At 49.3% G+C, this 142,137-nt stretch overlaps 5 protein-coding genes and 1 non-coding gene across 6 annotated transcripts; 4 read left to right on the top strand and 2 right to left on the bottom strand.

The window, feature by feature from the left end:
• The first annotated feature begins 25,055 nt into the window (after positions 1–25,055).
• GDF10 (growth differentiation factor 10) lies at positions 25,056–38,779 on the top strand. Its single transcript, XM_046026175.1, has 3 exons — positions 25,056–25,771; positions 34,918–35,843; positions 37,847–38,779. Exons 1-3 carry the CDS (start codon positions 25,465–25,467, stop codon positions 38,036–38,038), a joined length of 1,425 nt encoding a protein of 474 aa, XP_045882131.1. The 5' UTR covers positions 25,056–25,464; the 3' UTR covers positions 38,039–38,779.
• An 8,473-nt stretch (positions 38,780–47,252) lies between these two features.
• GDF2 (growth differentiation factor 2) lies at positions 47,253–52,813 on the top strand. The gene is made up of 2 exons (XM_046026176.1): positions 47,253–47,749; positions 50,300–52,813. Exons 1-2 carry the CDS (start codon positions 47,404–47,406, stop codon positions 51,241–51,243), a joined length of 1,290 nt encoding a protein of 429 aa, XP_045882132.1. The 5' UTR covers positions 47,253–47,403; the 3' UTR covers positions 51,244–52,813.
• Positions 52,814–68,905: 16,092 nt separating this feature from the next.
• RBP3 (retinol binding protein 3) lies at positions 68,906–79,406 on the top strand. The gene is made up of 5 exons (XM_046026592.1): positions 68,906–71,953; positions 74,202–74,392; positions 76,322–76,464; positions 77,894–78,231; positions 79,317–79,406. The coding sequence occupies exons 1-5, from the start codon at positions 68,906–68,908 to the stop codon at positions 79,404–79,406; spliced, it is 3,810 nt and encodes a 1,269-aa protein (XP_045882548.1).
• A 1,068-nt stretch (positions 79,407–80,474) lies between these two features.
• On the bottom strand, positions 80,475–80,577 carry LOC123955878. Its single transcript, XR_006821419.1, has one exon. It is a non-coding gene; the product is annotated as a U6 spliceosomal RNA (small nuclear RNA).
• Positions 80,578–87,587: 7,010 nt separating this feature from the next.
• Positions 87,588–95,741, bottom strand: ZNF488 (zinc finger protein 488). Its single transcript, XM_046026591.1, has 3 exons — positions 95,715–95,741; positions 95,306–95,502; positions 87,588–89,208 (listed from the first exon to the last, which is right to left on the bottom strand). Exons 1-3 carry the CDS (start codon positions 95,739–95,741, stop codon positions 88,077–88,079), a joined length of 1,356 nt encoding a protein of 451 aa, XP_045882547.1. The 3' UTR covers positions 87,588–88,076.
• An 8,699-nt stretch (positions 95,742–104,440) lies between these two features.
• ANTXRL (ANTXR like) lies at positions 104,441–140,180 on the top strand. Its single transcript, XM_046026590.1, has 17 exons — positions 104,441–104,709; positions 114,528–114,599; positions 115,975–116,046; positions 118,707–118,788; positions 118,891–118,924; positions 119,606–119,685; positions 119,762–119,830; positions 120,158–120,238; positions 120,337–120,397; positions 126,540–126,638; positions 127,927–127,996; positions 128,542–128,632; positions 130,195–130,380; positions 131,496–131,531; positions 132,576–132,659; positions 134,113–134,190; positions 139,953–140,180. Exons 1-17 carry the CDS (start codon positions 104,441–104,443, stop codon positions 140,178–140,180), a joined length of 1,692 nt encoding a protein of 563 aa, XP_045882546.1.
• Positions 140,181–142,137: the final 1,957 nt, after the last annotated feature.

The following is a 142,137-nucleotide window of genomic DNA, read 5'->3' as shown; positions in this document are numbered from 1 at the left end:
GCTCCTTTGGGTGGGAGAGTGGCCAGGAGGTGGGACAGATAATTTGCTCCAATAAGAAAGAATGTATTTATTTACTTATGCCCCCCCAACTTATTCCTGAAAAGATTTAAAGTACATGAAAGGAGCAGGGTGTTCGCCCAGGGCAGCAAGCTGTTTTAGGAGACTGGAGGCCCTGTGTCACTGGAGACATCTGATGGTGGCTACGTGTGCTCCAGAGGGAAGGCCTTTGTTCAATGAGGACCGACCTCCAGTGAGGAACTCGGCTTGTAAGTGCAGACACAACTCCTGACAGCCTTTGGGGTGTCTCCATGGAGCCCAGAGGACCTACCTGCTACCTGTTTCTCAGTATCCTAAGCATTGGAGCCCACCGTCAGCTCCCCCTGCATATTTGTGAAGTTAGGAAGTTGACTTGGAAATTTCTTCTCTCCTGAAAACTACATGTCCCTTTTGTAAAGTTCACTTTTCCTGTTCCTTCTCCAGGCCCAAGTGACCTGAGTCTCCTGGTCCCTCTATCAGACTCATAGAAACTCCCAGACCAGCCCTCCTTCCAGTGTCTAAACACAAGGGAAAATTAAAACCAAGAGTGGCAAATGCGGCATCTGGTGTGGAGTGGGGAGAGTCTCTCTGATAGGTGGGGGCAGAGCCACAATGAGTGCCTGGCCTGGCCTGGATGTTGTTTTTGCCAGCCCTGCTGGACCCTGGACCAGGCAAGCCCCAGGGATGGGCTTCTGTTTGGGCAAGGTGGGAGGTGATTTCAGTGTTTTCAAAAGGCACTTGCTTCTGGCAAATAGGAAAAAATGAGTCAGACATAGCTCTTTGAACCTGGGACCCCTGGCATGAACTTTGAGGAGACAGGAAGGCACTCTGGTTCTGTGGGGCCATGCTGCGAGGCAAGGCCTGCTCACGTGTGTTAGCACCACAGGCCTCTCCACGGGCAGGTACCAGCACGCTCAGGAGCAATGGCTTCTGGTAGAATTGTCCGACACAGGCCAAGCACCCCCATCCCAGAATGCACTTCAAGCCCTCCGAAGACCATGGCTACCCACAGTTATGGATAACAGAGGAGAATGTAGAGAATGGGAAGAGGTGGAGGGGCAATTTGGCTGGTCTAGGACAAAGGGACAAGAGTTTTGTGAGCAGAGTACTCTCCCTATCCGTCCGTGCACATGGTAGGTGGAATCCTAAGGTTAGCTTTTCCCACAGGAGATGAAGAACCCAGAAGTGTTCACGTCCTTTAATGTACCAGCTCCACTCTGGGACTGACCCTAAAGAATTAAAATTGATTTAATTGTTAAAAATTAAAATACCCAAACACCAAAGAAATACAAACAATTATAAGAACATACTATGAGCAACTCTATGCCAAAAATTTGACAATCTGGAAGAAATGGATGCATTCCTAGAGACATATAAACTACCACAACTGAACCAGGAAGAAATAGAAAACCTGAACAGACCCATAACCAGTAAGGAGATTGAAACAGTCATCAAAAATCTCCAAAGAAACAAAAGCCCAGGGCCAGACGGCTTCCCAGGGAAATTCTACCAAACATTTAAAGAAGAATTAATTCCTATTCTCCTGAAACTGTTCCAAAAAATATAAATGGAAGGAAAACTTCCAAACTCATTTTATGAGGCCAGCATCACCTTGATCTGAAAACCAGACAAGGATCTCATCAAAAAAGAGAATTATAGGCCAATATCCTTAATGAACATAGATGCGAAAATTCTCACCAAAACACTAGCCAATAGGATCCAACAGTACATTAAAAGGATTATTCACCATGACCAAGTGGGATTTATTCCAGGGCTGCAAGGTTGGTTCAACATCTGCAAATCAATCAATGTGATACAATACATTAATAAAGGAAAGAACAAGAACCATATGATACTCTCAATAGATGCTGAAAAACCATCTGCCAAAGTACAGCATCCATTCCTGATCAAAACTCTTCAAAGTGTAGGGATAGAGGACACATACCTCAATATTATCAAAGCCATCTATGAAAAACCCACCGCAAATATCATTCTCAAAGGAGAAAAACTGAGAGCTTTCCCGCTAAGGTCAGGAACATGGCAGGGATGTCCATTATCACCACTGCTATTCAACATAGTACTAGAAGTCCTAGCCTCAGCAATCAGACAACAAAAAGAAATTAAAGGCATCCAAATCGGCAAAGAAGAAGTCAAACTATCACTCTTCGCAGATGATATGATACTATATGTGGAAAACCCAAAAGACTCCACTCCAAATCTGCTAGAACTTGTACAGGAATTCAGGAAAGTGTCAGGATATAAAATCAATGCACAGAAATGAGTTGCATTTCTTTACACCAACAGCAAGACAGAAGAAAGAGAAATTAAGGAGTCAATCCCATTTACAATTGCACCCAAAAGCATAAGATACCTAGGAATAAACCTAACCAAAGAGGGAAAGAATCTATACACAGAAAATTATAAAGTACTCATGAAAGAAATTGAGGAAGACACAAAGAAATGAAAAATGTTCCATGCTCCTGGATTGGAAGAACAAATATTGTGAAAATGTCTATGCTACCTGCAATCTACATGTTTAATGCAATCCCTATCAAAATGCCATCCATTTTTTTCAAAGAAATGGAACAAATAATCCTACAATTTATATGGAACCAGAGAAGGCCTCGAATAGCCAACGGAATATTGAAAAAGAAAGCCAAAGTTGGTGGGATCCCAATTCCAGACTTCAAGCTCTATTACAAAGCTGTCATCATCAAGATAGTATGGTACTGGCACAAAAACAGACACATAGATCAATGGAACAGAATAGAGAGCCCAGAAATAGACCCTCAACTCTATGGTCAACTAATCTTCGACAAAGCAGGAAAGAATGTCCAATGGAAAAAAGCTTCTTCAACAAATGGTCCAATTTGTTGGACAGCCACATGCAGAAAAATGAAATTGGACGATTTCCTTACCCCACACATGAAAATAGACTCAAACTGGATGAAAGACCTCAATGTGAGAAAGGAATCCATCAAAATCCTTGAGGAGAACACAGGCAGCAACCTCTTCGACCTCAGCCACAACAATTTCTTCCTAGGAACATCGCCAAAGGCAAGGGAAGCAAGGGCAAAAATGAACTATTGGGATTTCATCAAAACCAAAAGCTTTTGCACAGCAAAGGAAACAGTTAACAAAACCAAAAGACAACTGACAGAATGGGAGAAGATATTTGCAAATGACATATCAGATAAAGGGCTAGTATCCAAAATCTATAAAGAGCTTAGCAAACTCAACACCCAAAGAACAAATAATCCAATCAAGAAATGGGCAGAGGACACGAATAGACATTTCTTCAAAGAAGACATGTAGATGGCCTACAAACACATGAAAAAATGCTCCACATCACTCGGCATCAAAGAAATAAAAATGAAAACCACAATGAGATACCACCTCACACCCGTCAGAATGGCTAGAATTAACAAGTCAGGAAATGACAGATGCTGGAGAGGATGCGGAGAAAGGGGAACCCTCCTCCACGTTGGTGGGAATGCAAGCTGGTGCAACCACTCTGGAAAACAGCATGGAGTTTCCTCAAAAAGTTGAAAATAGAGCTGCCTTACAACCCAGCAATTGCACTACTGGATATTTACCCTAAAGATACAAACATAGTGATCTGAAGGGGCACATGCACCTGAATATTTATAGCAGCAATGTCCACAATAGCCAAACTATGGAAAGAACCTAGATGTCCATCAATGGATGAATGGATAAAGAAGATGTGGTATAGATATACACAATGGAATACTATGCAGCCATCAAAAGAAATGAAATCTTGCCATTTGGGACGATGTGGATGGAACTAGAGGGTATTATGCTTAGTGAAATAGTCAACTAGAGAAAGATGACTATCATATGATCTCCCTGATATGAGGAAGTGGAGATGCAATGTGTAGGGCTTGGGGAGTAGGAAAAGAATAAATGAAACAAGATGGGATTGGGAAGGAGACAAACCATAAAAGACTCTTAATCTCACAAAACAAACTGAGGGTTGCTGGGGGGAGGGGGGTCAGGAAAGGGTGGTGGGGTTATGGACATTGGGGAGGGTATGTGCTATGGTGAGTGCTGTGAAGTGTGTAAACCTGGCAATTCACAGACCTGTACCCCTTGGCTAATAATATATGTTTATAAAAAAAATTAAAAAGAAATTAAAATACCCAAAGATGGCCACTGCATTATTATTTATAGCAGCCAAAGCTTGAAATGGATTAGTTAACCAACAACCAGGATTGGGTAAACTACTACATGTCCCCAGCCATTGCCTGTAATATTTAGGGAACATTTGTAAAAAAATACAACATCATGATATGAAAGTTCACAATTGCGTAATCATAACTGTATAAAGAGACAAAAACACAAACAGGAAAAGTCAAGGATGGAGTGCTGTCAAAATGTCATCAATGTGTGATAGGAATGATGACTATATTTTTTTCTTATTGGTATTTTCCAAACTGCCTCCAATGAGTGGATATGTCTGATAGTTTTTTGTTGTTTTGCAAGTAGCTTTAGGCTTAAAGCAAGTCAACAGCCTTTCCACGCCTCTGTAAATGGCCCCATGGTTGGGGGGGGGGGAGCTGGTAATAGAGAAGCTTTTCAGTGCAGGAATTTTGCATGTTGATGGAGTTTGATGGAACCTGAAGACTCATAATCCATAGAAAGTTTCCTGAGGACAAAGGTGCTAGTTCCACAATATGGCCATTGGTAAGAGCTTCAGCTTGTCCTCCTGACAGGAGTCCCAATAAGGCCCCAGAGAAACCTGACCATTTTCCAAGGGTGATGCTCAGCCTCCATTGGCTGCCCTCCTGTGTGCCTCTGGATACAGCCCCTGCTGGACAGACCCAGACAGTGAACTGATGTGTGTTCTTAATCCACCTGATCTCACCTCTCTGTCCTCATGTTGGTGGCCACAGAATGAAAAACTTCCTCACTCTTCTCATGGATCAGAGAGACACTATTGCCACATTGTCCCATTTACCATCCCCATAGACCCTAACCATTGTTCAAGAGGAGTGACAAGATGACTCATGTGTGGCAGGACTTGGCACACTTCTTTGGTTTCTTCATCACCACTGTTATTTTCCTGTTATCCCCACCAAGAGAGGATGTTTTGTCCTTCAGTTGGGTGTGCTTCCGGACCCTGCAGACTTGTAAAAAAATATTATTATAGTCCCCAAAAGAGGATCTGTCTCTTAAGGGATTAAGAACCATCAGCAAAGCCATTAACTACAAAATGTCCTACTGATTAACGCAAAGACTCATTTCCAACTAGGACAGCTGGAGATCTGAGCGAGTGTGGGGCCCTTTGGGCCAGAGATCATTAGAGCTGCCTACTTGGGGCATCTTTATGCTATGAACTTGCTTCTCTTACAGGTGGGGAAACTGAGGCTTGGGAAGAGGGTAGTGGCTGGCTCAAATGCCTTAGAGAAGTAGGGCAGAGTCTAAGACGTATCCTACCCCTGGCATCCTGGGGACTGAAGGGTCACTGTTCACTTGCATGTAGTCCCACAGGAACCCAAGGAACAGATACCTAGAATTTCATGTATCACTTCTGGATGGTGAAGTCTTTCCAGAATCAAAGGCTCTTCAGAGCTCTAAGAGTTCCAGTTTTCACCCTGGAAGGTCTATCATTGGTTACCAGCCAGTGGGCCACTTACACCTTCCTTCCCTCCATGTAAGGACACATAAAGGAAAGACATTCCTTCTTCCTCCATCCTTCTCCATAATGCTCAGACCCATGAGTTCCTGTGTGGAAACAAGCCCACCTTCTGCTTGAAATCTGAAGGCAAGAGAGTTCCGATGGTGGGTCTGGAATCTGCATCTGCCCCTGAGTAAGGGGGTGGAACTGCTGGGAGAGAAACCCCTAGATGCAACCCCAGCAGATGATGCCCTGCGGTGGGTCACAGTGCCATGACTGGGTCATGTCACGGACCTCTCTGGGATGGTGCTGAGAAGCTGGGTTATGTGTCCTTAATGGAAGGGAAGGAGCATCACGTGAGTATCTACCATCTGCCCCCTGGCTTGGGAAGGGGCAGTGTTACAATTTCCTTTTTACGACTGGGAGAACTCAGGCTCAGAAAGGGTAGAGGACTTGGTCAAACTACCTAGGCTGCGTGTGGGAGGGCCAGACCCAAACCCGGGAACGTTGGCCTTCAATCCCATCCTGCCTCCCCACAGCCAGCTGCCTCCAGGAGCTCATCACCCCCACGTTAGGGAGAAAATGATGGGCTGTCCACTTCAATCGAACATGGTGGGTAGATGTGGCCTTGTGTCCACTTACTCCCCAAAATTCCAAAAAAAAAAAAAAAAATGCCCAAAAGGAATGAAAGCCATCCACCTATAACAGAAAAAAGAAAAAGGGATGATGATAGGTTAGAGATGTCAATATAGCTGGGGAAGTTAGAAAAGTGGAAAAATAAGAAATCTGATTTATCCCACAACAAAACATGGGGAAAGCTCTGGAACTGGAGGTCCTGGAAGAGTGAAGATGGGGATGAGGAGTGAGGCTTGAGGACAGGAGTACTGTGAAAACTCCGTACTGTGAAAACCCGGAAGGTTATTTTGTCCCATCCTTGCCCCACCCAGCACAGCCAGAGGCCCTCCCTCAGAACACACAGTGTCCTCTCTGGGGAAACAGAGGGGAAGCAGCTCTGAATTCAGGGACAGCAGCCACGGCCACAGACTTGGGGGAGGCCCCTGACTGAAAGGGAGGAGACTTCTAGAGGTGAAGCTTTCCATCCTCAGCCCTTCCCCCCTTCACATGCTCAGCCTTGACGACCACCTGTGCCCATCCCCAGAGAGGGGATGAGACCCTCCTCATCTGCCCACGAGAAAGCAAATGGACTTTCTGGGTCCCCCGGGGTAAGAGCCAGGTCTCTATGCGATCACACCACTTGGAAGGCCCTCCACTGACCAGCTCCAATCCTCACCCCCCCAATACACCTTGTACCCAGTTTCTGATCGACTTTGGTGCCTCAGTCTGGGTGTTAATTTCATGTTTGGTTCTGATTTTAGAAAGACAAAGTTGAGTATATCAAACTCACCAGTCGAGAGTCCACCACAGGCCCATGCATGCCCCTCTTTGTGTCAGTCTGTTTTCCCTGCATCCACAATCCACAGTCTCTTTTCCCTACCCCATCCCCCCCTAAGAGCCATTCTGATATGTTTAATATAAGTTCTATGTTTCACCCAGTCTCTGCAGGTCTTTCCTCCCCAGAGGGCCCCAGACCACCCAGCCACTGTGATGCTCCAACAGATGGCCCTGATTCCAGCATTTCCTAGAGCCCACCCTGCTGGAAAAGATCTTGTACTTTGCTTATCTCCACTGGAATACAAGGTCATGGGATGGGACCTTCTGTTTGTCCCAAGTTCCCAGGGCCCAGAATTGGCCCTGGCCGGGGGGTTTGGAAAAATCTGGTTGAATGGCCAGACACCCTCCTGCTCTAAGATGTTTGCAACCCTGAAGCTCCCCATTGGCCCCAGGCCCCCAGAAGCCTGCCCTCTGCCTGCACAAGAAGACGGAGCAAGTTCCCAGCTCCAGGCCTGCCCACCCCGCCTTCTCCACTCCTGGTCCTGGCTCAGTCTAGCCCTTTCATGAACAAATGGAAACAAGTATCTTAGGAGAGGAAAGCCATAGCCAGGGAGGTTTGGGAGAGCCTGGTGCCCTTATTGTGTGGCTGGGACACACTGGGCTGGGCCTGCTGGCATGGCCCCAGGCCCTCTGCTCTCCATGCAGGCCCAACCAGGAGTTCCAACAGATGCCTGCAGCCACCCGTATGCCTTGTCAGACACAGATCCGCCTGGCCCCACCATAAAACCCTAGCTAGGCACACAAGAGCCACTGGCCTGCCAGCCCACTGCTGGATGCCTCTGCTGGTTGCAGAGGCTCTGACCAGCCCTGGAGACAGGTGGTAAGGGTCTGGAACACAGTGGCACCCAGCTCTGGTGGATCCCCAAACACCTGGCACTTTGGCAGAGAAGGCTGCCAAGATAAGGCTGTGGGGGCAGTTTTCGGGAATACCACGCGACTGCCTGCTGTCCTGGAGGCAAAAGAGACCTGGCATCACCACAAGTGATTTCAGGAATTATGTGACAAGCTTAGCATGCACCAGCAAGACACAGAGCTCACCAGACACACACACAGTGCTTGGAATGTTCAAGGTTGTCCAAAGTCACACAGGCAGCAAGCAGAGGTTTGTCCTCCAAACTTGGCTGTCTGATAGAGATGGACATTCTCCCTGCCTGCTCCCCTCCTTGGACCAGGCATCAGAGAACCTTCTGAGGGTCTGTGAGAGGCCAGACACCCTTCCCAGTGAGAGCAGAAAGCTCTAGAATCCCAGTCCCTAATAAAGCTGTTGGGAGAGTGGAAGGATGGCAAGACTGGACCCGAGTCCTGCTTCATGCCCCCCTCAGTTCACTGCTCTGCGGGAGGACCCCAACTCCACGCCTCCACCCATGAACAGTCCTTGTGTTCCTCTGAGATGTACCGCAAAGCCGCTCTCTGCTTCAACAAATGCCTCACGCCTCCTCCTCCTCTCCCAGTGGTCCAACTTAGTGGTCCTGGTGGCTGTGATTGTTTGAAAGGTCTGCAAAGTCAAGGGTACTCTTGCATCTCATCTGACCCAGTTATTTGCCTTTCCTGGGAAGACCATGTCTATTCCCTCCTCTGTCTCCCTGTATTCTGAACCCTTGACATGGAATGCTTTCTCTTCCTCTTTCCCTATGTTGCTTCCTTCTCAGCCCAGCCACACCTCCTCCAGAAAGCCCTCCCAGACTTCATCCCAGCTCAGTTAGGGTCTCCCAGTGAGATATCTATGCTTGCTCCTTAGTCCACACCCACCTTTGTATCCTCACCTCTGCCCCCTCCAGCCTAGAGCCTTGAGCTCCCTGCTCTTTGTTTCTGCACCCCCAGAACTGCCTGCCCTGGAGTTCAGCAGATTGTAGAACTTTGGAAAACATTGTCAAATCGATGTTAAGAAGGAAAAACCTCTAAATCCCATTGAGTGCAGTGAGAGTCCAGAAGCAGGACTCCAAAGGGCCAGCTGGGGCGAGGGTAGGGCCAGCACCAACCCGAGCTGCTCGTGAGGGGCATTCTGGCACCAGTGCACCAATCTCCTTTCATCTGCTTGTGGGACCAGAGCTGGTACTTCCCCCCAGAACCCACACTGGCAGAGTAGCTGCTCAGGATTGGGGGTGAGGGGACAGCCTGACTCCTCAGGGAGCTTGGGCCCCCCAGGATGAGGCGGGGTGGAGGGAAGCAGAGAAGACAGGCTGACCACACAGGGGAGGCCTCCTCTGCCACAAGGGTGTGTGGGCTGCCCCCTCCATGGCAGAGCTCTGCTGGGGGGTTCCATGGAGCATGGCTGCATCTCGTCCTTCCTCACAACCCTTATAGGAAGGCCTCTGTGTCACCAGGGAGGACATGCAAAGGCTGAACAATGGGCTCAGAGGAGGAAATGTGGCTCAGGATGTCTGTTTCTGCCTGACCTCCGTGCCCCAGGTAAGAGATAAGGCATTGATCCCAGCCCACCTCCATACCTTACACGAGAAATCCCACCCAGACTGAACGCAAGTGAAACAATATATAATAATACAAATGAAATAAAATCCACCACACTGGAAGAAAGTATAATTCAATATTTAACCCCTATGGGGGTGAAGGGATGTGACAGGCTTAGAAGTATCAATGGTACCAAAAGAACAAGACCTGATTTTCTTAAAAAACGTAAAATGTGGTACCTTAAAAAAACAAATCCTAGAAATGCCACTTTTGGGGGGGGAGCAGTTTAAAATATGTATAAGATCTGTAAATAATTTATTCTTTGATCAAGTAATTCTACTTCTGTAAATCTGTTATTTGGCATTATTGAGCAAATTACTTGCCAAAGCCACAACGATTCTAAATGCGGGGAAAAATTTATTGCATAAAGATGTTCCTTTTGGTATTGTTTATAATAGGAAAAACTGCAGTAATCAATAAGGGAAGATTGGGCCACTGAACAGTAGTAAAGCTAACCAGTGAAGTATGCAGTCAACTAAAATCTGCTTTTGAAAAGTTTCTTGTGATATAAAGAATGTTTAGTGACAAAGCAAAATCCAAAGACATGAACGTAGAAGGGTCTCAGCTGTGTGAAAAGGAAGACATTCACAGAGTAAGGATGGAAGAGAATTGAACAACCCACCCACAATGACTTTGGGTGGTTCAAAAAAGGGCATTTCTTTTATCTCTGCTTTTTATATTTTCTGTGTGGTCTTCAATGAGTTTTAAGTGTATCTATAATAAACAAGCAAACACCTTTTCTCAGCCAAGCTAAAAGGATTCTGCCCAAGTCAGCATTTCTGCTTGACAGCCTGATGCTGTGCTGAACTGGGACCAATACAGCCATGGGCTCAGAGTCCTTGGTCACAAAGCCTCCCCCACAAGCAGGGATGGACACACAGATTTGCGTCACACACAAAAGCGAGCACGAGTGGGCATTAAACCACACAAAGGAATACATATTGAGAAACCCTACATCTGGTGGATTTTACCTGAAGTAGACAAATGTAATAAATACTGGGGTTCTAGGTTGGGTAGAAACAAATGTTCACAAAGCAGACATCAGGGGAAAACTCCCAAGAGATTACCACCAATCTTGTGTGAGGTGATCCTCTCCCATACCAGATGTTAACTTGACTAATTTGAATTTGAGGTGAGGGCACCTCTGGGCACACCAGCACCAGGACGGCCTGTGACTCCAGTTTGCTCCAAGGAGCACTGGCTTTCACTCAGTCACACTCAGCCCTGGCAACAGAGGAAGTGGGAAAAATTGAGGGCCTTGTAAACTGGTATAATGTGTGGCATCCGCAGCCCTCGCCAGGTGCTGTGAACAGGGGAGGACAGAAGGTCTACAGTCTGAATCCTTTCCGGGGAGCAGGCAGTGGTAGGGAGGGGCAGTTCCTCATGACCTCCCTCCTGGAACCCCTGAGGCCCAGGCTGTCTGCAGTCAGTCCTCCAAGCCTCTCCTAGTCAGCCCGTCCCTGCTCACAAGCCTCCCATGTCTCCCACGTCCACAGAAGCTGCGTCCTGGCCTTGCGCTGCCTTGTCAGTCCAGTCCTTCCCAACCTGTTTCACCCAGGGCTCCCCATGTCAAGCCCACCAAGCCATCTCCTCTTCCCTGAAAATAGCCAGGCATCACAGAAGAGCCCAAATGGGTGTTATCAAGAACAGAGGGAATCCTGGGAGACAGCACCTGCAGGGCAGGCAGGGGTGCAGACGGAGCTTGGCTGGGCAGACGGGTTGCACGATGCCTGGCAATACAGTGGGATGCCAGGGAGGAAAGAGGGGTGGCTGGGAGGCAGTGGTTTCCAAAGGCCCATTCACCCTGTCTCCAGCACACAGGTCTGAGTGAGCACCGGCATGAACACGGGGGAGCCTGGACTTATGCTTAGTGGCAGCAGGCATGGTCTCAGCCCTTCCAGCAGGGTCTGGATGCTCCTGGGACAGGCCAGACTGGAGGGAAAGCTAAGACTGTATCTAGCACACAGAGGCTACCAGAACATGGGGTCTCTGGGATCTTAACTCAGCAGCCAGGGAGCCCTGGGATGGCCTGGGAAAGTCTCGAAGCTGGAAATGGCGGTGGGTGAGGACATCGGTCCCCATGAAAGGGCTGCACTGGGAGAGGAGGAAACCAGAATGGATGGCTCTGTGGCATATACTGCAGTGTCCATTTGTCTGGGGCTGAAAGTTCCCGGGGGGCGGCGGGGGGTAAGACTTTTAGTGCTAAGACCAGGAAGTTCCTGGCCAATCGACATGGCGCCCTTGTCCTGAGATGAGCCCAGAATAGTGCATATTATCTCGATTGTTATCTTTTCACAATCACCCTGTGAGAAAAGTTCATTATTATCTACATTTAACAGAAGAGGAAAGAAACAGGGCTTGCCAAGTTCCCACACCTGCTCCAGGATGAAACCAGGGGCCAAACCCTTGTCCACTGATTCCAATGTGGTCTCTGTCTTATGGGCCATGGTACTTTCCAGGGGACCAAAATTTAAGTAATACACGCTGAGGCCTAAGCTGAGGCCAGACGTGCATGGAAGCCAGAGAAGGAAGAGCAGTCAGCCATACCAGACAGGCAGGCTGACCCAAGAGGTAAGCCAGGCATGGGGACCTCAGGCAGCCAGGGAAGGAGACAGAGGGCAGGGTCTCCTCCTGGGACACTAGGGCACCAAGGTCTCAATAGTCTCAATCCACAGCACTGCTAGCCTGGGCCAGGACAGATGCCCACATCTGCACTGGGCTGCACTAGGTCCACAGGTGGGGGTGGGCGTGGGGAATACTACCATCAGGGTCAGAAACAGGAAGGTCACAGAGCACATCTTTGGCCATCGTAGGGTCTGACTGGACAGGAGGTTGCTCGTGCCCCCTCAGAATCTGACCTATTAAAGGAAGGAAGTGGGACTTGGAGAAGGGCTATGGGAAAAGGAAGAAAGGTCAATAAGAGACCAAGTAGGCCCCAGGAGACAAATAATATGAGTCCATCTGGATGAAAAAATACCAACTGGGAGAAAAGGCTCTAGCTCGAAGTGTATTTACAAAGGTAGAAAGTGGTCAGGGGACCAACTAAACTCTTAGGAGGAAAGCATAGATGATGGGACATGATAGGTGAAAAAATCTGGGTTTTGAAAATCATGTCATAGTAATAATCAAGACTGGTTTCACAGAAGCTGGCCTATATTCAAGGGATATAGAATATACTGAGCATTGATGATCTTATATATCTCAAACAACATTTTATATACTTTGACCCAAGGCACCGTATGTCACTCTACCACCAGGAAGCAGTCAGATAACCCCTCCTACAGGTCTCTCTTGAGATTGCTCCAGAGCTGGGCAAAGACCAAGCCAAGCCAAAGTCCTCCACCAAGATTTTCAAACTGGGCTGGTAGGGAGCCATATGCCTTTCCCCACTGGCCGTGAGCTATGGAGGATAAAGGCCATAAGCTATGCCGCTGGACCCATGACCCCTCCACTCCCCGCTCCCCATTATTCTGGTATAGGAGCGAATGAGCTGATATCTGAGGCAGAAAGAAAATGTCCACACCAGGAGTTGGCAAACTACAGCTTATAGACCAAGTTTGGCCCATCACTTATTTCTGTAAATAAAGTTTTATCGGCACACAGCCGTGCCCATTCATTTATATATTGTCTACGTGACTGCTTTTGTGGGCAGAGTAGATCATAAGGCCCACAAAGCCTAAAATATTTACTATCTGGACGCTTATAGAAAAAAATAATTGCCTACCCTTTGTTTAGATGGTAACCAGAATGTTAATAGGGTTACCTTATAAATTGTTCTCATTTTTTTCATAACCAAATAGTAATCATATAACCAGTTAACATGAAAGCTGTTTTCATTTTAGAGCAGAAGGAAGGAAGCAGGCAAGCAAGCGGGGGAGGGTGCTAGCAACATAGAAGTCTGGTGTTTGAGTTTTCCCCAAGGCTGGCTGCACAGCTCACCCTGGACAGTCTGTTTATCTGAGCTGGTCAGTCCCTCTTTCTCAGCAGTGCTAGCTTAACTTAGGATTCTATCGATCTTCAGTAAATCATGGAGGCCTAGCGCCCCTTCTAGAATCAGAGGAAAGTACCAACGTGCTCAGAGCTGAGAAGCTCTGTTCCCTTACTCTTCCTCCTTTCTAGTTTGTTTTCAAGGGCTTAGAGGAGAGGCAAGAGGGAACCAGGGGCAAAGAGTGGTGAGTGACTGGAGAAGCATCACGCCCAGGACTCTGAGTCTCCCTCTCTCCTTCCAGAGCCCTAGAGCAAACCCATCTTTGCCCCCTGGGCACCTCCATAGGACAGACTTTCGGCAGCAACTGTCTCCCCAGGAAGCCCCAGTGTACAGGGAAGTGTCACACACAGGAACCCCTCTTTACAGAGCCATCTGGACCAACTCCTATTCTGAGGGTAAAGAAAGGGCTTTAGAAGCTTGGGAGGCTCTGGGAGAGCTTCTGGGGAAACATGGAATGACCCTGAACCTTGAAGGTGGAGAAGATTGCACAGGTAGGTCTGGGATAGGGGGATGTTTTAGGATAAGGGAAGCCTTGCTTGGGAGAATGAAGGGCATAGGCAGGAGTGAGAAACAAAATCAAGGTGCCAATGGGAGAGGATGTAGTGGAAAGTCAGGGGGTGTCAGGACTAGCCTGAAAGGGTCTGTTGTGCCAGGGGTGAGGGGAACAAGTAATGCTTTATAAATAGGAGAGTGACAGGGTCAACTCTGACATGAGAAGGATTACTGTGTTGTCCAGGAGGAGGGGAATGAAAGGGATAAAGCCATGATGGGGACAAGAAGCAAGAGCTGACCAAGGCTTGGAGAAGAAGGTGGTCATGTGCATGGTTGAGCTTGGTGATTAAAGAAGGAAGGACGCAGTAGTGACCCTGAAGCTTCAGGTCTACATACTTGGTACCGCCCATCACAAGAGAAGCAGCAGGTGTGAAAGGGAAAACCTCAGACCCAAGAAAGGGGTCCGATGCCCAGAAGCTGGTGGGACATACTGGCCTGTGATCCGGGCTGAGGTCTGGGTTGACACGCAGGACTGGGGATGGAAAAAGAAGTAGAGGAATGCCAGAGAAGCATGAGCTTGGCATCTAGCAAGAACAAGAGACGCTCAGCTCAACAGCCCACAAGGAACTGAGTCCAGCCAAAGGCCTCATAGAGGGAGTTTTGAAGCAGATCCTGCCCTACTTGAACCTCAAGATGACTGGACACAGCCAACAGCCTGACTGCAGCCTCGAGAAAGGCTCTGAACTAAGCCACATTCAGATGACTGACACACAGAGACTCTGAGGTGTGTACTCTTTTACATCACTGTAAGTTTGGGGGTAATTTGTCCCACGGCAGTAGATAACTATCCTGTCCTCCCCTCCTGTCTTCATCTCTACCCTCTCCACCTCCGCCTCCCTCAGCTGGCAGAGGTCTCTTCTGGTGGACACGGGCGTCTCTCTGTTACAGTGAACGTGGCAGCAACAACTAGGTCTGGCCTTAATGTCATTCTACCCGAACAACCCGATAAATGGGGCTTATCCCATCAAATCCGTTTGGAAACACGCTATCTACAATGACTGACCCAGCTTGGGATTCCTCCCTAGGATTCACGGTGCCCCGGACAGGAGTCAGACTGGCTCGTCGTGAACTGGACCCACTGATACAGCCAGAGGGTGGTCTCTCAGACACACAGCCCCACTGAGCCACATGTGGGCTTTGGGGGGCAGCCCTCCTCCACAGGAAGCAGGGGGCTCTGTCAACAGGAAAGGGAGAAGCCCTAAAGGGACCTCAGTTTCCTCGGGGGTGTAGATGCTGGGTTCTCCCTTCAGGAATGGGAGGCTGGGCAGCTGGGGAGCTGGAGGACTTGCAGAAGGGGTGAGACCTGTTGGGATGAGCAGAGAGGAGGTGCTGGGGTGGTGCTGGTGGGCTTAGGAGCCAGTGGCTCGGGCCTGGTGTGGGGCTCTGAGAAACCCAGGGTGGGGACCGGCAGGGGGCCTGGGGGAGATCCAGTGCTTCTGGCTGAAGGCCAGGTAGATGGTGGAGGCTTGGACCATCCCAGAGAGGCCAGGCCATCCTGGGTGCTCAAACTGAAGGTCAAGGATGAAGGTCTAGGTGGGGCGGTGAGAGAGAGGTTCTCTATCCGTAGAGGGCCCACAAGAGCGGTCGTGGCCACATTCAAGAGGGGGGTGGGGGGAACAGGCCAGGGGGAGAGAGGGGATTGGGATGTCTTTTCCAGAATGAGCCATGGAGTGGGCACACAGGCCAGTGTCCAAGGGTGGGGCTAAGAGGGCCCCTTCTGAAATGATGGAGAGCAATGCTCAGGCCTGTTCCTCACCGACACCAAGCAAGCTCAGGGGGCAAGTCACAGGATTCTGCAGACGCTAACCTTCCCTTCTCAGTTACCCCATTTCCTGTAGTGGGAAAAGCCCACCAGTCCAATGACTGACCGGACGCCAGTGAGCAGAGACCTGCCCAGTTCCTCTGCTCATGCAGCCACTGTTGACCAAGGCAGTCTGCTATGGCTGCGTTTCCACAAATGCAGTGGCTTAAAGTAACTCACCTATCTGATTGCATGGCCTTAGCAGGGGTCCAGAGTCTGGTATGGCTCCACTGGGTCCTCACAGCAGGGTCTCACAGAGGGCCACATAGCGGCTGGCCAGGCTGCAGCCCTTTCTGGAGCTTGAAGTCCTCTTTCCAGCCTCCTCTGGTGGGAGACTGAGCTCCCCGCTCTCTTGCTGGCTGTAAGCACCTCGCTCCTTGAGGCTCCCCTTGGTTCCCTAAAAGCCCTCCTCACAACAGTGCATCTTGCTTCTTCAAGGCCAGCAGAAGGCGCCCTCTCTCTGCGCATGAAGGGCCCAGTCCTTTTAAATTGAATTTAAAGGGTTTTGTTTTATTTTGTTTTTTTTTAATTTGAGAGAGAGGGAGAGAGAGCAGAGGAGCCATGTGGGGAAGGGGTAGCAGGAGGGGCAGAAGGAGAGGGAAAGAGACAATCTTAAGTGGGCTCCACACTGGGCATGGAGCCCAACTTGGGGCTCCATCTCAAGACCCTGAGATCATGACCTGAGCCAAAATCAAGAGTCAGACACTTTAACTGAGCCACCGAGGTCCCCTGGACCCAGGCCTTTTTGAAAAGGGCTTTTGCCTGATTAAAGCAGCCCACCTGGGAAAATCTCCTTCTCAATTATCTCAAAATCAAATGATTTGGGACCTTCACTACATATGCAAAATCCCTTCAGCTTTGCCATATAATGAAGGCTAATTATAGGAATTCCATGCATCCTCCAAAGGTCCTAACCCCACTCAAAGTGTGAGATTATATAGGACACTGCAGGGCTCGAGGACTTTCCAAAGAATGGAGTTGTGGGGCTGGCTCTTACAGGGTCCTTACTCCCCTGAGGCAGAGGGGTGGCCCTCCATGCACAAGACATCACAGAACAGGTGTTTCCCACATTTCCACCTTCGAGAAACCACTTTTCTTGCTCCTGCCACAACTCTCTCTGCCCCAGAAGCTGGGAGGGGCTGGGTAGCACCTATTGCTGACTGTGGAAAGGGAATGCTGTTCTGTGGCCTGGAAGAAGAGATCCTCCCCTTGGTGCCAGGACATCCAGAGATAAGGGTTCAGGAGCACAGTTACCCTACTGAGCCAAGGCCAGTGACCATGACCATGCCTTTCCTACTTCTACCCCCTAGATCCTGGACCTATGAATTCCACCAGCTGAGGGCCCAGTATCACATATCGGTCATTGATCTAGGGTATGTATTACACTCTGGAGGATGGCACCTCATCCTCTCCGAGTATCGTCTCAAGCTGGTAACTCAGCCATGCTTGCCAGTGCTCTACCAGGCTGCCAGTGGATGACTTGTGACAGAACCACAGGGCCCATTGGCCCATATCCACTGTTGTGCCTCTTCTGCTACAGAATTAGTTCATCAGTGCAATGCTACGTTACATAGGACCTTGTCTCCATGGACGAAACTCTCCGTAAGTCTGGCAGGGCTGGCTGAGTCTCTGAAGGCAGCATGAAAAGAATTCCACTTAATTATCCATCCACCAAATACCTTAAGCTCATCTGGGGATGGTGCCAGAGCGGAGGACCAGCATCAGTCTCCCTGTTGGTAAGCTGGACGGTGAGAGTGGCGGTTGGTGGCTTAGCTGCGGCCAGCGGGCACTCAGGCTCTTGCAGTATGCATGGCTTCCACTGCTGCTGTCCACACACCCCGTTGCTAGCCCTGGGATGGTGGAGGACAGAGGCTGGTGACGTCAACGGACCAAGCTGTTCTATCTCCTTGGCTGTTCCATGCCTCTTCTGCCATGAGAGTTCTCTGACAGACACTGACAAACAAAGCAAAGGTCTTTTCACTTCCTGCCCCCTCCTGTATGTTATCCATGTGTCTCTTCCTCAGGCCTCTTTATGCCTGATATTTCAGCCTGTTTTGTTCAGGTCCCCATTGGACCAACCAAGCCACTTGCCACCACCTACATGTCTACCTACACTCATACCTTAGGTGATTTTCCTTCTGCACAAGGTGGTGACCAGCTGTGACCCTTAAAGACCTGCCCATAAGGAGAACTTCCTCTCATTACTGGCCTTCAGGACCAGCCCTGAGCAAGGCTGCACCAATCCATTTTCAGTCGGTACCCACATACCAAACCTTACACGGCCATGGACGATGCCCTGGCATTTTCCTTCTCCATCGGCTGATCACTCCAGATGGTTACAGGTGTGCACTGAAGGAGAGAGACAGGTGCAACGGTGGTGGGTGGCACGGAGGTCTGAGCCAATTGCTCACACAGCTTCGTCGTGCCCTTGGCACTACTCAGTACTTGGGCCCAATCTCAGATGGAATTACTCCTGCACCCACTCAAACGCATGGCTTGATGGGGGTAAGAGAACGTTGTTCAGGATGGACACTTCTAGTTGCATGATCATCAGACGTGGCATGGCTAGGCCTTCTATCCTTACTGGTGCCCAGCCACAAATCATGCATTTGAGTAGGGGGTCACTATATAAGACTCTGGGCCCAGTGAGCGGGGCTGGACCAGGATCCGTTTCCCACCTAGGCCCCACAAAACTCTACTCTAACAGAGGGCCAATGATGTTTTGGGTACCCAGTATCAATGTCAACTTGGACCCTGTGTCCATCCATCCTTGAAGTGTCTTGATGCTCCCCTCCCCCCGTACAGTTTTTCCCTGAGTAAATGGCCGCAGGTCCCTTTGGGGAAGGATGAGAAATCATCACCACTCATTCTCGCTGTGCTGTTGTAGGCTCCTTCCTCTTTCTTGTCAAAGTGGCCTAAAAATTGGTCTACATTCAGAAAATAGGCGAGGAAGTATGAATTTATGGGGGTAGCTGCCCTCAGCCTCGTTCCTCCATCCTCGGTTTAGTTTTGATTGTACCCATTGATTGGACAAGTAAGCAATACTGCAGTTGGCTGTCCATCTACCTGTCTGTCCCCCAGGGCTTCCATGTTCTCATAAGCACTTCATAGCTCTGGGTGAGTTAAGCACTCCAACAACACGCCAACCATGCCTTCTGTTTTGAAAATTGTGTTCACTTTGATTTGGACAGTTAAGCACTCTGTTATTTGTGGATCCTTTGGTCCCACTTCTGCTAGAGATCGCAGTTCATTAATAACATCTCCTTCCCTGAGCCCTAGTCCACAGAGAACAGCCATCACCGAGCTTTTTAAGCTTTGGTGTTCCTCTCACCACTGAATTCCTTGTCACTTCGGAAAATGGAGAGTCCTCTGAGCCCTTCTACGGGAGCCCTTCTACGGGACACATCGGCTTGAGGTTTTCTGGCCTTATATACTACTTCTACTGCGACATGTCGACTTCTCTGAGCCTTTAATCTGTTCCTCCATCATTAACTGTGACAATTCGTCACAGTACTTCCCTTAGTGCAAGCCATCACTTTGCCCAAACATCCAAGAGCCAACCCAGAAGCATGTTGGCCCCAACTACTGGGGCCCTTGCCATGGTGTGAATCCTGGAGCATGCGACAGTACTTCTGTAGTGAGAAACACTCCCCCATCCAGCTCTAAATTCCCCCTTAATCCAGTAGCCCCAGGATCCAGTCCCAATTATGTTCTGCTCATGCATGTTGACTCTGTACTAAAACACTCCAATCTATAGTGCCTTTCCCTATTGGTGCTCCCAGCACTCTCCTGGCTGAGTTACAGGGTGACATGATCCCAGTATTCATCTGGCAGCCAGGAAGGGAGGTATGGGTACATTACAAGAGGGACACATTATGTCTGCACCTTCTCCACGCAAGGGGAGCGTGAGCTACTTCTTCAGGCCTGGAGCATGCAAGCAGGGGTAGAGTTTTAAGGTTCTTGAGAGCATTAACCAAGATGCCCCCATCCAAAATCTCAGGGTCCCACTCCTTCCCAATTAGTACCTTGACTTTAGCATAACAGACTTACTGGAGTTGAAAACATGACTGTCTCTTGAGCTCTGCTACTTTCATATTGAAGTCCTGGGCCTGATCCTCAGCCACACCAGCTCTAAGGGGTTCTTTATGTGCTGTTAGAAAGGCTTTCAGATTTACACACTTAGGCTTAAATTAATGATTGGTCACCCTCAACCTTTCATGATCTATCTCCCAGGAACCCTTCTCACTAAGCAAGAACCAACCCTCTCCATTGTCTTTATAATGATCACTTTCCCTGAACCTTTCATATCTGAGCCCCCGAACCCTCAGTCACTACCACACACAACAAGGGCTATCTGGACTCTAGCCACACCAGTCAGAGAGAGTCCTCTTTGCCATCATCAAAGTAGATGACCCTGTCCCCAGGTCCCATGTTAGAGCCCACTTCTTTGGATCTCTCCTGGCACCAAAGACCATGGGTCAGGTGTCTTGGGAAACAGATTCTGAGATGGAACCGTGTATGCAGAAGTTCATGGGAATGTGCTCATGGAAACTGGGATTCATCACACTGGGAAGGCAAATGTGATAGGGCTAGGACAGGGGTCCCGGCAGAGCCCAAGGCAAATCCTGGAGCCAAGAAACCTTCAGAGCTGACCTGCTTCGGGGCTAGCAGGTCGGGTCTTCACACCCATCTGGGCCCAGTGGTTGCACTGGGGCTTTCGGGGCCAAGGGGACAGGTTTGGTTGAGACAGTCCCTCGGGAGGTTTTCAGCGGTGGGCCAGTAGCAGACCACCGCCCTGGCAGCCTGGAGAACAAGCACACGGGTCGTGGAAGGGGTGCTGGGTGGTTAGCACACCAGGAAAACACTGGCAGAGAAGGCTAGCAGCTGTATCAAGAGGATGCGTGTCCTTCTGAACCCAGGCCATAAGACAACCGGCGGGAAGAGAGACATCCACCAAGACAGAGAGGGCATGCAGGCCGGACCAGAAGGGCTCAAATGCCAGGATAAGGACATAAGGCTCTGTCCCTCCTGTTTAGGTTCTAAGAAGGATTATTCTGGGGTTGTCAGGAGCACAGCCAGCATTGAAGGGGGAGCTAACTCCCAAGTGTCTCTTTGGCTGCGTCTCCCGCAGCCTCACTCTGGCCCCCTCACACACCCCACCACCCCCTCCCCCAAATCGGCTGCCTTCAGATTGTCACTCCCCACAGAGCAGCATTCATGCGTCAGTTCTAAATAGTCCCACTGTTCAGCCTTAACGAGAAGTCATACCAATTCCCATGTTTGCTCAGAGAGCACCATATTTCATCGAACCAGAGCCCATGCCGGCTCAGATTACTGACCGAGACAATGTTCTGTAATCCTGCTTTATTCACATGTCACGGCTATTTTAGCAAAACAGAAATGAATGGCCCGAGCCACCCTAGGAAGTAACGGGAGGGTTGGGTTCCCGCCCAGGGGAAGTCATGCTTTCTCCTGCCGCAGTTCTCCGAGGAGCTGACTTTGATTCTCTGAGCTTTTCCCGACTTTAAGAAAGAGAATATGGGCCGAGGAGGAGTCACAAAGTGGGTAGTTATTTCCCTATAAAACCTTAGCTCCACGGATGGATTTTGCCAGAGCAAAAATAAAATCTGTCATTGATTATAAAGTCCTTTGTGCTTGTTATTTCACAGATTTATTACACTCGGGCCCGGCGGCCTGGGGAGGCCCTGGGATTCTTGTCTCCAGCGCCCCTGCAAACTCTTCAGCTGCTTTTTCACAGCTCATACCCCAAAAGGGAACAGGGACTCACTCACAACTCTTTTGTCCTGGAGGGCCAAGAGCTTTGGAAGTCTAGATGAAGAGCCATCAGTCATCCCCCCCAACCGCTGGACAGGGACCCACAGATACCACCGGTAGAGGTCTGTGACTTCCCAATCATGGAAACATTCTCCTTCTTTTCCTTTTCTTTTTAGCTCTTGGCACTGTGCACTAAGAAATGCATTTCCTCTGCAGAGCAAGGCTGGGCTGAACCTCTCACCAAATCTCCCAGAGTCTGGGTCCACTTCAAATAGGCTACAATCTCTTTTGAATGCACCAGAAATACAAAGAGTAATAACAGGATTAATGATATTTAGTACTATCTTGTGCTAAACCCTTACTAATGATTCTCAGAATTCCTTGCTCCTGTCCCCATTTTAGAGCTGGAGAAACTGAGGCCCGGAGAGCTCAAGCAAATTGCTGAGGGCCATACAGCTCGGTGGTGGTGAAAACAGGCACACAGACCTAGTCACGTTGACTCTCTCACTTCCAAGAATGGGTTGGCATGAGGCCACAGCTGGAGCTGAAACAGAGCCCAGGGCTCAGGCTTCTCATGTAAACGGGAACCTCTAGGGTTCCAAAGAGGCAATGGGGCTAGTGGCAGAGCTAGCAAGAGCTGAAAACTGACTCCACCCCAAGTTAACTGGACTATATCAAGAAACAGTTGCTCAGGAACATTTCATGGGGTGTTTATTTGGGGAGAGATTCAGAGGAAAACAAATGAGCTTGCTTCTTAGAACTGTCCCAGGCATGGGGCTTCCTAACCATTGAGCTTCTTCACTTCTTCCTCAGGGTTTTCTGAGTGCAAGGAACCCAGACAGTTTGGCAGACAGATCTGGGAGACTAAGGGCCCCCAAACAGCCTCTTATCTCTCCTGGGAGAGCCCTTTCTGTCCCAGCAGGCAGGTCCAAGACCTTAGTGCTCTTGGTAAGAATAGTGTATGATACTCCCAAGACCCCGATCCTTTTAGGAAGAAGCTGTCAGAAATCACAGCTCTTGGGACTTGAATCCACAGTCCGCCATCTCAACTCTTATTTTGAGCTACAGCCTGAGCTATTAAAAACAAAACATTCTCATTGGCAACTCCACAATTAGCCTCATCTCCACGCTAAAAACCCTGTTCTGCATGAGCTGAATTGAACAGCGATTGTTTCTTGTCTCAGTGATGCTGTTTGCAGGCCGTGCTGAGAGCCAGTGAGGATGTGACCCGGTGGTAATCTGAATTGCTTCACCAAACACATTTTTATCCCATCATCTCGGCTACATGAAAGGGAGCCATAGTGCTCCAGTGTTCAAGACTTTACAGTCCCGCTGTTCAGCAATAAAATGAGGCAAGAAATATTAGCCGTCCCTGGCTGATGCCTTAATTCTTTCCTAACAATTCAGAGAATCTGTACCCTACAGGTTTTAGGGCTGGCTAAAGCCTGACCCTCAGGCTAGCTTGAATGGAGGGGGAATGAGTTAAGGAGAGCAAGAAGGCTTTAATGGACACAGATCCCGAATAGCCCAGCTTGTCCCGGCCTCCTGCAGACTAACCCTCCTTTTCACAGGCCTCGATTGTGTATGGCCCCAGCAGAGACAAAACTACCCATGAGCAGAGGTTACCCCCAGCCGGTACAGGTCAGAGGCATTCTGGGGGAGAAGGGGAGAGGAGGAGAGAGGGGAAGTGAGGGGCACATGGAGAAAGAGGGGAGTGGGGTGGGGGAAAGGGAGAACTGAAAGTCAGTGCAGATCATTTATAAGGACAGATTCATCGAGTCTAAGACTGTGACTCTGATCATCTCACCTCCAGGCAAGCAGTTTTGGAAAGCTGTTTCGCAGAACAAACGGGAGCTACATTGACGGGAAGTTGAATGCCATGTGAGATAATTATCAGAATAAATAAAATGCTTCTCCATAGTCTTCCAAAAGCTACAGGCTTGAGGTTCAGAGGCTTTCAATAGGATAGCCTCTAATTGGACACTGCAAGATTTAAAAAGAATTACAAATAGGTTGTATTTCACACACCAACAGAAGCTTTTTCCAGCAATTTTTCAATTATTGCATTGTGAGCCCTCCAAGAAAAGTAACGATTCTAGCTCACAGAGCCCAAAGTTACCAAGTAAAGGGAACAGGGTGTTCACAAGTTTGCAAACAGTCCTTTGAAATGTAGCATAGGCAGTATCCTAGATAGTTCTGAAAGAACATGGGTTTGAAGAGGTCCTTTCCTTCCCTCACAAGAATTTGTAAATATTTTGTGTGGCCCTTGGACTCCTTTCTCAGTCTGACTAAACCCGTGGACCTCTTTTCAAAAGAACGTTTTTAATATACAATATTACCAAGAAAGCCAATTACATTAAAATATACTTACCCAAATATTATGAAAAATCACTTTAACATAGTAATATATCTGCCTTTTTATTAATTCGTGGAAGTCACAGGCATAGTTAATATCATTGTGGTTGGTTGACTGCATTTCTAATATTAGGAAATGCTAAGTTTCAGTTACAGGTTATTGAAAATAAAAATGTAAATTTTCCCCATCCAAGTTCGCAGGCCACCTGAAATTCTATCCCTGGTCAAGAAACCACACTGAAAGCATGATGAAGTTCAGGACCTCCTGCCCCAGGCCTAAGAGTAGGAGAAGTGGGGCAGGGATTCACTGTACCCTCACTTTATTGTGAAACCTTGGAAAAGCTACTGCTTTCTCTTCTCCTATCCTGACGCTATGGAAACGTTTTGAAAGGCAATTTGAAAAACCACGTCTTTTCCAGGACAATCCTGATGACTACATGTCCAAAGATTAATAAAGACCTTTGATGTGCTTCTTCAGCAACTGGAATCATTGTTGCCAAAACCAGAGTCAGTTAATGGACTAATTCTGAATTTTAATGTGGATCTTCTTCCAGTTGCCCTGGGTTGGCTGAGTTTGGGGGTTAGGATTTCTCTTTTCAGAGGCTGCCCAGAGAGGGTCAGTGTTCCCCGCACTCTTGCATTTTGTATACCCTGCTCAGAGCCAACCGGGCGCACACACATCCCCTTTCGGGTCCTCACGGGGGACCTGTCATCTTGCAACCACATAGTCGTCATCACATGCCATTACAGGGGCAACCCGGCAGGCGCCCCCCCCCCCCACCCCAGGCCGCCCCAGCCCCCGCGCAACCCTGCCCAGGCTACGGCGCCAACACACAGGAGCCGGCCGGGTCCTGGGTCTCTGTCTCTTCGCAGGGGAGCGGGGAGCGCGCTCGCCCTCGCCCACGCCCCCCACACTCCTGGGCGCACACTCGGGTGCACACCCCTGCGCGCGCACGCCGCCACACACGGGCGCACGCACACGGCAGCCGGCCCAGGGACTACCTTGTCCGCGGCGGCCCCGCTTGGTCTGGGGCACACAGCCGGTCCCCCCGAGGGCGCCGCCGGCCGCCCCGCCCCGCCCCGCCCCTCGAACCCGCTGAGCCGGGCGCGCTGTGGGCTGCAAAGTTTCGCAGCTCTAGTCCGCTGGGGCGTCGCGTCGGCTCGGGCTTGGCTCGGCTCCACGGGGCTCCGGACGTCCGTGACCGCTGGCCCGGAGCTCGCGCGGCTCGGACAGACCTGAGCGCTCGGCTCCCACCCCGCTCCACTCCGCGCCCCGCGCGGATCTCGGCACCCAGCGCCCCTCGCGCCCTCTCGCCACAGGGTCGGTCGGCAGCCTCCCGTGCGCCCGCGCGTTCTCCCCTCCTCCCCGGCTTCGACCCTTCGCCGCCGCCACCCACCATGGCCCGTGGCCCTGCTCAGAGGACCCAACTGCTGCCGCTGCTGCCTCTGCTTCTGCTGCTGCTCCAGGACGCGGGCTGCAGCCACCAGGCACCCGCCTGGTCCGCCCCGCCTGCAGCTGCAGCCGCCGATGGCCAGGCTGGAATCAAGGACCCCTGGCGGTCCCTGGGGGACGCCGCCACCACTCTGGGCCCTGGAGCCCAAGACATGGTCGCTGTCCACATGCTCCGGCTTTATGAGAAATACAGTCGGAGGGGCGCGAAGCCGGGAGGGGGCAACACGGTTCGAAGCTTCCGGGCCCGGCTAGGTAAGTAGAGGGAGTCCCGGACACCCCCTCCTCTCCTTCTCCCCCTTCCTCACTTGTTCATCTTTCCCACCACTACACCCACTTCTCTTCCTTCTATTCATAGATTCATTCATTCATTCATTCATTCATTCATTCATTCATTCATCATTCACCAAGCACTCTATGCCAGGCCCTGAGCCTCCAGTGGGTACACCAGAGTGGCAGTGACACAGAGTTCCTGCTCCTAGGGTGCTGCCAAGACTGGGAGGATGTCCCCCTTGCTGGTGTAGAATACCCCATACACAAGGCTTTAAGCACAGTGTGGAGATGTTCTGGGCTGGGGAAGCTTATAGGGCTCAGTTGTATTGGCACTTAGCTCATGAGAAGGGCACAGAGCGGAAACAGTCAGGTGGGCATAAGGCAGCCAGCATGAAAGTGCCTGACCCGGGCTCAGGCAGGGAGTGGGCAACTCTAGCTGCGAGCACTTAAAGCGTTCTGGGGCTGGGCAAACAGAGTGAATGGAGAAGGGCCTTGGGGTCTGGTCTTGGGTACATACACTGAGGTCTGCAAGACACTAACATGAAATATTCAGACCACGGGGGTTTGAGGAAGGGTCTTGAAGCTTGGGCAGTGGGGGCATTGCACTCCCCTCCCACCCTTGCTCCACCTGGGCAGATCCTTTCCCCTGTCCTCACACCTTAGATTGGTCACTTACAGAGTCCTCCCTGCCCTGTTCCGAGAGCACTTCCAGCCTGCGGCCTCATTCGTCTGCCGGCTCAGCTGGCCTACGCCTGCGGGCCCTGGCAAGCAGAGAGGAGGTGCAGCCTGATGGCAAGGGTGGCTGGAAAACCCTGGTTACCACAAAGACCACCCATGGTCACAGAAAGCCATTCCAGAAAGTGTGGGTAGGGGTCCACAGCAGCCCTTGTGGGGGAAAAGGCCACTCATCGGGAGAAAAAAAACTGTTGGTCTCTAGGGACTGATCCCTCCTGAGGTGGAGAGGAGCAAGCCCAACATTGGGGCCAGACAGTCTGGGATCAGGTCGGCCACCTTTCGACCTCTGGTTGTGGGACTCAAGGTGACACCTGTTGCCTGGGAAGCTTGACCTTGCATGATGGTGTCCTGGGGAATATCTGCCACAGAGAGTCCTGTGCCCCCATCCTACACTGAGCAGACCACTGGGTACGGTTGCTGGACTCCATCCTCCCTGGTACTTTTTCTTCATCACATGGGGTCCATTTCCAGAGCATCATTATTAAATTAAGGCACTCAAGAATCATCTAGCATGAACATGACCTTGGGCAAATCATTAAGCCTCCGTGGACTTTACTGCCTCATCAACAAAATAGGCAAGTCATGCCAGTGTCTTTCCTGTGGGGTTGCCCAGAGCCTAGCACTGGCCCAATTAGGTGTCCGTGCATGTTGTTCCTATGGAATTACAAAGATTTGCGTTCATATAGGGGTACACTTGACCTTGCATCCATTAACTCAGTCCTCAGAGCCTTGTAGTTGAGGAAAGCAAGGTCAGCGAGGTCCGTCCTGCAACAGGGGTGAGCATGTGCACTGAACACATTCACTGCTGTAGCCCCCTGCACCCCCTGCCCCTGGCATGGAGATGCTCGATCTTGTCTTTCTGTTTGCACAGAACAGGGGTAGCACAAGTAACACTGACACATAGATGTTAACCCTGAAAAGGACCTGAGGACAGTGCTTTACATCCAACCCTCCCATTTTACAGATAAGGGGGCCATTCACAGAAGCAGGGGCTGGCATCTCCCATGTGCCAAGCCAATGCCATTCCCACTGCTAGCCTCCTCTTCCCACCTCCATCAGAACTCAGCCCAGGACTTAGGACACAGAGGGTACAGCAGACTATTCTCTGGGAGATCAGGAGTATTGTGGACCAGTCTGCGACTGTCTGACAAATCCAGCATGCTTATCTGGAACCATCTGACAGCCATGGGTACAAGTCCTAGCTCCACCAGCTTTCTCTCTCTGAGTGTGGGTTTCTGTGCACACAGTGCAGAGGGGAAGGGTCAGTAGGATGAGGGGGATTTGTGCCTGATAGCGTAGACGCAGGCAGTTTGGTTTCTCACCTCCTTCCTTGACTCACATTATCAAGTGGTTCACACCCCGCCCCCCTCAGAGATGCCTGCTTTGTGAGCTGCTCCTGGGGCTGTGAGGAACAGTGCGCCTGGGCAGGGATCCCTCATCTTCTGGACGAGGCACCAGTTGGGGGGGGGGGGGTTAGCTCTGGTCCTGAAACGTTCCATACCTGTGGCATGACAGTGGCCTCTGCAGCCTTGGTGCGGTAGGCCCTGCAGCCCTGGAGGCAATGGAGCCAGTCGCTTGCCGGCCACCAGGCAGCATGGCTCAAGTTCAGAGTGCCGGCCGTGAGCTGGGCTGTGAGCTGGACTGCAGAGCTACAGATGCTGAGTCTGTGACTAGGGCAAGGGGCTAAACTTGGCCATGACTCAGTTGTTTTTTGTGTTTTGTGTTTTTTCACTTCTAAAATGGGGCTAGCAATGCTCCTTCCATATAGGGTTTTTAAAATGAACTGAGGTATGTCAAGTGCTTAAGACAGTGTCTTGGGTGTGGGTTCAGTAATTTATTAGATGCTATTACTATTACTTTAGCCACCCCTTCCTTCCTCCCTTCCATTGCTCCCTGAAGTGTATCTTGCTCCCTATTAAGCCTACAGCAGTGGAGAGCACTTCAGAGCCTGAGCCTAAGGCTTAAGGTTTGACCTTCCCCCCTGTCCTAAACAACTGTGTTTAACTCTAAGCTTTTCCACTGACCTGTGTGAAATTGGGCAATTTACTTAACCTCTCTGATCTTGATGTCTTCATTTGTAAATGAGAATAATAATACATACCTATCTACCCACAATGCCAAACGTCACGTTTTTTCAGTTCCCCAAGAATTTCCTGAGCATCTCATTAGGCCGCAGGTGCTGTGAGCTCAGAGGACACAAAGATGCACAGACCCTTGGCCTTGCCCAGAAAAGTGCACAAGCTGGGGGGAAGTCAGAAGTAAGCGGGAGAGTAGGGGTGGCAGAACTGGGGACACAATGCCGTGGGGAGGGGCTGTCGATCTGCGTGGGAGCCAAGGGAGGACACTGACCCAGCAGGGGGAGGGCTGGCAGGGAGGGGCCAGCGAAGTCTTCCTAGAGCATGTAGAGCTCCAGATAGACTCTGAAGGGCAGGTGGTGCTTGGCCGGGTATAGAAGTGAAACAGCCTACTGTGTGCTGGGGACCGTGAGGAATTCAGTTTCCGTGAAGAAACAGTGAGAGCAGAGAAGCAGGAGCTGGAGGTGGACCAGCAGGCCCAAACAGGCGATTAAGAGTCTTGATGGGCCTGAGTTTGGCTGCAGCAGTGGGACAGTATACAGCGTGGAAACAGTGGAGGGGGCAGAAGGGCAGGGAAGGGGAAGAGGGAGGGGAGAGAAAGAGGAAAAGAGAGATGCAGGAGGTGCGAAGAGAAGAGTATAAAGTCAATTCACACTTATCTGGAAACCACAGAAAATCACCGTAAAGAGAAGAAGTCGTTCCTAATCACAAACCCAAATATGACCAGAGTTAATAGTTTAGTGGAATATAAATAATATATATTATGTGTTATATAAATATATTACCATATTCTCTACATTACATATTATGTATACGTTCTATTTTACCTTAGTAGGATTGTATCTTTAACATGTAGGTAAAACTCGCTATATCCTAATTTACTTAATAAGTAAGATTTTACTTACTTATTTGTCAGAGAGAGAGAGAAACCGCACAAACAAGGGAGAGCAGAAGGCTTGCCGCTGAGCAGGGAACCCGATACGGACTTGATCCCAGAACGCTGGGATCATGACCTGAGCCTAAGGCTGATGCTTAACCAACTGAGCCACCCAGGCATCCCGGTATATCCTCATTTAAAGTCACTTCTTTTTTTTCCATTACTGGTCATCCTGAACTGTTTTTCATGCCTTTCAGCCATTGTAATTATTCCTATGGAAATGACTTCCTCCTGTGGTCTTGACTTCTTCTTACTGACAAATAGAGGGTTTTTTGTGTAGTAAGGATGCTGACTCTTCATCTATAATAGATGATTTCCGTGTGAAGCATGTGGGTGACAGGAGTGGTGACAGAGGTCTGGGGTTGCGGTGGCAGTGGAGGCAGGGCCGCGGGTGAAGACAGTGGTGGAGGGACGCAGAGTTCAGGATGGTTGTGGAGAAATAGGATGCCAAGCCAGCAGGAGCTGGGATTGGTTAGATGCAAGAAGGGAGAGCCCATGGGACTCTGGCTCCGGCTGGAGGGGTGGACGGGTGGCAATGCCTCCCATTGGGCATGAGGACAGGGAGCAAGGACGTGGTGCCCTGACAGCAGTAGCAGCTGGTGACCATAGGCCAGTATGCTCTGAGCATGTGTTGGGTATCAGGCACCATGGTGTGAGCTCAGCAGAGATGATCTTACAACTTTAGGAGGTGCCTACAAACCCTCTGTCCAGTTTACAGATGTGGAAACTGAGACCCAGAGAGGCTCCATGATTTGCCTAAGGCTCCGCAGCTAGTAAGTGATGTAAGCAGGCTTTCCTCTGAGGCCTGCCTGAAAATAGACTCCTGATACATAGTCATTCTCTTCCCTTCTGTGCAGCACTCTAGTGACCCATGGCTCCCTTCTTCCAGCTTACACTGGTGATTGAATCTTCAGCCCCACATTCCCACTCTGGTCACCCTGATGGCTGTTTCCAGGACAGTGGATGAAGGGACAAAACTCCACATGGCTTAGGTTCTATTCCTGTAAGACAGAGCAGACAGAGAGTCCTCTTGGCCTGAAGGTTTGCCAGGAGGGTGCCTGGAGGGACCCATGGATTGGAGCCGCCTCTTCCCACCTCAGGCTCCCTGCTACTCTTAGGAAGAAGACTGCATGCCCACAGAGTGGGCCCAGTTAGGATTCTAAGATTTCTAAAAATCCAAAGAGAGAATAGCTCATCTAAATAAAGTTAGTCTTTTCTTTCTTGGAGAGTTAGAACTCCAAAACATCCACATAATGACTTGTGTTTGCAAAATGTTTTGTACTTCACAACACCTGGTCTTTGTTACAGCCGCTGTTAGGTAGATCACCATTTTGACCTAAGTAAACAGAGGAGCATGGCCTTGGGATCAGACATGCCCTGGCCTGCCCCTTTGCAGCTGGGTGACTTTCAGCAAGTTAGATATCCTTCCTGAAGCTCCATCTTTTTCCAGAGAATGAATGACCCACCTGCTCTCCTCTTAGTGAAAATGGGGAATCAAGCATGCATACACACTTGGAGCTTGGACCTCCATAACTGGTAAACGATATTATTCCCATTTTAAGACAAGAAAACTGAGGCTTAAGTGGAAGTCATGGGACAAAGATCCTGCTGCCCAATGTCTCCAGTTGGTTTTGTATCATTAGCTCCATCTTCCCATAGAATGAGGCTTTCTGCACTTCTTTCAGGATGTGTTTGCTGAGCCTGAGGGCAGCAGGCCAGGGATTCCCCTTTGTTAACTGAAGCAGATCTAGCAAACCCTCCTTACTTCCCCACCATTCACCACTCACTTGTGGGCACCGCCTCTCACTCAGTCTTGGGGCTAGGATCTGGGGATGCAGCTGCACACAGAGCTGGCAAAGCTCCACTCCCTTGGAGTTTGTGTTCCATGGAGGAAGAGAAATAACAACAAAGAGATACGTATCAGGATGCTGAGAAGTGACATGAAGACAAATGAAGCAGGGGACAGAGTGATGGGTTTCTCTTCAGGCCACAGGAGCCAAGGGTGCCCTTTATTAGAGATGCCCTTTGAGTGGAGTGCTGAAGGTGAGGGGGTGGGGCCCGGAGGAGGAGGGGCGGGGCGATGGCAGAAGGAACAACCTAGGCAGAGCCCCTAGTGGGGAAGCTTCCTGTTGGAGGGACCAGGAGCCAGGGTGACTGAGGCAGAGATGGGGGTGGGGAAGGAGGAAGGCCAGGTCAAGCAGGGCCTAGGCAAGGGGTTCCACTTTGCTTTCGGGGCAATGGAGGGCTGTGAGCACGGCAGTGGCCTGTGAGTGAATGCATCCAGCATTCCCGGGGTCTCACTTGGACAGTGCTCTGTAAAGCTGTGACACGACAGCAGAAGGGCATCATCACGATGGCCCATCCGTCTCATCCTTGGGTTGAGCCCCTCTGGTCAACTTTTCCAGGACCCCAGTCTGTGCAACACTGAACCCAAAGTAGGAGTTTCCTAAATGTTTAGTGAGAAAGGGAGGGAGGTTGGCAGAGAAGGAAAAGGACAGGAGGGAGGGTGGGGGGAGGGAGGACCTTTTCTTGCTGACCGTGAGACATGGCACCAGCACACTTCATGGGAAATAGGGACAGCTCTTAGGGGCTTCTCCCTTGAGGCCTGGGCTTATGCAAGCTGGAGACTTCATGTAGGTTCTTCTTCTCTTGTCACAGCCCAGAGACCCCTGCATGGCAGGCATGCAGACACAGAAAGCAGAGCCAGCCTGTGGCCCTTCACATGCTGGGGAATGGAGGTGACCCGTCTCCTCCTCCTTCCCACAGAGGGGGTCTCCAGGCAGCACGCTGCCTCATGAGGGATAAGCTCCATATGGCAAAAGGTGTTCAAGCCACACAGGAGAAGGAATCCTGTCCTGAGTGGAATTGATCAGGCTGGGTGATCTCAAAGTTCCCTCCCCCATCAGTCTCAGAGCACACTCTCCATGGTTCTCTGGCTGAAGAGGAGCTGTATCTGCTGCCCCTCCCCCACATCTTGTGCAGGAATAACCGTCAGGGAAGGTCAGTCCCCCTTCAGTCACTTCTTGCTCTTCAGGGGCAGGCCTCCCAGCACCGTCCTTGGGCCACACCTGCCTCAGGCCAAAGCTGCTGTTCCTGGTATGGTGGTCACAATCGACCTTCTTCATAGACCTCCAGTCCGTTAGCTCATCACTGGGAGGGTGGCTGAGCTGCCTTTCCACTGTGGAGGTTATCCCTGTTGCCCCAGTCTGCTGTGCCCTTTCTCACCAAAGGCTGGAAGTTCCTAGGCCAGAGATGCTTGCCTCCTGCTGCAATGGGCCAGCTCTTTGGAAAGTGTCGAAAATGTCTGTCCTAGAGCCTCCTAACACATTTCCTAGCAAGGAATCTGTAACAGACAATAGACTTCAACTAGATGAAAGAAAAAAAAACAACACTTTATCTGCCTTGTTAGCTGGGTTACAACTCAGATAATTTGGATCACTGGAGGGATACCAAGTTGGTGGAGGGAGAGCTTCCTTGGTCCTTTAGATGAAAGTGGCAGGGAACCATACTTAGGGGCTCCTCCTTGTTGCCCAGCATACTATCTATGCCATTTATTTAATCCCACAAACAATCATGTGACACAGAGATCCCACTATCCATCTAAGGCAGATGAGCTTGGTGTGGTCCTAATGTGGCATGGAGATCTGGTTCCTAGGGCTCTGTCTAGCTTGGAGGATGAGGGGATTGCACGCTTGGTGACTTTTCAGCCCACCCACACATCAACCCTAGATACATAACTTGCCTGATGGTTAGAGTCCCCTGGGATGCTGGCTAAAACACAAATCCCTTGGCCCCATTGTCCCAGACCCTCTGAATCAGCATCTCCGGGGAGGAAGGCAGAGAGCAGAATGTTGGGGAAAGCGCAGATCTGGGGCCCGAGACAGCGAAGGCTGCAGCGTCTGGAAAGGCCAAGTTTAATCGGCCGTCAAGGCCCTGCGCTGCTTCTTATGTGTGGAGCGCGGTGAGGGGCTGCCACTCTTGTCCCGTGGGTTTGCTCCAAGGGTCAGGTAAGGCAGGGTCTTTAGAGTGTCATCTGAATCTTGACTAACATTTATCAGGTCCTCCATAAATATGCTATTTCCTTCCTTCCTCTCTTTCATGGTTCCTCAAGAGTACATGACAGTTCCTAATCGCAATAGAAGGAAACAACTTTAAAAGGAAGATTTTGATTAAAAAAACAAGCAAACCCAAAAACAAAAAACAAATCTCAGCTGATTCTGTGGGTGCAGGTGTCCGGGAACCAGGCCCTTTGGGTCTGGCGTCCCTGCACACATACACAGTCCTGTGCTTCAGAGCTCTGTATGTGGGGCAGCTTTACCCAGCAGTCTGTACCCACGGACAGACACCCGGCAGCAGGACGTGGAGCAGTGGGGGAGGCAGCTACCCTGGAAGCTCTGGTTTCCCGCCAGCCTGCAGGATCGCAGCGAGGCCTGGGAACAACTCCTCCCTCCTACCTGAACCGTCCAGAGGACATGGCCTTTCAGAGAACTCATGCTGCTGGGGCTCGGCGCAGCTTCCTGGGGTCACAGATGAGGGTGCTGTGCCTCCTGGCCCTGAGGTACAACTGGGAGAACCAGGCAAGAAGGAAACGGTGCTTGACAGCCCCAGGGATGTCGGGCCCGGAGCTTTCTCAAGCTGCAGACTGGATGTTTGAGGAATGCCAGGCCTTCTCATGATATGGGCCTCTTGGGAGCAAAGCTGGTCTTGGTAGGCTTTGTTGAGTGGCCTTGTGCAACCTGAAATCGCTCTTCCTTTGTCAAACAAGCTTGACAAGCCCTTGGGCAGACCATGTAGCAGAAGCCCAGACCACTGCGCCCTCAAGTCCAGTTTCCCTCAGAAGGCACTTGGCACACGGGGGAGTCAGGGGTGCTCGACCTCACTCACCTTGTTTGGAAGAATGACCGCATTTAGTATTTGTGAACTAGAGGGCTGGGTACATACAGTAGGCGAGGGGGCGCTCTCACAGGGCTTGCACCTGACTCAGAACACCCCAAAAACCTGACGCCACCTTCTCTCCTCCCCAGAGGCATCAGTGGTATTTGTGCATTTGTGCACTGAGGGTGCTGGAGTGCAGGGAGAGGACGCACAGAGGTGTCTGAGCACCCCCACCCCCCATCTGCTACCTTTTCCTTTTTGTAATGGGATAGTAATAAACCCCAACCCCTCTGACCTCAATTCCTCATCTATTCCTTGAGGATCAGTAAGGGCGCCCTCCTCAGTTTACTGTGAGGGTGACCTGAGATAGGAAAGCCTGGCTGGCCTGGAGGGGCTCCCTAAATGGACACACTTCCTCCATCCCAGCCCTGGGTGGGAGACCCCGTGAACACCGGGACAGACCTAAGAAAGAACCTAACCTGTTGTGGTCTGTCCTGCCCTCACAGAAATGGTCGACCAGAAGGCTGTGTATTTCTTCAACCTGACTTCCTTGCAGGAATCAGAAATGATCCTCTCTGCCACATTCCACTTCTACTCGGAACCTCGGTGGCCCCGGGCACGAGAGGTACCCTGCAAGCAGCGGGCCAAGAACGTGTCATGCCGCCTCCTACCCCTGGGCCTGCCCACACACCAGCACCTGGTCTTCCGCAGTCTCTCTCGGAACACGGCCACACAGGGGCTGCTCCGCGGGGCCATGGCCCTGGCGCCCCCGCCACGGGACCTGTGGCAGGCCAAGGACATCTCCCCCATCGTCAAGGCAGCCCGCCAGGATGGCGAGCTGCTCCTCTCTGCCCAGTTGGATTCTGGGGAGAAGGCCCCAGGGGTGTCCAGGCCAAGCCCCCATGCACCTTACATCCTCATCTACGCTGACGACCTGGCCATCTCAGAGCCCAACAGTGTGGCAGTGACGCTGCAGAGATATGACCCCTTCCAGGCTGGAGACCCGGAGCCCGGCACGGCCCCCAACAGCTCAGCGGACCCCCGCGTGCGCCGGGCCACGCAGGCCACAGGGCCCCTCCAGGACAATGAGCTGCCAGGGCTGGACGAGAGGCCGGCGCCCGCACCCCATGCCCAGCACTACCATAGGCACGAACTGTGGCCTGGCCCCTTCAGGACCCTGAAGCCACGGCCAGGGCGCAAGGACAGAAGGAAGAAGGGCCAGGATGTGTTCATGGCCTCCTCGCGGGAGCTGGACTTTGACGAGAAGACGATGCAGAAAGCCCGGAGGAAGCAGTGGGCCGAGCCGAGGGTCTGCTCCCGCAGATATCTGAAGGTGGACTTTGCAGACATCGGGTGGAATGAATGGATCATCCTGCCCAAATCCTTCGACGCCTTCTACTGTGCAGGGGTGTGCGAGTTCCCCATGCCCAAGGTAGGCTGTCTGAGCAACACCGCTGCGTCCAGCCCCTTGCCTGGCTGTGCCTCCCAGCTCTGCCCCTCCTGGAAAGTCTCGCTGCCTTGTGACCTATTTCCCAGCTGTGAACTGGGCATTAGAAGACCTCCCATCTCTATTCAAGGTGGGAGTGGGTAGGCAGAGTTCCTCGGGAGTCAGCCTGTCAGGGGAATACAGCCCACAGATGGATGTAGTTTGGCTGGGCTTTAGAAAGAGCTGACTTACTGCGTTTGAATTTTAAATCTGAACATGTCTTCTTTCGAAAAGCAGAGAATCCATCCCCATAGGTGTGTGCTCCCACATAGCAATGGCCTTACAGAGCTTGATTACATGCTGCCCAACCCCCACTCCCTACACAGTAGGCAAGACAGGCCTCGGAAGCCCCTTCCTCCCCAAGGTTCTCGTTTCTGTTCCTGGCCTGGACCTCAGGGCCTTGGGGTCTGTGACCAGCAGAGTTGGCCTCAGTGGCTTCCTAGTGACTTCCCCCCCACACCGCCCCCACCTCCCAGAGAGGATGGAGACCCATGGGGCAACTAGCTCTCACTGCGCGCGAGTCTGCAGGCAACACGGCACGCAGCTGTTTCATCCACGGTGCTGGCCCTGGGTTTGCAGAGTCTCCCCTTCCCTGCAGGCTGGATTGCGGCTCTGTCCATCCATCTCCCTACGGCCAGAGCTGGGTGGGCTGGCTGCCAGCTGAGGTCGGCCCCCCCCCATGGAGTGCACACTTTCCTCCTGCTTAGCTCCTCTGCTGAGTTCCAGGTCATTCTTTCCCCTTCCAGAAAGGAAGTCCATGCATAAATCCAATTTGAATGTAAATAAATCAGTCCCTGGGATTTCCAGCCGCAGACATGGGGCAGCATTAACCTGCTTGGGAATTAAGGGGCTTTTCTTGCATGTGCAAGAGAGAGGAAGGGAGGTGCTGGACAGAGAGACAGGTGTGGGCTGGCAGAACCTAGCACAGGCCTGGGCAGCTGCCGGATGAGCACTGAGCAGGCTCCAGCTGGCTGACCCGTCACTCACCTTATCAGTCTGGCTGGCTGGCTGCCTGCCGCCTTCCCTGACAGCGACCTGAGCCGGCAACTCAGACATCCCGACCTTGCTGTCCTCCCCGCCTCCCCACACAAGGGGCTTTTCTCATCAATGCGCTACATATAAAACTTCCTTTGGCCCGCAGTGAGCTGAAACTCCCGTGGCTTGGTCCTGTTTCTCTTGCTGGAAGTGCTTGAGAACAGCCTTCTCTGTGTTTGTGGCTGGGCCCCTGACTCCTCTGGGTGTGCAAGGCTGCCCGGGGAGGGAAAGAAAGCCTGCACGGCACATGCAAGCATGGTTTCCAACTTTCTATGACTTTTGGATGCTTCCTAGCTGAGGGGTCTTTGTCAAGCTACTTAGACATTTTAAACCTCCTCTTATTCACCGGTAAAATTAAGGTAATGCCACCCCATAGAGTGGATACTATGACAAGATGGGGTGGTGAGGTGGGACAGCTGCTGACACCCCACAGTTAGACCCATCTGGGAAATGTGCTCTCTAGGCCCCTCGTGCTGGTGGACACACACCTGTGGGCCTTCCCCTCCAGGGCTAAGAACACGCTCCCACGAGAAGCGTGTCGGAACTGCTGGGACTATGAAATGTGGGAGGCTGCTGCTCGGGTAGAGTAGCTGGGCATCACCATCTGGACAGTTCCTGCCCAGATCCAAGGGCTCCTTGGGGATGCACGATACGCAGGTGCCCCCAAGTGGTCATTCATGTAGGGACGTGACTTCCCTCCGGGAGACCCAAGGGCCAGGAAGGCCTGCAGCTTTGACACACCTCCCTGGGACTCAAACTGTGGCTGACTTCAGAGGAAATGTGTGTCCCTGGAATCTTACCTTTTCTTCTGGGTGGACACCTCTTCTGTGGCCTCTATCGGGGACGTGCAGGTGGCAGAGCGGGTGGGTGAGAGCTGAGCGCCTAGGTAACTGTGCTCCTTTCCTGCCTGGCAGATTGTTCGCCCGTCCAACCACGCCACCATCCAGAGCATCGTCAGGGCTGTGGGCATCGTCCCAGGCATCCCAGAGCCTTGCTGTGTTCCTGACAAGATGAACTCTCTTGGGGTCCTCTTCCTGGATGAGAACCGGAACATGGTTCTGAAGGTGTACCCCAACATGTCTGTGGAGACCTGTGCCTGTCGGTAAGACCAGCCACTCTGGGGTGGAAGGAAACCGCCCTGCCCCACTTCCAGCAGGCCTCAGGGCCTTCCGGGGTAAGGGCTTCATGAGGGATACAGCTGCATATGCGGGGCAGAACTGACAGGCACCCTCACTGGGTTCCAGAAAGATCTGTCCCCCAGGGCCCATTCTGGAGTCTCCCATTGCTGATGACTTAGCCCTCCACATGCCAGTCTGAATCCCCTGAAGGGAATTAGCCCTTGCCTGAAGGCTGCTCATGGTTCATCCCCTCTGCTCTGAAGACCCGAAAGTCAAACGTGGCCACCACATTGGCTTTTGTGACCATCATCTCATAACCAGGGAAGAAGGCTGCAAATGTGAGGACACCTGCTCTCGTCACAAGGAATGAACCTCTGTTCAGACAGTCAGTTGAAACACTTTGGGCTACATACTGATACTGAGATGCAGCACCTCAATAGTGACATGAACTTTGAAACTCTACTACAAAAGCTTTCACACATACAGTATGCACGTATAACCCATTGTGGTTTTTTTTTTCTTAATATATATTTTATTTTAAAATAAAGAGGAGGGAGTGGACACCATTCCCCAAGAGGTAATCAGGCTGGTTAAGTGTGCATTGTTTAAACCTGTTTATTGAAATAACATGTGCAGTAATATGTTGGAATACTAAAAAATAACCAAGATTTTTATATTTTTGTAAGTTATACTTTCTATACTGTAGATTGTGTATGTTATGTGTTTTTATGGAAAGCTAATAAATTGAAGGTACAGTGGTATCTTGAAAAACTGAATGTCACCCATTTCAGAATATGGATAGATCCCCACCTGCAAATATGCCACCTTGGTGGCCGCTGGGCCTTGGTTAGGAGTGGAGACCCCCTAGGCCTCTCTACACCTTCTTGTTTCTATCCTAAGCTCTGGAAACCAGCTACCCCATGCCTTCCAGCATCACACCCGCTCACTCTGCTGCTCAGATGCCATCCTGGACTCATCCAGGCAGGACAGGGCCCCAGGCAGGCACAGTGGTTCCACAGAGCTTCCTCACTTCCTTAGCTTCAGAGGGGACACTGAGCAATGGAAAGATGTCTAAGACATTTAAAGGAATATCTGAGGTGTCCTGGGTAGAGAATTCTTACTTGGGGTAGTTCAAGCAAGAGATTCAATCAGAAGCAGTCAGGAGTATCTCCTAAGGTCCAGGGGCTCCTGCTTCCCCATCAGCAGCCCCATCCCAAAACAGCTTCCCATAAATGGTTTTCTTACCCCCGAGCTGACATCACCCCAAGCAGACATCAGCTCTAGTGCCCAAAGCTGACTGACCAGCATTTCTGGAGGAGAATCTGGGTCTGACTTGAGGCAGGTGTTTAATAGCCCTTCAGGTGGGACCTGAGATGGTGATGCAGCCCCAAGTGTTACTTGGAGGAATCTGAGAAGCCATGAGCAGTGCCCTGAGGGGACACTTAGGAGCAGGAAAGAATCCCATGGCATCTATCTGAAGTCAAGCACCTGAGCTGAGCGTGTCTGGGCAAGGGATAGATGAGGAAATGCTCCCAAGAGAAACAGGCAAGGATGGGGGGAAGCTGGTCAGGAGGCCAAGAAGCCAAGCATCCCAGATCCTTGCTCTTGTGGGAAGCTCTGGAGCTTAATTATAACTCAGGGTTAGCCCAACCTTGAAGCAAGGGAGCTGGACATTCAGACCTCTTCTCCAGGCGGCGCCCAGTGGGGAGATGGAAGCTTCCAGTTCTCTGGCCCTCGTGGTAGCTCTAGAAGCCCACGTGGCCTCTGAAGAAGGCTGTGGTGGCTACAGCTGAGGGCAGAGCAACAGACCCTGGAAGGAGAGCCCAGAACAGGTAGGTGGGGAAGGGAGGGTTTGCGGGGCCCCCAGTGGAGCCCAGCAGAGTCTGCCTAGCGTCTCCTCCGAAGCACTCCAACTGGTCGTGTGGGGACAGCAGCCCTGGGCACGCAGTACCGCCCCCCTCCAACCCGCAGGCAGAGATCAGGTGGTCCTTAGCACACACGCTGCCTGATTTCTGCAGGGACTGCGCTGGGCCTACAGGACCTGTGCCCTGGGTACTGGGCTGTCGTAAGCTGATCTGCACACGGAGCGTCTGGCTCACCACATCTAATCCTTTTTGGAACAGAACAAGATATACATTAATAGCAAAATGAGTAAAAATATTGCAACTTGATAAGGCTCCCAAGGCCCTTCTTCTCAATATAGATTCTTGCTTTTCCTCGTGCCCCTCAGTTTTTTCTCATTCACTGCTCCCCTTCTATTTCATGATGCAGCTGGGGTGTCCTGTAAGAGTTCTGTCTTATGCCTTCTGGCCTTCGCAGTTCCTGGGAGATCTGGGTTACCCCAAAACCCTACAGCTTCTGTGAGCCTTCATGTCTGGTTTGCAAGGCTGGGGGGTAGGCTGGGAGGATCTTCCTGTGTCCAGCCATACAGGGGCTCCACGCTTGTGCCAGGATGGATGTTCCCCAGCAGTGATGACTTTGGAGTGTGCTGGAAGGAAGTGGTGTCTTCGGTGGCTGCTAAACTTTATAAAGACCACACAGTTCAGATACAGCATCTTGTAGGTTCACAGCAACTTAACTTCCTAATTGGTAGAACAGAAAAACAGGCTCAGAACAGATAAAGAATACGGTCACCAACTATGTTTTAACTAGACCATGGACAATGTCGGCTTTCACACCAAAGGCTGCCAGATTTAAGGCCTCTGTGGCTGGTGCTGCTCCCCAGCTTCCCAGAGAGTGATCCCAACCACCGCCCCCCACCGCCAACAAGCTGATTAGGGTTTTCCCAATGGCACTGAGTGACCTTACAGTAAAGCAAGGTTTAGAAAGAAATGTTTGTATGAAACAATTTTTTCTTCTTCTTAAAAGCCAAATATCAGCATCACATTGTCACAAAAGTAAAAGGCTCCAGCATGCAACCTAGATGTGCATGGATCCCTGAGGTCACGCATCTTCATCGATGTCAGCTTGGAGGGAGCAGTGTGGTGGCCTGCCACTGAGCCCTGTTCCTGAAGGTTTATACCCCCTGAAAGGGTAGGGCCTCATAGATTAATTCAATGTGACAGGTAGAGACAGTACAACTGAAAGGTAGAAACTTTAAGGCAGCCGGGGGTGGAGGGAGACTTTGGAAAACTTCTGATGTAACCTTTTTTCCTAACAAATGGGGAAACTGAGTCCAGGTGCCACCAAGTGTTTAGCCTTGGTTTAGCACCACAGGTGCCTCTGTATGTCTCAGTCACTCATGAAATGCCACATGTGCTGTGGCCTATTGCTAATGCTTCTGTGGCCAGGACACATGCAGGGCCAGGCTGAAAGAGTCTGCAGAAGTCTAGGGTGAGTGTGGGAAGGTCTGAGGAGGGGGATCCCAAGGGAGAGGAATGGAGTTGATTCCACCAGGATGGAAGAGCTGGATTGGCTGGGCATAGTGCATTGTGCAAAATGCATTTAGGGGCGGAACAGGACTCTGGGGGGAAGACCAGCAGGGCAGGATCAGCTTGCCAGCCCTGGCTCTTCAAGGTTATTTCCTTCTACCAAAACCTGGAAACATAAAATCCTTCACTGATAAACTGATGCCCCTGAGATTTTTATTCCCTCCTCTCTTCTATTCTCGGAGAGAATGATGCTCGTTCCAGCCTTGCAATATTTTTCTTCCCTCTCCATTCTAATCCCACCCTAAATCCCTCAGTCTGTGCCAGCAGTCCTGTCTGTATGAGTAGGGGTGAGCAGAGGAATGCACCTGTTTGTTCAATTATTTAGTTGCTATTGTGTGCCCAATCCCATACTAGGCAATATTGACATGCTTTATCTCTTAGAAGGCTCATACCAATTTCCTCTTTTATCAAACCCAATGTGTAGATTTGAATGTGCATCAGAATCAGATGGAAGCTTGACTAGGTTGCTGGGCCCTACCTCTAGAGTTGCCAACCCAAGGCAAGATTTTGCATTTCTAACTAGTTTTCAGGTGCTGCTGTTGGAGGTCCAGGAACCACACTTTAAGAACCACTCTTCCAAAAAGTGCAATGACCAGCTGAGCACAGTCCTGGGACAGCTCACATTGGCTGAGTACTTACCATGTGCCAGATGCCAGCAGGGTCTCACAGAGGCTAGGCCCAGAGCTGGGAAGAGGCATAGGCTCTGCTCAGCCCGACTCATTCTCTCCTCACAGCCTCAGGGTGGGTCCAGTTTTCATCTGCTGGGTAATGTGTGGGTAAGTGTAGAGTCTGAGAAGCTCACAGAGAAAGGTGTCTTCATGGCATACTTCCTGGGACAGAGGGTTTCCTGACCCCTTGGAGGCAGCTGTGTCACAGGAATACAGGCAGATCTTGTCCCACCTCCATAAATGAAGGCTGAAGTCTGTTTGTTGGAGAGATGAACTTCAATGGTCCTTGAAATAAATAGCTGAGTCAGATGTGCCTCTCTTATTCATTAAATTGTACTTCTCCCATAGCAACTGCATGTGCTGACTCTATTTCTGTAATTCACAAGTCCTGGGAGGGATGGTACTACACGGGCTTTGGTTAAATACCACCATAGCAGAGTAATGCCAAACTGTCTGGGTATCAAGTACAGAGAGGGGGACAAGGCTGTGTCAACCCCCCCCCCCCAACAGGGCAGAGCCAGCCTGATCTACACAAGGCTAGGAGTACCCAGAAGTGTTCAAGAACATGTACAGATACAAGCATGGAGGCCTGCCCAGAGGAGGTTTTTGATCCACCATGAACACAGGGCCCACTCTCTGGCCATGTCAAATTGCCAGAAGGATGTGCCACCTCAAGCCAACAGCAGACAGTGGTCCCAGGGCCCGTCACAGTGGTTGTCAGATGAATCCAGATGTCTGAGTGCTGTCACTCAGAACACAGAGGCTAAGCAGTGGAGGGCAGTCCTGAGCAGGCACTAAAAGGCAGGGGGTACTGGCCTAGGTGGAGGGCAGTGAGGAGGAGTATGAGGCATTCCAAACTGAAAGCACAGCTAAGGCAGGGGCTTTGCAGAAGGGAAGGGCAGAGTTGCTCCAGGGGTAACCAAAACAGGGATGGAAAGAGCAGACATTGTACAGACAAGAGCAAGAACAAGTACTTGTTAAATGTTTACCGTGTGCCAGGCTCTATACTCATGGCACTCAGTGTTACATAGGAGCTTGCAGGCCTCTGTGGATCACTCCAGTCTTCTCCCTGGACACACAACATGGAACCAAACATGATTCCTGAGCACAGCCCTGGACCAGGTGTGGGTACGGGGCAGCTACCGCTGTACCGTCTAGAAAGTTAAGTCCAGACCCTGTGGAGTGGCTTATTAAAACAGAGAGAAAATAGATTCCTGTTCAGCTAGCAAGGCAAGTTAACACATTTTTTCATCAAATTACTAAAGACTAGAAAGAGCTACCACTGAGGGGTGGTAAGACGGGTCTTTAGGCTCTGCTAATGGAAGTGAATAGTAGAAGAACATTTCTGGAAAGCAACTTGCAATGCTTACCAAGAGCTTTGAAGTCGTTTGCATACACTTTGACTTGGACATCCCTCTTATGATGGACTGTCTCTAGAAAGTAATATAAAATTTAGCCTATAACAATGTGCCTTGCAACATTATCTTAATAAATACCCCAATTGTCTCACGGTTGGAGAATGTTGGATATGTTAGGATAGGTCCATACTGTTGGATATTATTCAGTCATTAAAAGTGAAGTATATGAAAATTTTTCATGGCATGGGAAGATACTGACACCATCTTACCATCTTTTAGTAGTGGCTTCCTCCGGGGACCAGATCTAAATGTCTCTCAGGGATTATCCCAATCTGATTCTCATTCCTCGCCGTCAGCAACATCACCCCCATCTAAGCCAATCAGCGCATTGCATTCCCCTCGTTCACTGTGATTGGCTAGGGCATGGGCAGATGACCCAAATAGGACCAAGAAGCCACACTGAGACTAACGGGGACTTCCTAGACAAGAGACTTTTGCCCTCACTCTACCCCACCCCAGGGCGCACTGGATGCAGTGTGGACCTGCTGCAGCCATCTTGCTAAAACAGGGAGGCAGAGGGTGAAGACCACACAGTGGAAGGCTGCTCTGGGCGTGAAGAAAACACCACTACAACTTGGTCTGTACTCTGGACAAGGCTGGGCTACAGTCAAACCTTCCCTGGACTTTGCAGCTTTCATTAGTTAGCTGTAATCCACTTTGCTTAAAACTGTTTGGATTCTGCTTTTCTGCAGTCTACCACAAAAAGAACTCTAAAGTATATACTTTAAAAAATTCTTTTTTAAATTGTGGTAAAATATACATATCATAAAATTTACCATCGGCAGCTCAGTGGCATTGGGTACGCTGACATTGTTCTGTAACCACCACTGCCGTCCCTCTGCAGAATCCTTTCATCCTGCAAACCTAGAACTCTGTTCCTACTCCTCCTCGTAATAGGGTCTCTGAAATCACAACACCTTGAGGAGATTGGGAGTCTGAGCTAGCAGCGCAGGCTCCCCACAAGATTCTAGAGGTTTGTGAGAGAGGGCAGAATGGGATCACAATATGACCATAGATGGCTTCTTCTCTTGGTCCAGATACCTGCCTTTGAAGAAGGGTAAGCCTGGGAGTGTGCCTAAGAAATCAGTTATCTCAGTGCCCAAAGGGGGGACATTATGGAGACCTGGGAAGAAACCTGAACTAGTCAGGGCATCCCAGCACCTGTGCTCAGGCAGCTGTTAGATATGTGGGACCCATCTCCAGCAGCAAAACTAGGTGTCATTGAGAAATGACAGCAGGTGAGACCTGCTAGAACCCCTTTCTCCCTCGTCACTTCTAGCACTAAGAAGCTGGACTGATACCATCCCACCTCTACCTCTTTGAACTAAACAAATCTGTAGGGCACTAGGACAGTGTAAGAAATGGATCAGACTTCCTGGTGATATGGGTCAAGAGGCCTGATGCCATTAGTTGAAAATAGTAAAGGAAGGACCCATGGATGTAGTGATACCCTGAGCTCACTGGGCAGATAATTCCAGAAGTACACGGCTCTGGGGGCATCACCCACATTACAGGCAGGGCTCCTGAGCAGCCTCCATGGCCAGTTGTGGTGACCCCACATGTAAACAGGTCCACAGCCCTTTATTTGATATCTCAAACCCAAAACTATCAGAAAACCTGACGTTCCTTTTGACTCTTTGTGGCAAAACCGGATCTGAATGGGTATGTGTGTTTTTATTTGTTTCACTGCAGAAACGCTAATGTACTTAATTATAAGGTATTGACTCCAGCCCCACAGGGAATATTAGTCTTTATGCCATACCAAATTTCCAAGATCTGAACATTTCTGAATCTCAAAACACTCTTGGCCCAAAGAGTTGTAAATTGGGGATTGTGGAGCTCATATACTAGATTTCAAAATATTAACTGTGGGCATCACTGGTGAGTGAGACTGTAGGTTATTTTTGTTTCCTTCTTCACAATGTTTTGCATTTCCCAAATCATCTGCACTATATACTACTGTTACAACCAGAAAATAAGATCTACCATGCTTTTAAGAAAACATCAGGTTGCAGCCCCTTATGCTCCCCTGACCACATTCAGGCCACTCCCATGTGTCCCTTGGCTCTGCCTCTTGAATGTGGCCTGTTTCTGAGCTACCCCCAGGAACTGGAGCCATAGGGTATGCCTGCCTGGCTCTCCAGCTCCTCCCAGACCCTCCTTGCTGCACACTGCAGCTCCATTTCCAGGCTCTGCACCCCTTCCTCCTTCCCCTGCCCTAGCGAATTCTTGCACTGAACTGGCTCAAGGCCCAGCGTGCTTCCTGCCGCCTCTCCCAGCAGCACTTCTGAAGCTGCACCCTTTCCCGTCCACCCTCCCTTGACAGTGTCCCCAAAGGATGGGGACAGCAAGTTCTGTCCAGGCCCGGCAAGTCTGAGGCTCCTGGTTTCACCCTGCCCCCACTAAGGGTGGAAAGAATGCTGGGCACACATTGGGATCCTTGACCTCTGCCCGCTGGCCGGCGTCGCCCCTCCTCCATCTTCCTGAAGCTGCACAGCTCAGTGTTCCCTCTCCTCGGGAGGCCTGCCAGCACAGACAGACTTCATGTTCAAATCCCCTCTGAGTAGACCCCTGAGATGTGCAGCTACTCCTTTTTTTTTTTTTTTTTTAGCTCAGTCAAACCCACACATAATGGGAATGGACAATCTACTCATGGGCATGATGGTTTTACCATAACGGAGACCCCAGGACCTCACAGACCCCTACTGGGCTACAGCTTGTCGGCCTCCTCAGGCCAGCGGGACAGCTCCTGGGCACATGCTGCCCTCAGGGCTTCCCTGTTCTCTTTCCTTCCTTTCCCCAGACTGCTTGCTTCTCCTGGCTGACAAGTGTGGCCCAAGCAATCACCCAGCTGACACAAGCAAGGACCGCCCCCAGCCCCAAGCCCAGGGACAGCTCTTCTGGGGGCTGGGCAGCCAGTCTCAGGATGGGTATGTGTCCTCTGGAGAGCAGACTGGGGAAGTGCAGGGAAGTGGCAGCCAGAATGTGCCCACCCGGCTGACCCGAGCTTGCGGACACTGCCGTGAAGTTTTGTATGCGATCATCTTTGATTTCTCACATGTCTTTTCTAAACCCGAGGCTCAGGGAAGTCAAGTGACACTTGTGGGCAGTCAGTAAGGGAGCCAGGATTTGAACCCTCCTCTCGGGGACTCCAAAGCCTCCCTCACCTGGTGCTGCATTCCTCCGTGATCCCTAGGTTCAGGACTCCTTCGACAGATGAGAAAGCATGCAGGTTGCTCTCCGACCACACACACAGGCAAACCAGTGTGCTCCCCAGGGAGCAGGCCTCCTGTTCACCCAGGGAGACCCTGCCCGGCATCGACCCCACCCACCATTTGCCAAGGTCTTCTGAGAGTTTTGGGTCGGTGCTATATTTGGAGGACTTTCTGGTCTTGTCTGTTTCCTGGATTCTCTGTGTGGCCCAGGAGATGGAGCATGTGTCACCCTGTCTCAAGACTCTTCGGACCAGAGCTGGCAAGGAAATGAGAGAGGATCCTAATTAGGGGGTGATAACCCCACGGAGAAATTCAGGCTCTGCAGCAGGCCGTGCCCTTCCCACAAGCCCTGCGTGTTTGTCAGATGTTTATAGAGCCTTCATTAACAGAGAGCTCCCTTAGATAAGAGGTGGGAGCACGGAATCGAGGGCCAGATAAGAGCAAGTGGAGGCCACTCTGGGGAACGGCGGGTGAGAGCCTGTGAACTGGCCCCAGGGCTCGGTGCTGAGCCCTGGGCAGGAAAATGCCGGCTCGCTCCTTCCGGGCCTCTCCCTGCGCCCGCTAGCACACCCGCGGCCGCCGCCCGCAGTCTCCCGTTCAGGGCGACAGCGCCGTCCCAAGATGTGCTGCGGGGCGCTCTGGGTGACCCTGCCTGTCCTCTCTTTGCTGGCTGGCTACGCGCCCGGGAAGCCCCTGGAGAGCCGGGGACGGGCGTCAGCTGGGGGAGATGCCCACCGCTTGCTCCCGGGGCCTGGAGGGGAGCGGGAGGAGGGCGCCTTCAACCTGAGGATGTTTCTGGAGAACATGAAGGTGGACTTCCTGCGCAGCCTCAACCTCAGCGGCATCCCTTCCCAGGACAGAACCCGAGCGGAACCACCCCAGTATATGATCGACCTGTACAACAGATACACCACCGACAAGTCCACCACCCCCGCGTCCAACATCGTGCGCAGCTTCAGCGTGGAAGGTAGAGTCGACTCCGCCGGGGCCCTCCCCCTGGTGGGGGGGACGCAGGGATCAGGGCAGCACTGCCGGGTCTGGTGACATAGGAGGCTCTTTAAGTTTTAAATTTAAATGAATTAAAATGAGATAAAATTAATAACTTAGTTCACTGGCTTGGGATCCCTCACTCCATGGTCATGTGTGGTTAATGGATACCTTATAGGATAGGGCAGAGTATAGCACATTCCCATCCTGGCAGCAAGTTCTACTGGACAGCTCTGCTGTAGAAGGTTCTCCTTCTCTGGGCCCAGGGCCAATTTTACACATGAGGTGCCTAGGGGAATGCCAGGTCCCTTTCTTCCATCCCTTCCTTCTCTTCTTCCCCTTCCCTGCTTTGAAACAGACAACCTATTTGGCCTTCAACCAATGGATGTACTTTTTAACTTTGAAAGAATGTTTGTTTCTCTCCCACCAAAAGGTATCTACAAGTCCAATAAATTTTTCTGAGAGGACAACTTATTTTCTAAATAGAAAATGATTTACCTGATTTGAAAGGGCTGGAAGGTAACAAACATTGACTTGGGGTTTACATCCACTAATTCACCCAACATAAGTGAAATGATTTTGTGAGCATGGAAGCCAAGGCTGGCAGATGCTGGGGAAACTTGCCCAGGTCACGGAGTGGTCCGGCAGCTGGATTCCGACACAGGCCCCATGTGCCTACAAATCTTGGGCTTTTCCTGCTGCTGCTGTCTCTCTGAACACCCATGCGCATGGGGCCTCTCTCCTCCCAGGCTTGACACCGGCAAACCCCTAAAAGGCCTGGCTCGGTGCCATGGCAGGTCACCCCTGCCCAGCCTGCAGAGCACACATCCTGTCTGAAGGATGCTGGAGTCATGATGCGTGCCAAGCAGTGTTGAATTTTCTGGTTGCCCAGAAGAAGGAGAAAAATCGTTTTTTCTGGATTTTATGTGAACTTGCCTGATTTGTAAAATATTAGCTTAATTAAAAAAAAAATGCAACCCGCAGATCACCCAGTGGCTGCCAGCATCTCGCAATGCCCCCGGAGCATGTCTGTTGCCTGTGCTTTAGGAAAAGGCTGAGTTTCATTGGCTGGACCTAATCACCAAATCCCATAGTCTTGGAGTCCAGCGTTTGGCACCATCTCAATGATCAGCCCCTCCCCTCTCCAGCATTTTCCATGTACCCAAAACAAGTTTTCTGACTCAGTCCCAGCTGTGCCTATGACCAGCACTCCTGTGAAGGGCAATTACGCTTCCCTCCATGGACGGTCCAAGGGCAGCTCAGGTAGAGATGCTGTTTGTCTTCTAAATGTGTGATACGGTCCCACAGTGATTTTCAAAGCATGGCACAGTAGGTACAGTAGGCCATTAATGTGCATACACCCAGTCACTATTCACAAATGTTCTGCAGGAGCCAGAATGTCAGGCACATCAAGCCTGGGTGAGGGGCCATGTGCTTTGAGGGGGACATGCATGTTGGGGAGGAGGGCCTGGGAAGGACACAGAAATATTGACTGAGCATCTGCTATGAGCCAGGGAAAGTGACAGTAAGTTCTGTGTGCCATCTTGTGGAAGCCTCACACCAGCCCTGAAAGATCGTTAGGATGAGCCCCATTCTACAGATAAGGAGACTGAGGCACAGAGAGACTCAGGACTTCTCCAAGGTCACAAGCCTAGGAAGGGGTTGAGTCCAGATTAGCACAGCAGTCTGTCAGACACTGCTGGATTTCACAGCACCACACAGACTCCCCTCGTGTCATGACTTCATATTGGTGACCGAGCCATGGCACAATAGAGATGTCCTGACGGCTGTGTGCCAGCCAGGAGAAGTTGGAAACTGAGACAATTTTATAGCTAAAAGCTAAACCTCATTTTTACCTAACATGACAAAGCAATCGAGGCTGATCTGTTTTCTTTCTTTATTATAGTCATTAAAAAAAAAATCCACTTTTGCTTTGCTCAGAATAACAATTCTGTTTCTACACCATTTAAGTTGCTGAGATTTTTCACATTGTCTTAATGTTGGAAATTCACCAGCCCCTCCCAGGGTATCTGCTTTAACATCACACACTCGGGATTTGCACTCTGAGGCTGACAATATGCTTTGCTATGTCGTTTATTTGACTTTTTTTTTTTTATGTGAAGAGCTTTACAGGATGTGTGCACTTGGCAGTTAAACAGCCTAAATCCAGTCTCCACATCTGTGAAAGTGGAATACTAATTAGATCCTCCCAGGGCCACTGTGAAGAGTATAGAATGCAAAGTATAGGGCAGTATAGAATGCAAAGTGCCCACTGCAATGCTGAGCAGAGTAGATGCTCACTAAAAAGTTGGATCCGACCACTCCAATGCAAGGCTTCTTTGTCTCTGTTTTGCTTTGGAGGGTCCCACATGTACCTTTTGAAATTCTCTTCTACATTAAGGGCTTGAGTGAAACCAAATGAAGACTTGACAGAGTCAGTCAGTGTCATCCTGGATGCCCTCAGACCCAAGTCATGAGTCTCAGTTTTGGTGTCTTGGAAGATGACCATCCCTGTGTACTTGCCTTTCAGATGCTGTCTCTATCACAGCCACAGAAGACTTCCCCTTCCAGAAGCATATCTTGCTCTTCAACATCTCCATTCCTAGGCATGAGCAGATCACCAGGGCCGAGCTCCGACTCTATGTCTCCTGTCAAAGTCATGCAGACACTTCTCATGGGCTGAGAGGCAACATGGCCATTTACGATGTTCTGGATGGAGCAGATGCTTGGGAAGCTTCTGCAGACACCAAGACATTCCTTGTGTCCCAGGACATTTCGGATGAGGGCTGGGAGACCTTTGAGGTCTCCAGTGCTGTGAAGCGGTGGGTCAGAGCAGACTCCACCAAGAACAAAAATAAACTGGAAGTGACTGTGGAGAGTCACAGGAAGGGCTGTGACAAGCTGGATATCAGTGTCCCCCCAGGCTCCAAAAACCTGCCCTTCTTTGTTGTCTTCTCCAATGACCGCAGCAATGGGACCAAAGAGACCAGGCTGGAGCTCCGGGAGATGATTGGCCACGAACAGGACAGTATGTTCAAGAAGTTTTCCAAGAATGATCTGGCAGAGGCAGGTGACCACAGGGATGAGGAGGACGGGGAAGGTCACACGGCCTCAGCATCCTCTTTAGCCAGACGGAAGAGGAGTGCCGGTGCCAACAACCACTGTCAGAAGACCTCCCTGCGGGTGAACTTCGAGGACATTGGCTGGGACAGCTGGATCATCGCACCCAAGGAGTATGATGCTTATGAATGTAAAGGTGGCTGCTTCTTCCCCCTAGCCGATGACGTCACGCCGACAAAGCATGCCATTGTGCAGACCCTGGTGCATCTCAAGTTCCCCATGAAGGTGGGCAAGGCCTGCTGTGTGCCCACCAAACTGAGCCCCATCTCCATCCTCTACAAGGATGACATGGGAGTCCCCACCCTCAAGTACCATTACGAAGGAATGAGTGTGGCAGAGTGTGGGTGCAGGTAGTGCTGGCCTGAGGGGCAGGGTGAAACAGGGTGGAGGGCTCCTGTGTCCCTCTGGGCATCATGGGGACTAAGTCTGCCTGCATGGCAGCCTGAGGGAGGAAAGGGAGCTGCCATGTCCTGAAGGTAAATGCCGGCCCACACCAAGCGTACACCACTGGGTCTAACCGCAGGGGAAGGCAATGGCCAGGGATGCAGGGTGGGGATTGGGGAGAAGAGGAAAGCCTAGAAGGATTGTTGGGGGCAAGGGGTGACAATGGAAAGAGGACAAGAGAAAAATAATCCGGAGTCAGCAGAAAATAGCACAAATGAGGCAGGGGAGTATAGACAGTTGAGGTACAGAGATTTGCGGGGATTAAAGGAGGCGAGAAGGGTGGGACACATTCCAATAACACCAGGGGGTGAAGGGGACAGAGACAGCATGTGCTCTACACCCATCATTTTACGGATTCCCAGAACCCAGCGAGATGGGTGTTATGAGTCCCAATTTATACATGCAGGAACCAAAACGCAGGCAGTTGAAGTAACACCAGTCAATGCCGTGATTTCAAACCGTAGGTCTGCATAGGTCTGTCCACCACCAAAGCCCTGAGGCTTCTCAAATACCCCATCCAAGTTTATCGGGTCACCTTGCAGCGAAAGAATAATTAGATTCTGGGAGGCAGGGAGCATGGGGCAAGCTGGATTCAGCCCTCGCCAGTACCACCAGTATGACTGGGCTGTTTGGAGCACCCAGGGCCCATTCCAACTGCTCGGTGCCTATGCTGTTTCAATGGCCCAACGATTTTTAAGATGACCCTCGAGCCACTGAGGAACACTCCCCAAACCAACTGCAGGATGGAGAGAGTGCGTGCCAGGAGCCCTGGGTTTGCAGTGTGCACTGTGGCTGGAGGGACATGGGCCCTTGTCCCACCAGCAGCTCACATGGGACCACCAGCTGCCCGTGGCTTCGAACTTTGAGATGGTTTGGAAGAAGCAGGTATGATCTACCCTGAGGGACAGGGCAGCTTACAGCTCCCGTGGCTGCTGTTAATTTACTCAGCATAACTGGCTCACCAGCATAACACAACTGTGGGCTTCCCTCCCACCAGGACTCTGTGGGAGACAGAACCTGGATTTGAATTTGCTGGAATAAATGTGTCCTTGCTTTGGTATTTGCGATGTCCCTATTTTTACTTCTTGGTGACAGGTGCTCAAGTGATGACATCCAGCTTTCCTAGGTGAGGGCTCCCAGCCACTGAGGAACTCAGGTCCTTATTAGCCATGGCCAGCTCTGCCTGCACCTGCTGGCTTTCTTCAGCTGTGTGTGTTCAGCTTTGTCCTGGGCTTGGGCCCCAGGATTGGACTCAGCACCCACTGATCCCGAGAAAAGACAGAGTTTCTGTTTCCTCTGAGTTCCGTTCTCTCCTCTGACTCTAGAGGTCACGCATGGAATGGGGAGGAGTGAGGAATAGTCTGGAAGTGGTGAAGATTCCACTCCATGGCCTTTCTGGCCACTGGCCAGAGCGAAGCCTGTAAGAGGCCTGAAGAGACCCAGGCCTTTCAAACTGGTTGAAGCTCCCAGTGTATTAAAAAAAAAAAAAAAAAAAAATTGTCTTAAATGTTTACGTGGAACCAATGAAGAGCTTTAACACAATTAATACAAATTCATTAATTTAAATACAATTAATTACTGCAATTGTAGAAAATACTAATTCCCAGTACGACAATGTTGCTGAATCATAAAGACAGACGAGGAATGTCTTTTAGTCCTGGTGGTGTACTTCTGTGCCTGCATCAAAGTTTCACTTCGAAATAAAATCAAATGTCTAAACTGTGGACTTTCCTGAAGGTGAGACCTGGGCAGGATGGTCGCTCCATGCTGTCCCCTGCCCACCCATTCCCATAGGCCCTTCTTTCCCTGGAGGCCAGGGAGAAAGTGGTGGTGGGTGGACTCATGGGGACAGTGTCCCTGTAGGATGGGAGAGTGGAAACGTCCATATAAGGGTATGTGTATGGGTCTGTGAGAGAGTAGACATTTGCAAGTTGACAACAGTTAGCCCCATGTTTTCCCTATCTCCCCCATGCCAGGGGAGGGAGGTCTGGACCATGAGTCCTCCCCTGCCCAGAGGCCTACAACCTGCCCCACTATTCCAGCACGAGCTCCTACTATGTCCCTGCTCAACACCCAGCTCCAGCCACACTCCCTCAGGGCCACACTCTCAATCTCGGACAACTGCCCTGGCCATCCCACTCCCAGCTGCATAGCCCAAGTCACCGTCTGTGAAGACCCAACTCTAGTGGAACTCCCTCTGGCCCCTCTCCCGATTCCTCGGCTCTGATATTTCTACTCTGAGGAGCACTAGAATGCTGCTGTCTTGTGCCTGTTATGGGCTGGGCGTGGGGACCTGCTCACTTCTTGTCCTAAGCCGCCTATGGCTCTACATCTGCTGGGGGCGAGGCCTGAGAGCCTCTGGCCTGGGTCACTCTCAAAAGACTGTTGTGGGCTGTGACTCAAGGCAGACTGACTTGGACGGATGTGCTGGGAAGAGAACTTCCAAGGAGCACCCCCAAGAAATGCTTCCTGGCTTCCCTTTCACGGGTTATTCTTCCCACGGAAAACCCCAAAGCGTTTTCACTCCCAGCCAGAGAATGAAATGCAACAGCGCCATCCTCTGGACACTCTGTTACATAGCTATTTAGCCCTCTGCCTAATGTCTGCTTTTACTACTGCACGTGTAACATTTCCTAAAGTCTGTTCATTTTTGTCATATCGTGGGGGGAGGGGTGTGATAGTATCACTACCATGAAGAAGCTGAAGCCCAGCAAAGTGACCAGTTGGTAGGGCTGACGGGCTGTCCCCTGTTCTGCCGAGCAGAAAGCCACAGGCAGACACAGTGAGTTGAGGGGTGGTGTGGATAGATACTGAGAAGAACGGGCGATGAGGGCTGGGGGGCTCCCTGTGCAGCAGACCATGCTGGGAACTTGCACTTGGTAGCTCAAACAACAACAACAGAATAAAAGGCCTTTTTATCCTGACTTTTGCAAATGAAGCAGAGATGAAGGCTTTTGGAGGCTTCACACTTTGCTCAGAGCCACAGTCAGGAACAGCTGGAGTCCAGACTTGAACCATGGTTGTGATGCTAACTCCAAGTTCTCTCTGCTGCACTGGCCTCTGTCCTGATGACCTTCTTCAAGGTAAAGGTCATGGTCTCATGAGCAGGAAGAATCAAAGACAAAGCCTGTGCTCTTTTGGGCAAGTGCTGCCTTCCTGTGGGCTCGGCCCTCCTTGGTCACTGCCTCTCTTCCCTCTCTCCTGTAGGCTTTCCTAGTCATCCAGGCATCCATTCGGGGAGAAGGTACAGAAGGACCCTTTTCCCTTTGATTAACGTTCGGTTGGCATGGTCACGAAGTGACAGAGCAGGCAGCTAGTTAGACCTGAGCTGGAGGCAAGGACAGTGATAAATAGTTTATGCGTTAGATGCTTGCACACACAACATCCTGACTTTGTGGCCTCCAAGACCCCTCAACATCCTGACGCCGTGGCTCCCGGTACCCCGGGGCTAACAGACCAAGAGCCGCAAGTGCAAAGTACACCATCTCCTCTTCCATCTCTGCTGTAGGGTAACCTAGACTCATTATTATGCATTTGCATTGCAGTTTTGCTCTCTCCCACCATGAGGGAAGGCCGCCATGATAGTTTGGGTACAAACTTCATAGGGTCAAAAACAGCCACTCCCATCTTGTGGGAGAAGTTTCTCAAATGATTAGAAGCAGCCTCTATTAGAGACCACCCTGTCTGTCCATGAAACAAGACCCAGCTCACAGAAAAAGGAAGGACCCCTGCAGCCAGGGCAGTCACCACCTCTGGGCCTGCCCACTGTCCCACCTCGAGAGTGTACCGCCCTTAATTAACTCTTTCGTGCTTGCTCCTTTCCTTCTGGCTGTCCTTACTGGAGTGCGGATCCTCACGTAAATCTTTCGTGGTGAATCCAAGAACTGAGACCTCCATTCACACAACACAGACCTTCCTACTGGTCAGAGAAACACTGTGGCTTCTACCTCTTCCAAAATTCTATCAAAATTGGGAGAAAGCAGGAATCCCTGGGTCAATCCTTCCTTGCAGCTTTCTCTTTCCAAGCCCAACTGAATTGGTAGGACCAATATAGGCAGGTGTGGGAGGTCATATCTCTCTGAACTCAGAAACTCTTCTGTTCCCATGTTCAAAGGCTGTGATTCCATATCTAGCTCGTCTGACCTGTGCCCTCTGTCCCGGACATCAGTTCCTCCCCACAACGTAGTGAGGAGTCTGGCACAAGCCCGCCCCAGTGGGTGCTGTCCTCAGTGGACTCCAGCCTGTAGCTATGATGGCACTGAGCCACATGAGCAGAGGCCCCTGCTGGCCTCTTCTCCACAGGGAACCCACACTGCTCGCACTCTAGAAGGCACACCGGCACACGGTGTGTCCTGAGCGGTAGCACGGGGGCTTCTTGGTTTCATGGTCTGCTGTTGCCATCTTGAAATCCATAGTCACTTTTGATCAAGGGTCTCATATTTTCATTCTGCATTTGGCCTCACGCATCGGTGTAGCTGATACAATGCATTATGTAGTCAGCATCTTGGTTTCCCAAGTCCCAGAGACACCCTGGAGGCTACTGCAGGCCTCAACATTGATGTGATCCCTGTGTGCCAAGGAGTCTGAGCTTTGCTGCTGAGAGCTTGCCGTGGGGTCTGAGTGAAGGAGCCGGCCTTGCCCCCTTCTCCCACGTGCATGCTGAGGAGGCTCAGAGGCTTCTCCAGCATGTGACCAAAGCCTGTTATATTCATAATGCAGCTCCTGGAGAGCTGAGGTTGCTGAGAAAGTTTGGAGCATGGGGTGGCTGGATGGCTCAATCGTTAAGCGTCTGCCTTTGACTCAGGTCATGATTCCAGGGTCCTGGATCGAGCCCCACATCGGGCTCCCTGTTCTGTGGGAAGCCCGCTTTTCCTTCTCCCAGTACCCCCGCTTGTGTTCCCTCTCTCTCTGTCTCTCTCTCTGTAAAATAAATAAATAAATAAAATATAAAAAAGAAAGAAAGAAAGTTTGGAGTAGCCTGACATGAAGGGGTCTGAATTTTCCCAGACTTACCTTAACGTGTGAAGACCAGAAACTACACAAGACAGACAGACAGCAGCACTGCACACAGGTGGGTCACATTGGATCAGACTGAATAAAACTTCCAGAAATTCTTTCCTTCCCAGATCAAGAAGAAAACTCATACCTCAGGCCTCAGCTTCCCAGAACACTTCCTACTCAGGTAACTGGTCCTCCTCCAGGGAACCCATTGCATTAGTGGGCAGCTACGCTCATCAGAAGGATACATCCGAGTGGGGGCCCAAGTTGTCCTCTCCGTAGCTCCCTCCCGCAAACTTTTGTTCCTTCTCATGGGTCCAATAGCTGCGGAGAGCGCTGACATGCCAGCCATCTGTATGGGGCTGCTGGGCCTCTGCCACGGCACATATGGACAGCATAGGCCCGTGAGGGGTCCGGGGCCTTCTCTAGTCTGGATCCAGTGAACAAACTAAGGGCAAACAAATATTGCTTGTAACAGCCAAATGCAGCTCAAATATCTCCCCCTTTTTACAAAATGGTAGAGATCAGAGGTAATATGCTTTTCTCTTTTATAATGTCCATACTTGACAAAATACATACTGACAAGTCTACACTGTTCAAAATGATTTTGAACCATTTTCCTAGGTTTGGTCCCCACCCATCTACATACCTGGGAGCTCTCCATAGAAGCCCCTCAGCCAGGCATGCCTACTGATGCTGGTTCCCTTAGGAAACCAGCCTTGCCAGCCTCTACTTGGGGCCTGTCGACCTCGGGCCTAGTTGCAGCCTTGGTCTCCAGAATTTGGGCAGACCACCCTGGTGCCTCCATCGTGCCTCCCCTGGTCCTCCTCTTTCCCGCTTTGCAAACTCTAGACTTTGTACACCAGCTTCTAGCAACTATGTACCCCAGACTCACGGGGGATGTTTAATCCTCTCTGATTTCAACACTGATCCTCACTCTCAGATATGATTTGGAACATGTTCTATGTCTCCTCATATGACTGGTGATGCTCTGCCTTCTGCCTGGTCTGTTGGACCCATACCCGCAGCCCATCTCACTCCTTGCCTGGAAAGCACCTCACATCAATGAGATGCAGAAGCCAGGACCAGCCTAGCAAATAGCAGGTACACACATACCCACCTGGGAAGAAACACAGCCTGAGAAGCACTGAAGGGGTCATCTCCAGAAGGAACCCAAGAAATGGATTCCTGAGTCCCCAACCTGGGGTCTCTAGGCCTCCTCATGCAGGTCTGTCTGAGCCAACTGCAGTGCCAAAATGGACCCAAATCACCTAAGTGTTCACTGTCTTCTTCCTTTCCCCACTTTTTGGGGGAGAAAGTGCCCTTGAGACTGATCTGGGTTGCTCTGTGCTAATGCATGTAAAGGGTAGAGCTAAAAAACATGGAAGGACCTGAGAAAGCCTGGTTGGTTTCCACTGGAAAAGACACAAAGTTGCACCATGAAGAAGGAATGAACCAAACAGAAGAGAGTAGGATGGGAGAAGGCAGGGGTGCAGAGAGGGGGAAAGGGAGCAGGAGCTAGAATGGGAGTAGAAGTGTGTCTAACCTCACGCCTAGCATTCTCTGAGGCCCGGGTGAAAGATGGCTGTTACTATGAATCGACAGAATTCAGATCAGAACAAGAAAGTTTTGTTAAAGAACCTCACAATACTCATAGTCTTTGACATAGCAATCCCGGCTCTGAGTTTACACCTTAAAAAATATTAAATATGGAGCAATCTTGATGTTTGCTGAACATGGCTTTTCACAGTGAAAAACAGGAAACTATCTAAAATGAACAATAGGAGAATAATGTAATGAATTGTGGTTAGTTCCCTTTCTCTTTCTTCCTGGACCTGGTCCATGGTGAGAATAAGCAGCATCAGATTTTTCTCCAGAAGTAACTGGAGCAACAACTGAGAACCAGCGGGAGATCTGCCTGTCCGCTGAGCTTGGGAAGAATGATTTTGCAGACCGTGTAGTCTCAGGTCACTCCTGAGGGCCAGTCTCTGGTTATGCTCCAAATTACTCAGTTGTTGTTTTTTTTTTTTTTTTTGAAAGATTTTGTTGATTTATTTATTTGAGAGAGAGAAAAGAGACTATGAGCGGGGGAGGGGCAGAAGGAGAAGGAGGCTCCCCACCCACCAAGGAGACTGATGTGGGACATGATCCCAAGACCCTGGGACCATGACCTGAGCCAAAGGTAGATGCTTAACCAGTGACTGAGCCACCCAGGTGTCTCTCAGGGTTTTGTTTTGTTTTTAAAGATTTTATATACTTGCAAGAGATACAGAGAGCATTAGCAGGGGGAGAGGCAGAGAGAAAGGGACAAGCAGACTCCCCAATGCGGGGCTTGATCCCAGGACCCTGAGATCATGACCTGAGCTGAAGGCAGACACTTAACTGACTGAGGCACCCAAGCGTACCATAAGGTTTGAATTCAAGAAGGGCCAAAGTAGGAGTGAGAGGCCCCTCACCCACACCTGCCCTGGGCCCACGAATGGATACCCTATGCACGCGTACATACACACCACACATGTGCGTGCACACACACACACACACACATGCCTTTGACCAAAAGTCTAGCAAAATCTCCAGGACTTCCTGACACACTGGCAACTTGTGAACTGTAAGAAATCTCAGAGAAGGGCCCCTCTTCCTGGGCAAACTGAAAAGGTCAGGAGGAGCGGAAAAGAGGCATGAGGACAGGGTAGTGCCAAAGTACAAAGGAGAAAATTAACCACCCGCAAGTTTTTTGTGTTCGGCCTCATTTATTATCACAGAAAAACAAATGGAAATGATCATGAGATTCCATCCTACACTCATTAGGCTTGCCAGAGTGAAGCCCTGTGACTCGAGAGCACACAGGCCATGATTGGGGGGAGGTGAGCACTGTCACAGGAGTCAGGAGGGACAACAGTGGTTTGTCACCTTGGAGGACAGTTCAGCTATATCCTTGAGAGTGGAGAGATCCAGAAATTCCTTTGCTTTATACCCACTCTAGCGACAGCTGTGCACATGGGCAAAGAGGCAGGCCCAGAGACAAGTGCTGCACACTGTAGCCGTAAGTCACAGCAGATGGCCTGGTGCTGGGTTCTGGGTGCTGACCAGAACCCCCTTCAGGACTGTCAGCCAACCAGTCACTTCTTCCCAGGATTTGTTCTTGGCTGCCTACAAGGAATAACTCACCCAGATTATGTTCCCTCTTCAGGGACAACCTTCATTCAATGACTGATTGTGCGGGGTATGAAGGCCTGGCCCCTGGCTTTAATTTGGGACAACACTTATTGTTCTTAAGTAGGCTCCACACCCAGCATGGAGCTCGAACTCATGACCCTGAGATCAAAACCTGAGTTGAGATCAAGAGTTGGACACTCAACCATCTGAACCACCCAGATATCCCCAGTTTGGGGTAAGTCTTAAAGGGCCATCCCCACTCCAGAGTCCGTCGAAGTTGGCTGAGGTCCCCATGAGACCTGTATCACATTCAACTTCTCTCTCTATCCAGTCCAACACTCTCCTCTCCCTGGCAGGCATGGCTCCTGGAGTGCTACCCGTGTGCCTCCTGCAGCCAGGTCCGGCTCATTCTGTTTCTCCAGGAACCTGACCTGCGAGAGACGAAATCTCCATCAGTGGGGAATCATCAGCAAAGGGATGGCACATGCGTAGGGTGACGCGAGGTCAGGCAATTAAAAGGCCAACTAGCTGATGTGCACCAGTATGGCTAGATACCAAATATAACAAGCAAGGGAAAAGAGCAAACTGCAGAACGCGATGAGCAGTGTGATCCTAGTTATGTCAATAAAAACCCACCGAGCGACATGCAGACACACACGGAAGTAGTTTGTGAAAGGATGAGGAGGACACGCAGCAAAGAGCAGGAAAGTAAGGAATATTGAAAAGACATCTTGCTTTATCCATAAAGGTTTTTTTTTTCTTACTTCTGTGATTTTAAAAAAAAGATACAAGAAAAACAGTGATAAGCAGGTGTCAAGAGTGTTGGTTTGGGGTGGTTAGCGTTGCTGGGTCTGCAGAGCTAGACGGCGAGTGTGTGAGCTTGGCTGTCTCAGGACTCCAGTGTCCTGCTCACGTTCTGGAAGCCGTGCTGGGCCCCACCTCCCAGAGCCTGCAGGGTCTTCTGTGTCAGTGCTGGACAAGGCTCCAGCCAGGCAGCAGCTCAGGGGGCTGGCATGTGGATACAGGGGGTCTGCACAGGAACTCAGGACTGAGCAGGGCAGTGTCCCAGTGCCACCGGGAGTAGCTGTCACACACACACATACACACACACAAAACACAACACACAACATGGCAGAATAAACTTCCACAGAAGATTCCAGGATCCAGAAGAAGAGATATTGAAAAGGCATGGCAAGACTTGGACAACATATTTGACCAAGACCTCCTTTCTTGGAAATTGTGAACTAGGATCAGTGAACAGTGTTCTACATGGGAAACTACTGACGGATATGTGCCGCACAAATGGTGAGAAAGGTGGAAGCTGAGAATAAACTGAGACAAGCGTATGTCCCAACATAACAGCTAAATGCCAAACACATGTCCAGCAGCCACAGCCCTGCTGGCCCCAAGGGTGGGGTCCCAGGGCCACCCACCAACCCAGAATCCCAGTGGCAAAGGGTCCATGAGAGTTACTACCCTACGCAGTCTGCCCAAGGGCATTCCTGGGGCCCTCCTAGGAGGAAGGATGGATTACGCACAGCATGTTGGCTACACTGGGAAAAAATCTGTTGGTCTGAAATTGCAGACACAGGCAGAGGAGCCAGCTCCCAGCTCCCCAGGGGGGGATCCCACGTTAGAAGTTTCTTATCCTGCCAGACCACCCAGGGAATGCACGTCCATAACACTGGTAGTCAGTCTCCATGAAGATCCATCAAACACTCTTTCTTCAGACGATAAATTTGCTCATCAGATCTGGAAGATTATCCTTAAGCTGCAGGCGATGATGACCAACATTCTTGTTAACTGTGCTGCCATTAAGGCAGAGTGTGAGCTGCTTTTAAATTCTTCACTTCCCATGTTCTGCCTCTGACCAGTTTTGCCTTTCCCTCTCTCTTTGTTTTACAATAAGCATCATTTGTTTGGAGAGATTCAAATTAAATGTAAAGAGACTGGGGACTTGGAGGTGGCAATTGACATCAGACAGGAGGCAGCAGCCGGGGCTGATAGAAGATGGAAGGCAGAGGAGTCCTTTAGAGAAACAGACCCAGGATTTCAGCAAGACACCTTGTCGGGACCCAGAGGACACAGAGCATAAGGGTTGTTGGCATCATTTAACAGGATCTCAACCCTGGCTCTGCCCTGGGGTGCGTAAGGACCTCGAAACATGGCCACGACCTAGTCCCCAGAACCCATGAGTGTGGCCTTATACGGCACAAAGAATGGCTACCATCTTAGTGGCAAGAGATGTGAGGAAGGATTTTGAGAGGAGGACCATTCTCTGGATTATCCAGGTGGGCCCTAGACGCAATCATGTGTATCCTAATGAGATAAGGAAGAGGATTGACGAAAGAGGAGGAGGCTGTGTGACTACAGAGAGAGAGATTGGAATGGTGCACCCACCAGAGGCTGGAAAAAGGGAAGGTCACCTTTCCCCCTAGAGGCCCCAGAGGGAATGAGTCCCTCTCAACACCTTTATCTCAGACTTCTGGCCTCCACAACAGAGAGGGAATACATTTTGTTTGTTTTAAGCCATCCAGTTTGTGGTCATTTGTGACAGGAGCCACAGAAAACCAATATAGTGTGTGACCCTGTCCTGGTGGCCTTGGGATTGGACTCGTGTGGACCAGCTCTGTGCTTCTTTCTAGGCCATGCAGTCTGCAGAGCTGAGCATGTTCTTAAGCACGGAGTGTAGGCTCAAAAGCACAGTTTGATCCTAACTGCACACAAATGTGAACACACAAATGTACACACATATCTGTGTGCACACACATGTGTATCCACGTACATCCACATACATGCACAATGCCCAGCAGAGATGGACCATCCCCCCTAGTCAGCATAGCCCATGCTCTGGGCCAAACCCCTGAACTGCTGAGTCCTAGGAAAGAGTACAGTCCAGTCCATTATTAAAAGCTGAGGATAGAAGATGATGAAGCAAACCCTCAAAACTCTTACAGGATCACCGAAGAGAAGAGGCTGTACTAACCCAAGCACAATTCTTGGAGGCCATGGTAGAGCAGATGGATGAGTGAGCCTCAGTCATTCTGGAAATCTGGAGAACACAGGCTGAGAAAGTCTATATCCGACTTCATGTTTGATGAGATGTAGGGCATTATTGGGGCTAAAAATCCAGGAACAGTGGGATGAGGAATATATGCTTTAGAGAAATTCAAGTCATTTGCAGCATGAATTTGTAGCCAATGAAACTATTTTTTCTGAAACCCATTTGCAGAATACTCAAGGTTCTCTGAGCCTAGACTACACACCTCATGTGGGTGTAAGGACTGAATACCTTTTTGGAGCTAATTTTCATTTCAACTTTTCACCTAGCTACTTACTGTGTGTTTGGGGAAGAATTCTGACCTCTCCAGGACTCAGTTTCTCACTTATAAAATGAGAACAATACCACCTGTGATGGTTAATTTTTATGTCAAGAAAGGTTAGTGCCACATTGTTTGGTCAAACACTACTTTAGATGTTGTTATGAAGGTATTTGTGAATGTGACTAACATTTACTATCAGTTGATTCAAGTGAAGCAGATTATCCTCTATAATGTGAATGGGCCTATCCAATAAGTTGAAGGCCTTAAGAGAAAAGACTGAGGTTTTCTGAGGAAAAATAAATTCTTCCTCAAGACTGAAACACAGAAATCAAACCTGAGTTTCCAGTCTGCTGGGGCTGGCACTATAAATTCCAAACTTGTGATCCCACACAGTTGTATGAGCCAGCCAATTTCTTAAAAATAAATCATTTTTATTATCTATATTCTATACATCTATCTCTGTATCTTGTTCCTTGGGTCTACTACTAAAGATCAAATGAGAAAGTGCTGGGACTACTGGATTTTCACAAGCAAAAGAATGAAATTGTACCCCTACCTCACATCATATACAAAGATCAACTCAGAATGGATCAAAGACCTAAACATAGGACCTAAAACTATAAAACTCTTAAAGAAAATATAAAGATAGGGGTGACTGGGTGGCTCAGTGGATTAAGCTTCTGCCTTTGGCTGGGGTCATGATCCCAGGGTCTTGGGATTGAGTCCTGCATCTGGCTCTCTGCTCAGCGGGGAGCCTGCTTCCCCCTCTCTCTCTGCCTGCCTCTCTGCCTACTTGTTATCTCTCTGTCTCTCTGTCAAATAAAAAAAAAAGATCTTTAAAAAAAGAAAATATAAAGATAAGTCTTCATGACCTTGGATTTGGCAAAGGAGTCTTAGATATGACATCAAAAGCAAGAACAACAAAAGAAAAACTAGATAAACTGGTCATCATCAAAATTAAAAAAAAAATTAAGAGAGCGTGCACATGTGTGAGCAGGGGGGCAGAAAGGGGCAGAGGGAACATCTTAAGCAGGTTCTATGCCCAGTGCAGAGCTTGACATGGGGCTCGATCTCAAGACTCTGAGATCATGACCTGAGCTGAAACCAAGAACTGGACACTTAACTGCCACTCAGACACCCCCCCAATTTTTTTTTAATGTGGAACTTCAAAGGACACCAGCAAGAAAGTGAAAAGAAAACCCATGGAATAGAAGGGGATTTTTGCAATCATATGTCTGATAAAGGACTTGTACCAGAATGCTTATAACTTAGTAATAAAGGGGAAAATGACCTAATTTAAAAATGGGACAAAGAACCTGAATAGACAGTTCACTAGGGAGGATATGCAAATAGCCAATAAGCACATGAAAAAATATTTGTTGGCATTGCGAGTCAGTAGGGAAATGCAAATCAAAGCGACGTCACACTCTCTAGGATGGCTAATATCAAAAAGCCAGAGGATAATGAGTGTTGACAAGGATGTGGAGGAATCAAACATTCAGACGTGCTGGCAGGAACGCAAAATGGTGCAGCTGCAAGGGGAAAATGGTTTGGCGGTTCCTCAAAAAGTTAAACAGAGGATTACTGCATGACCCAGCAATTCCACTCCGAGACATCCCCATCAGCCCCAACAAATATGCAAAAGATCTAAACAGATACTTCATCTTGGAATATATACAAATGGCCAATAAATATATTAAAAGATGCTCAACACTATTAGTCATCAAGGAAATGTTAACTCAAATCATAATGGGAAGTCACTCCATAGTCATTAAAATAACTAAAATTAAAGTCGGACCGTACATACCAATTGTTGGCATTGATGTGGAGGAATTGGAAATCTCATACACTGCTGGTATAAATTTAAATTTTGGAAAACCGGTTATTTCTTAAAATGCTAAACATGCATTCCTGTCCTGGTGAAAATAAAACCATATATCCTATACTTAAACACGCACTGCAGCTGCATTTGTAACAGTTACATGTGGAAGCAAGCTGCAGGTCAGTCAACCAAAGAGTGGATAACAGATGGCGGTAGATCCATACCATGGAATGCCACTCAGCAATAAAATAAATAAACTAACCTTGCCCTCAACAACATAGGTGCATCTCAAACTCATGACGCTGAATGAAGGAAGACAGGAAGGGAAAAAAACAGTACACATGTTGTAATTTCATTTAAAGTCTGGACAATGAGAACGAATCCACAGTGGTGAGAGAAGACAGATCAGTGTTTGCTTGGAGATGGAGATGTAAGGGGGGGTTGCATAACAATGAGGCATGATAAAAATTTGAGGATGAGGGCAATATACATGATCTTGAGCTGGGTGATAGTTCCGTAGGAGAATACACATGTCAAAACTCACCGGACTGTTCACTTCGAATATGGTCATTTCCATGTGTGTCAGTCATACATTAAGTTGTTTTAAGAAAAAAAAAACACAGAAAAAATACACATTTACAGATAACTTAAAAGTTATCACCCAATGTTCATAGTAGCGATGGCCACAGTTGTCAAACTGTGGAAAGAACCAAGATGACCTTCAACAGACAAATGGATAAAGAAGATACGGTTCGTATACACTATGGAGTCTTATGCCTCCATCAGAAAGGATGAATACCCAACTTTTGTATCAACATGGACGGGACTGGAAGAGATTATGCTGAGTGAGATAAGTTAACCAGAGAGAGTCAATATCATATGGTTTCACTTACTTGTAGAGCATAAGGAATAACACGGAGGACACTGGGAGATGGAGAGGAGAAGTGGGTTGGGGGGAATCGGAGGGTGAGACGAACGAACCATGAGAGACTGTGGACTCTGAGAAACAAACTGAGGGTTTTGGAGGGGAGGGGAGTGGGAGGTTGGATGAGGCTGGTGGTGGGTATTATGGAGGGCATGTATTGCATGGAGCATTGGGTATGGTGCATAAACAATGAATTCTGGAACACTGAAAATAAATTTTTTAAAAAGTTACTGAAAATATGATAAAGGAAACAAGTGAACAAATACACATACTCTTCGATTCAGTGAGCCCAGTTTTGGGAATTTACAGAAACAAGAAACACTAGTCCTTAAGAACACGTCTTTGAGAACATTTATAATGATATTGTTTATAGAAATAAAAACAGAAACAACTTAAAATCTCTCTCACAAGGAGAACAGATCAGTAAAATGGCTGCAATGCAGCCATTAAAAGGATAAACTATGTATATGCTTCAGCAGTGAGGTTGTTTCTGGTGTATGTTTAAGTATGTAAAACAAAAGGCAAATTACCATGTATACACAGTATGGACTCTATGTGAACACAGATGACACTAAATGGATGAATGGATGGATGGATGGATGGGTGAATGGATAGACATCCTTAGATGAACAGACTGTACATCTCCTATATATGTGCATTTATGTATGAACCCAGAGAAAAGCAAGGGCAGCCACACATTAAACATTATTTATGTATGTGTAATACACATTATTATTGGCTGGATTGGAATGGCTTTGGAAAAAGATTGTTCACACATTTATGAATTATTTAACTTGTAAAAATGAGTATGTTTTACTCTTATTTTTAAAAAAGTAAAAAAAAGAAAAAGTAAAAAGAAAAAGGATTAAAACAAAATAAAGACAGGATATAACTTGCTTTGAAATGCATTAAAAAAAATATGCTGGTTTATAAGAGACTATGGACTCTGAAAAACAACCTGAGGGTTTTGAAGGGTCAGGGGTGGGAGGTTGGGGGAACAGGTGGTGGGTGATGGGGAGGGCACGTTTTGCATGGAGCACTGGGTGTTGTGCAAAAAGAATGAATACTGTTACGCTGAAAAAATTAATAAAAAGGGAAAAAAAAATATGCTGGTTTGAGGTTTAGAGAGAGAGTAAGAGAGACAGAGGTGAGATAAAGAAGGGGTAACAAAATGTCAATGTTAAAATCTGAGGACATGGATATTTGCTGTACTGCTTGAAACTGTCCATAAAGAACACAGAGAGAAAGACGAACTCTGGGGAGAGAATTTTCTCCCACTGGCCTCTGGCCACACCCGCAGGAGGAAACACCATGTCTCCTTGCAGGCACTAATTCTGCCCCTGTGGTGACACGCGACAGACCTCCATTCTGTTGCCCACATCCACTGCGAGGCTCTGGGCCATCCATCCCCAGAAATCGGTGCCCAGCAATGGCTTCAGGCATCCCATCCCATAACTGCATTTTAAGAAGAGTCCAGGAGAAGCACTTTCCCCAAAGGACTTGTCCCGGTCATCTTTATCCTCTGCCCTTCCTGGTCCCCAGGCTCCGCCTGAGCTCAAGCAAGGACAGAGAAGAGCTCCCAGAGGCCCAGGATGGCACACTCTGACATGTGACTCCCCAAATAGAGGCAGATCGGATGGCCCACTCTTCCCAGTGGGGGCTAAGGAGACCTTATTGTTATAATAAATCGGGCTTACCTCATTGGCTGTGAACAGTGGAGTGATGTGACCATATGTCACTTGGGCATTAAACAAATCCTAATGAGCTAAAAATATGTTTGTTTTAGCTAATTGACCTCTTTGGCCTTCATAAACCACTTGGTAAACATTCCCAGATAATGAGTTCCAGAGAGCAGATTGTGGTTCTCGAGGGTGCTGAGAAAGCCCCCTGTCCCTGGGCACAGCTCCTGCAGCTGCCTGCTGAGGCACACGTGAGCACCTGCTGGCTGTCTGCAGGCCCCAAGGAGCATGTGTGGGGCTAATGGGGCAAGTGAGTTGAGGGGAACCGCTTTCCCAGCGCTCTCCCCGGCATGCGTACTCTGAGTGGTGGGTATCCATTAAATATGGGAAGTGCCCATCCCCAGAGAGATGCGGAGACAAACCAGGGGCTCTTGACTCTAGGCTCCTTGGCAGGTATTCTTGGAGATCTGGGGCAAGTCAGCTGCAAGCATGTCACTTCCATGTGAAGGAGCAGAAGCTGGGAGGGAGGCTTAGAGTCCAGCTGGTCACCTGAGACAGGCCTGTGTGCTCTATGCAGGTGGGGGAGTGATCTGGATGCCTGGGAGGCCTGGGACTGCAGAGACCCAAGTTCTACAGCTGGGTTCTCCCTGCAAACAGCGGACCATGGACGGAGCCCTTAACCAGCAGGGGTCTTCTTGAGCAAGGAGCATGGAACCTGTTAGGTCACAGAGACCACCTCATCAGATCTGGAATCACTGATCCCGTGGTGTCTGGAAGGCGGACACCCAACCCATACACCACATACCGCAGTGAGGTCCAGACATTGTATTCTTACTGTTTAAAAGTGGGGGGGGGGCCTCCAATTCCCCGGATGCATTAGCAAGATATAGAAATTAACTTCCACCCCTGAAGTGGATGGCAGCCTCAGACTCAGCCTCTGCACTGCCAGAGCCGACTGCAGGCCCCTCCCCAGACTTGGTCTCAATGCCTCCTCAACCCCCACCTAAGATGATGGGCCGCAGGGAGCGACAGATCTCCATTTCTTCAGCCATGCAGTGGAGATCATTTCCACCACGGAGAAATTACTAGTAAGGGAATGCTCCCTTCTTGCCTGAAACCAAGAGATGCTTTACACATAGTTTCTTACTTAATTTACATAATAAGTAAGACACTTCCCTAAGGCCACAGAGTAGAGAGTCACAGAGCCAGGGCTCCAATGAGTCCTACCTAGTTCCCGGAACGCGGATCACCTGGTGTGGTGGGGAAGTGCTGTTGAGAGCCAGTTAATAGCTCTTATTTTGCTAGGCTTTAGTAAAAAACGGTTACCTTGTGAAGCGTAGCACAGAGCCTGACGTGTGGCAGGAACTCAGAGTAAACAGTAGTTACTCAGATTACTATATACAGAAGTGGCACAGCAAGACGAGATCCAGTGCACCTTCTGGGTCAAACCACTTGGGCCCCTGCTCCCCAGTCCCTAGGGCTGATGCACTGGAATTAGACAGGATTAAAGGCTTACTGGAGCTGGAAGCCGCACCCCAACTCCCGAGTTTAGCCCCAGACCTTCTGTCCGCCCGCTGAGAAGGACGAGGGAGGAAGGCAGCCACACAGCAGTGCTGTGGCCTCACACACAGTCTAGGGGGCTTTTGTGCAGCTCTCCTGCCGGATCCCCATGACGAGAGAATGGGCCCTGATCTTGTCCACGCTGCTCTGTGGTCTGGCCGGCCCCACGCACTTGTTCCAGCCAAGCCTGGTGCTGGACATGGCCAAGGTCCTCCTGGATAACTACTGTTTCCCAGAGAACCTGATGGGGATGCAGGAAGCCATCGAGCAGGCCATCAAGAGCCGGGAGATCCTCACCATCTCAGACCCGCAGACTCTCGCCCATGTGCTGACCACTGGGGTGCAGAGCTCCTTGAACGATCCTCGCCTGGTCATCTCCTATGAGCCCAGCACCCTGGAGGCTCCCCGGCAAGCTCCAGCCCTCACCAACCTCACCCAAGAGGAACTGCTTGCCCGCTTGCAGAAAGGCATCCGCCACGAGGTTCTGGAGGGCAACGTGGGCTACTTGCGTGTGGATGACATCCCAGGCCAGGAGGTGGTGAGCAAGCTGGGGAGCTTCCTGGTGGCCAGCGTCTGGAGGAAGCTCATGGGCACCTCCGCTTTGGTGCTGGACCTCCGACACTGCACTGGGGGCCACATTTCTGGTATCCCCTACTTCATCTCCTACCTGCACCCAGGGAACACAGTCCTGCACGTGGATACCATCTACGACCGCCCCTCCAATACAACCACTGAGATCTGGACCCTGCCCCAGGTCCTGGGAGAAAGGTACAGTGCGGACAAGGACGTGGTGGTCCTCACCAGCGGCCACACTGGGGGCGTGGCTGAGGACATCACTTACATCCTCAAACAGATGCGCAGGGCCATTGTGGTGGGCGAGCGGACTGGGGGGGGTGCCCTGGACCTCCAGAAGCTAAGGATAGGCCAGTCCGACTTCTTCCTCACCGTGCCCGTGTCCAGGTCTCTAGGGCCCTTGGGAGGGGGCAGCCAGACCTGGGAGGGCAGCGGGGTGCTGCCCTGTGTGGGGACACCAGCAGAGCAGGCCCTAGAGAAAGCCCTGGCCATCCTCACTTTGCGCCGGGCCCTGCCCGGAGTGGTGCGGCGCCTGCAGGGGGCGCTCCAGGCCTACTACACGCTGGTGGACCGCGTGCCCGCCCTGCTGCACCACCTGGCCAACATGGACTTCTCTGCGGTGGTCTCCGAGGAGGACCTGGTAGCGAAGCTCAACGCAGGTCTGCAGACTGCGTCCGAGGACCCCAGGCTCCTGGTACGGGCCGTGAGGCCCAAGGAAACCTCTTCTGGGCCCGAGGTTGGAGAGGATGACCTTCCGGAGGTGGTCCCCACGGTGCCCGACAATGAGGCTGCCCGGCAAGCCCTAGTGGGTGCTATGTTCCAGGTGTCCGTGCTGCCCGGCAACGTGGGCTACCTCCGCTTTGACAGCTTTGCCAACGCCTCGGTGCTGGAGGCGCTGAGCCCCTACATCGCGCGTCAGGTGTGGGGGCCCCTGCAGGACACGGAACACCTCATCATGGACTTGCGCCAGAACCCCGGGGGGCCATCCTCGGCTGTGCCCCTGCTGCTCTCTTACTTCCAGGGCCCAGACGCCGGTTCCATGCGCCTCTTCACTACGTACGACCGCCGCACCAACGTCACGCAGGAGCATTTCAGCCGCATGGAGCTGCTGGGCCAGCGCTACCCCACCCAGCGCGGCGTGTACCTGCTCACCAGCCACCGAACAGCCACCGCCGCCGAGGAGTTGGCCTTCCTCATGCAGTCGCTGGGCTGGGCCACGCTGGTGGGTGAGATCACTGCGGGCAGCCTGCTGCACACCCGCACGGTGCCTCTGCTGGAAACGCCCGAGGGGGACCTGGTGCTCACGGTGCCCGTGCTCACCTTCATTGACAACCATGGCGAATGCTGGCTGGGGGGCGGCGTGGTGCCTGATGCCATCGTGCTGGCGGAGGAGGCCCTGGACAGGGCCCAAGAGGTGCTGGAGTTCCACCGCAGCCTGGAGGCCTTGGTGGAGGGCACGGGGCACCTGGTGGAGGCGCACTACGCACGGCCAGAGGTTGTGGGGCAGACCAGCGCCCTGCTGCGGGCCAAGCTGGCCCAGGGGGCCTATCGCACTGCTGTGGACCTGGAGTCGCTGGCCTCCCAGCTCACGGCGGACCTGCAGGAGATGTCTGGGGATCACCGCCTGCTGGTGTTCCACAGCCCCGGTGAGATGGTGGCCGAGGAGGTGCCCCCACCACCCCCCGCCGTCCCCTCCCCAGAGGAGGTATCCTACCTCATCGAAGCCCTGTTTAAGACAGAGGTGCTGCCCGGTCACCTGGGTTACCTGCGCTTCGATGCCATGGCTGAGCTGGAGACAGTGAAGGCCATCGGGCCACAGCTGGTGCAGCTGGTGTGGCAAAGGCTGGTGGACACGGCAGCGCTGGTCGTCGACCTACGGTACAACCCCGGGAGCTACTCCACCGCGGTGCCGCTGCTCTGCTCTTACTTCTTCGAGGCAGAGCCCCGCCAGCACCTCTACTCTGTCTTTGACAGGGCCACCTCAAGGGTCACAGAGGTGTGGACCCTGTCACAGGTGGCTGGTCAGCGTTACGGCCCCCACAAGGACCTCTACATCCTGATGAGTCACATCAGCGGGTCAGCCGCCGAGGCCTTTGCTCACACCATGCAAGACCTGCAGCGGGCCACGGTCATTGGGGAGCCCACCGCTGGAGGAGCACTCTCCCTGGGCATCTACCAGGTGGGCAGCAGCCCCTTGTATGCCTCCATGCCCACGCAGATGGCCCTGAGCGCCAGCACAGGTGAGGCCTGGGACCTGGCTGGGGTGGAGCCAGACATCACTGTGCCCATGAGCGAGGCCCTCTCCACAGCCCGGGACATAGTGGCCCTGCGTGCCAAGGTGCCCACGGTACTGCAGACCACTGGGAAGCTGGTGGCCGATAACTATGCCTCCCCGGAACTGGGGGCCAAGATGGCTGCCAAGCTGAGCCGTCTGCAGGGCCGCTACTCCAGGGTGACCTCAGAAGGGGCCCTGGCTGAGATGCTGGGCGCCGATCTGCAGATGCTGTCTGGAGACCCACACCTGAAGACAGCCCACATCCCCGAGGATGCCAAGGACCGCATTCCCGGGATCGTGCCCATGCAGGTGAGATACGAGGGGCACTTAGCCTAGGACTCTGTGCATGGTGCAAGACAAAGGCCTCCAGACTTGTTTCTGGGTTTAAGGGCTCACCAGTCACACCTTTTCCTTCCTCTCCTCCTGTCATCCCTTCCCCTTCTCGCATCCATGAGGTCCCTGAGCAGCTCTGTAGAACACTGGTACCCACAGGAGCTCAGTGTGAAAAGTCCTGGTAGAGAAGGAATTTCATTCTTAGCGGGGCAGAAGGCAAATGTTTGCAGCACTTCTTATAGTCAGTGGTAAGGTAAAGGTCAGGTCACGAGAAGTCATAATGGTTTCCTCCTCTAGCAACACGAGGTTTGTGTTCGTTCTCACCACCTGCCCGCCTTGGGGGGCTGCAGTTTGTGGGAAGGAGTTGAGGGGATGGAGAGAGAAGCAGGCAGAAGTCTTGGCCTCACAGTTGTCTCAGAGCTAAAGCATGGAGCTGGGGCATGGTCAGGGGTGCCAACGCACAGTCCCAAGAACCACAGCCGTGGTGAGGCCCTGACTGTCTTCTCCTCCCCTCCCACCACGCATGTCATTGTGGTTTCCCTACATCTGGAAGGAGCTCTCTCGGTGGGCGTGCACTCTGAACCGAGGGCCGGCTGGATGGCAAATTCGGAGCAAGGCTATTGTGATCAGTTTATTTGAAGCCAGTAAGGATGTCTGGGGAAACACTGGAAAGTTGTTTCACTCAAGGTTGAGGATTTCTGCTGCTGGGTGGTTGAGGGGAAAGTTCTCCAGACCCATGGCCCAGACGCTCCCGTCAGCTAGGAGCTTCATCGAAAGGCAGCATTTACAACATCTCTCCACCTGGTTGATCATCCATCATTTCACTGCATCGTCTCGAGTAGGCAGGCCAGAATTTGTCTTGGGTTCCCTGGAAAGCAGGTCTTGGATGCAGGCAATTTGTGAGGGATGCAGGCAATTTGTGAGGGAGGCAGTCTCTGAAGCAGGAGGGAGGGAGCAGAGAGAGTGGGAAGGAGGGAAACGGGCAGGGGAACAGGTAGGTGCATTATTGAGACTGTTGCTTCTGAAGATTCCAGTGGGATCCTAACAAGTGTAGGGAAGGCCTCCCGGGGCTGTCCATCCACAGATGGGACCTGTAGCTCCTGTCCTTCATCGACTGAAGGTCCCTCTGCCAACGTGAACTCTTTCAGACTCTGAGGCAACTTGGAGAAGGTCTTGAAGGAGAGGGTGGGAAGACATGGAGTGTGCCAGAGGCAGGCCCCTGTAGCAAAGGCCGGTGGCAGCCAAAGTCAGAGGAGAGCTAAGGGCACCAGAAGCAACTGCTGCAGAATCGCCATTCCCGTTTTACAAAAAAGTGAATGGAACCCCAGAGGGGGTGCAGAGGAGAGGGGCCAATGGTCGAAGAGCTTGTGACTGAGGGCAGAGGAGTCCTGGGAGGCTGGACGTCCCAGTTAATAGCAGTGTCCCTGTACACTACTTGCTCTCATTCCAGCCCGCCTGTGCCCTTCTAGCAGTCCTGCAGAGAGAAGAGGAGGCACAAGGCATGTTGGGGGAGCCTTGTATGTGCCAACACTGTGCTAGGCTTGCAGGCCCACCAGATTCCAAATTGAGGACTCACCCCTTCCCAATGTAGCCACGTTTAGAGTCACATGTGGATTCAGCTTCTATACCAGCTTCTACACTGGCTGTGTGACCTTGGGCAAGTTACTTAATCACTCTGTGTTTCAGTTTCCTCATTGAAAGGATGGGGATGCTACAGGGTGCCCTGAGGATGATGGTAAGGGCTCCAATGTGCTCAGCAGTGGGCCAAACCCCTACTAAAGACTCAGAGGCCCAGTAGCTAGCTAATGTCTTCCTCCCTTCCCCAGGGAAGGAGAGGAAGTTGAATTCAGAGTCATCAGGTAGTGTCTTGTGAATGTCTGGGTGGGAGGAGGAGTCAGAGTAGAGACCATGACCACACCTGGGCCTTGCAGCTCTGGAAACCATGGCCCCCGGAGTAGGGTTGGCACACAGAGTGTTCTCTGTAAGGAGTCTGCCAACCACATCCTGCCAAACTCAGGTCCACATCCCAGGACCACCACACACATAATCTCCTAGATTCTCCAGTGGAAAAGGTCCTGACACTTACTGCCTCTTTCAGAAGTGTCAGTCCCCTCCACCCCTCAGTGTCATTCATGTGTAAAGGAAAACTATGGTGCCCACTTTCCTGAGTTGTAAAACCTGCTCCTTTGCTGACACTACCCTACCCTCCCCACCGATCTTTCAGATCCCTTCCCCTGAAGTCTTTGAGGACTTGATCAAGTTCTCCTTTCATACTAATGTGTTTGAGGACAACCTTGGCTACCTGAGGTTTGACATGTTTGGAGACTGTGAGCTGCTCACCCAGGTGTCAGAGCTGCTGGTGGAACACGTCTGGAAGAAGATCGTGCACACGGACGCCATGATTATTGACATGAGGTCAGTGGTCCAGGGAGCGGGGAGGTGCGGGCAGAGGTCTCTGGCCCTGGGGGTCCTGGCTTCATTGGCTGCAGAAAGCCCCAGCAATGGTGGTCTTTTTAAGCTCCTCAGATGATCCCAATGTCAATTCCAGGCTGAGAGTCACTGGGCTACCCCTTGACTCCCAGGTTTGCCTGGTCATAGGATTCAGTGGAGAGAGAGGGGCAAAGGGAGACATTAAGAACAGATTCCCAGGCCCCAATGCCACCCTACTGAACCCAGAGCACCAGGGGTGAAGGCTCCTCTTCTGTGTACTTGAAAGACATCATCCCAGGTGATTCTGATGATCAATCATGTTTGGGACAGCTAGGCCACCACCTGCAGCTGTGCCTATCATGTCATACAAAAGCAGCCCATGACCACTTCCATCATGAGAATTACAAAGCCAGAGTCCCGTATATCAGTCGGCTAATTGAATTTAAGTAAAATTTTAAAGAAAGAAAGAAAGAAAGCAAACCAGAATTCCCCTCTTTCTGTCTGCCTCTCTGCCTACTTGTGATTTCTCTCTGTCAAATAAACAAATAAAATCTTAAAAAAAGAAAGAAAGAAAGCAAGAAAGCCAGAGTCCCAGAGAGAATTTGCACATTAGCCACTATTGTTGCAAAAAGAATTCTTTGCATCACAAAATGACTGTTAGAGGGATGCTTTCAGCTAGCGACCTCCCTCCTGGAAGGGGTGGAAGAACAGAGTCCAGACCTGCAGGGACCAGGCCCAGGCTTCCATGATCGTCCTGGGCACCCTCTGTGGACACAGGGAGAGGCAGACTGTTCCCCCGCTCCCCCTCCCCACCGAGCCGAAACCCCCACCCCCCAGCTGCAGGAGAGAAGCTGCCAGAACTTATGGAGTCATGACCTGCAGCTCAGCCATAGTTCTTGGTCTCACACGGAGGTCTGGATCTCAGAGGCTTTTTCTCCCTGGAAGAGGAAACACCTCCCAGGGCTCGGGGGTATGTGTGTGTGTGTGTGTGTGTGTGTGTGTGTGTGTGTGTGTCCATGTCCAGAATTTGTGCTCGAGTGCTCCTGTCGTACTCCTGAAGATTTTATCCTTCAAACACATATTGAACATGCAGATGATGCTCAGGCTAAGTCCCTTTCTGCTGAACTGTGAGACCACATTTGTAAAAGTAAGTGGCCCAGCCTACAGGTGTGCTTTGCTTAAAGACCATTCCACCCAGAGGTTGGAGGAGGTTCAGATGCTGAGGTCACAGGCCCTAAACCCTGTCCTAAGCCCCGTCGGGCCATCCTAGACCATCAACCAGAAGAGACTCCTCACATATTACCAGCCCGCATTTCTTGTTCACAAATAAGAAGACAGAGGCCCAAGTAGTTCACCTTGTGCATGTCCTAGGATAAGCACAGGCTCTCCCCTCCCCCACCCCATCCCCCCACCCAATATAGTTCCACAGTTCTGAGTACTCCGCTACACTAAGTACCCCATGAGGACACAACAACAAAAGTGTCCAGTGGGTTTTGTGAAATTATGGAGAATACAGCTGGGGAAGGCTGCATCCTCACAGGCAGCAGGGGTGTAGGAGAGCCATCCATAATCAGTAAGTGGGGAAAATTTATCAAAAATTTCACAACTGCATGACTTGTCAGAGCCTTTAATAGAATTTCTACAGTATGTATCACATAATGTATTAATCTTTGATCAGAAGGGGTAGTTATGGCATTCAATATTTCCTACACAAAGTCTCCTATTTTCAAGACTTGTATCCTGGGAAATACCAACCAAGGAATTCTGTAGGAGGAAGATGGGGCACTAGGATGGGGCACTGAGGCTGCCTGGTATTAATGACCTCCTCATGGCAAAGATCCCAGGCTCTTCAAAGGGGAACTGAGGACCTCCCTGTGAACTCCTCCCCACTGGTTCCTCCTTCCCTTCCTTCAGATTCAACATTGGTGGCCCCACTTCCTCCATCTCTGCCCTGTGCTCCTACTTCTTCAATGAAGGCCCTCCAATTCTGTTGGACAAAATCTACAGCCGGCCCAATGACTCTGTCAGTGAGCTCTGGACCCACTCCCGGCTCGCAGGTATGTGTAGAAGATTTCCTCTTCCTATTCTCATTCCAGAAGCTTCTGGAAAATCAGGAAAAAGAAAGATAGCTTGAATTCAGGGAAAAGTGATAGTAAATGGGAATATAAAGTCCCTGCCCTATGCTGTGTACTTTTACAATGATCCTAATCCCTGCAAAATGCTACCATTATATTTAATTTCTAGAGAAGAAAAAATGAGTCTTAACTGAGTTGAGTATCTCATCCAACATCACCCAGTTAGTACGTGAAAGAGCCAGAATTTGAACACTAGTTTGTCTAAAACCAAAATGCCTTCCATTCTCACCACTGCAAGCATCAGCCTACAAAACAAAATCCAAAACTAGAAGGATCCCCCTGCCCATCGCCAAACCTTAGATGGTGTCTAGTGCCCATCCTGCCTGAGCTCCCAGCAGAAGCTCAGAATACTTGCTTGAAGAAAGTTAGTGGCTCTGGGCCCAGAGCAGTGGCCAGAGGAGCAAGTGCAGGCCCAGGGCTCTCACGGCCCCATTGTGGGTGACAGGCTCACTCTGACTCCCTTGCTCAGCACGATAAACCAAGGAACCTACACTCCCATCCAACAAGGGGCTGGGGGACCAACGGTGGGGGGGTGCATATGACCAGAAAATCACCCCACGGTTCTCACTGGTACACTTCCTTATCAAACGAGGATTTAAGGGGAGCTGCAAGACATACATTCAAAAATACTGTAAAATGTAAATAAAAATTAGAACCGGGTGAATTGTAAATTCAAATAGACATTCAAAACCAAGAGGTACAAACAGACTCAAATCTGCAGATCAGGGGGTCCTAGAATTGTGGAGTCTAACCTGGGACCTACACACCACACTGAGCATTGAAACAGGGCTCATATGAACTGAGATGTGGAAAGTGGAAAGTGCACACCATATTTGGAAGACTTTTTATGGAAAAATAAAGATGTAAAATATCTCAGTTTTTGTGGATTACATTTTTGAACTCTACTGAGTTAAATAAAACGTTATTAGGATTCATTTCACCTGTTTCTTTTCACTTGTTTAAAGTGACTTCTAGAAAACTTACAGTGTCATCTGAGGCTCACATTCTGGCTCTTGCCTTATTTCTATCAGACATCGCTGTCCTTGAGAGTTGTTGCCCTGAATTTGCACGTTTGGCTCTTCCTGGAGTCCGGAGTGAAAAGTGAGACTGGTCAGGTTAGGCATTCTCATTATTCATGAAGAGGAAGCACCTCCTTTTCTGGGGCACATGTTCTCATCTCCATTTTACAGATGCAGAGCTGGGGCTCAGGAAAGAGTGATTTGCACGTGGACACAAGGCCACAGAACTAAATTCCAGGCCTTCCTCTCTGCGGGTCCAGACAGCATGGAGAAGGGAAGTGCCCCGGGGTGCTGACTGGACTCGCCATCTTGAAGGACCTTCTATTTTCCAGGTGAACGCTACGGCTCCAAGAAGAACGTGGCCATTCTGACCAGTGCCCTGACGGCCGGCGCCGCGGAGGAATTTACCTACATCATGAAGAGGCTGGGCCGGGCACTCGTCATTGGGGAGGTGACCAGTGGTGGCTGCCAACCACCCCAAACCTACCATGTAGACGACACCCATCTCTACATCACCATCCCCACGGCCCGCTCGGTGGGGGCTGCAGATGGCAGCTCCTGGGAAGGGGTGGGCGTGGTGCCCCATGTGGCTGTTCCCGCTGAAGCAGCCCTCACCAGAGCCAAGGAGATGCTCCAGCACACTCTGCTGAGGGCGAGGCGGAGCCCCGGGGTGGGCGGGACTTCCGGGCCACAGACAAAGGGCGCTCCAGCTCGGGGTCCTGCCTGAGGCCCCGAGGGGCAGCAAAGGGGGCTGCTGAACTCTGGTAGAGTCAGAGCTGGAGGCACCCTTGGAGTTCATCCAGTGGTCTCTTCACCACGGCCAACATCTCTGTTTGGGCCTCTAGGGACAGGGACCTCACCCCTCAGAGGCAGCCCTTCCATAGTAGTTATTTTGAGGAGGTGACGTCCAGGGGCACCCGCACCCCTGCTTCTTAATGACCGACCCCTGGTCCAGAGCAGTTCCAACCAATAGAGTTACAGCGTGAGCCGCAGGTACCAGCACACGCGCCACTCGTCATTTTCTAGTAGTAAAAAGAAACAGGTGATACTTATTTTCATAGTGTAATTTATTTAAGCGACTATATCCACAGTAGTGTCATTTCGGCAGGATAAACATTATCATGAATGAGATGTTTTGCAGGGAGACTTTGAAAGCTGGTATGTAGTCTGCACTCACAGGATATTCCCTTCCTCACACACACCCAGTACTCGGGGGCCGCCTCCAGCTGGGGGATCCCCTGTGGGACAGCGCAGGTCCACAGGCCAGGGACCCCCCCCCCCACTTCCCCAGCACATTGTCCCCACTCTGCCCTCCCTGCATCTGCACCTTCCCCATGCTCTGGGATTGTTTCTGTCCCCATCATGCTTCTCCGGGGCCATGACCGTCCTACTGACCCCTGACTCCTACTGCCCCCCACTTAGCACAGCACCTGATGCCCAAGGAACACACATGAGTATCTGGCAGCAAGTCTGTTTTCCTCCAGGTGGCAGCCCTTAGACACTTGAAGACAGGTGCAGTTTCCCTTAGAATCCTCCCAGCCCTATTCTATATGGCAAGTCTCTCCTCGGTTCACTTGTTCCTCCCACGGCCTTGTTCTCCAGCTTCTGCCAGGACCCAAAGGTGAGCTCTAGTGCCATGCAGAGTTGCAACTTGAGGGGGGAGTGGCCCTGGGCGGGAGTCTGGGTGCCTGCCCTTCTTGGCCTCATGCAGCCTATCACTGTGCCGACTCCAGCGACCAAACGCACTCCTAACAGGAAGAGAAACTGGCAGACCTCAAGACCTCTTCCAGGGCCAAGCAAGCCCCAGAAGGAGATGGGGATCTTGGGGGTAACCTGGAGGAATGAGGCCCCTGGGATCCAAGCAACCTTACTCTGCTGGGAATCACCAGGGACCCTAAAGTAAGACACTTCCAGGACCCTGCCCAAAGTCATGGTAGGGATGAAGCTGGAATAGTGGGGACATCCACAGCCCCCAGAACCCATGCTCTCAGAACCCATGCTCCAAGATGTTTAATGAGGATGAAGTCCTCGTGTCATCTGGGCTTGCTGTCTGGTGAGTCCAGCATGGAGCTGCCATGGGTGACGTCCCCCATGGCACTAAGCTGACTTCACTACACAACCCTAAACTCACAGCCCCCTACCCAGTTCCCAGAGAGCTGTGGAGTCTGAGCACACCCGTGGGTCACCACCAATATCTAGGGACATGGCCACCTGGAAAACCTTGAGCCAACCCTGTCTAAATAGGAAAATTCTGATGGAAGGCACTCCAGTTCCTTTTCCTTCTGCTAAATTCAAATAAGGTTAAGTGCATGATTGAACGTTAGCAGGAGCATGGATACGGGGATCTCACCCTTTTCTTCATTAGACCTATTAATATCCGGGCAGATGTGTGACACCCCTACATGCTTATATTCTAGGGGTTCTCTCTCCTCCCTCCTCCTTCCCACCCCTCCCCACACACAGCTATCTAGGACCACCTAAATCAAACAATGGTTCCTCTAGGTGGTAGAATCAGGGGTAATATTTTAATGAGTATGTCTTTATACTTTTCTTTTTCTCTTAAATCCTTATAATTAAGCATAGATCATAATTTTCAAACGTAGCAGTCATTATTCCAAAAATGAAATAAATAAAACAAATTATATCTTGAGTCACTAACCACGCCTTAGTGATCACTAATAATTGCTTATTTTTTTCCATGGGTTTTCCTATGACGTCATTTGGATTTCCTTGATTTACACAACTGACATTTATTGACAGTTGATTTTGTTTAAGGTGTCAGGCTAGGTGCTGGGGGTCTGCCAACAGCACACATCTCCATGGGTCTTAAATAGGGAAAGGGGTGGAGTAGCTCTTAGGGTAGATGACATAAATAGTTCTCTTCCGAGCCTCACAGTGCACGGACAACCATTTCTTTTAATGGAATACATCACATATTTGCATGTCATCCTTGCACAGGGGCCATGCTAATCTCTGTACCTTGTGATTTGTGTGTATGTGCTGTCGAAGCGAGCACTGGACAACCATTCTTACCATTTCTGCAGGAGTCAGCTGACACTCAGTGAAGCTCAATAACTCACAGGAGGTCACATGGGTAGCACAATGGACATGTGTCCTCCGTTAGGCCACACAACATATGCACCCCCTTTGAATGTTCAGAGAATCGCTCCCCATATGAACATGTGGGAAACAGACTCACTAATAGCAGCAGTGAGGTGTTTGGGAGCCCAGGTTCCCAGGTTCAAGACAGGTTCCATCTTGAAACTGTCCTGGGGGAAAGGCAGGCCAGCCACTTCCTAGCTGTGTAACCCTGGCCAACTTGCTTCACTTCTCTGGGCCTCGGTTTTCTCATCTGTACAATGAGAGGCATAATAGCACCTTGGGGGCTATGAAGATGAAATGAACCAATCCAGGGTCCAACCAATGCCATCTAACACCACTTCCCCACCATCAAGCCAAACACAGCAGAAGTTCACTTTCCCAGCTCCCTGACCAGCAGGGTATAGGTACGAGGTCTTTCCTGGGCCAATCAGAGTGGTTCCTATGCAGAATATTCCATCAGTCTAAGCAAGTTGAATGTTTAAGCAAGGGAGAGTTGGTCAGCAGCTGTGGCCAGATGCCCAGTGTGCAGGGCAGAGGAGTTATGTCCTCACTCAGCAGGAGTGAGAGCAACGTTTTCCAGAGGCGGTCCCCTGCCTGACCATGGCTGAGGTCTTGCTGAGTAGTTCATTTTTTCTGTCCATTGTCCACCCTGAGCCCTCAGCATGCCTCTCCAAAACTGGGTGAGGGCCAGGCTCCTCTCAAGACCTCTTTTTCTGCTTCTATCAACCACAGAGGTTTTTTTGTTTTTTTTTTTTGTTTGTTTTTTTTTTACACAACAAACTGCACTGTATGGTGAAGCTGGGCTAGGGGATAGGTGAGCTTTGACCCCCACATCTGCCTGGCTCCAAAGACCCTGCTGTTTCTACCATATCATGAAGAGGCCCTGGGCCTGGTCTGGGAAGAGGGACTAAAGTGGGAGAAGTGGACCAAAAGGGTCCTGTTCAGACCAAAGAGAAAGCGTCCGTGTTCCTGAGCCAGTTTTCTTCATTGTTACCCTCTTGGAGACAGAAGACTGGAGAAATAGGAAAAGGAAAACAAAATCCCACTAGGCCTCTCTTCCAGTGGGAGAGCTACGTGATCCACAGCTGCCTAGGAGCCTCTGCTCCAAAAGACTACGGGCCTCTTGAGCTCTTGATGTCCCAGTATGAGCTCATCACCTCTACCTTCTCTCATCTTTCTTGGCTAAGGCCTGCTCCTGTCCCCAAGACCCTGTCTTGTGCACAGCCACACCTCCCTCCTGACATTAGGGCAGAGATCTGAGAACTAACCCAAACTGCCTCCTCTCTACCCCCACCCCACTGTGTCCACACAGTCACCAGGATGATGAGTTGTCTGAGTTAATAGCACTCTGCCTTGGGCCCACCTGCCATTCCCTCTCCCTTGTTTTGGGGCCCTGGCTTGGTTCTTAAATCTCCACCACAGACTCCTACCCCCATTTCTGTGGCTCAGCTTGCGGTCAGGGCTATAGCTCTGACATGCAACCTTCTCAGATTTCCCCCTGTTTGAGGACCAACCGCCACCAAGGCACCCACCGACCTGCAGTGAGAAGGGCTGGGCCAACCTGTCCTCCCCATTTCCCAAGGTAACCCCAGCCCACAGACAGGCTGGACCTTCACCATCCGGATCCTTGCTGGAGACTTGTCTGAAGCCTCCAGTCCAGCAGGAGCCAGGGACCACACTGGAGCATCAGAGTGAAGGACCCCAGCCATTTTTCCTCTTGCCCTCCTGCTTGCTATGTCTCTGCATCTCCCCACAGAGCCCAACACAGCCAATGGCCACGTTTGCATGTCAGTGAGGGTTTTGGTTATCCACACACCTTTATTTATCTTTTTATTGTATTATGTTCGTCACCATACAGCACATCATTAGTTTTTGATGTAATTAGTGTTCCATGATTCATTGCTTGCATGTAACACCTTTAATGCAATGAGAGGACATGGCTCAGAAAAAAACACTTGTGGGCCAAGAAACTTGCCTCGGAGATCCCCACTGGAGGGCGCCCATCTCTTGCCTTCTCAGTCCTATAGGATTAGCCGCCACCTGGCCTGAGGACCTCCTTGCTGATGAGGACAGCTGGCAGTGAAAATAGCTTGCTAATCCAAGCAGCTTAGAATCGCAAGGGTATCAGAGGCCACTGGCTTCCTCTCTCCCGCCCCCAGGAAAATACTAGACAGCCAGGGAAGAAAAGGTTAAATTTAAGGAAGCCCAGTCCTCCTCCCTGAATGTACTGCCTTCCAACCCCCATTCAAAATTGGTTTCTGGAAATTCTCTCTTGAGAAGTGGCACAAATCAAAACACCGTGGAGAATAATTTATTTTGAAAAACAAAACATTTTTCTATGGGATTTATCTCTTACTATATGATATTTAGTTCTTTTTCATGACTTCTACTACAAAAAACAAAAACAAAGTTAAGCATTAACCAGGGTATATAAAATTCCCTCTGAAGACAAGTGGACTGCAGGGAAGGCACGCTGCCTCCAGGAGGCGCCAGCACCTTTCAAGAAAAGGGAAGATGTCTGGTTCACCTTAGAACAGCTAGTGAGTGTCCTCAGCTCCTTGTGGGAGGTTCTCTTCTTCTGCCCAGAAGAATAGGGCAGTTTGTGTGAGGTTAGCAGGACTGGGCCCAGCACCCAGCCTCTTCCAAGTCTGGATACATAATAGTCAGGGGTCTCCAGCTGGCTGTTCCTCTCCCTCCCCATCACCACCACCACAAATGGGCTTCCTTAAGTCCATGTTATTCTGGCCATCAGTTTTCAAAAACCAAATGAATCACTAATTTCACATATAGCACTTATTTCTAGCCTTTCTTGAGGCCTGCATTCACCCTGGCACTGAAGAGCTTTCCTTCACCCAGGACACAGGAATTCTAGGTGTCAGACCCACCCTTCCTCTTCTTCCCTCCCCTTGCCTTAGCCCAGGGGACGTCACTCATGTTCATTAATCTAATTATAGAGTCATTTGAGTAGGTTACCCTGTCTTTATAATCTAAGATTCAGGAACTGGCCAGAAGTTGAAATCTAGGATCCCAGCCTTGTTAAGGTTTTACTTCTTCTCCAGATAAAAGCAGGGAGGTATAAAGCGGATTTTGGTTACAGCTAAGAACTAAAGTCGACCTGAATTCAGAATTCCTGATTAGCACATTTTGTGCTGATTCTTAACTGAATAGCTGTTTCTTGGAAGATTAAGATATACATTGCCATTGTCCCAACCACTAGAAGTTATTTTCCATCGCCTCTTCCAAGAAATTAGCCAAACCTTTCTGTTCATTGACTCGGTGGTTTCTGTGTGACATCAGTAATGACAACATGGCCAGAAAAGAGTCAAACCCCAAGATCCTGGAAGAGGGGAGGAATCTGAACACATTGGAGGACAGGGACAAAGATACCAGTGCCCCATGGGGAGACCATGCGACACTCAGGGAGGCCACCTTCCTAGGTGGGGCACACTGGGGGAACTTTCTGTGAACTTGAAAGACAGGGGAGGAATTTGAAAATGACAGACTGCATATCTTACCAGAACCACAGGATCGGGATGCAAAGCAGTTTAAATTAGATATAGAGAATTTAAGGAATGTGGTCATTCTTACCCCAGACTTAAAGAAAAAAGTTCTCATCTGCTGATGTGATGTTTTGTGGCAACATCACCAGCCAACTCTTAACTAGTATGGAAGGTGGCAGAGGGAGCTTAAACAAAGTCATGATTCAGAGTGACTACTCTGGAAGGGCAGGAGAGAAGAAGGGATGAGAAAGGATTTGACTGCCAAAGGGACTTTGGGAACCCAGCCTGGTTACAAGTAGGAGCTGCCACAGTCATAAACTGTAAGCCATCATTTCCACAAGTCATTTTGGAGTTTGTCAATTTCAATGGCTGCAAAGCAACTTGCGTGTCCATTACTTTTTATTAAAACAGACTACATCTTAGAAAGTTGGGGGAAGATGTTCCATTATGTTTCTTCATAACTTTTATTTGGTTAGCTTTAATATTTTTCAAAATGCCTCCCTTGCTTTAAAATAATGGGGTCACTGTTAATAGTAATTCTACGTGTGGCTATAGCCAATGTGCTTAGAGGCATGCGGTCAGGTCCCAGAAGATGCCCAGGCTGACATTTCAGGGGTCCCAGGCTTGACCTCCCCACTGCTTACCCTGCCTCACTTTGCAGGTGTGCTCATCAGTGGACCTCAGTGCTCACTGCTGTAAAGCGAGAGGATGCAGGAGAGCTCTAGAGTTCCTTTCCATTCCAAATTTCGACTCTGCCTTAGTGTAGTGCACTTGTGCCTTTCAAAGTGATTTCACAGAAATATGGCCCAATCCAATAAGCCAGAAGCGGACAGCAGTGCACATAATCTGACAGATGTCAAAACACTTTTGAGCAGCTGATTCCAGGTTTGTCAAGGGTGAGACTGGAATCAGGCATCTCATTCATTCATTCAACAAATGTCTGTTGAACATCTACTACATTCCTACATTGTTCTTCCGGCTGCAGATACAAAAGTGAACAAAGCCAAGAATCCCTTGTGGAGCTTATGTTCCAGTAATGGGAGAGACAATGTAAATAAGACAAATCAGTAAACTCATGTTAGCATACAAGATAATAGAAAAGTGTTCAAGGAAAGGGTGATAGGAAATGTGGGCGTGTATGCAGGGTGCAAGGTGAAATTTTAGAAGGGGTTAGTACCTGACCCTTAATCCTATTGGTAAACCATCCGTGATGCCACGTAACCACATGCTGAGCAGACCCATGGCAGGCTGGGAAGGTTGTGAGCTCAGAACTCGGTGGTCCTGGGACTGTATTCTTGCACCATTTCTCCTGAACCTATGATCTTAGAAAAGACGCTTAACCTCTGGGAGCTTAGTTTCTTCTGCAGTAATATGGGAATTAAAGACCTACCTCCCACGTGTGTCATGCAGATTCAATGATGTATGTCCCTGAATCATGGGGAGCCTCAGGTTCACACTCCAGGGGGCGCCCTTTCCTTACCCACATGGGATGGCGGAGGAAGGAGGCTCCCCGAAGCTTCAGCCCCCTTCTGTGGGGGCAAGGAACCATCCTACAGAACGTCCCTTGTTTCTCTCAGGGAAGGGAGCCTGCAAGAATGGAGGTGCTCCGTTGGTGCCCTCAGGGAGCACCGCTGGCTCCTTCCAGATGCGGAGACTCCTCCAGAAGGTCCTCTCCTCTCCTCCAGCCCAGCCTTCCCCCTGCAGCCACAGGATTCCTCAAAGTGCCTCTCAGAGCCAGCAGTCCTGTGCTCTGGGCCAAACTCCTGTCCTTGGAGGCCTTTCTCCATTTCCATTTCACTCGGTTCTCACACAGACCTTGTAGCATCCTAGAGCATCTGTAGCTATGGTGCCCCCACCCTCAACCCTCTCCATCACTGTCCATCTAAACCTCCAGCACCTGCTGAACTTCCACGATCTGCTCTTTCCCCCACTCCTCAGGAGCCTCTGGGAGCCCTGCCCTCCCTCCCCTCCCACAAGTCTGGTGTGGGCCTGCTCCCATGTGCCCGGCACCTCACACAGACCTCTGCTTGGCATCTGTCACGCCATACGCTAGGTTGCAGACCCTGAACAAGGACTATGGGCCAAATTCAGGGGTGTCCCCCGGGGACTGGCACCGAGTATGACACAGCAGGTGTGCTTGGGGAGGTCAATAAATGAGTGAATAAATGGCTGGCTCTGGGTGGAGAATAGAGGCATGTGTAGGTGGAAGGAGAGGGGAGAGAGAGTCAAGGGGATGGGGGTCGGGTGGGCCAGGTCGGACCAGCTGCTGCCTGCACCAGGTGGGCACATGGAAAGAGAGAGAAAAGGTCAGGTTTAGGGGCTGTGTGGGTGGATCACTGGCCGCTGAGATGCCCCAGCAGCAATTTCCCAACCACAGCCTGAGCTCTGCACGGGTGGCCCACCAGAGGGTTGAAAATTGCCGATCAAATGAACATGTCCTCAAAGGGAAGTGGAAACCAGTCAAAAGAACTCACTGACTCAAAAGAACTCCCAGCTCATGGCCTCACACACAGACTGGCCTGAGTTACATCAGAGTTTAGGACCTGAGGGTTACAAGGACAAAGGCAGATACACAGAACAGTTACCGAGAGAAACACAACATGCAGTAGGTTCTGGTAGCCAGAGCTTTCTTAATTCCCACAAGGTTTTAAGCCTAAACTGTTGTACATGATCACTTACTGAGAGCTAAGAGGTGTGTGGGTCTGAATTCACATATTTAGAATGTGAAGAACCATGGAGCAAGTGTTGGTTGAGTTACTGGTCCCAATTCTTCATGCCCTTGCAGTAGGATTTCACATCTGCCCCCTCATCATGGCTTCACTGTGGGCAGCACGCACATATCACCCATTTACTTTGGGCTTGGCCATTGACTTGCTTTGGCTGAGAGGATGTACGTAGAAGTGACCCAAGGGATGCCGGGATGGCTCAGGCAATGGTCAAACATCTGACTCTTGGTTTCAGCTCAGGTCTTGATCTCAGGGTCTTGAGATCCAGTCCCATGTCCACCTCCATGCTGAGCATGGAACCTGTTTAAGATTTTCTCTCTCTCTCTGCCCCTCCCTCCATATTCTCGCATTCTCTCTCTCTCTCTCTCTCAAAAAAAAAAAAAAAGTGACTCAAGCAGAGACTTGAGATGTGCTTCTGTATTTGGATTTTCCTTCTTGGGCTCTTGGCATAAACATGAGAGAAGTATTACCTGGGAAGCCCATCAGTACTAGAGTAAAAGATAAGAACTTAGAGATGATTTGTGACCGGGAGCCAAGCCCAGCCAAGTCCAACTCTACCCTGCCAACCCATAGACCCTCAAGTGAGAAATAGATGCTTTGAGTAGTTTGCCAAGGAGATTTTGTTATTTAACAACAGCTGACTGATCTGGACAATAATAAATATCATTTACTCAGTGATCACACTGTGCCAAGTGTCATGCAAGCTATTTCCACACACCTTCCCACATAATCCTGACAACATCCCTAAGACACAGGTGTTCACCCTCTGCATTCACAGAGAAGAATACTGAGGCTTTAACTCAGTTAAAGCAGTGTGTCCAAGGTCAGGGCTAATATGCGAAAGCTTTGAATCCAGGTTTGTCTGCTTCCAAAGCCCAAACTTGCCTCCACATGGAACAAACAGAAAGGTGACAGGAGCAGGACCTCCATGTCGTGCCTCACAGTCCCGATGCCCTAGGTTTACAAAGCATATCATTTTATTGTATGACTTTATTTCGATCAAAACACATCAGAGCTGAGGACTCTCTTTTTCAAATGATGACCAAGCTGTTCGTCTACACACTCCAATGCAGACGGTCCTGCAGACAAGTCTGACCAGCCTTTCCAAAGGAAACACCCGTGAGCCATCTCCGGTTCCTTGCCAAAGCTTAGAAGCTGCATCTACACATTTGCTCCACAGTCACCGGCTAACTGTGAGAAGTCATGTGCCGAGACAGGTGGTGGCGCTCCCGGAAGTATTCATGGCAAATGGGACATGTGAGGGCCTCTTCTCTCAGCTTCTTAGAATGTAGGTCAGGCCCTGCATACTCCTTTTTGTGGTGGGACCGCATGTGAAAGACCAGGTCAGAGGTCAGGCGAAAGGACAGGTTGCACTTTGCGCACCAGTTCTGGGTGGACAGGCCCAGGGATGTGAACGTGGGTGGCAGCAGAGCCCAAGAGGCAGGGGAGGAGGACGATGAGGGCATGGGCATCTGGCCCGTGGCATGCTTTCGCCACAGTGTGGGGGCACCCACTAAAGCACTACAGACAGGAGTATTTTGTGGCAACATTTGCAGGTGCCATAAATCACCCACCAAAAACTTAGAATTTGAAACTTGACCCCAACAAGGGACATCTACTGTGTTGATGAGTCCCAACAACTCCCCAAGGACATCTGCCGGTCCGCCTGCCTGGAATATAGAGGTTGGCCCTGGTCTCCCTGTGGGACACCTGGCTGGTTTGCTGAAAGCACTTCTCTGCTCCCCTCGGGCTCCACTGGGCCACACAGAGAAGACTTTGCTGCCAGCTCGATCCCTAGGGATGTCCTGGGTCAGCTGCTGGGGACCACGCTGAACTGTGGGGTTATCATGCTCCCTCTCCTCGGCCAGCGCACCCACCAGCCTCTTTTTGAGCTGAGGCACCTCCGTGAAGGCGCTCTGCCCCTGTTCCCAGCACACTTTCTGCGATGTTGGCCTTCCCAGTCTGAGTTTGTCTGGGGTGGCTGATGGCACCAGCTCAGCACAGGACTCATGCTGGCCCCCACTGCCCGGGGCAGCCTCAGAGCCCAGGTGGTTGGTTTTCTCCAGCAGCACTGGCTTGCAACCCTTGACCTGGTCAGCTTCACTAAGCCGCCATCTGTTTTCAGCTGAAGAGCTCCACACAGCACCCTTCCCAGCAGCCATGTTCACCAGCAGGGTGTGAGCCGGCTGAAGAAGGTGGAGGCCCCAAAAGCTGTCGGTCTTCAGGGGTGCTGGTGTTCTGGAGGGCTTGACCCAGGGAGGAGCCCTGAGACCGGAGAGCTCCCCTTGGCTGCACCAGCCACGCTTGGACCACAGGACTCTGCACAGAGAGGAAGCGACAGCAGTGAGACATGCGCTCTTCATCTTTGCCGTGTGCGTCCAAAGAAGCAGGTGCAGGCGCCCACCCTGACTCAGAGCGCTGTGCCACCCGCTTTCACCTCCAGGACTCCCTCAGGGAGGAAGGACCACACCATGGGCCCTGCCCCCCAGGGACCGGGCTCAGCACTGCCCCTGCACCTGCCAGCATCCAAGCAGCAGCTGCTGTGTTCGCACAGCACACAAGGTGTCAACTGCCAGGCACTTCTGACCCAGCTGACAAATCTAATGTGTCTACACCCTGATTTATGAAAAGCTTTCCATTTTTTAGAGCAGTCTTGCTGCTCAGTGTGTCCATTTTCCTTCCACCAGACGTGGCAGGACACTGAGCACCTGGGAATGGAGCTCCTGCAGCACACACGGCCAGAGGGTAAAGGCTGAACAATAAAATGCCCAGGCATGCCAGTATGGGTCTGGTCCCCGATCCCACTCTTGGGGGACAGCCACCTCTTCTCCACCTGGCCCTGGCCCTGGAGAAAGCGTGGGTCTACCCCATATCCACTTGCCAGGGTGCCCACACTTGGTTCTCCTCAGACATTAATCCATTTCCTTCTCCTCTGCTCACCTTTCAGCTGTCCTCTTGGGCCAGCCTGCTGGGCCTACTCAGGCAGACCAGCCTCCACTTTGCCCTGGAGTTGCTCAAGGCTTGGAGGAAAGTCACTCATGGCCATGAAGACAAGAGAGGACCATCAGCCCTGCTGGGGAGTCTTTCCTCCCTGCCCTTCCCTAATCAACTCCACCAGCCAGTTCTTGAAGCTAGAACACCCATCTTCAAGCATCCCCCCGACTGGTGAGTGGCCCTGGCTGAACTAGACTCACATGCGCACACACACACACACACACACACACACACTCAAAGACACATACACTCAGAGAAACACACACATATACGCACATACATACACTGACCTGTACACACTCAGACATACACATACACTCACACACACACTTACACTCGCACTTATATAGTCATACACACACACACACACACACACACACACACACACATTCCCCCCAATCCATCTCTCTTTCTCCCTCCAGATATGCCTCAGACAGCCCTCCAGATGACAATTTAGAGTGACATGATGTCTTTCCCAAGCCTGGGCAGGCACCCATGCTGCTGTCCTCCGGGCTGGGCTGCACCCTGCACCCCTCTGCAGACAGGCCCACTGGGCTGCCTTCTCAGCTTGGGCAACCTCGGCCAACCGCAGCCATGTAGACCCAATCATCAGAAATGCCCAGAGTGCCCTAAGCCACAGACATGACAACTCTGCTTTCAGCATTCAGATTTGGAACATGGGATCTTACTGCGGAATGAAATATTTACAGCGAGGGATGTTCATCATGTAAACATAGCAGTGACTGTTTCTTGAGTATGTAGGTGAACACATGCCAGAGACACCAGAGGCTTCATACACCTTATTACATGGAATTTTCACCATAACCACACGAGGGAAGCTGCATGATTCAACCCAAGTGCATTCATCTCCAACCTGCCAAATGCCACATTGCTGAGTGCAGTGCTGCCTTCCAGCTTCCTGAGACCACTGTGGGTCTGAATTCTGTCAATCACTGTATTAGATATCCATCCAATTTTATTATTCAAATCTTAATAATAATAATGGGACCAACAGGAGGAGGAGAAAGAAAAGGAGATAATATAAAATAATAATAATAATGATAATATTGAGGAGCAGAAGAAGAACAAAAGGAGGAGACGAGGGTACTGAACTGGCTGGGGACCTTTGGCATGACCAAGCTCCCTGAGGGTCACCTCTCTCTCATGCATCAGCCTTGCTGGGGTAAGGTTACTCAGCTAAGTACAAACAACGTCCTACAACACTGGTTGAGGCTCCATCTATCCTGTCCACTCTGTGACATTGCCAGATAGAAGACTCTCAAAGAGGAAAATGATGTGTGTCTGACGTGGCCTGTCCCCAGTGAGCCTGTGCCAGCTCCTGATGCTCATACCTTTGTGTCAAATGGCTCACAGGCCCTTGCCCAGGGTCAATATCAGACCCTGGGTCTCATCCAGCTCCAGGCTTCATGCACCTCTCCTGGGATCCACCTCTCAGATGACCTGTATAGAGGCATGATGTCATCTCTGGGGTCACATCATGCCCTGGCCGTGAGTTCTGGGTCAGGAGACCACATGCACAGCTGCTCATGCTGCCTTGCTGCTTGTTCCTTCTTCCTATGTGGACCTACCAATGCCCTTTGCAACTGGAGGATGGTTCTCTGCCAGACGTTCAAGTGAATCTATGCAGCCCTTGTTCTCCCTGCTCCCATGCAATATTAAGGGACCCTTTGCTGTCCCTCCACTCTTCTCAATAGCCTCAGTTCATTCTGTGCTCTCACCCCCTGACACGGTCTGCTCATCCTCATCAGTCTGTTGTGTGTGTCTTGAGAAGGGTTCTCTTGTCTTCCTTGGATTTTTTCAGTCTGAGCTTAGCAAGAAACCCCCTGAGCCACACAGACATCGTTCAGTACCACACCATGGTCTTCCATTGAAAGGACCTCGTTTTGATCCCAGAATCTCCAACATTTCTGAGCCCTTAGATCGTGGATTTATAAGTGATCTTCTTTGAAACCTTCTGAATCTGAGCTCCCCAAGTTGACATGGTGTCCAACTATATCCATCCTTCCCTACCATACAGGATACTTCTCCCTCAGGCTCTCAACCTTCTGGGCCACCAGTGAGGATTCCACTGATGAACACAAGAAGGGCTACATTCTCGAGAGATGAAGCCTCACCCACTTCACAGTGTTACAAGCACATACGTCCTTGTTTATTACCCATTTCCAGGGCACCGAGTGCAGACTCTGATCATTCTTTTACCTGGTCACATTCTGTTCATGCTATGCCCAGGCCATCCCATGCAATCATCAAACCACGTATCACACAGAGGATAAGTGCATGGGCTCTCACGTCAGATGCTGCGACCAAACTCAACTCTGCTCTTTCCAACCTGGTGACCACAGGTAAGCTGTTGATCCTCTCTCTGCATATCTTCTCAACCAAAAAAGACCCTTTCAAAAAAAGGATCACCTTGGGGCCTACTTCATCAGGTCGTTGGTAAATATTAGATGGATTAAGGTATCAGAAGTGTTAAAGAGCCTGGCTCATTAAATGTTAGGTAGCATTAATTTATTCATTATTATCACACTAGTGCAAAGGGTAAGAGTCAACTTCCTGGCTGCCTTTCCTCTCCTCATGTGCTCCCAGGAACCAGTGCACAGTAGTGGTCAATGAGTGACCAATGGCCTGCCTGTTTTCCCCCTTCCCCCTTCATTCATGTAAGAAAGAACTTTTAGTAAACAACTGGGTGACCTCCTTTTCCTGAGGTATCTGGAGGTACTCTCCAACCTCAGTCAGCTGACCAGTCTTCAGCCTTTCCAAGCTGCATCTCACTTAAAAACTGGATCTTATTCAGTGATACCATTTACACCACCAACTATGTCTTCCTCTGCCTGCCTTCCTCTTTAGCTAAAACAAACAAGAGCAGATAATATCTCCTGTGCTCTAATCCTTTCGTTTCCCTAGACCTTGGAGATGCTTCTCAGACCATTCTGGAAGGTGCCAGAAAATAATTATCTATCCACCTCTTCTACGTATGGATTGTGACGTCCTGGGTTTTCCTGAACAGGAAATACACATGCATCCGCCTAGCTCTGGAATCCTGAGAAAATTAAAAACTGGAGGGCTATCCAGGCTTTCCTGGAGGCTGGCTGATGATGCCACAGAGCTGGGAGAGATCTTTCCAGCCAATCCCTACAGGCTCTACGTCCAGCTCTTCCTATACCCCTTCAGCAACAATGCCTGCTGTGTTCAAGCAAAACCAAATACAGGATTCCCAGAATGTAGCCAGTCACCAGGTCCATAATATGTTCAGCTGGAGTCCTAACACAGTTTGGCCATGTAGACCAATGCCACTGACAATCTTCTGGGGAAAGTCTATGGCTTATATATCAAACTGCTCATCCAGACTTTACCTGATGCCAATAATAGCATCATCATCTACTAGAAAGGAGAGATACAGCCTACCAAAAGAAGGAAATGAAATTCAAGAGCATTGCAGCTCAACACAAAACCTTGAAAAAAATCATTTTATTGTAGTTATCTCTTTTTTAAAAAACTGAATGTCTAAAACAAGTAAATAAAACTTTATTTTTTTATTATGTTATGTTAGTCACCATACAGTATTATCTATTTTAAAGAAAAGTTGTCACTTCCTGGGTTTCTGAAAAAGAAATCTGCTAAGCAAAGCAGACATGATGGTTTTAAATCATTTGCAAAAGCATCCCTTCCATCCCACCTCTCCAGAGTTCTGATACATTGGAAGTCCACAGTACAATGACTTAAAAGTCAATTTGACTCTTCAGTGCAGAAAGCAACCCCCTGAATCAAAGTTCCATGCATATACTTAAGAATTTGTCCAATGTCCTTTGATTTAAAATGAAAAAATTCTTTCAATAAATACACTGCAATCCTCTTCCATCATGCTTCATTTTTGTTTGTGTGATTTATGTAAGGTCACATTTCCTTTTCCATAACAACTGAAAAGTCAAAGAAACTGAAAAATCATTAAAGTCATAATAAACCAAAAGGTAAAATTATTTTTTAAAAACCTGTGTTAGGTGGTAATTAATAGCTTTAAAAACAAACAAGTTTTTATGTGTGTGTGTGTGTATAGTGCATGTGTGTGTTTGAACATACAGCTATATGTCATAAAAATAACATAAAACAATGAAATCACATTTTTAACAAGAAGAAAAACATTGCTTTAATATACAATGCTTCTACTTTATTCTCCCCAAATGAATCAGGTTTGTTTTTCTAGATTTCTTCATTTAGTATGTGTCTAAGACAATCTTTGATATTAAAATGAGGATATTTTCAACTGCGGTCCTACCTAATGTACACAAAAACATTAATCTTAAATGTCACAATAGTTGCTATAAAATGCCTGTCTGATTCACCATAATTATGGAACTTAAATTCTGCACTTCAGCAGCACTGGCAAGTATCTGTTTTAGAAACATACAGTTAATTTCATATTTTAATTCTCAATGGTTTCACATGAAAAGCCCTGTCATCTCTACAAGTAAGCTCTGAATTCCACCCATTCCCTCCCTATCAACCTGGCCTTACACAATTTCCAAGGAAGGATGGTGTGGGCCCCAATGTCCCCTCGATGTTTCTGCATGATTTAGCTTCCTGGTGTGCTGTCTGTGCCTATTACTACAGGCAAATGTCAAGAAAACGATTCATTCAATGCCTTATCTCTAAAACCAACTATTTTCTTCCAGCTCACCCTAAACCTCACCCTAAATGTCAAGAAAACAATTCATTCAATGCCTTGTCTCTAAAACCAACTATTTTCTTCCAGCTCACCCTAAACCTCACCCTAAATTTATAACTAGATCATTTATGTATTTTTTTCCAAAACAGGCACTGAATGCCCAAATCTTTGGATAGAGTCTGTTAGAGAAAGGATCTGGAACAGAGGCACCATTATTACCCTAGTGCCCAGCGCAAGCTCCGGCTGAGTATAACAGAGCAACCCAGGATGAGAGGATGGGTGGATGGATAGATGGATGAATGAAAAGAACTGCAGCCTCAAAAGTCATCCTAGGAGAAAAAAAAAATCAAAAGACAAAATTTCTGGGGCGGTGGCGGGGGGGGGGGGGGGGGGAGGTGGCGGCGAAGGGAAAGACCAAGAGAGAGAAGGAAAAAGAGAAGGGGTAGGACAGGGAAAGTAGGTAATGAAGAGAAAGACAAGAAAAGTGAGATAGACGACGGAGAAAAACAGGAAGAGACAAGAAGACAAAAGACAGAGGCAGAAGGCAGGGACTGGGGGGCACCGGCAGAAAAAAGAGGGGGCGGTGAAGGACGCTGGCGCGGGAGGGGAGGAAAGAACCGGGCAGTCGAGGGCAGAACTGCTCACTACGCCCTGGGGAAAGGCCAGCAGAAGTGGGATGAAACGCACGCCCCCACGTCCACTCGCCGCCCGTCCCGGGGGCAGGACCGCGCGTCTCACCTCGGCTCTTCCGCGGCTCTGGGCGCTGGAGAGGCGCTGGCAGCCGCGACCGCTTCCAGGTCGGACCGCACTACACAGGAGTCAGAACCTGGCGGGCGAACCCCAGGGGGCCGACCGGACCCCGCCCTCCCGGGCTGCTCCCGCCTCCGGGGCGGGGCCTCGGGCAGCCCACCCCTACGGCCCCTTCCGGGAGGGGCCTGCGAATCGACGCAACCCGCTCAGAGGGGAGCCGCGTGCAGGCCCCCAGCGCTCGGCTCGACAAACCCCCGATTCACCTCCAGGAGTCTCGGCGTCCGCCCATGCCTCGCAGCAGCGGGGCTGAGGGGGAGCGTCCCGATGCGGGCCACCCACCGAGTGCCTTGGGAGGTGGCGCCTAGGCCACGGCGGAGCCGCCCCTGCCGCTGCTCACCCGCCCTAGACGCCGGGACTTCTCCATGGGGCCCGGGATCCCAGGCTGCGGCCCAGTTGTTAGTGCGGGGACCCCCCCCACACACACACACTTCTGGCGTCCGGGCAGTTCTTCCTCCTGCCCGCTGAGCCGCGGAGTCCACTGCATTTCTGCATGGCCGCGAGAATCTCCCAAACTTCCGTGGAACTGTCCCTGTGCCTCGGGGACTCCTCAGCGGGGGATGGCAGCACTGCGTCAGACCACGGTGAGTTCTGCGACCTCACAGAAAGCAAAGGTGTCCGGGAACCTAAGTACCCAGGAGGGTGGGACGGCCGCTGGGCGGCGGGAGGGAACGGCTTCTGAGGGGGGACATTCATGACAGGACTTGAATGAGCTCGTAGTGACAGGTGGGAAGAGATGGGTGAAGTGTGTCAGGTCTCCAGAATGGTTGCAATGGCAGCCAGACGTGAGGGTCCCATTGTTGGAGCGCAGAGGGAATGCAGAGCAGATTAGACCGAGGAAAGGAGAACCTTGACGGACTGGAAGAGAAAACAGCCCTGACTTCCTGCTCCTTCCTTCCTTCAGTCACTCAGTCAGTGTTCTGGATGCCCGTGGGGGCCAAGGGATGCAGGGACAGAAGGGGACAGGCTCTGTGCTTTATCCCAGGTTTTGGAGCATCTATTACACGAATAAGATTGTCAAGGAAAAAAAAATGTTTTATGGTAAATCTGAAGGGGGGGGAGCTGATTCAGAACATACATTAGAAGATCCACAAAGCAAAATTTTTCTTTTGGTGAATGTGGAAATGAGACATCAAATTCCTAATGTAAGTATTTATATAGCTTTAGTGAAAGAGAAGCTTAGAGGAAAATTTGTGGCCAAAGATGGTTATGTTATGGGGGGAAAATGGTGAAAATAAATGAGTTGATAATTAACCTAAAAATATTTGAAAAAGAATACTAAAATGAAACCCCAAGAAAATGAAAGGGAGAATATTTTAGAGAAAAAATAAACACCAAAAAATACTAAAGTACTCCATGCAGTACGTGCCCTCCCTATTACCCACCACCTGGTTCCTCTGGGTGTGATGCCAAAACAATGAACACTGTTATGCTGTAAATAAGCAAATAAACAAAAAAATAAATTAATTAATTAAAAAAATACTAAAGTAGTAAAACAAAGCCAAAAGTTATTTGATAATATTCTAATGAAATTGATTGTAAAATAAGACAATGCTTCTCAATGATGATGATGATGATGATTATAACCTCCCCCAGGAGCTTTTTAAATTTTTTTCCATATAGACCCCCATGAAATATTAGTAGCAAGAATTTACTGTATATTACTTTATGTACTGTGCTTTATAATTAAAAACCGTAAGAAACATTTTCACCCTCTTGGGGCAGTATGCTCCCTGTTGTGAATGCATAGGCTGAGGAAAGACACAAGTAATATTAGCAATTAAAAAGATATACTACAGATAGAGCTGAAATAGAAAACTCAAACATGTTCTGAACAACTTTATGCCAATATATGGAAACAAATGTCAAATTCCTAGAAAAAAAAAAAGGTACCTAAATGACTGATGAAAGAAATACAAGCACAAAATAATCCAGTGTGTTCGTCTGCTCAGACTGCCGTCACAAAGTACCACATAAAAAGTTCCTCCTCTTATGAAACCAGACCTATAGGATGAGAGCCAATTTCTTTTCTTTTTTTTTCTTTTTTTGGTCTTTAACCTATTTCGAGTTTATTTTATTTTTTTTAATTTGTTTATTTACAGCATAACAGTGTTCATTGTTTTGGCATCACACCCAGTGCTCCATGCAGTACATGCCCTCCCTATTACCCACCACCTGGTTCCTCAACCTCCCACCCCCCCCCCCCGCCCCTTCAAAACCCTCTGGTTGTTTTTCAGAGTCCATAGTCTCTCATGGTTCATCTCCCCTTCCAGTTTCCTTCAACTCCCTCTCCTCTCCATCTCCCCATGTCCTCCATTTATTTGTTATGCTCCACAAATAAGTGAGACCATATGATACTTGACTCTCTCTGCTTGACTTATTTCGCTCAGCATAATCTCTTCCACTCCCGTCCATGTTGCTACAAAAGTTGGGTATTCATCCTTTCTGATGGAGGCATAATACTCCATTGTGTATATGGACCACATCTTCCTTATCCATTCATCCGTTGAAGGGCATCTTGGTTCTTTCCACAGTTTGGCGACCGTGGCCATTGCTGCAATAAACATTGGGGTACAGATGGCCCTTCTTTTCACTACATCTGTATCTTTGGGGTAAATACCCAGCAGTGCAATTGCAGGGTCATAGGGAAACTCTATTCTTAATTTCTTCAGGAATCTCCACACTGTTCTCCAAAGTGGCTGCACTAACTTGCATTCCCACCAACAGTGTAAGAGGGTTCCCCTTTCTCCAAATCCTCTCCAACACACGTTGTTTCCTGTCTTGCTAATTTTGGCCATTCTAACTGGTGTCAGGTGATATCTCAATGTGGTTTTAATTTGAATCTCCCTGATGGCTAGTGATGATGAACATTTTTTCATGTGTCTGATAGCCACTTGTATGTCTTCGTTGGAGAAGTGTCTGTTCATATCTTCTGCCCATTTTTTGATATGATTATCTGTTTTGGGTGTGTTGAGTTTGAGAAGTTCTTTATAGATCCTGGATATCAACCTTTTGTCTGTTCTGTCATTTGCAAATATCTTCTCCCATTCCGTGGGTTGCCTCTTTGTTTTGTTGACTGTTTCCTTTGCTGTGCAGAAGCTTTTGATCTTGATGAAGTCCCAAAAGTTCATTTTTGCTTTTGTTTCCTTAGCCTTTGGAAACATATCTTGAAAGAAGTTGCTGTGGCTGATATCGAAGAGGTTACTGCCTATGTTCTCCTCTAGGATTCTGATAGATTCCTGTCTCACGTTGAGGTCTTTTATCCATTTTGAGTTTATCTTTGTGTACGGTGTAAGAGAATGGTTGAGTTTCATTCTTCTACATATCGCTGTCCAGTTTCCCCGGCACCATTTATTGAAGAGACTGTCTTTTTTCCATTGAATATTTTTTCCTGTTTTGTCTAGCAAACAGGATCCAGCAGCACATTAAAAAGATTATCCACCATGACCAGGTGGGATTCATCCCTGGGTTGCAAGGTTGGTTCAACATTCGCAAATCAATCAATGTGATAAAACAAATAAATAAGAGAAGAGAGAAGAACCACATGGTCCTCTCAACTGATGCAGAAAAAGCATTTGACAAAATCCAGCATCCGTTCCTGATGAAAACGCTTCAGAGTATAAGGATGGAGGGAACATTCCTGAACTTCATAAAATCTATCTATGAAAGACCCACAGCAAATATCATCCTCAATGGGAAAAAGCTTGCAGCCTTCCTGTTGAGATCAGGAACACGACAAGGATGCCCACTCTCACCACTCTTGTTCAACATAATATTAGAAGTTCTAGCAACGGCAATCAGACAACAAAGAGAAATAAAAGTTATCCAAATTGGCAAGGAAGAAGTCAAACTCTCTCTCTTCGCAGATGACATGATTCTTTATATGGAAAACCCCAAAGACTCCACCCCCAAACTACTAGAACTCATACAGCAATTCAGTAACGTGGCAGGATACAAAGCCAATGTACAGAAATCAGTGGCTTTCTTATACACTAACGATGAAAATACAGAAAGGGAAATTAGAGAATCGATTCCATTTACTATAGCACCAAGAACCATAAGATACCTGGGAATAAACCTAACCAAAGAGGTAAAGGACCTGTACTCAAGGACCTACAGAACACTCATGAAAGAAACTGAAGACACAGATAGAAGACCATTTCATGCTCTTGGATCAGAAGAATAAACATTGTTAAAATGTCTATACTGCCTAGAGCAATCTATACTTTTAATGCCATTCCGATCAAAATTCCACCGGTAATTTTCAAAGAGCTGGAGCAAATAATCCTAAAATTTGTATGGAATCAGAAGAGACCCCGAATTGCTAAGGAAATGTTGAAAAACAAAAACAAAACTGGCAGCATCACGTTACCCGATTTCAAGCTTTATTACAAAGCTGTGATCACCAAGACAGCGTGGTACTGGCATAAAAATAGACACATAGACCAGTGGAACAGAGTGGAGAGCCCAGATATGGACCCTCAACTCTATGGTGAAATAATCTTCGACAAAACAGGAAAAAATATTCAATGGAAAAAAGAGAGCCAATTTCTAATGACTTCCTTTAACCTGAATCACCTCATAGTATAGAATCACCTCATAGTATAGAATATACTATATGACTATAATGTGACATTATATATTAGATATATAATTAAATATTAGTCACATTAAATATTAGAGCTTCATAATATGAATTGAGGTTGGGGAACACAAATCAGGAATATATAATATATATAATATATAATAATATATAATGTCCAGAAAACATTAAATAAATGATACCAGTAGTTTAAAAAAATTCTCACAAAGAAAACACCAGACATAGATGATATTATACCAAATATGCATGGAGCAGATTGTTAGGATCACATTAAAAGTATTTCCAAGATCTTGGAAAGAAAAGTAAAAACATACTAAGCACATTTTCTGTGGCTATGATTACCTAACAAACAAGTTACGGACAGCACAAAAATAAGAAATTACAGATCAGCCTCTCTCATGTACATAGAAAAAAAAATTCTAAACTAATATTAAACTCAATCCAGCAGTATTTACAGAAATCATGGCCAAGTTGGGTTTATGTATAAAATATTAAAATTGGTTTTATACACATTATTGTAATCAATCATATTAATGAATTACTGGAAAAAATTAAATTCATCACAAAACGTTCAGAAAAAGAACTTAGATAACTCATTAATGATTTGTAGCAAACTAAGAAGAGTAGTGAAACTGCCTAATTTGTTAGAAGATGTCCACCAAAAGAAGTATTCTTTCTAAAATCAAGAATGTCTCTATCATGTCTTCTAGTCAACGTGTCATTAGAGAACTAGTCAGCACCATGTTTTTTGTTTTTTATAGAAACCCAAATGGCTCTACAGATATATTTTAGAATAAGAGTTTAGCAAGTTAGATGAAAATCAATAAATTAATAAATGTGTCCACAACACCAATTAACAATTTAAAAACTGTATTTTTTAAAATGCCATTTATAATAGCAGCTATATATATATGTATGTAAATATATGTGTATATATGTATGCATGTACATAAGCACACATATGTTGATATATATACAATATAGGAAAGGCACGTGGCAAAATAGTTTAAGATCTTCATAGGAAAGTTTATATGAAAGCATTAAAAAAGACCAAACAAACAGAGCTATTGCCATGTTCACCAATAGGTGAGGCTAGATGACAATTTCAAATCCTTTCAAATATATCTATATATTTAATGTTATTGTAATCAAATATTAAGAAGGTTTGGGGGAGTGGAGAATTGATGAGCTGATTCTAAGATTTACATGAAAGAACAAGTGGCTATAAGAAAAATAAGGTAGATGATTTATCTTGCCCCTGCTAGGACTTGCTGTAGACCTCTGTATGATAGATTAGTAACCGATGCGCTGTGTGTATCATACTTGGCCAGGATGTTTTCTGATAACAACCCCTCCCAATCTGATCAGCTTAAAGGCACAAATATTATTTTCTGCCCATGTTTCTCACTCTCCCACATATACACAACCACCTCATATTCCCAGGAGAGCACTGCTATTGGAATTGCTATTGGGTCCACCTAATCATATCTAGATTCTTCTGTCTGTCCAGAAGTGGCACGTGTACTTCTGTTAACATTTCACTGGTGGAATCAAGTCCAAGCCTGTCCTGAATGTGGTAGGGAAGCACAGTCCTTTTCTACGAGAGGAAGGGACAGCAAGGAAAAATAATACAGTCACCCACACTACATAATTAAAAGAGTGTGGTATTGACACTATCACTATAAACCAGTAGATGGATGCATGGAATGGATAAGAGAGCACAGATCCATATCCATACCTGCATGGGACTTGCAACACATCAGAGGTGACATGAAAATCATTCAGAAGAATATAGAACAGTCAACAAATCGAAAAGGATGGTATTGAGACATGCATATGAGAAAACATGAAGTTAGATTCCTGGCACAAATCACACTTAGCTAATTAATTACTGTTGGATTAAAAACTTCAGTGTGAAGTAAAATCTTTAAAACTTTTAAGATAAAGTGTGTCTCACTTTAACAGAAAAAAAATCACTTAATTAAAATACAAAATCCTGAAAATCTTAAAAGTGAAAAACAAGCTACAGGCCAAAAGAAAATACCTGCAACAACTGATAAAGGATTTGTATCCAAAATGTATAAGGAATCAGTATAAAAAGTATGAATACCTGAATCATAGAAGGCACAGGTAAGAACAAGCACTTCATAAACAAAGAAAAATTAATGACCCAAAATCTCTTGAGCAGAAAAACAGTTCCATCAGGAATTATGGAAATGCAAATTAAGACCACAATGAGATGTCTAATCAATAGATAAGCATGAAAAAGTGTGACAATACCAAGTGCCATAAAGGATGGGAAACAAAGCTACTATGCTAATGACAGATGCATACCAATCTTATCAATTCCAGAATATCATTTAAGATACCCCATGGTTTTACGGCCAAAGGCAAGGGAAGCAAGAGCAAAAATGAACTATTGGGACTTCATCAAGATCAAAAGCTTTTGCACAGCAAAGGAAACAGTCAACAAAACCAAAAGGCAAATGACAGAATGGGAGAAGATATTTGCAAACAACATATCAGATAAAGGGCTAGTATCCAAAATCTATAAAGAACTTATCAAACTTAACACCCAAAGAACAAATAATCCAATCAAGAAATGGGCAGAGGACATAAACAGACATTTCTGCAAAGAAGACATCCAGATGGCCAACAGACACATGAAAAAGTGCTCCACATCACTCTGCATCAGGGAAATACAAGTCAAAACCACAATGAGATACCACCACACACCTGTCAGAATGGCTAAAATTAACAAGTCAGGAAAGGACAGATGTTGGAGGGGATGCAGAGAAAGGGGAACCCTCCTACACTGTTGGTGGGAATTAAAGCTGGTGCAGCCACTCTGGAAAACAGCATGGAGGTTCCTCAAAAAGTTGAAAATAGAGCTACCCTATGACCCAGCAATTGCACTACTGGGTATTTACCCTAAAGATACATAGTGATCTGAGGGGGCACGTACACCCGAATGTTTATAGCAGCAATGTCCACAATAGCCAAAGTATGGAAAGAACCTAGATGTCCATTAACAGATGAATGGATAAAAGAAGATGTGGTATATATATGTACAATGGAATACTGTGCAGCCATCAAAAGAAATGAAATCTTGCTATTTACAATGATGTGGATGGAATTAGAGAGTATTATGCTGAGTGAAATAAGTCAGAGAAAGACAATTATCATATGATCTCCCTGATATGAGGAATTTGAGAGGTAGAGTGGGGGGTTTGGAGGGTAGAGAAGGGAAAAATAAAACAAGATGGGACCAGGTTGGAGACAAACCATAAGAGACTCTTAATTTCACAAAACAAACTGAGGGTTGCTGGGGGGAGGTGGGGTATGGTGAGGGTGGTGTAGTTATGGACACTGGGGAAGGTATGTGATATGGTGAGTGCTGTGAAGTGTGTAAGCCTGACAATTCAGACCTGTAACCCCTGGGGCAAATAATACAGTATATGTTAATAAAAATAATTAATTTTAAAAAAGATGTTCCAAGGTTTTAAATACCACTCCAAAAAAGAAAACAAAACTGCCTTTTTATCACTTGTAATTTTTATGTAATAAACATTGGAAGATCTATTTTAAACTTAGAAGGATATTTAGTATATATCACTCTTGTGTATACAAAAAATGAAGAAAATAAAATCAGTTAATGAGTTTCTAAATGCTTTTTATGTTGCATACTGACTTTTTGCAATCACTTTTGACTCAGAGTTGTCCATGCCTGTGTTTTTTCCATGAAGCACAGGCAAGCCATCCCCTCTCAGCCTTCTCTGCATTTCTGATCCACAGAATCTGTGCACCTAGGAAATGGTTCTCTTGTATGTCACTACATTGGGGTGGTTTGTTATACAGCAGTACCTAACTGGAGTGTCCTTCATTCACAAAGGACTTTGAAATGCTTGTACAAACCTTCTTGGCCTTCTAGATCCTTCCATGTCCATGGGTGTTCACACCAATGACTATTATTGTACTCTAGTCTCCCGGTTCCTGGACCTTCTCACCCACAGGGATGTCCTCATCTAAACCATCTCAGCTGCCTGCTTTGAGTTATAAAAAGGCAGGGTCTTAAGGATTTGAATGGCCATCTGGAGGGTTTGGGATAAGGGACAAATGGCAGCCTCATCTTATCCCCCATTCAAAGATCCCATGACTCCCACATGGGGTTGTCAACAGGCAGGGTACTGAGCAGAGCTGCAGGTCACAAAGTCACCATGCCAACCCTCCTGTCCATCATAAGGGACATCACAGGGAATTCTGCCTCTGTGGGGCAGGGGAAGGGCCACTAAGGCAGTGGGGCCATCTTCCCAGAGCCAGCTATTTGCCTCTTCTGCCCAGAGGTCAGGTACCAGGTGGAGGCTCTCAGAGCATCTTAGGGAAAGGGCTGGAGGGGACAAGGCCTCAGGGCACAGGGGTTGCAGGGAGACAGTGGATGAGGCAGAGGCCTGTGGTGGTTGGGCATGGCCAGCACTAACCCCACTCCTGCCCCAAGAGAGAATGCAGCCTCAGGTGCAGCTAAGAAAATAGAGAACAGCAGCATCTGGGTCCTAAGTACTGCACTCCCCCTGTTCCTGCTCCTGCTGCTGCCACCTCCACTGCTGAGCACAGGAAACTTCCTGCACCACCTCCCAGCCTGGAGAAACTCCCACCAGGGCAGGTACTACAGAAGCAAGACAGAGAAGATGAAAACCTGCGAGGGTGCCTTTGATCTCTACTTTATCCTGGACAAGTAAGCAGCCCTCCCACCCTGACCTGGGGTGCCCCTCAGGGCACTTCTGACCCCATGGTCACTGCTGGCATGAAGGGGTTTAAGGAGACCCCAGCCTCTGGGAAAGGGGAAGTGGTAAAATTCTTGACAGACCCAACATAAAACCGTCTTTGAGCACCATATTCCTGAGGTAGAAGGAATGCCCCAAGAATCTATTCCCTGAAACTCTTCCTTTTAGAAAGGAAAAAAGGCCACCATAGAGTTTCTGGGTGGCTCTTAGTCCCTCCGTCAGCATGGCCTGGTTCTGTAATGTGAATGCCCTTAAACAGTTAGAGGGGCAGGTGATTGGTAGAAGCTCCTCCTCAGCACTTGTTAGAAGCTATCTGTGGGTCTGGGTTTTTTCTGTTCTGTTTTTTACCCAAATGAGTTCTGGGGTCTTTTTTTGTTTGTTTGTTTGTTTTTAATGAGTTCTGTTTTTATAGGACCACAGAGATTGACATGTTGCTTCCATTGGGCATTCCCATAGTATCACTGATTGGAAAGTTCTTGCTTTCCTGCTGCTAAGTATTTTGCTTCTTTCTTTGACAACTTGGAGACCACTTTACAGCTTGTGTGCACTTTCAGAGCAGTTTGATCTGACTGGGTTTTGTCCTAGGAAGCTGTGCTATGCATTAGACACTTTGTGGCCCTTAAGAAGGAAAGAAGGTGGATCTTCATGCTTGGAGAGATTGGAAACATTACCTTGGTTCCATTTTCAACTTCTCTAGTAGGTTGAGAATGAACTTTACTAAATCCACAGTAACAATAACATGACTGTCAATAAAGTGTTAAAGCATATTTTTGATTTCCAGAGCCCATTTTACTGCACTTTTGTCATTCTCAAAGCCATCCTGGGGGGAAAATAGCATCCTCGGATGTAGAGTAGGGAAGACATTAGCATTTTTGATCTCCTAGAAAGGTGGGAGGTATCTAGAGGTTTGATGAAGTAGCTTCCTTCATGCCCTGATTGCAGCATCTTAGGCTGAACTGCCTCTGATTCCTTCTATTCTCCATGGAGGCTACTGACTGGGGAGATGTATGCCCGGTCCACTAGCATTTAAGGAAAGTCAGCAGAGCTGGAAGCTACTGTGCCCACTGAATAAGTCCCTTCACACTGTCCCATGGAGGGACTTCTGAGTTGTCCTGAGCAGATCGTGCCTCACTGGTACTTGGCATAGCCCAGAGGGATGGTGGTTTCTCACTTGGGCATTGGGGTTGGGGTATGGATGGGAATTGTGAGGAAATGAAGTTTCCCTTTCTGTCAGTTTTTGCATAGAATGGCATTGAGTCCAAAGGGCCCCCTCTGGTGCCATCCTGTTACAGTGCCCCAGTCCACATCTCTCTTTCTGTTATTATGCCCAATGTGGGCACAGTCCAACCCTGCAGTGGATGAAAAAGGGCTCTTGGCACAGGTAGAAAAAAAAAACAATATTAATTGAGCACTTTTTGTATGCCAGGCAATGTGTTGACCAATTTAAGCCTCCTCCTGCTTGGAGGATCAAGGTCTATTTTTCTATTTAGGGTGATGTAACAGATTCTGGAGAGTCAAGTGATTTTCTCGATGTTATTTAAGCTAGTTTGCTGCACAACATTAAACAATAGGGGTTGGTCTCGTCTCCTCTCTCCCAAAGAAGGTGTGAGGTGGGGGAATGAGAAGGCAGTCTAAAGAGGTGGTCAGGAAAGGCAGAGCTGATAGGACTATGAGGAGGTTTGGGGTGAGGGCCATGTTTTTGAGCAGAGGAGGTATGTGATTGGAACATGTTCTAAAAGGATCATAGTTGAGGGACACAAAGACAGAGACCAATGAGGAGCTGGTGCAGAGGTCCACAGATGACCTGATAATGGTATAAACCAATAAGGTAGGGGTGGTAATAATAAGTGGCCAGATTCTACATTTAATTTTAAACTGGAGGTCACAGGAATCCAGAGAGATTGGATGGGGGAGACAAGGGATGGCCCTAGACTGGGGGTAAGAGTAAGGTAGGAAAACAGCTTCATCACTGAATCTTCCTCACAACTGTAGATAAATGTTATTATCCCTATTTTATTGATGAGGGAGGGAGGCTTCTCAGGGCAGGGAATTAGGCCCTTAGGTTTGGCATTGCCTGATTTAAATCCCTCAGAGAAAAAGACATGGAACCAGAATTGACACTCTGAAATGTCTGATTCCAAAGCCCATATCAAAGACTTCAAGGCCGGGTGAATTTCTGAGAATACCTGTGCTCATCGTAAATATAAAAGGAATCTGTCACCTGTAGGAAGGTATTAAAATTTGGCTTCCAGTTTATTCATTGGATTCCTTATTCATTTGGTCATTCATTAGACTGAATAGGATGAAAATGAGTGAATGTTCCAGTGTTTCTGCCTTATTGGTATGTGAAAGCCAGGGAGCTCCAGGCAGAGGGAGTGGCCTTTGAAAAGACCTGAGTATTGAGGCTCTCAGGGGATCCCAGAGGATCCAAGTGTAAGGAGAAAGAGGGGGAAGGAAGAAGACAGGCTGATGGGGTTGAAAGTGGTACTTAACCTTAAGGTGAAGGAGGAGGTGTGTACTTCACCTTAAGTTCAGACCTGTAGGAGTTGTGTACTTCACTTTAAGGGTAACTGGGAGTCCATGGAAGGAGGGCTCTTATCAGAGGAGAGATGGATCAGATCTATGTTTTTGTTAGAGCCATTTGGCTTCCTTGGGGAGGATGGGTAAGAAAGAATGAAGGATGGAAGCAGAAGCTGTAGTGAAAAGGGGAAGGTCTTGGGAGTTCCCAGGAGGCCTGAAAGGCTAGGGAAAAACAGGTAGGATCCCAGGGCAGATGTATCCCATGAAAGGAGAATGGATGGACTGACCCCCAAGGCAGCTCCTGCCTGCTTGATATGGATATGGAAAGAGAAGCTGATGTAGAGGAGAGAAGCAGAGCTTCAAGATCCGTTCATTCTAAGGACACTGGAATTCTAGACATTGTCACTGTGGGTGCATTAGGGATGGGAGAGGAGCTCACAGCCACCTTCCCTGGTGTTGAAAGATAAACTGAGGCACTTTATAATTTTTAAGGATTTGAGTGTGCAAAGATTTGAATCAGGAAGCTCAAAAGCCCAGCTGTTAGGGATACTCCACTGACAGGAGGTTTATATAGAGAAGATGTGGAAGAGAATCAAAGAAATTATTTGAATAATTATAGTTTAAGCAGTTGCCTTTTTTGGGAAAGCTTATTTCGCTACTTGTGTTTGGTGTGCATATGTATGCTTTCAAGGCATTAGAGCCACCTTAGTACAATGGCTCTTTGTGTTAATACTTTAATAATTCCCCCCCTTTTGGTCATCCTCTCATACAGGAGAGACTGATCAGCAATTCAGTATGATGAGCACTGGGTGTTATATTCTACTAATGAATCATTGAACATTATGTCAAAGACAAATGAAGTGCTTACCTTGGCTAATTGAATTTAAATTAAAAAAATTGATATTAGTGCCACTCTTAATTACCATTAGGGTTAAATTATTCTTGTCTTGTCATGAAGCTTGAGGTAATGATGTCATATACATTGGAAGAATTGTTTTTGCTTTTTATCTGTTCATCTTTTTGTTTCTCCAAGTGCAGTGAGACCATCTGATGTACTGATGATGGTTGTAGACATATATTTAAGACCCTTGAGAGAATATAGCACACCAGGGAGACTACCAGGCTGATTATCAGGAGGACACTAGTAAGAAACTGAAGAATGTTCCTTAGCCAACACATACATGAACAAAACCAGTTGGTATCAAATAAATCAAAGAATATACCAGAAGAGACATCCACCAATTTAGTTAAGTGGCGTGTTTATTAATTTCTCATATTTTAATGTGTATAATATCAGTGTTGAAATAATTACAGCAGGAAGTAATTGCTACGTCAGAGACTCCTCGTTGTTAGCCTGAGTCTTGTATCTAAAACCACCTTGTCAGTTTGAAATAATCCTTAAAACAGGCACACTTTGAAATTTCCTCAAGAATTTTCAGTCTAGAAGTTGAGTTGGTAGATTGTTTCCTCCCATTGAACCATCCCTTAGTCTTGAGAATAGGTCAGTTCAGTTAAACAGTGATGTCTCATTTCAGGAGATGGTATTGTAGGTGCACTCCCAAAGTTTGACTTATACCATGTGAACAATCAGGTATTTAATTTGAGGCATTTCAGTGAGAACAGTCAGTGATTGAAGCAGACTCTGCATAAGGTTCTTAGTTCAGAGAGCAGCCAGATGAGAAGACTTCTAGACATTGGGCTCCTAGATGTTGATTCAAAGCATCTTCTGTAAATTGATTGTCTTTGGTGATGTTATTGGGTCCTCAAGTAAATGTTCTGAATGTCCCACACAGCAAGAGACACAAAAATTGTCTGTGCATGAGTCATTGTGTTGATTTCTATGAAGTTTCATATCAAGTTATCCAGCTCAGTTTGCAGGGCTTTGGGAAAAGGACAGTTTTTGTTCTTGGTAATTCCTAATCACAAAGGTGGAAGAAAATTGAAACCATTAGTTTGGAGAGTTGGAGAAAGATATTGGAGAAAAACAATAATTTAGAATCCATTTCATTTTACAAGTAGATAACAACATTCAAAGTCAGTGAACAGGTCTAAAATCTGATATCCATCAGGGTGTGTTATAGTTTCTACTGAAAATACTTTTTATCTCTACAATTACTCCAATTTCTACCAGAAACTATCATAGTAAGACTAATCGGTTTGCAAAACATGTCTAATCCTATTAAACTGGGTATGGTTATTTTTGTAAGTGGAGCAGGAATAGTGATTTAGCATATAATCTCAAATATGATACTCCAGTTAAAGCTTTGATGATAGCTAAGGGGATTTATCGTCTTTATAAAGTCCATGTTGTTTTCTTAAAACTTGTAATGACTTAGATTACGTTTTTACAAGCTTTTTTAGGCTAAGAAACCAGGCTAAGCAGTTGCCCAATTTTGTCCTGTAACAAGAACAAATTTTCATTGAACAAATAACTATACTGTCATGTAAAACAAGAATACTCAAGAATTTCTGGATAATAGAGGGGTCAGATAGAAAAAGACAACTACAGTTGGCCTTTGAACAACAGGGATTTGAAATGTATAGGTCCATTTATACATAGATTTTTTTAATATAAATACTGGACATTAGTAGAAAGAGACACTACATTTCTCCTCACCTGCATCCAAAGTTAGCAAAGCTGGATCCTTGAATGACTCCCACTTCTTCCCTCCCTCCCTTTCTTCCTTGTTTTTGGTTTTAGTTTTCTTTTTTTCTTTTTTTTTTTTTTTAAGTTTAAATTCAGTTAGCCAACAGATAGGACATCATTAGTTTCTGACATAGTGTTCAATGATTCATTAGTTACATATAACACCCAGTGCTCATCACATCATGTGCCCTCCTTTAGGAGCTCACAGAGTTCCAGTGATGCAGTTAACAGGCAGTTATACCACTCCTTGCTCTCTACCCAGGAATATGGGAACCCTTACTTCTTCAAAGCAAAGTCTGGGGGAAGACAGAGCACTTTTAATCATGTCTCTAGGTCACTTGCTCCCCCTGACCCATCTTATGTGGTTGTAATGCAGTTCTTGCAGGAAATTATGACAAGCCTTAAACCTCCAGTTCCCTGGTGGTATTGGTTACCCAGCCCAGAGAATTTTCAGCACCGTGGACAGCACCCTCTTGCTGTCCACTGCCTGGTGCTATCCTGCACCTGCTGTTCTGTTAGACCCACATCTCATTGGTCCTTATTCTGTAGTCCTTGGGCAACTCTGGCCAGTGACTGGACCCACCACTTTGGCAAGAATCCCTCCACAGAACTGGTTTCTTTATGCCTCTCAGTTTGGGACCTCCATGATCTGAACTTCACATAAGAGGGCCAGGAACAGTTCAGAACCCTGCTGCTTGCTGTGTCAGCATTCTCTACATCTTTCCTCCACCTTCCCTTCACTTCTAGTCATTTGGCAACTTCTACCTTACTTTTAAATCACAGTGTAAAATACAGTTGAATTTTGCGGGGAGGTAAATTTATATGTGAATTTTCAACTCTGTAGGGGGTTGGCACTCCTAACACCCATGTTGTACAAAGGCCAAAGTATTCCATTTTTGTTGTAAAAAGTTTGCTTTAGCAAATTTCTATGTTATAGATAGGTTAAAAGAAAAGAGAAATGGCTCTTCTTAACTCTGGAAAACAAAATGTAGACAAGACAACAATGTTTCAAAGTCTTACAAAATTATAATCATCCTTATCAGTTCTTTCAGTCCTGTGTACTTAATTCTTGTTAACAAAACAGACCTAGTTTTATGAATCTATCATTCTCTCCATTAGAGTTCAAAAAATTCTTGTAGTATAACCAGCTCAAGGTATGTTCTTAAAGTTACCAAAAACCTGTATTCGTGGGCGCCTGGGTGGCTCAGTGGGTTAAGCCTCTGCCTTCAGCTTGGGTCATGATCCCAGGGTTTGGGATCGAGCCCTGCATTGGGCTCTCTGCTCAGCAGGGAGCCTACTTTCCCCTCTCTCTCTCTGCCTGCTTCTCTGCCTACTTGTGATCTCTGCCTGTCAAATAAATAAATAAAATCTTAAAAAAAAAAAAAAAAGCCGGGGCACCTGGGTGACTCAGTGGGTTAAAGCCTCTGCCTTCGGCTCAGGTCATGGTCCCAGGGTCCTGGGATTGAGCCCCACATCTGGCTCTCTGCTCAGTGGGGAGCCTGCTTCCCTCCTCCCTCTCTGTCTGCTGCTCTCCCTGCTTGTGATCTCTCTCTATCAAACAAATAAATAAAATCTTTTTTTAAAAACCCTTCATCAGAAAGGATAAATACCCAACTTTTATATCAGCATGGATGGGACTGGAAGAGATTATGCTGAGTGAAATAAGTCAAGCAGAGAGAGTCAATTATCATATGGTTTCACTTATTTGTGGAGCATAACAAATAACATGGAGGACATAGGGAGATGGAGAGGAGAAGGGAGTTGAGGGAAATTGGAAGGAGAGAGGAACCATGAGAGACTATGGACTCTGAAAAACAGTCTGAGGGTTTTGAAGGGGCGGGGGGTTGGAGGTTGGGGGAGCCAGGTGGTGGGTATTATGGAGGGCATGTATGGCATGGAGCACTGGGTGTAGTGCATAAACAATGAATTGTTACGCTGAAAAGAAATAAAAAAAAACCAAACCTGTATTCCTCAGTCCCTTTCATGAATCTCTTTTAAGAGGAAGCACTTTTGCAAAAGCATTAGCGTAAAACAGTAACTGTAAATGTCAAAAGACTTAAAAGTAGCCAATGTGAAAGATTTCATGAAAGTCTGTTACAATGAAATTGACCAGAAAATTTTATTTTTTCTGACATACATTTTAAGATAATAATTAGAATTATGAATGATAACATTATACCAAGACATATCAGATTTCTAGAAATTTCATACAGTTTCTGGAACATATATCAGTAACATATATCCATACAAATATAACCTAGAGAAGGTTTAGCATCACTTATTATGACAATGCTTCCCATGTAATTTGACATGTTAAATTAACCTAATTAGTCTAACATGTATCTTTTATAAAGAGAAAAAAAATCTTTTGAGATGTTTCAGGGACCTTCTTATATATTTCAAAGTTAATTCAAGATCAAAAGGACTTCGTTTAGAATTTCTATGGGAAGCTTATAAAAAATATCAAAAGGTGATCTGGGTTAGCTATTCAACTGAAGTGACAAAAATTTCTAAGGCAAACTAAAAAAGTTACATTGTTGTTAAAAAAAAGTTTAGCTCCTTTAATAGAGAAGGCTCAGTACCCCCAAGTAATCAAAGACCTGATAATGATAACATGAAACACAAGAAATTATTCTGGTAAGATGAAATATATTTGCTTTCAAAATAGATTACAGGGTAAATAACAACCTTTCTTAATCTCTTGTTAAGAGCACACCAATAGTTTAAGAAAACTTTCTGTTCCGCAAAAGAAAGAGAATTACATTTTAATTTTGCGTAGGTATACCATTGACATTAAAGCTTATTTTTAAAACCCTAACAATAAGTTCTTTCATTTTTCATCAGCTTTACTAAACAAGATTTTCTCTTGCTTTCTGCTTTCTACTTCCTTTTGCTTTTTATCTTCTATTCCTCTTTTTTTTTTCATTCTAAAATGACCATTCTCTTTAGAACAAAATTACTCTCTTTTCCCTTAATAAAAGTTCGTTTTCATATCTTGTACCTTTTCTTAACAAAAGTACTTTCTGTTCTCCCAGTAGAGAGTCATTTGTCTTATGATTTCTAGTAGTTTTAATTGCACATATTGATTAAAATTATTAGCCCTTGGAAACTTTAGTTACTAGTGAAAACTGAAAGGTGAGCTATTATATACTCTTCTCCCAGCATTCTGAAGATTGGCAAATTTATGAATACATTTCATAATTTCTGGAAGTATATTCTTCCTCACTGTAAATTTTTCAGTGTTGCATACATGTTTATTAAACACAAATAGCTTTAGTTCCTCTGTAATAAAAGCCCAATGTAGATAAACTTATGTTGAGTAATTAATATTTCCATATTTTATCTTACTTGGAAATTGACATAGTCATTACTGGAGGAAAGAGGAAGGGCCTCCTTGTGGGTTTCTTGAATTCATATGACATAGGAAAGACATGAATTGTCATAGATCCAGAAAAAGAGTCCAGGCTAGGCATCAGACTGTTTCACCCTTTGTCATCAGCAGGATCTTGACCAAGACACTTAGTGAATCTCACATTTGTGAATCACAAATTTGAATTAGTATAGAACTATTGAGTATCTATGTTGGACTGCAAAGATCTTGAACCCTGGGCTGGTAGGGCACATTTAAGAACTTCTCATCTAGACAGAAGGGGATATCATAAGGCTCCACCCCCATTCAGCATCTTCACTGTCCAAGAACTAAGGTGGGAGCTGATGAGTAAGAAATGGAAAATAGGGAGAGGAAGGATCTGTGGCTTTCTTTGCTGGTCAGTGCATGATGGCAACAGAACATAAGTGTCCCAGGTCACTTGCAGGTGTTGGAATAGGCCTTTCATGTCTAGAGTGGCTCAGCTTTGAAGGATGGAGGAAAATAAAATTATCTGAGTAGCACATCCTTCCTGGCCTGAGGTGTAGTCCCCTATTGTGAATGTCTCTTCCTGCTCTGTGAGTGATGGAAACCATGAAGGTGTGAACAGAATTTGTGTGTGTCATAAGAGATGGTTGACAGGTCAGACTTAGGCTTACAAATGGATCCCCAATCTAAGGAGGTATGTAAGTGTAGCCTGATACCCAAGAATCCAGAATCCAGCAGAGGATTACAGGACTGGCTTGGGCCACCTTCTGAGGCTGGATCTGTTGGTTCAAAAGGTATATAATGGAATGTGGTGCCAAAAACCCTGCCTTGCACCCCACTATACACCTTTAAAGAGTAGAAGAGAAGCAGAGAGCTGTTAATAGCTATTCCAAAGGAAAATGGGGGACCAAGAAAGCTAACATGTCAGAATCAGAATGTTTTCCAGCAAACACCTACTATAACCACCTACCATAACCAAACCAACCATCCTGGTTTGCCACCCAAAGTCCTTCCTCCCTGGAACTCACTTGGTCCCAAGCATATGGGTCTGGTTATTCAACCTTCCCACCATTCACACTGATGAAAATCACCACCAGGGTGACCTAAAGAGGTCACCATGGGTGAGTGGCAGACTTCAGTTATGTGGGATAAGGAGGAGCTTCTAAAGGAGCTATGGGAGGTATTGGGCAGAAACTTCCCACCCAATATATATGCCTCTTCTGTCTGACTCAAGTCTTTGTTTTCAGGTCAGAGAGCGTGAACAACAATTGGAAGGACATTTACACATTTGTGGATGGTGCGGTGAAGAAGTATCCAAAGTAAGGCTCTCCATGCCGCAGGGTATTTTCCTCTGCCAGAAAGATACACAGCTGCTTAGATTCAGTGGACATGGGAGCCCCTCAGGCCAAAAGCACAGTGCTCACAATGGTGTTCTGAAACAGGAAAGAAGGAAAGTCAAATTGTCCATTGCTTCTCAGCAGATTTTGCTGGCTCTTGCCTGAGAGGCGAAATTAAAGGGGACACGGTCTTCTTCTGAGAACCTTACCAGTTTGGAAAGGAAGTTAAAGCACACTGACCAGTAGCTCAGTAACTGAACACCTAGTTAAATGATACCAATGGCCAAGAGGAAAGGACAAAAGTCTTACATGGCAATATAAAGGAAGAAGCAAGAATTCCTAGAGGAAAGAGTCAAGGATAATTACCTAGAAGATATGGAAATTTGAACTAGACCTTGAAGAATGGGGAAAGCCAAAGTAACAGGAACCATTAAGAAGACGTCTTGTGGAGGAAATGGTCTGTTTGGTGGTGGAATAGGTTTAGTCAGGAGAAGACTTAAAGATGAGGCTGGACCAGTCAACTTGGAGCCAAGAATATAGGGGCTATTAATGCCAGGCCACAGGGCTTGAATTTCCTATTGGAAATTCCTACTTCCTATAGGAAGTATAGGATTCTTGAGTAGGGGTCTCACATGATCAAGGATGTGCTTCATGAAAAGAAGTCTGTTACTAGGTGGATAAAATTAGTTGGAACAAGAGCCAAGAGCAAATAAAAAGCTCAGCTAGGGGCCTATTGTAACAATTTAGCTCAATGATACTGAGAGTCTGCAGACCAGAAGACAGTAGCCAGAGGATGGAAAGGAAGGGATGTATATAAATGTCTTCCAAGAAAGAGAATAATTTCTTTGACAAGAGAAGGAGATGAAGAAGGAATTAGGAAGGAAGGGAATGAAGGTCCAAAGAATGTTACAGTAGAAGAGAGGATGGGGCGAGCCCCTCAGGCAGGAATGTGAAGGTGTTTATCTCCTTGTGATATGTTGTGCATGTGCCTCTTTGTGTGTGTGTGCATGTGCATGTGCATGTGTGTGTGGAATGCATTCTTTAAGAATGTAAGAAGGGAGCAGGATGCCATCTTGGCGTTCTATTCTAAGGAGGTGACACATCTTACCAGCCTCAAAATTTTTCACATTTGTGGGAACTTCCAGTGTTTGGGAATGGACATGAAATCAGAAGAGTTATAGTGGGAACTGCAGAAATTGACATAGACTGCCCCTCACTGGCTGCAGTGAAACTTTTTTTGGGGGGGAGGGATTGTTTTTTTTTTTGTTGTTGTTGTTGTTGTTGTTGTTTTTAGCTTTATGGGCATCATTTTGAGCCTGTGTTGATGGCTTCTCACAAGCACATGCTTCCTCCGTAGCGTGAAAATGCGGATGTCCTTCATTACCTACTCCACAGAGGGCCACACCCTTATGGAGCTCACCTCAGACAGGTAAGCAGTGATTTGATCCCCCATGGAAGACATGAAGAGCCAAGTCTCAGGGACAGCCAGGAAGCTGAAGTGTTCCCTGAAGCCACATTGGAAAGGCCAATGGAGTGCAGGCAGCGCAGGCTTGAGGTCCACTCATTGTGCACCCTGACTCCCAGATCTGGCTCCCTAACCTTCTCTGAGCCCTGGCTGCACTGACATTGGCAGACTACATGTTGCTAGACCATCTCCACCACTATAAGCCCTGACCTAGAGCTGTCCTGAGTGCTTCCCTCCATGCTATTTGATTTTTGAAGAATGTGCTATATGTGAGGACTCCTAGGATTGTATGGAGCAGATGTGCATCCTTTATGAACAGTGACCTGTGTTGTGTATCACTCTCTGCCCTGGTCCAGTGGGAGGAGGGGTGGATAAGAGACAGATCAGACACAGGAAGGAAGGGATGGGCAGCATTGAAGTACTGATGTTTTCAGTGGAAGGGTTTTGCTCCCTTGGTGGGTCTGAGACAAGAGAGCACATGAGTAGGGTTCTGAGCACAAGGCTGGGATAGGGCACTTGAGAAAGGCATGACGTGCCTGCATCCTAGGTGGACCATGGTAGGCCCAGCAGTTTACCCAAAAGTCTGTAAGTGGAAAATTATGGCAGTTAAGATTCTCATGAACACAAATGGCTGAAACCCAATTTAAAGAGGGGGGAAACACAAAAGAGGTTGAGCACCCTTAGGACTGGATGGACCCAGGATTTGGAACATAGAGCCACCATTCAATACCATGGAGACAAACCAGGAGCAGCAGAGTGCTGATGTCAGTGCATGGAAACAGCACTCTCATGTCTGACTCCAGGAGAAGCAGGGAGTGGGCTGGCTGTTCCAAGCATTACTGGAGGCACGGATTTGTGCATATGTGTGGTTATGTGTTTAGAACAGAGAGACCTGAGTGCATATGAGGTGGAAGGAAGCAAGTCCACTGGGGGGTGATGCTGGCAGGTGGCAGAGAGATGCAAGACTGCTGGGCAGGGGCTCTGGTGGAAGAGCCGTCCTTTGGGGAGGGGAAGACTTCTGCCTTCTCCAAGGTGAGAGTCTCGGGGCCCAGATGTGAGAAGCTATGTGGGGGCTTAGGAAAGGCCTCCTGGTCCTCTCTGGACAGTGAACATAGTGACATCTTCCCCAAACGAAGGTACAGGAGTGGCAGTGTGCCCAGGGGAGTGGAAATGATGAGCAATTATGTTTTGGCAAGGGAATAATATTTTAAGAGGAGTCTATCTGAGGGTGATAAGAGCCTGTATTCCTTCCAAGTTCAGAGCTAGGAGTAGGGCTGGAGAAGCAGCACTTCCTTGGGGACATTGGGGCAAGCAAGTGTATGCCTGGCCAGGGGGCTCCTAGGCCAGAGACTAAGAGGGGATGAGAGTTACCCCATATTTGAGGGTTCAGTCAAAAAAAAATTTTCCAGGGTCGCCTGGGTGGCTCAGTGGTTTAAGCCGCTGCCTTCGGCTCAGGTCATGATCTCAGGGTCCTGGGATCGAGTCCCGCATTGGGCTCTCTGCTCGGCAGGGAGCCTGCTTCCCTCTCACTCTCTCTGCCTGCCTCTCTGCCTACTTGTGATCTCTCTCTGTCAAATAAATAAATAAAATCTTAAAAAAAAAAATTTCCAAAATGTGGCAAGAAGAAGAATGCTTCTGCTGGGCTGGGTAGTGCCTGGTGTGGCCTCCACTGGCCACAGGTCCCAGGCCTCACCTCCTGGGCTGGGTGGGCTGGGCAGGGCTGGACCTGGGGCTCTTAAGTCTCCCCCACAGCAACATCTGCTCTCCCCACAGTGAGAAGCCTTCTCAGCGTCCACACTCTCCTAGACTGGCTGTGCCAGCCTAGATCATCACATGGGATTGGCCTGAACCTAAACACCCAGCCCCTCCTGTGTCCCCATCCCACCTGTGATGTGGGATCTGCCTTCACAGCAGCTGTCTGGCCACACACCCATGGCAGCCAGGGGGTCACTCCTCAGGGCCACTTCCCCAGGCTTTGGCCTTTTTCTTCAGGGGCACATGAGCTCAGGAGCCCTAGTATGCTCATGAAGCAGCTTACTACTTCCTTTAGCACCAGTCCAGAAGGGAAAGAAGCTTGGGGGGACCGGGTTAACCTCAGGGGACTGTGGCAGGGGAGGATGGGACAGGGCAGGAGCATCAATCAGCAGGATGACTTTCCCAAACTCAGCCTTACCTGCTGGAGGATAGTGGGCCTTCCTAAGGGACCTGGTAACTTCTTAGCATCCCTGCCCATCACATCGTGAGTGGGATTCACAGTGACACCTCCATGGGTGTGCCCCACGTTCACCGTGGATGGTCAAGGCAGGGCCTTGGAGGTCCCCCAGGTCTGTGTGCCTGACACAGTGATGAGTCCAGAGAAAGCCAGGCCATACCCATGGGACTAGCAAAGCAGCATCTCCCACCCTATACTCACCCTAGGGGAGACAGTGGAGGCCTGAGTATGACCTGTCAATATCAAGGACAGAGGGCTAAAGGTCATGACCCAGCTACTTGACTTGTGTCCTGTCCCAGCCAGACATGTACACACTGCACAGGGGCTCCAGATCGGCTTGGGGCTGCCTTTAATATCAAGACCAAATTACACTTCAACCACTTTTCTGATTTTTTTTTTTTTTTTTTTTTAGAAATGTAATAAGTGATGGTCTTACTAAACTCCAGAATATAGTGCCTACCGGAGCCACAAATATGCAGGAAGGATTTAAAAAGGTACTGAATCTAGAGTTCTGAGGACTTCTGCTTTTTGGAGTTCTTAGAGTATTCCTGGGTCCTCCCACTGCCCTCCCCCAATACTCTTTCATTTCCTTGCAGGCAAATGAGCAGATTGAACAAGAAAATGCTAAAGGTAAGTTGCCTGTTAACTTCACTGTGGGCAGGTGTGGGGGCAGAGCAGGCTTGGGCCTCAGGGAGGTCTGGTGCAGGCCCTGGTCAGCCCCTTACTATCACTGACTCTTGGAGCAAGGTGCTGTCTTCTCTGGACCACGGATCCCTCCTCTGTGCATTGAAAATGAAAACCATCCCTAGTGATATGTCTCAGAGTAACATGGGGCCATACATGTACCTTCTAGGTTCTTGATAACTGAGAGGTGCTTGAACTACACTTGGGCTGCCTGAACAAGAAAACAGAAAAGCCAGGGGACCTAGAGCAGACAAGATTCCATTTCCTGAAAAAAGTGCTGGACTTTCCCCTTGCTGCCCATACTTTCTTTCCATCACATTTCTGGTCCTGGTTCTTTTCCCTTCCTTTCCTTCCCTTTGGCTGATGTCATCCTGTGACTGTGTTTCCAACACTGGAAAAGGCTGTGCTCTGCCTAGACCATCTTCATCTAACATCCTAGCTAAGGCTCCTTTTCCTTCCAGATCTGGCCTGCTAGTCCTCCAGATGCTCGTGATGGCAGGTGCTGAGGTCTGGGCACTTTTCCCTTGGAGAAGGAGGTATGGGGAGCAGTGTTGTGCTCCTGCAGCCTGCAAAGAGAGTCATTTTATGTGCCCCTACCAATGGGGTCACTCCCTATTTCCCCTGCAGGCAACAGTGCTGCCAGTCTGATTATTGCTCTGAACACAGGACCACTGACGCAAATGGCATTTGAGGAGACTAAGTCTGAAGTGAGTCCAACCAATTGTTAGGAGCATTTTGTTCCATGTATTTGGTACTTTATATTCAAAGCATTCTTTCTCTTAGGCTGAGAAGGCTCGAGCTATGGGTGCCAAAGTTTACTGCGTGGGTATAAAAGACTATAGGAAAGACCAGGTAATTCAGAACAGGTAACCAGGTGCCCCTCGTGAGCCTAGATGGGGAAAGTGTTCACAGGCAGCTTTCTAGGCATGTTCCTCTAACCCACCTGTAGTGTCTGGACAGCAGATAGCCTCTCCAGAAATGAATGATAAGTGTGTAAAACCTGCCACCAGAGGCAGAAGTAGAAGGGCTTTCCCTTCCCTAAGGGTGGGCTGCTGACGGATGCCAAGGCCTGGCCTTGGAGTCCAACATGACATGAGGGAAGAGACCCTCTCCTGGGATGGAGACATATGTGTCCTCAACTCCTGGCCATGGGCTCAAGTCACTTCTTCTCTCTTGTAGCTGAATGACATTGTAGAAAGAAGGGATCAAATGTATGGTGTAGACAGTGGATTCAAGTCCCTGGAAGACATTGTTAACTTGGTGAGTGTGGGCTAAATGTGAGAAAAGGAATGAGGTGGCTTCTTACCTTGTCCCCTCCATTCACTATCCCTGACCTGCCACCCCTCTTTCTGTTCTAGCTGGTGATAAATTCCTGTCATGAAGTCATGGCTGGGGAGACTTACTTTGTTTGTATAGGAGGTAAGAGCTGTAGTCAGCTGTTCTAGACAGAATGTGCTGTGTGCGTGTGTGTGTGTGATATGAGGTGTGTGAACATTTGGTATGTGGGTAGTGTGTGGGTGTCTCAGGTGTCGTATGTGCGTGTAGCACAATTGTACAGAAACATTTTGGGCATATGAGCGTGCATGGAGCATAGTAGTACAGCTCTGTTTCACTGGAATGTGCATGTCAAGCATGGTTGTGGTGTGATGATATCCTTAACGACTGTTTCCCCATTATTATGGAGATGTAATTGACACATACCTGTGTATAAGTTTAAGGTATTCCATGTAAAGACTTGACATGCATATATCGTGAAATGATTACCACAATAAGAACAGTGTAATTAATTTTTAAATCTCACAGCCAAAAGTTTATACATAACAAGAAAAAATATATTTAAAAACCTTCAACAGAACACTGTAAAATGAAATCTGAGAATATATAAAAAGCACAGTTCATCAAGAATAATTAGGGACCACTCCTACAATACAAGTCCGATTCAGTATTTAAAATATCAGTGTAACTTACCACATCAGCAACGTGCAGAAAAGAAACATTATCTCAATGGATGACTAAAGAATTGGACACAGTTCAATGGCCAGCATCATACTGGGAACATAGCCAGACAGAAGGCATCCATACAAATACAGCTAACATCTCATCCCGTGGTTATATGGGGAACTCCTCTCCCTCAACATCTGGAACTTCACAAGGGTGCCCTCTCCCCATCCAGGGTCCCTGTGTCAGTCTGGTGAGAACTCCTATGCAGTGACTACTGTGACAGAAGCCCCCCTCTCTGTAATGGGCTCTGTGTGTGCCCACTGGGGATCAGTACATGGAAGCGGATGGATAAGCACATTTCTTCCGCTGCTAACAGCACTGAGCTGGATCCAGCCAGATGCAGACCCAGGGGCTGGCTCTGGCCTCTGCACTCCTAACTGTAGGGGCATAGTGCCACAGACCATGGGGTCAGACGGACCTGTGTTCACATCTGGCTGTGCTGCCCATGAGCCTGCCTCCCGGAACAAACCACTGAACATCTGTGAGCTCCCCTCTTGTCTCCAAGAAGGAGCAATAACAACACCCATGAGCAGATGTGAGACGGAAGGCCGGGGGATTTTATGAGGACTGGCACAGGATCTAGAAGTCGGTCAGCCCTAAGCAGGAGTAGTGGTACTAATATTGCCATCGTCATGGTGCCCCCGGCCCCAGTGCCAAGGCCATGTGTGGAGGGTGTGGGGAAATCATCCCGGATAAAAGCATCTCCAGCCGAATAAGCCGTGGGCCGCAGCTCTCTGATTGCTCCTGTCTTCTGCACCAACCTGCAGCGCGAGGGGGGAGGTGGGCAAGAGACCCCACACAAGTAGGCTCTGCTGGTTTAAAGCCGTGTAGCTGACCTGACAGCTTCGTTTCTCTGATTATGTGCCCTGGACACGCACAGGCCATGGCATCGCAGCAGCCTGTCAAACTGCAGGTGCAAATGGCAGTCATCGTCCCTTCCCCATGGTGGCCAGGCCGGGGTGACAGGTGCCTGCCACACACCCACTGACAGCTTAACTCAGCATTTCCTGTTCTGACCTTTTCAATTGTTGCCCTCTTGAGGAAGCTGCCACAATGTGACAGTCCCTGGGAGGCCAAGCTCAAGGCAGGATCCTGGACCCCAAATGAAATCAAAGGAGGCATTTCATCAGGCTGTCAGTTGAAATAAATCAGTGGGTCAGGGAGCCTTGGGAAAGAGACAGGGGACGAGCATGAGACTCAGGGCCTTTTCAGCCTCTCGGGGTGCTCTCCAGGGTGAGGCAGGGGCCTCTGCTAGCCTTCCTGCCTCTATGCCTGGGCTCTAGCCCATCCTTGGCTCAGTGCCCTCAGGCCCTGTGTGGGTGTTTGGTGTTAGTGTGACTTGTGTGAGTGTCTGGTCGTTGCATGGTGAATAAATCCCATGGCCAGAGCACCTAGAAAAGCTGGCAGGGGTGAGCACAGACTCACAGCTTCTCTACCACTGTGGCTCAGGCTGGCATCTTCTACACAGGGCCGGAGGGCACTGAGCAGGCCTCTTTCCAAACCCCAGCCTTGCCGGGAGTGTGAGGTCCCTAGCCCCCATCAAGGGGGCTCAGCTCTAAGGCTGGGGCAAGGGGTGACACTGGGCTTCCGGCAAGCCCCTCCTTCCACTTTCCAGGGTTCAGTCCACCCCTTCTTTGAGGCCTCACTCCCAGGAGTCTGCCCCTTGCCCCTTCCCTGATTCACTGGCCCCTCTGGATTCCCACAGCCCTTGCTCTGTCCCTCTCATTAGTCACTTGTCACTTTGTACGTGCCGTGACTTTGCCTTGGCTGTGTCACTGTTTATTTTTACCATTCAGTACTTTGGTATTTTCTCGGATTTTGTGAAGAAAATTTCCAAACCTACTTCAAAGTGGAAACACCAGTACAAAGAATAGCCTCATCTCCACTACCTGGGTTTTGCCGTTCATATTTAATATCTGACCATATTTCATTATAATTTTGTCTATCTAGTGCTCTCTCTCTGTCTTGCAAACACATCCTTCTATGCGCATACACATATACAGACACAGTGCATCTTATTTTTTTATGCGTTTCAAACCGTTTTACAGGCATCAGGCTACCTCATCCCCAAAACCCATCATTCTGCATGTATTTCACTATTTACACTGATATTTGTTAAGAGTTCTCTTTTTAAATTGCAGCAAACTTTAGTGTATCATTTGATGACTTCTGGTAAATGCACACCCCAGGAAGACACAGTTTACCATTGACCCCAGAAAACCCCTCAGATCACTTGCCAGGAGATCTTTGTCCCCCTCCCCCCATCCTGAAGGCAACTGCTCTTCTCAGTTTTTCTCCCATAGGCTAGTTTGCTCCTTTAAAACATCCTCTTGGTGGACTCATGTGTTTGAACGTCATGCTTGCTCTGGTACTCTTGGCACGGTGGTTTGGAGATTTATCCTTCCTGTGTGTGTGCTGGCTGGACTTGGAGTTTTGTGTCAGGGAGGAAGGCTGGAGGGGGCACCTGGCCATTCTTTTTTCTGTCTGTGACTGGCCCAGAGTGAGTCCATGGTGGCACGTAGTAGGATCCAGGGCAGAGGAGGGCTCTCCTCGGAGATCCAGTGAGCAGGGCCTGCACTGTGTGCAGAGGGCAGGGCGGGCTGTGTGGGGCAGGAGCCCCCAGAGGGGGAAGGCAAGACCCACGGTGCTGGGCAGAGACACCTTTGCCACCAGCGTGGGTAGCTGCTATCTGTCTACCATGATCAAGCTCCCCTTTCATCCCACCCTCTGTCATGCAGTATGTAACATTCCCCAACCATCAGCACATATTCCATTCTACAGATGGAGGAAATTTCTTTCACTAGTCTCCCTCGTCAATATTCTGGTTGTCCTAACTTGTGGCTGCAGCTGGCTGTGAACACCGTGAGGCTCACTCTCTGTGGGCATGAGTCAGGATTCCCTGGGTCAATCCCACAAGCAGGATTGCAGCATGAAGAGGACACACAGGATAAACATTGGTCAGTAGAGTCGGATTTCTCCCAAAGAGCCTGTACCGAGCAGCAGGGGGTGTTCCCAGAGCCCGACCCTCCCCAGGGCAGTCATGTCCACTCGTGTGCCCTTGTCAGTCTCATGGTCAGTGGGTTGCCCTTCCTCACTGCTGGTTTCCTCCTGGCCTTCTTGGGGAGCTGCCCTCCCACCCTCTTGGGGAGCTCCTCTCTCTGGAGCCCTGGGAGGCCCGCTGTACAACTTCTTCTCCAGAAAGAAAATTCTCCAACCAGAATGACCAGTCTCCCTTCCAGGGGATCTGGGTCCTCGTGCCACCCAACCGCTGCGAAGCAATGGCCCCCTGTGTAGGAAATGCAGCTCCCACAAGCTGATGTTTGTCTGTGCTTCATTTTCATCCTGTGGTGGTTACTGTTGGAGGAATTGGGTGGGGGTCTTGGAGCAGAAGGAGCAACTACTGGAAAGAGCAAAATCCTTTAACTCCACATTTCTCCTGCTCAAAAATCTGAGCCCATCACCCGGCTTTCCACTTACTGAAGCACTTGCCAAAGTGACAGGACCCTCTGAGAGCGGCAGTGCCTGGGGACACAGATGGCCCTGCTACAGAGGAGGAGTGATGACTGAGGAGGGCCCCGAGGGCTACAGTGCACACCTCATGGGACGGGGGCATGTGGGCAGAAGGACAGTGGGCAAGATTCCCGAGGAGTGCAGGCTCTGTGAGGTCCTGGGCTATCAGGCAGCCCTACCCTCAGCAGCTGCCCTATATCCTGGGCAAACTGGTGATAGCTGCTCAGAACTAAGAGAGGAGCAGAGGGGGCAAAAGTGGGACTTGCCTTGGGCACAAGAGGTCAGATCCTAGCCCTGTACCTGCCAGGGCTCCAGGGAAAGCCACCTGCCCTCTCTTAGCCTTGGCTTCCTTCTGTGTAACTTAGGGAGTAATGCCTAGTGTGGGCATGTTGGGAGGTGAGGGAAAGTATAGATCAGCCCATAGTATATGCTGTTAGTGGGGAGTGTTATTTTGGATAAACACCGGCGTTACACACCTTGGCCTGGCACAGATTTGCCCATTTCTGGTTCCTTCTGCCTGTTTGCGTGGCAGGAAGAGTCTACTTGCTGTTTTGGCCTCCTCTGGAGCCTGATCGCACCTGCAGCCACACACAGCCAGCTGAATTTTCCCTTTCTCTGCCTGTATCTAATAACAATGTGGGTTATGCATTTACAGTTCTGTCTTGCACGGAAATGCTTCTTTGCAATTAAAAAATCCTGGGATAAAATATAAATGCTACTTCTGTGAGACTGAGGGGTGGCCCTAGCTGGGCTGGCAAAGAGGTTCACAGGAGACAATCCCAAGTGCTCCTTCCTGGCCAATCTCAGAACCCTGTGTCATAGAGGGACAGGTCCTCAGAGGGTATGACAGGGAGCCTGGCACAATCGAATTCAAAGCAGCATTGTGAGATTTGGCTACTGTATGTGGGAGAAGACACGTCGCTTAGAGACGACTAGTCAGCCCTGAGTGGGACAGATGGAACTGGCCAGGCTGGTGCCACGAGCAGGGGTGAGTCAGAATGAGAGGCTGCAGTGTGGGGTGTGCTGGAGTAAAGGAGGTGCTGGCCACGGGGAGTGCTCCCCAAACTGAAACTGGGCAGTGGCATACGGAAATACAAACCCACTGATGCCAGCTGTTCCTGCTTTCCGAGAAAGCTAGTGATCTGGATTACTAGGGGAAATGTGCAGGCTTTACAATGTTAACTCTAATTTTTGGAAAACACCTGAAAGCCTAAAAACCCACATCAACAGGCCAGCGTCGGGCCACGGGTCTAGAATCTATGTGCTTCAAAGCAGAGCATTTGCTGACACTGCCCTGATCAATGGAAGCTTCGGGAGACAGGAAAAAGGAGGAATCGGGACAGCCGGTCCAGTTCTGCTAATACGAAGAATTATACCTAGAGAGTAAATTGAGCTAGGGCAAATCAAGCTCCATGAAGGGGAGTTAGCCCAGCTGGGACAGGAGGCAGTGGTGGAGGCCAAGGACCTTGGGCTTGCTGCTGAAGACCTGCATGTTAGCCTGGTGAACTCCCAGAGGGCCAGGCCCACCAGCTGCCCCCTGGCTTTGCTTCAGAAGCTCAGAAGCTCCAGGGGAGCTGCAGCACCTTGTTTGGGGTCTAAGACCTTCACCTGTCTCCACACTGATAGAAGAAGTGTCTGCTGAACCCCACATGGGTTGGTTGTAGTCTATCAGGAGGAGGCATGGGAAAATCATCTGTGGAGTTCCAGAACCACGGCAAAGACAGGAGCTCTCCTTCCCTTGGGGATTCTTCTCTGCAGGGTCACAGACTCGTAGGATATGCAGAGCAAGAAGCAGGGGCTCTTAATGGGCTCTGAATGTCAGGAGTGGAGGTGAGAGGCCCCCAAGAACCGAAGCCTGCCCTGACACTCAAAGTGCACCCTTGGTGACACCGGTTGAGGATCTGGCCCAGGGGAATCACACGTCTTGGTTTTGACATGTTTGCTTCCTCATAGGAATCCCTAAGAATTCCATTTTGGGGGTGACCTGCCATGGAAGACAGAGGTGCCCTCAGCCCCGCCTCACACAGTCCTTTGAATGTTGTCTTTGCAGAAAACTATGAATTGATGGTTACTGGAACCGGCTTTAATAATGCAAAAAAGAAGGATGAAGTTATTTGTAAATTCATCTTCAGCGAAAATAAGTCCTTCAGTAAGTAGCCCCATTGGTGGTGCCTCCAAGTGACAAATTCCCCACCTCAGGCTGCCTTCCCCTCAGCCAGCCAGGCCTTCAGAGCCCTTGCTGACCGTGCACTCTGAACATTGTGAGGATAGATCCCTGTGGACAAGGGGAAGGAGGGATCTGATGGAGAAGTTGGGAAGTCATCAACCCCAAAACACAAGAGCCTCTTGGAGCAGGGCTCTCCCCCTACTGAGAATGGCTCTGGGTGCGGGGTGTGCCCCAGAGCTGCTCTCCCCTCCCTCGGCTCAGCACTCACTTGACTTGAGTGACAAGGACCCGAATCCATGGAGATTGCTGGTAGAAACAGAGGCAGCCCTGGGGCTCTGAGCGTGGGCCAGGTGAACTGGTAGTTTCCCCGGAAGGTACGTCACCTGGGACGGAGAGAGGCTGCCAGCTGCCAGGCCCGGACCCTGGAATCCTGGCACAGGCACACGTCACACGTGTGACCTTCACCAAATGAGGAATCTATTCTCAGCCTCTCTTTTCTCTACCGTAAAATGAGGCCAATATCATAGCTGAACTAAGCCATGTTGCCTATGTAAACCAATGTTTGGGAAACACTCAGGCTGAGGCGTACATCTGTAGGGTCGAGTGGCCTGAGGAAGTACACAGGTGGGCAGGTAGATGTGCCCTCAGTGCTGAAGTGGGTGTGATTCTCCCCAGACATCTCGGGGGCAGGAAGACTTGCTGTGTTCTCCTTTGCCTTCCCAGTTAGCCCCGTGATGCCATCATTTGACTTGATTATAGTATGTTCAGTGACATCTTCCTCTAGGGCCATCTGGTCAACCCAGAGCTACTTCCGGCCAACACTTCACTGCAGGATGAATGTTTCAGTCCCCTAAGGGAAATGGTGTCTCTAAAGGTCAGGACAGGTCGCCCATTCCTAAGCACCTGCCCCTTCCCCTCCACTCTCTGTGCCTTCCGTTGCTTCTTGTTGTCTCAGCACTTGTCACTCTCTGCATCTACATTTATTTTGTTCTTTGTTAGTTCTTAGTCTGTCTCCCTCCAGTCCCTCAGATGTAAGACCCTTGAGAGCTGGGACTCAGGCTGCCTTTTCCATTCAACCAGAGCATTGCACAGGCCTGGTGCACAGTAGGGGCCCAGAGGAAGGCAGAAAGAGAAGTTGTTTTCCGCCAGAGTATTAGCTCTGCTTGCAGAGTATTAGCTCTGCTAGCCAGAGTATTAGCTCTATGCGGCCAGCTGAAAGGGAAAGAAGAGAATACGTCATTGACAGTATTCTCTCGTGATTTTCATTTAGGTAAAAAAGCAAGCTCTGTGGAGGAAAACACCGTGATCTGCCCAGGAGTAAAGATAGATAATCCAGATCAGTAAGTGCCCAGGTCCGGGGCCGTACATGTACAGTTTCCATCACTGTAAGCCACCCGTGCTGGGGAAAACATGTCTCTCCAAGAAGGCTCAAGGCATTGTCAACACTTGTCCTTGTCGGCAGTCACACAAGACGCTCGGGGATCTGCTGTGGCGGGATCTCTGCTGAGGAGGGAGGATACTGGAGATGATGACTCCAGGAATGGTATCTCAGCTCCAGGCAGCTGGTGAGAGCGAAGCCAACATACTCTGTAAATGGAGAGGAATCCAATGTCACCAAGCCACTCTCCCTGGGAACTTAGCCCATGGCCATAAGGGCATCTGACCTCATGTAAGGCTCCTCATGCCTGGTCAGTCTTCACTGCAGAGGTTAAACTCAAGTGCTTATGATGAGCCCCTCCCTTTCCCCATGCCGTGTGCTCACTGGTGACCCCACGGTGCAATGAGCAAATCAGTGCAAGGAGAGCTGTGGGCTGTAGTCTGAGCAGAGTGCAAGAACTGTGCCCACCCAGGCTGCTGATCACTTTCTGCCCTTTCTCTGCTTTAGGGTGGTCTTCGTGGAAGTCAGCCTAAATAATGGCATCAACTTCATCAGCAACGGTGCTAACATCACGAGCAAGAACTGCATGAGCGCCAGGGTAAGACTTCAGCCTCCCTCCTGGGCTGTCCAGAACACCTACGCTGAAGGAGCACACACCCTGGAGGGCAAGAGGGAAGGACAGGGTGCCAGGGCCTGAGTAGTGGCTCCTGCAGACAGGCAGCTGGGGCAGCTTCTCACAGCCAGCTTGGGGTCCTCAGCCTGTCATCGGCAAGCTGTCCCCATACTCAGGCTTCTCAGGTGCCCTGAGAATGGGACCACAGGAGTCCCTGCAATGCAGCCACCTGTCCCAGCCTTGCAGAAACTCTGCTCTCTGTGAATCAAGTGTCATTGGAGGCACATGAAAGAGGACAGCCAGAGCCCTGAGCAGACCCTAGAAATGGTGCTGAGCCTCTGGCACCTGCCTGCCCCCTCGCCACCTGCCCTGGCCCAGCTGTGGTGGTGGAGAGCTCAGGGCTCCATCCTGCATTCCAGCCGGGCAGCTGAGAGAGGCTGGGGGACTGTGGGCTAGGAGCCAGAGTCCAGGACCTCGGGGACACTGGGACACTCCAAATCCAGGTCCCGGACACAGGGCATCTGGAGGGTGGGGCCAGGTGTGTTTCCACCATACGGATGCAGCTGCTGGTACAGCTGAACCCACACATGCCCATCACTGGCCCGAGCCCCAGCCCACTTGGGAACACCCCCGCCCCCGGTCATTTGGCAGAGACAATCAGCCTCCTCTCTACCTCCACTGCTTTCTCGTGATCCTCAACTGTCCCTCTCTGCTAGCATTCTCTAGCTCTACTCTCCTGGAATGAGAGGGGAAGCAACCAGGGTTGTGGGAAGGGCCTGGGGCTCAGCTCAAGGACAGGCACATAAGCAAAGAAGGTTCTACTCCCAGGTTCCCCCTCCTCAGAGCTCCATGTCTTCTGGATACCTGGCATAGGGCACCATGACATGGGCGACAGAGAGTGTTAGGATGCAGATGACAACTGCCTGGGAGGAGGGATAGTGGTGCCTAATCGCCACCACCCTAGTGTCCAGTCCCAGCCTGGGAGAGCTCCAGCAGTGCTGACAGTCCTCCGACTCTGTCTTCGCTTGTGCCTGGGCATACATTCCTGAACCAGCAGACTGACTCACCCATGTGCCCGTCAGGAGTCCCACCAACTGACAGCCCGCCCCCAGCACACACATGTCAGAAAGACCTCAGGAGGAGCCACACCACCCTGGACTCCGACCCTGCCTCCCCCTTCAGCTGCTTTGTCTCCTGGACACAGACCCTCAGCCCTCTCCCTCCCCTGCCTCTGGGAAAGGAGATCACTTAGTTGAGGGCAGGGCTGTGCAGTGTGTCCGCCGAGGGGTGTACTGAGGACTGGCTTTGTCCCACCGTGGGGATTCCGCTCCCTGGTTGGGGCTCTGGGACAGACTCTGTGGCCCAGGGCTCTTCAGTGGCTCTCTCGGTACTGTCTCTGTCCTCCAGCCTTGAGTGCTCCCTGGGGTGGGGAAATCTGAGGTCCATGGGAACAGGTGGATGGGAGGTCTGGTGTGGGCACTAGGGTATGCTCCCCGTAAGAGGTCACTCATGCCCATCCCTGTCGCTGACATGTGTGCTTTCTGCAGAATGCGCCAGAACAGATTCCAATTCCTGTTCCAAATGTTCCTCTACTACCAGTCCAGCCTGTCACATCACCACCTAGAAATACATATCTTCCAGATATGAACCCTGTCATCTTGGCTGGGATCGTCATAGCCCTGGTCTTAATCCCGTTTCTTATCTGGTGCATCTGGCGATATTGCTTCAAAAAGGTAAGTAACATCTCGAACATAGTCCCATTCCTGGGACAATGCCAACAGCATGAGGGACACAGCCTCCCAGCCTCACCCCCAGATTCTGCCTGTGGCAGCTGCCCATCAGCAGCCAGGTCCTCGCAGGAACAACCAGAGGCACAGCCTGTCTTCTACTCCTGGGCAGAGACTCACCCTGTGTCTAAGGTCCACCAGCCTCACGTATGTCTCTGAAGGTGGCCTGTGAGCTGCCCTGGCCGCTGGGGAGAAGCCACCTAAGGGCCCAGATGCCAGGGAGGCCTCATAGCAGCCAGGCTTCTGGAGACTCAGGCAGACTGAGCACCAGACAAGGCCTCTGGTGCTGCAGGAAGAGGGTGGGCCCTGCAGGAGGCACTGAGAGCCCCAAGGGAGGATCCTGCTGGCTGGCAGGGGTCCTGACCTCTGGGACAGCTGAGCCTCGGACACCAACAAGAATCTCTGCCTTCATCCAGGATGTCTGGCCTTCCTTCCTCCTTGCTAAGGGCCAGGGCATGCTGGGCCCCTTGGTGGCCATAGAGGGCCAGGAATGGACCTGCCACCAGCCTTGCTCTCAGGAACTCGCCGTCCTGTGTCTGGTCTGGATGGGTACCTGTGGGTGGAGGGTAAAATGTCACCTTCATAGGGTGTGGCAAGCAGAGCCTTAGCAAAAGACAAATACTGGCCCTGGGGGAGGCAGGAGGGCAGACACACTGGCTGCTGAGTTTGAGAGGGTCCCAGCCAGAGCTGGTGAAGGAAGAGGGGACGGCAGATGTGGGAAAGGACAGAACAAACCTGCAGAACACAAACAGGTCTCATTGTGGGAGAGGTGGAACTCCCTTTGCCACTCTATCCTCTGCCATGGACCAGGCAGCCTAGTCCGGCTGTCTCCCCGTGCACCCTCCAGGGAGCTCCAATCCCCCTTGAATAACCTGGGAGCCTGAGGCTCAGGGCAGTGCAGCTGGTTGACCAGAGACCCATGGGCAGTGGCTTGTAGAGTGACACTCCAAAGTCCGTGTTCTGTCCAACTGCTACTTTATAGGGACCCCTCCTGTCTGTATGGTGGAGCCAGCTCCCTCCATGCCACTTCAGCCTGTGTTCATGTCTCTTTAACATTCTAGAAAAAGGAGATTCCAGCGGTGCATATAATAGAAAGGGTAAGTCATGATTTTGGTCCTGATGCGGTCTGCATCCTCGATGCCCACACTGAACTTCACACACAAGGGCTCCTGCTGCCTGTGGGATAGTTGCACCTCCTGCCCCAGCACCTCCCAGCTCCCTGGGCAAAGAGAGCTGGCAGAAAAAAGAGAGTAACCGAGGGACGGGGAGGGCCTCAGAAGGACTTGGGGCTCATAACACCCTTCCCATGTATGCAGCTCTGCTGCTCCAGGGCCTTTGCGCCCGAATTAGCAACTTGAGGTAGCCTGTTTCAGCAAGCACTGGGATCCCTATTAAAATATAGGGACTGTGGGTCAATTTCCAAAGGACTGTTTCAGAGAGTCAGGTGAACTTTGAGAATAGGAACCTTATGTTTCAAACGTTGGTCCTCTGCCCGGACTCTGATGTATGTTGGGCTGCATATGGTTGATCTCCATCCCTGTCCCCTGGCAGGGCCAGGAGGTTGGCTAGGGTGGGACTCTAGGGATGTGAGGGGCTATGGAGGTTGGAAGGTGTCTTACCTGCCCTCAGTCTGGGTGAGCACAGAGAACCAGGGTTAGGGGAGCAGGCTTGGATATCCCAGGGTGGGGGCCCAAATCAGGTCCCAGAAGAAAGAGTTATATGGGGACACCGTGTCCTGAAGAGGGTACCGGAGCCTGACGGCTGGTAGGAAGCAGGCCTCACCGCCCTTGGCTGTACAGGGTGCACTGCCAGGTGCTGAGAATGGATCTGCCAAGGTCAGGTGAGTGCAGCCCCGTCCCCTGCCAATGCTCCCATCCGGACAGCCCTCCTGTACACTGCACAACCTCAAGACTGGGCTTCTCCCCCAAGGGCGGGTAAAGTCATTTCTGCAAACAAAAGGAGTTTGCTTATTTTCACATGGAGAACACTGTCCTGGTGCAGGGTGCTCCTCATTTGTCCTTGAAAACTCTCTTGTGCTTTTTTGAGTGGGCAGAGCTTGGACAGGTGCTAGAGGACAGATGTCATGGGTCTACACTGAGGAGCTGCCAGACCCAGGAGCAGACTCTGCTTTCTCTTCCTAGGAGCCAGCGAGGAAATGTTTGGAGACATGCCCAACAATGGTCATCCCCTGTGGGTGCCAAGGAGGTGGAATAAGACGGATAGAGGTGAGAGGGGCATTAGGGAGGGTGCGGTGACCCTGCAGGTGGGGCTGAGGGAGAACGAGGGCAGCCACTTCATGCTCCACAGGCCTGGACCCAGAAACTATGGCTGGGGTGGAAATGAACTTTACTGAAACTGACATTGATCCCTTGGTACTAGAGAAAAAGCAGAGGGCACCCTGATCCCCAGGCCCAGGAGAGAACACAAAGGGAGGGCTCCTGACACCACTACCACGCGGGGCCCAGCACTAGGGTCTCCCCCTCGGCATGGGCCCACTTTTGCAGAAGCTGGTAGCTGGCTACTGTCTGCCAGTCCCGGGACACTCAGAGCTGCTCAGCAGCTCCAGCAATGACTTGGGGTTCAGCAGCCAGCAGGGGGATGATGAAACACAAGCCCAGTCATAAGCAGGCTCCCACGGGTCAGATGTTATGTTAGTCACCATACAGTACATCCTTAGTTTTTGATGTAGTGTTCCATAATTCATTGTTTACATATAACACCCAGTGTCCCATGCAATACATGCTCTCCTTAATACCCATCACCAGGCTCACCCATCCCCCCACCTCCCCTCTAAAACCCTCAGTTTGTTTCTCAGAGTCCAAAGTCTCCCCCTCCGATTCCCCCCGTTTCACTTCTCCTTTCCTTCTCCTAATGTCCTCCATGTTATTTGTTATGCTCCACAAGCAAGTGAAACCATATGATAATTGACTCTCTCTACTTGACTTATTTCACTCAGCATAATCTCCTCCAGTCCCATCCATGTTGATACAAAAGTTGAGTATTCATCCTTTCTGATGGAGGCATAATTTTCTGTTGTATATATGGACCATATCTTCTTTATCCATTCGTCTGTTGAAGGGCATCCCAGCTCTTTCCACAGTTTGGCGACTGTGGCCATTGTTGCTATGAACATTGGGATACATATGGCCATTCTTTTCACTACTTCTGCATCTTTGGGGTAAATAAGGAAATTTTTTACAGGAGAATTCTGAGCAAGATTTGTTCACTATTAAAAGTATCCAGAAATGCCAGTGGCTCCTGCAAGCCTTACATGCGTCTGCTCAGCTAAGTGAGGGACTGAGCTAACTCCACTGTCCTGGGGACCCAGTGACATGGAGAGACCAGAGCCTCGTGGAGGAGAAGGCCTGCAGGAAACGTTCTCACCCCGGGATGTGCTAGGCCCCCACCCAGTGAGGGAGGCCCCAACCCTGAAGGGGGCTGTGAGGACAGGGATGGGGAGGCCCCAGACAGCCCAGCATGAGGAAGACATGTTTCAGACTCCAGAGACCCCAAACACACAAGGCCACCAGGTCCCTGCCCCAGGTAGACATTGCAGGGCTCCCTCAGTGTGTTCCTGGGGATAGAGCCCTCTGGGACCCTCTGTCAGAGTGGAGGACTGTACCCTCTGGAGGTGATCGCCATGCCTACAGCTTCCTCGTGGCCACATCTGCTTTTCAGGGCAAACTTGATACCCTGTGTGACTTTGTTCAAAGCTGCAACCAAGTGCCATTGATATGGTGTCAGCCTAAGAGAAAGGTAAGCAGGGGCACAGGGAGTTCCCCATGGGCCAGCAGGCCTTTGCTCTTTGTCTTGACCGTTGCACTCAGGGACTGTGGGTCAGAGATTGTGTCCAAGCACCTGCCAGGGAGGATGCCAAGACATGGAGAGGCTGATTTGGGTCTGGCACCTGCATTTTTCCTGCATATCCTCTCCAGAATGACAGGAAAGTTCTTATGACCCAGCGCCTCCAAACTTAAGTCAAAGAAGCTGTAAAGGGAGGCCAGCCAGAGAGTTCTTCTGGCCCCTGACCATCATCTCTCCCCACTGAGCTCCCCCCTGGAGGTCGGCTGGCTTCCCCCCATCCACTGAGACCCTCCTGTGTGGCTGATTCTCATGCCAGGACTGGTGGAAGGTGTGGTGACACCCCCATGTTGTTGGCCAACACTGACTGCTTTTACCAGATAGTAGAGTCCCTCCTTCTTTCATTGCCTGTGACAACAGGGAGAAGCCAGCTTGTTACAGGTGTCCTCCATGGAACTGAATATTAGTGACAACTTGTTGTTCTCAGTTCCTCCTGTGGTCCAGCTGTCAGTCTAAGAACGCTGCATGGTTTCACTATGTACTCCTGCCAATAACTCCATGTGCCAGTACTACTAATATGCCCTTCTTTCCAAAGGGGGAGCGAAGACACAGAGAGGTCTAGTGACTGACCCCAGGTCACAAAGCCTGGGAGTGGCAGAGCTGGACTTGAACCCCAGGGCATGGCTCCACCCCTCTCCCTGCCCTGCCCCTGTCAGGTCAGGATCCTGATCCCATGATGGTTACCCCACAAACACCCACAAGGCTCAGACCGAGGGCCCACGAAGAGCATGCTCCTGGCTCACCTGGCTTCCAGGTCTCAGACCCTTTGCTCAGACTGGCCCAGGGGCCTGGAGGATATTGTAGTTCCCAGAAGCCCTAGTGGGGACCACATTAGTCCCTTCTTTGGATCAGGCAAGCACGGCTCTCCTCGGTATCAGGTGAGCATTTAGAGTCCTGGGCAGGCCTGAGGGGTTTGGGACACTGGTGAAGAGACACCCCCAATGCATGCTGACCCCCAGCAGGGCCACCGTCTGGTGTCAGAGATGCCAGGGCTCCTCTGGGGCTGGGCTCTGGGCTCTGGATCTGAAGAGGGCTCTCAGTCCCAGCCATGCTCACACAGAATTCCCTTCTCGATCTGATTCTCCTGGAGCCTCTTCCCAGAACCGCAGCCCCATGATGGTCACATGAGCACCACACCAACCCTGTGCCCTGAATCCACCCAGCGGTGCCCACTCAGGGCGGAGGGATGGAGCAAGACATGGAGGGAGGCCTGAGACCAGATGGAGAACAAGGAAGGGATACCAGAAAGGGCCATCCTACCCATCCAGGTGAGGGCAGGGTGCTGAACGACCTTCCAGAATGGTCACATTCCTAAGACCCCAGATGAAGGGTGGCAGAATTCAGACTCACGCATTGTGGGGCACTGCCAGCTCCCTCGGCTCTGCCAGACCCCTGCCATGCCAGCTCTGGCACTGGCCCAGACCCCTCTGGAGCCAGGAGGGACCGTGTGTGTGCCGATGGCCAAACACTGTCCGAGAGGTCAGGAAAGCAGCAAACAGAAAGCAAGTTCAGCACCCAGGGCTGTCTGAAGTCAATCCTCTCATCCTGAGCAGACCTGGGAGCCTATAACTAGGCCCCGTGGGAGGGGGCTCCCTCCCCACTCATCTGTCCCCTCCTGACCTTGTCCTTCCAACCATCTTCCTGGAGTCCTGAGTATTGCTGGGGCCCCAGGACTGCAGTATGTGCAGGGTTCTGGCACCTTCTCTTAGCCTTCAGTGCACTGGTCCCAGGCCCTAGTCAGCCAGAAACCAAAGGGTCTGAATGTCACTGGGACCTGCAGTCTCTGCATACCAATGTGGCCCCAAGCTCAGACCCCTAGCCCAGGCTGCTCAGAGATGGGCGTGGCCTGGGGCTTCCATGTAGGAAAGCAGATACTGCAGATGTTTGTAAAATGACTACGACTCTCCGCACCACCACCCCTACCACCTTTAAATCCCCAGATTTTTTCTAAAAACTTTCCCTTCTAGACTGACTTTCCCTATTGACATATATATATATATATATATATATATATATATATATAATGGCACAGCAAGACTCAGTCTAGTTGCTTAATCTTGACCCAAACCCTGGCTCCCCTGTGAGATCAGTGTCTCTTCACTCGTTGCCTTATCCCAGAGCAACGCACTAGTTCAGATGCTGGTACTGTTAGTTCCGCCACAAAAATCAGGCCCCCTTACCCTCCCCCACCGCAGGTGCTGCCCACAGTCCTAGCACTGTGCCCCCCGAGAGGCTCTCTGCACAGCAGTTCCTTTCCAGGGACTGCCCCTGCCATTTACATAGAGCCCGCAGACGGCCGGACACTGTCCTGAGGGCTCTATACAACCGACTCCTCCATCTCCCACACCTCCATGGGGGAGAGAGCTGAGGCCCACACAGTTAAGTCTCCTGCCCAGACTGGCCCCGGCGTGAAGCTCTCGGGACAGCACCAGCAGCCCAGCGCCTCGCTGCCGTATGACTGTATCTCTCTTCTGCAATGTGGTCATTTCTTAGCATGTCACAGCTGTGGAAACTGAGCCTCTGAAGTTAGTGATGGAGTTGAAGTGACAGGGTTGTGGAGGGCTGTGGCAGGGCAATGACTGACCCCAGGGGAAGCTCACGTCTAAGTTCATGCTCTGTCCCTGTGCAGACTCTGAGGGCAGTAGGGAAACACGTGGAATGTACTTCTGTCCACAGTGCAGTGTCTTAAATGGGCAAACAGTTGTGAATGTCGACACCTTACTTTCCTAATATGCTGCTGATAGACCTTGGGCATGTTTGCCAGAAAAGTGTTTCTCCGGGGAAAAAGCAGAGCTGGATACAGATGGGCCTTACGATGCATTCGTGGTCGAGGAGCTCCTGAGCCTTTGACCTTACCTACAGAGGGAGCTGCACCAGGGATGCGTGTGTGACAAAGCTGGGACATGACTTTACCCCCCCTCCCAGGAAGGCTGAACTTGACAGGCAACTATCAAGCCAGCGAACTTGGGGAAGGTCTCACATGCAACTCTGGGATTGTGATAGCAGCTGGCTCCCCTGTGCTCTGCAACCCTCCCTATCCCTGACCCAAAATTCACACAATCACTCTCTCTCTCTCTCTCTCCCTCTCCCTCTTCCTCTCTCTCTCACACACACACACATACACACACACACACACACAGAGGCATGCCCAAGCGCGTGCAAGGACTTGTGCAAACACACACATATTCCTCATGCAGTAGCAGGAAATGCAATAATGGAGCCAATGCTTTAAAGCACCGGAGGTTAGGGCTAGCAAGCGACCGTTTGCCGGCAGATTCAAGGATAGTCCTTCACCTGTGCAGGCCTGAGCTGATGGAAGAAGTGAGGGGTCACTGGCTTAGATCATCAAATGGTAAGAAGGCAGAGAGGAATTAGACCCCCTCAACGCCCAAACTGCTCCACTCACCCCTTGACACTTGCACCACAGATTCAGGGTCTCTGTGTCCCTCCAGGGTTCCCCAACACATGGGGCCCCTCATTCCTCCCAGCTGCCTGTGGGCAGATCCAGCCCGCTGCTCCCAGGGATAGGCTCAGGCATGAGAGAGAGGGTGGACCTCAGCACAGGTGCCCCACAGTCATCTCTTTTTTTTTTTTTAAAGATTTTATTTATTTATTTGACAGAGAGAGATATCACAGGTAGGCAGAGAGGCAGACAGAGGGAGAGGGGGGAAGCAGGCTCCCTGCTGAGCAGAGAGCCCGATGCGGGGCTCAATCCCAGGATCCCGAGATCATGACCTGAGCCGAAGGCAGAGGCTTAACCCACTAAGCCACCCAGGTGCCCCCCCACAGTCATCTCTTAACAAAATCAGAGGGATCCCCCAGCAGTTTCTAGGTCTAGAATAATCTGTTCACATTCTGGAGTAAATAAGCAGAAATAAAAGAGGTAGAAATAAAGATAAGGTACAAAATTCCAATCTATGCTCAATAGCAGCACTCCCATGCATCTGGGCAGCATGAGTGTACTGAACTATAACGAAACCACAGAGCTTTACTCACCGCTAGAAAGAAGATTTGAGAACATGAAAACCTAGACCCTATTGCCAGCTTTTCCTAGAGGAACTCAATGGGCTCAGTTCTCCTTTAGTGGAATTGTAATGAACATGTTTAGGAAAACCTGATTTTAAGTTTACACACACACACAAGAACAGTTAAGAATAGTTTAGGAGTTTTTTATTTGATCCTGGGGCAGGGATGGAGCTAGGGGATTGCTCAGAGGAGAGGATCCTATGCAGTCTGAACTAGGGGAGTGCAACAAGGTGACCAGGGGAATGGACACAGTGGAGTGGGCCTAAACAGAGAACCTGAGGGCCTGGATGGTACGTGGGTGCACAAGAAGGTGAGAATGGACAGGTGACCGGAGACACAGGTGGCTCAGGACAGGGTCTGGGCCAAGTAGACCCTAAGGCTGGGCCTGATGCCCTGGAGGCTGGGAAGAAAGAGGCAGGGGAGGTGAGCAGGGATAATATGCGGAGCCAGCTGGAGGGCGGCCGCAAATGCACACCTGGGCTGTGGGTCTGGAAGTGAGAATGGCCAGCTAGGGAGCAGAGATCTTAAAAGGGATTGCTGATAAAGGATCAAAGAACTTGCTATATGCAGAGTTCAAGATTCTATTCAGAGTGGTTACCGTGGGTGGTTAGAAAACAAGCAACTTCTGTTTCCTTGTGCATGTTTGTCTATATTGTCTGGATTCTCTACAACGGGCAAGTGTTACCTTTTACGATAAGGAAAAGCAAAAATTCTTACCTGTGAAAAATAAAATATTAACTTAATGGACACTAAGGTGATGTTGCATAGAATGTGGCCTAGAAAGTGACGGTTTAAAATGTATGTGAGTCTTGCTGTCCCACTAGCAAAAGTCACCACAAGGAATCCTTGCCCATCTCTGGGCTCAACTCCACTCTGCACAGAGGGGTGCAGGTCCCCAAGTGTGTGTTTCCCAAAAGTTCAATAGGCTCAACATCCTTGTGGGTGTGAAAAAGGATACGGTCTGGCTCCAGGTGTCCCAGGTTCATTGAGAACACACTTAGAAACCCAAGGGTTCTCAGAGGTTAGGTATGTTGTTTTTCTACTGTAGCTACATTAAGAGGGAAAGCCAAGGTCATTCTCAAGGGTTTGGAAGGATTTTTTTTTTAAGATTTTATTTATTTATTCGACAGAGAGAGAGATCATGAGTAGGCAGAGAGGCAGGCAGAGAGAGAGGAGGAAGCAGGCTCCCCGCTGAGCAGAGAGTCCGATGCAGGGCTCCATCCCAGAACCCTGGGATCATGACCTGAGCCAAAGGCAGAGACTTTAACCCACTGAGACACCCAGGCGCCCCTGGAAGGATTTTTAAAACTAGAGTGATGATGATGACAGTCCCCATAAGAGAAAGCATCTGTCCGGGCCCTCTGTCACTCACAGGCACTCAAGGTAACACTTTGAATGAATGAATGAATGACAGGTCCACAGAAGTCCCAAGTCTGCCTCACTGCACGTGAGGACTGAAGGGTCTTTCTGGGGACCAACAGACCCCCACAGATCCAGCAGAGGGATCAGAAGGGTTCTGGGTGACGGACTTAAGTAGAGAAGGTGCTCGACAGGCCCCAGCATCCGGAGAAACCCCAGCATTCTGCTCCAGCGCCGTTCCAGCGACCGTCTCTCTCTCCTCTTTCCAGCAGGGCCGGTGCTTCAACTTCACCCTAGTGAAGCCCCTCTGCAGGCAGTTGCCCTGCAGCGGGAAGGTCTGCCTTCCGTCCAGCCAGGCGTGCTGCCCCATCAACAGCTGCTACTCACGGTGCCAACACCCCCTCCCCACGTGCTCCCGGCTCTCCACCCGGATGTTGCCACTGATCTCTCCCCCTACCCAGGCAGTCTGCGGAACCACTTTGTCACTCCCTCCCCCTTAGCCCAGCCTCTAATGCACCAAAACCCCCAGATTATTAAGAGCCCTTTGTGCACTGAATTAGACATATGTATTGAGTCTTGGTTTGCAGTCAAAGGAGTTGGAATCTATTGCTGATCAGCAAGAGAGTTTGTTACCGGGAGAACATCGCTGCACTGTGTGAGAAGTGTCTATACTGCTCCTGCCAGGACAGAGTGCCCTGGTGTCTGCTGGATGCAGACATGGATGCCTCCCACCTCCCACAGCCAGTTCTTCATCGGTCACCAAGGGCTGCAACGCCCAGGGTTCTGGCCAAATTCTGCTCCTTGAAAAAAATGCCCCATTGTCTCTGAAATATGAATGCAATGCTGTATTTTGTTCCCTAACTTTGTGCAGAGGGAAAACTTGAGTCTCTCCCCTCCTTCACTCCACAGTCCTCGTTTTCATAGTTTGGCTACCCCCACTTCTGAATGTGTCCTAGAAAGAGGCAAACCCCCTACAGCTCACCAGCCGCGAGGGCGACTTCTCTTTTCCAGATATCCCAGATAATCCCTAAGCCCAGAAGAATGTTAGAGGACCCTCTCCATTTCCCTAGAGAATGTACACCCTCCCCTACTGGCCGTGAGCCCTCGGCGGGACCATACCCAGTCATCTCCGACCCACGCTGATAGGAAATGAAAGTCCTTTCTGCCTCCACCCTCATATCCTTCAATGTCATAATTACGCTTTTTGGTGGAATTTCTGTAAGACAAGTATAGGTTTAAAAAAAATGTCAGGTTTGGGTTTTTAATCTGTATGGATTAAAGTGGCTAGATAGCCATGACCCTAATTAAAAAAAATAAAAAGTAAAAGGCTTACCTGGCATGGCTTGTGTATAAGTGGAGAGGGTTTGCAGTGTAACTCTCCAAAGCGTTTGTATCTGGAGCTGCTCTTTCTCGTGGACCCCTTCCCGACCTTTCCGTCCCATCATGGCTTGGGCCACAGATCCATGTCCTGCCACCAGCCAGGACGGGAGCGGTGACAGAGAACATCTCCTACCCCATTGTGGGCCCTTGGCGCGTCCCCCAGCCCATCCATCTCACAAGCTGGTTTTTGTTATTGTTGTTGTTTTATTTGATAAAGAAATCACAAGTAGGCAGAGAAGCAGGCAGAGAGAGGGGGGAAGCAGGCTTCCCGTTGAGCAGAGAGCCCGATGCGGGGTTCAACCCCAGGACCCTGAGATCATGATCTGGGCTGAAGGCAGAGGCTTAACCCCCTGAGCCACCCAGGTGCCCCCTCACAAGTTGTTTCTAAGAGAGCTTTTCCTAGCACAAAATGCCAGGTGCACCGTGTCTCGGAGAAATAAGCCAATTCAACATGGAGGAAGTAGAAGAGGAAGCTTAACCCTGCGGCATGGACTCATAGCTTCTCTGGACCCCGCTCTGGGACCCATTCCAGAACAACTATACAGGTGCATGAAAGAGAACAAGCAACTGCTCCAGGCCCCACTTCCCGAGGTCCTTCATGGAATGGGAGGCCCTAGTCAATGCTTGGGTTCGCTCTGGGGTTACAAGAGTGAAAATCACAGGTGGTGTAAACACGGAGCGCGGTGAGGGGGGACGCAGGACACCCAGCGGGCAGGTGGCCCCGCCCTTGTGCAGCCCGTGGGGAAGGCTCCGGACAGGCAGGTCACCGGCGCCTGTGCAGCGTGGGACGGGACCACTGGCTCTGGACCACCTTCACGGAGCAGTTGGTGCCCACGGGCCGAGCATGAATGAGCCAAGAGCTGCCACATCCAGCTCTGAAAAGGTCGATCGACTCTCAGTCTTCTGAGAATCGGGGAAAACATGCTTATTGTACTTGTGATACCAAGAAAAATGTGTGAAACATTTTTTTACTGGACAGAATGGGAGTTAAAACATCATGGTTGTGTACAGAGAGATTTCATCTCTTCCCAAAAAGTGGGGTCTTTTTTCTGTATCTGGTGAAAGCATGATCCTGGC

The sequence above is a fragment of the Meles meles genome, chromosome 13, assembly GCF_922984935.1.
Source record: "Meles meles chromosome 13, mMelMel3.1 paternal haplotype, whole genome shotgun sequence".
Classification (NCBI taxonomy): domain Eukaryota; kingdom Metazoa; phylum Chordata; class Mammalia; order Carnivora; family Mustelidae; genus Meles; species Meles meles.
Note: the sequence above shows the minus strand (reverse complement) of the source record. Positions and strands in the feature narration are given on the sequence as shown.

Bases quoted from the DNA above. Each gene is read 5' to 3' on its own strand.
- ZNF488 (XM_046026591.1), bottom strand. From the start codon at position 95,741: ATGGAGAAGTCCCGGCGTCTAGGGCGG. The intron at 95,503-95,714 runs GTGAGCAGCGGC...GTCGATTCGCAG, and splicing joins AGTCCCGGCGTCTAGGGCGG to GCCCCTCCCGGAAGGGGCCG. The intron at 89,209-95,305 runs GTGAGACGCGCG...CTCTCTGTGCAG, and splicing joins AGAGCCGCGGAAGAGCCGAG to AGTCCTGTGGTCCAAGCGTG.
- GDF2 (XM_046026176.1), top strand. From the start codon at position 47,404: ATGTGCTGCGGGGCGCTCTGGGTGACCCTGCCTGTCCTCTCTTTGCTG. The intron at 47,750-50,299 runs GTAGAGTCGACT...CTTGCCTTTCAG, and splicing joins GCGCAGCTTCAGCGTGGAAG to ATGCTGTCTCTATCACAGCC.
- RBP3 (XM_046026592.1), top strand. From the start codon at position 68,906: ATGACGAGAGAATGGGCCCTGATCTTGTCCACGCTGCTCTGTGGTCTG. The intron at 71,954-74,201 runs GTGAGATACGAG...CCGATCTTTCAG, and splicing joins CCGGGATCGTGCCCATGCAG to ATCCCTTCCCCTGAAGTCTT. The intron at 78,232-79,316 runs GTGGGCGGGACT...CACTCCTAACAG, and splicing joins GGGCGAGGCGGAGCCCCGGG to GAAGAGAAACTGGCAGACCT.
- GDF10 (XM_046026175.1), top strand. From the start codon at position 25,465: ATGGCCCGTGGCCCTGCTCAGAGGACCCAACTGCTGCCGCTGCTGCCT. The intron at 25,772-34,917 runs GTAAGTAGAGGG...CTGCCCTCACAG, and splicing joins AAGCTTCCGGGCCCGGCTAG to AAATGGTCGACCAGAAGGCT. The intron at 35,844-37,846 runs GTAGGCTGTCTG...CCTGCCTGGCAG, and splicing joins GCGAGTTCCCCATGCCCAAG to ATTGTTCGCCCGTCCAACCA.
- ANTXRL (XM_046026590.1), top strand. From the start codon at position 104,441: ATGGCCAGCACTAACCCCACTCCTGCCCCAAGAGAGAATGCAGCCTCA. The intron at 104,710-114,527 runs GTAAGCAGCCCT...CTTTGTTTTCAG, and splicing joins CTCTACTTTATCCTGGACAA to GTCAGAGAGCGTGAACAACA. The intron at 127,997-128,541 runs GTAAGTGCCCAG...TCTCTGCTTTAG, and splicing joins AAGATAGATAATCCAGATCA to GGTGGTCTTCGTGGAAGTCA.